The sequence below is a fragment of the Metopolophium dirhodum genome, chromosome 2 (genome assembly GCF_019925205.1).
Source record: "Metopolophium dirhodum isolate CAU chromosome 2, ASM1992520v1, whole genome shotgun sequence".
Taxonomy (NCBI): domain Eukaryota; kingdom Metazoa; phylum Arthropoda; class Insecta; order Hemiptera; family Aphididae; genus Metopolophium; species Metopolophium dirhodum.
The window spans coordinates 22,725,405-22,869,583 of record NC_083561.1 but is presented as its reverse complement, the minus strand read 5'-3'; the positions used below and the strand labels follow the sequence as shown (position 1 = coordinate 22,869,583).

Here is a 144,179-nt window from a genome sequence, read left to right as displayed (position 1 = left end):
TAATATTATGTATAATCGCTGTTGTGATTTTGTTTATGTATAATTGTATACACTTAATTCCGCCGCCCGGACGACATTAACGTGCCTGCAGTCCAGCTGTAGTCCAGCTATTCTCAGTGCCGGTTACTATATATGTATATACAATACCTACCTTAATATATAATATTATGTATAGTATACCTACGCAGAAGGAGCGCAGTTGTATTAGTGTCAAATGGTTTTATAAATGGTCCTCTAAAATTCACCTACATATTATTATCACCTATATATTATTAAAGAGATGTATATTTTATTTTTCCCAGACATTTTATATTCGTTTCCAATTGTATAGGTACGATACATATACAATTTAAGTTTTGTTAATTTTATACTGTATGTAAAACGGTGATTTTTATGTTTTTTTTCGTTTGGAAAATCCATTAACATTAACATTTTATATGTTATTATAAAGTATTAAACATACGTTTGCTTAAAAGTTGAATAATATACGTATTATCGTGTATTGATGTATAGGTAATGTTTTATGAATTTAATTGTTTTGGAATGTCTCAAAATAAATTAAATCAGTGATAATGGATGCAAAACCAAAATACATACAATATTTTTTAGTATGAATGTAGGTAGGTATTGTATTATATGAGCTTTGGGCTATAGTTTTGATTCAAAATACAATATACATAAAATACTATAATAATTAATAAATATCTATTCATATACTGTCTTTTGACCTAGTTGTTGTATAACGAATTTTCACAATTTGAATCTGATTCCATCGAAATTCTTCGAAATTCGAAATAACTCGAAAAAATATTTTATATTTTACTCTTTCTGCAAAAGTATTATACAATTATTAGCCTTTCATAGTATTATTTCATACACATTACACAATATCTATCATGATAATATTCCATCGTGTTTTTTTGTTTACTTAAGGCTTAAAACGAAAAAGATATGCACAGTTTCTATTTAGGTGGCTATTTATCTGTAAGTATTATGGTAGAGTCCGTATATAGAAATACGTATAGGGTACTAAAATGATGAATATAATTATAATTATAGTTTATTTCTTCTGCCGTCTGCGGTATTATTACGGTTGAAATTCACTTATACCTATAAACATTTTAGGTCATTGTTGTAAATAGAAAATAAATTACATGTCAATGACAGTTCGAAAAAAATATAATACGCTTTGAGGAAATTAAGTTCAAACCAACTATACAAACATTGAAACGCATTATTCTAAGTTAATTAGACCTTAATATCTTTGGACTTATTCTTGAATTATCTATATTTCAGTTATATACCGAGTATAGTTACTATATTATTTATTAATTATTATATACTATACAGAATATATCATATATTATATGCGTATATTTTGTAGGGTTATAAAATATTATAACAAAAAAATTATTTGGACTGTAATTAATTATCATCTAATCATCAATAATCATCTAATTAGATGACTGATGAGATGTTAGTGACTTTTGTATTTTCCGCCTTTTTATATTAACCCTATATGCAATTGTCAATGTTATCTTTGCTAAAAAAAATTGTCATGCATCTTAGTTTAGAATTTATATATAAATTGTATTCAAAATTTTTAGTAATAAATGAATTTAATGTTTTTCTTAACACAATTTTTTTTGAAATTTTTTTCCTATAGGTCACTATCCTTAAATTTTAAATTTCAAAGAAAATGGTAGTGTTTTAAGAATTTTTTTTTTTAGTATATTATAAGTGGAGGGTTTTTGTTGTGATTAAATTTATTGTGCGCAAGTGTTCGATAAGTGTCGTATTACACGTCATAGTTTTACTGAAGCTTACACGACTATATAAATTATTCACGGTTATTGTACTTTTTATTTCTAATATACTGTATCGTATAATCCCGATACATAAGATTATATTGACATTGACGGATAGGTCGATGATTATACCATTGACGTACATAGTTTTAACAATTTTGCAAAATGTTTAGGTCAATTTTAATAGTTTTTGTGTCATTAAAGTACCAATTAATTATTTTTTTTTTATCGTTATTTTTGGTAAATATTTTTAGTCTCACGTCCTATATCTAAGAATAACATATTATAACATATTATTGCGGTTCCTAATAAAAAAATAACAACGTAGGTATTTTTAAATTTAGTTTACTTGCTTCTGAAAGATATAAACTTGAAACCTTTCGTATTTTGTACAGGAAGTAAGTAAACGTATAAATATAGGTAAGTAGGTATAACGTGTATACACTATATATTATACTGTGTATACATTTAACACTGCATGCATGTTTACAATTTTTTTCAGGTGCACAGATTTACCGTTTTTTTTTTATTAATCAAATAACAGGTATGAACTTTACACATTATCATAAACAGGTTGCAGATATCATAGGATAACTGCAGTCTATAAATGCATAAAATAATCTCGGGCTTCAAAAGTTGAAACACTATACCTACATAATAATATATATAAATAAGTAATTATAATAATGCAATTATGAAATAATATATATAATTACCATGTTATCAGCAGGAACCTGCAGCCATATACGATTATGTCCATATGAATGTATTATAGTATGATGAAAATATAGTAATATCCAATATTATGTTATAATAATATGCACCATACTATATACATATTATATATTAATTATTTAACAACTATTAATATATATAACATTTTTTCAAACGAGATCATTTTTCAAACCGACGTAAATAATTATTTCTTATTTCTTCTTTCATCGACCACTATATTATGTATAGGTATATTATTTAGGTGTACGTTTGATAGTAATAAGTAAATATAATATTAAGTGTACAGTTGCGTATAGAATTTAGATATATACCTACCTATATTTACAGATTTACAATTATAAAAACATTGCGTTAATATTTCGGTTTTTAGTTGTGCATAATATACATTTTGTGTTACTATAATGATAGCTGGTATAGCTGTTAGTTATACACTATTTGGGTTAATAATTAAATTCGTCGACTCGACCTGCAGTGATAGGTAGGTACTAGGTAGTATTTTGTAAACGGTATATATAGCGTATTCTACTTTTTTATTTAATTAAAGAATAACGGTGCATCACGTCGATGGATAACCAATGGATAATGTATAATATTATTGAGTTTAATTTTTCGATATATACTTTTTCTTCAACAACAACATGTATAAAATATCATCAGCTGTAGGTTGATAAATGTTTTGCACAATATCATCGCATATATGTTTGATATAAAACAATTTAATTTACTAAATTAAATACAATTTTATAATTAAAATCCATCTGTTCCATAAACAATAATTTGCATTGATCTTTATTATTTTAACTATTTATCAAATATTTGTTTTATAGTTTTATTTAAGTATAGACAGTTTGTTTCGAGAGAGATTCAAACAAGAGTCAACAGAAAAAAAACCACCAAAAATGTCAACCAAATAAACGCCGCTAAACAATAATGTATAATCAATTAAACAAGAATTCAAAGGGGACAGTGAGGTATGATATAAATTATCGAAAGGCACATAGATGTAAGGAGCTCATCCATTCAACAAATTTTTTTTTAATCATACATTCAAAATAAATTTTAAAAAATAAGATAGGAAACTTTTGTATCACAACAAATTATTAAATGATAATTTTCGTAATAAATTGATAAAACTTGTAAGTTAGTAAAAATGTGAGTTATTAACAAAAGCTAATATAGCTTGCTTCATTATATATTCTACTTTGCATGTACTTTATTAAATTCGATGACTTTACATATTTACATTTAATTATAAATGTAATACTAGGATTAAGAAAAAATCAAATATTAAATCTGTTTTGTCTTCTACTAATATTGATAAATGTAACCCAATATAGGAAAAAAAATTGTAAATCATTAGAATTAAATATTTTAAATTTTAAATCCTTAGATTTGTATAAAATTATCCAGTATAACATATTATATTTAACTACTATTGTTATTATTTGTATTGATTATATCTATATTTTATATTATCTTAGTTAAGAAAAATTTACTGTTATATGAACTCTCTCATTCCGGGCAAAAGATTTGCCTTTGAAATGATAACCTACCATAATTTAGTTTAACTATACGTTTAATTTGTAATCTTGTTAAAATGTTGGTGTCAATAATAATTATTACTATATACTCGTTTTGAAAATTATTTTATTTTTAAGTGGTGATTCGTTGTGTTTTAACAATGGATATAGGAGAAGCCTATCATGTGTTTTTCTATAATATTATATGTTATTTATTATAGTTTAAAATTTTACATTACCCTATTTACTTATTGTGTTTGAAATATACAAACAGTTTTTCCAATGATTAAAAAAAAAAGTTGCAATTGAGAATATAATACAACCCCGTTAAAAGTAATGATTAATTTTCACGTGAGAAGAAATCAGTGTAACCATTATTTTTTAGATTCTGAGCGGAGCGATACAATGCAATTCAGTGCATCAGTGGTTTTTTTTTATTTATTTTATATATATATTTGTTGTGTCTGTCATCGCTGTTTGGGGCGATAAAACTGCTTAGATTTTCTTCAGGTCAAATATTAAAATTAATTTAAAAAATAGTTTTTAAAAGCACCAGGAAAAACAAAATAAAAATTAAGGAAAAACGGAATTTTTTACGGTATTTCGGTTTTTGGTGCAACTCTAAGACAATTGTCTGTATATACATGAAATATAATACTTAGTAATATGGCTGACTGACCCGTCTTCGCTCTTTTTCGTATACAATGATATTTTAGCCTATACTGTACAGCTTAGCAACACCCACTTATCTACCATTTTTCGGGGGGGGGGGGCACCCCCTGTTAAAATCTTCTGGATCCGAGCCTGCACTTTTCTGTGGGATAACTGTTTTATAATTGAATAGCTCAAGCCTATTATAGAGTACTAAAGTCCTTACTATTGGTCTTCAGTCGAACGAAAAAAGACTCGCTAGTTTAGATAGACCTTATTGATATTTGATAAAGCATATTTTTTAATTTTAAAAGTTTGCTTACGTATTTTATTTTTTAAATATTACTTTTTATTTAATAAATTCTATATGACATAAAGTGTACAGAAATCATAACATTTTAAGTATACAATTATTTGTACAATTACGGTGAACTACTACATTTTGAGCACCTTTGGTATTTCGAACGACCGCGAGGCTCAAAATAACGTAATATAATCAATAGGTATCTCGTATCTGTGCACTATTCCGAATCGAGGATAAAATTGTTCATTTAAAATAATCGGTCTGTTTAAAAGTGATCGGATGCTGTAGAAACTAGAAAGTATAGGTACCTATATACTTATTTAAAAACTGATTGTATACTATTTTATGCATTTATGCCAGTGTTCGTTCATTGAACAAATAAACATCGACAAAAAATTAAAAAACGACAGTACCTACGTTCGGCTATAATTTTAAATATGAGTAATGACTAATAGCTAATAATAGATATCTGGTTCTATTTTTTTTTTTTTATTAAATTTCGGTGAAACATAATGGTATATAATACTCTATATAATAACGAACATTTTATAGGTGACGGTGAGTCACGTAGCTATTATATACTTACAGGTATCGATGAATTTCGCCACGAAACTTCTACGCGCGCAGGCCAATGACAAAAACCGAAAATTAATCGTCCAAATTGGTGTGTAATTTAAAATATTCGTAAAACATTGACTAAACAATAACAATTATTGTCCTGTAGTGTAGTAATGCGAGAAATGAGAATCACCGCTGGAAATAGTGGAGTGAATAAAACAATATAAATATATAAAATTATAATAATATACGCGCTGCGTTGCAGTAGGTATATTAAAATATGTATAATTTTGTTATTTATTTATATACCTAGTTGTTCGAGTGCAGGTAACTGGTAAGTGGTACATTATACTATTATAGAAAATGTAAATGTATTTATTATTCGATGACGCAGAGGCGAATCCAAAAGGGTTACACAATGGAAAACCACGCCTCTTTCACGTAAAAAAACAGTGTAGCTTATAATTTTATTATCTATACATACATAATATATTATATCGATAAAAATTAATATATTATACACTATATGTATAAATATAGTAAGCCGTAAGGGCTTTAAATGTATACGCCCTATACATATAGTTTATGTGCCACTATCAGCACGCCGCGGCCGTAGGTAGGTATAATATTTTTAATTACATATACGGAAGCCTATTTTCACTGTTTTGCCGTTATGGTTATATTGGTTCTCACTCGATGGGATTTCGAGTAGTAAGGTATACCAGCTACACACTCGTCTTACTAATTCCAATGTATATATTTAAAAAAAAAATACTAAGATGAATTTTATTTTTTTAAACGACGTTCTACTTTTGTGACACAAAGAGTAAATGTGAAGATGATGCATCATAATATTATAATACTGTAATATTAAAATCGAAAATGTATCTGTATGACTCTATATAATATGTATACGTTGATATAAACGTTGGTACACACGCGTATATTAATATTTTTTATCTATCGAAAACTTCTTTATTTTTTAAATATAATATATTAATGTTATGTACATAATAACGATGAAAGAAGAGATCGATCCACACATAAAATATAATAATATAGTATATCTAATAATATAATGTAGGTGTACATTTTGTCACATTCGAAACACGCGTTACCGCTATTCTTTCAATTGGCATGACGAACACTACATAGTACAACCAACTACTATAATACCCTAGAATCCAACAATAAAAAAAAATATAGAATAATATTATATATTCTTTTGGTAGTAATGTTGGGTACATAATATAATATTAATAATACCTAACATTGCTCCCGTTTATACAAGAATAGTACATTAGTACCTAGTACCTATACTATATTATATACGACACCTGTGCGGCTGTGCCTTGAAGTCTCGTCATGACTAATTTCAATTTCCGATTTTAAACACAGAACCAACGAATAATACACGATTTCAAACTCAATAAAATTAAATTCCTCCGGTATTTGACACATTATAGGTATCGACGTTGTATTATATAATATATTGTATATTTAATATTATCCATTTACTATAAAATCCACAAGTCTTCACATAACCCAAATCTCAACAACTAGAATTTTTTCCTTGCCTCTTGAAGGGTTTCATGTTGTGTACTGAGGAATTATATAACTAAAAAATAATATAATTCGAATTTATTTTTATTCCCCTTGAAATTCGATTTTTCCAGACTCGACTGTCGGCTATATAATATAGACGTTTGATATTATATTTGTATCTGCAGGAACACCACACCAGGAGTGAGTGCCCAGGACAAGGATATGTATTATTATTTATTATCATTGAGTAGGTACATTTCTAATGTAACGACAACATTTTTTTTCAGGCAGGTTTAAATTATAATAATTACCAGACGGTTCATGTTGATTGTTGGCTAGTGAGTTTGTAGTGTTTTCACAAGACGTGTTTAGCGGACGATGGAAAACTGTTAGTAATCTTCAAGTTGCTACTATGATCGTTCATCAGACATGTACCTACATAGACAAGGGAACAACCACGGACGGTATTTTCCCAAGCATTACAATATTACAATTATTATATTACATTATTATATTACAATATTATATTATATACTCAATAATATTATTAATTATAGTATTGAAATGAGCCGCGAAAACAACTGTCATTTTAAGGGACTAAAATATACCCAGTATATTATGTAGCTTATATTTATTATTTATAAGTAAATATTAACTACCTATATAACACTGCATACCTACTAGAGAAAACATAGTTGTAGTTTCGTCTATAAAAATATGATTTATATGAATGTAGGTTACAATATTAACGAACAAATTGTTGTTATACTCGTAATCGTATTATACATAGGTACATATATATACTTTTCATTTTTTTTTCTTTTTAGGATTATTATTATTTATTCACGATACGCTCATTCGTTATTATGTGAATATTCGATACATAGTATTATATATTGATTATTGTTACTGTTATTTCAATGGGATAATACAGCAATATAATATTAAAATCACGCCACGTATATAGGTACAGTTGTGGCGATTTGATCACAGTTTATTGTCTAAACACAAACAAGCAAAGCGCAATGAAAATAATACGAAACACTACCTATATAGGTATTATTTTTGTTATTATATCGTCAAACGAATTTCTTCGCATATATAATATTATATATAAACACATCAGTACCAACATCACACAAAATAGACCCAATTATAATTAGTTGTTTGAAGTTGATCTTTCTAAACTGTATTGGTATTTAATATAATGCTGGCATACAAAAATCCAATAAAAATGAAAGGTGAATATAATAATTATATGCATATATATATAACTATAATGGAAAATTATTCTAATATGTATATAGAAAATCATTAATTCTGACGAATGAACATTTTTTTAAATGATATTATATGTATAGGTCAAATGGGTTGATACTAGAGGTATCTATAGGTACCTTTTTATTTCAGATCTAAAACCGATTTGAAAACAAAAATTATTGTCCGAGTTCAATGAAATGAAAATTCCTACAAATCGGTGCGTAAATATTGTATAAAAAAAATATATAAACGTGTATTATTAAATATAATTGTACTTGGTAGGCACATAATATATAACTAACATTTAATAGTTTTTATAAAAAATATTTATAAAAACTATTATTTTAAATAATGAAAAATATGGAGCACGTGCATATTTAAATCTCTAAACGTCTGAAAAAATATACTTACCTATTTCATATTATAATACAGGTATTTGAAGTATGTTTTATGAATATTGAATAATACTAAATATAATATAATATGATTTGGAATATTTCAGATTGTCACACAAAATTAATTTGAACTCATTTTTACAGTGAAATTAGCCAGAAGATATGGCATATATTGCAGTAAGTTATCTAGCAAAATAATTCGATTAGTCATACCTATACACCACAGCCGCATTAATCACTATATATCCAAATACTTAGTACCTTCCTAATAATATGTATTATGTGAAATAATATATTATGTATATGTATATGAATGTAGAAAATATAGGAATACAAATAAACATGCGGGTATTAAGGATAATTACAATTGCTAACCATAAATACTTATAACTTGTGGATATAAATATATAATAAATAATAATATATCTAATATAAATACATGCATACAATATACATAAGAAGCTATGTGTTTTGTACCTGTATGACTATTGTATAGGTATACCTACTATATAATGACAAATAATGAAATGCGCACTGGTAATCGAGAACACGCGCGTTTTTTATAAAGTAGGTACCAGCTACCTATAGGTTAGTGTAGGAATGGTGTAAATGTACTGTTATTTTCGAGGATAATACTTATTAAATATTATAGGTAGGTATACATAATATATTAATATATGATTTCGTATTACTCTTTTCACGTTTGAATAATATATTATTATATAGTATATACAATATACGGCATACTCAGCATACTCCACGTATCCACTCAACTACCGCACATATATAGACATAATACAATAAGTACCGATCTGAACTAGGTACTGAAGTGTTAAAATATTATTCACAATATTTTATAATGATTTATGGCAATACCTATATTCTGTAATCTGTAATTAGTAACTACCTATCTGGCTATCACTACAGAATATTATAATATAATATATTAATATGATTATTGATTATAACATATTTTCTGTTTTGATAATTAAATAATTGTGATTAAATGTTCATTTGAATGAAAAAAAAGAGGGGGAAAGTAGGTAACCACTCTGATGTACAATAGACGTCAAGTGAACCTAAATAGGTGAAGTAATGCTAACGCGGTTCCGCCTCCGACCCTCGATTTAACTACATACAAGAAATATAAGAAAACATGTAAAAGTCTCTAGTTGTAACAAATAATATTTTCGTTTCACCAAAATAACTAAAATTGTTCTTTGTATAAAAAAATTGTGTTTAAATATTTTTTGATATCAGTAAGAACACTACTACGAGGAACCTTTAAGTATTACATTTTTAAGCCTTAGCTATAAAAACTGAATATTTTATAAATTTTCAACTAAAAAATTTTTTGCAAATTTTCATGGTTTAAAGCTTTGTCAATATTTAAACTTCAAAACGCTTATATAAAAAAGTGCCTATTTATTTTTAATATTTATAAATAGCTAAAATAACAGCTTATGAGGAACCTTGTGTAACTTATATCAGTTGACAGTTACCAATATTAAAAACCCACAGTAATGTTTATCAAATCAATATCATCATTAATGTGTGGACTGTGTTTAATATACAACATAAGTCTTGATTTGCAGTATGATGTGGTGTAGTTTGTGTTTATTCATTATCATTTTATTTTCCATTATCTCTATAAATGAATAGGTATACCTATTTGTATTTATATTATTTTTATATTAATTACATTTCAAATTAAAATGTTTACTATATAGTTTATTTTAAATAAAAAAAAATCCATTTTTGATGTTTCGTTATAATTTAAATTTGAATTTGATTTGATTATAATATATCGATAATCAATATTAATCATAATTTATCTATATTACTTGCTATTAGTTATTACTATATTGTTAGTGAAAATTTGCACTATCTGCCTACTATTAAAATTAAAAAAGTTACTTTTAGTTTTTACGTTATTTTTTTTATATTAAATAATTATACAGTCTGAATAATAATATCTACTTACTCAATACATAACGTACCATTAAAATTATTAAATATAGAAAGCGTAATAAAGCCCTTTATGCTAAATGCATTTAGTTATCATAGGTATAGCCAATAATAGGGGGCACCTGAATTGCCTCGCATCTGACTCTTAAATTGCCTCCCGTAAACTTTTTTTTTTTTAAAGGTTAATCGAATTGCCTCCCGATTTCAAAAATATCATTCACATGAATTGTCTATTATTTTAAATAGTGAGGGTCACAGTAATCGCCTCCAATATCTATAATTATTTGATTTCTAGTTCAAATCACTGCAAAAATTAATTTTTTTAAATTAAAAACAATTATGAGCGCATACAGTAAATATAGAAGGATTAGGTTAGTATGAGTAAGCTTGCCCAACCTTATATTATATAAAATATATTTATAAATTCAATAAATTGAGAAAGTACCTATAATAAGTTCATCTCGATTAATTTAATGTCAAAAAAATATTATTAAATATACTGCATCCCAAATGTCAGAATAAAACTTGTATTAAACTATATATAAAATATGCTGATATAAATATTTAGCGAAAATGTCAAGGTACCTACTTATTTACAGTTATTCATTTTGAACAACAACAAAAAAAAACAAAACCCATTATATAGAACCAAAATTAATTTTACCAAAATTAATGCAAGTATGTTCTTATAAAACACACAACACATATAATTTATAACATAATTATACCATGTTATTTATATCAATAAATAGCACCTTATATTTTACTTTAAATATCTCATTAATGTTTCATTGTAAGTAGGTACCTATAGTATTAAATATTATATTTACATCATATAAAATATGACATGCATGTATATACTTTTATTATTACGATTCACAGAAATTATTCTAAAATGTATCTACTGTTTATGCAATTATAGTTAAACTGTACAGCTATTATATATTATTATAGGTACTATAGAGTGTATAAACACATATAGTGTACTATACAGCTCTTATATACCTAAAACATACACAACCAACAATATATTCGTCTATACCTACCTACCACCCGCTTACACATTATTTTAATAATTATATTATAACAAGAAACCTAAAATATATAGAGATATCAATTATCAAACACCTATCTGTTAAATTATTACGAGTTACGACAATGCTTATTGCAATTTGCAATTCAATTTTCACAATGAATTAGGAGGATTTGGGTGTCCATTGAATTATTAATTATAGTAATTCTTAAATTTAAAACATTATATAAGTAGTAGGTACCAAGTATTAGACATTAGTGAGTTAACTGTAAAATACCCAGTTTATAATAGGTAGGTTCTTAGGAGCGAAAGCGGGTGAAGGGATTATGGATATTTAATTATACTTAAATCAATGTTTAAACATTTAAAACACCATTGTATAATATTTTCAACAATGGCTAAACGAAATAACTCCTATTATATTTACTTATGTAGGTATACAATTGTATAATATCTAGTTTTTCAATATGAGAGATGCTGAGATGCTACATAAAAAGTTAATTCAACAGATATATTCTTAATATTATGTTCTATTATCATATTATTTATTTATTTGAATTAAACGGTTTAATAAATAAGTAATAACCCAATTAAATGTACAAGAAGTTGATTAGGACGATTAGGTATATCATATATAAGTATATTGTATAAAGTGTTACAAGCCCAAGTGTTGCTCGTATAGGATAACCACTCTGCTGAAGGAACTACATAAAAAAAATGTGTCGAGTGTAGGACGTAGATATCTCACCATTGAGTACCTAAGGTTAAAAACTGTTTTGCGTAGGTAAGAACCACTCAGGCTGTAGCCAAGCTAAGCAACCAAATTTTCACACTATAAAGAGGAGAACATTTACTGTGCAAAGTTGTTTTTGGTTTTTTGATATCACAAATACGAATAAATAAAATAACGCCTGGGCGCCTGTTAGTAAATGTTCTCATATTTATAATGTGAACATTTGGTTGCTTAGCTTGGACTACAGCCTGAGTGGTTCTACCCACGAAAAATAGTTTTTGCTGTTTGATATTTGTAAGACGGAGACAACACATGAGCAGTGGCGGATCTAGGGTTTTTATGGGGGGAGGGGGTGCTAAAGTTAAGGTCTCGTATTCAGGTACTCTGTATACTCCATATATATACTGATGGCAAGACTTTTTTTTAGTCCTCAAAATGAATGTGCCTAATATTTCAACTTTAAAAACAACACTATTTAATATAGCATAAATTCACTTTAGCAACGCCCTGCATTTTTTTTTTTTGAAACATACGTATTTCAACGAGTTAAGAATGATGGTGCAAAAATAAATTGTGGAAATCATTATTTTGGATGTATTATATTCTTCCAAATTTTAGGATTTTACGTATTTACACGCATACGCACAACGCCGTACTTAACTGTCGCGCCCAGCGCCTATAAAAAATTTTGAATATTTTTTACGTATTTTAACAAGTTAAAAATGATGGTGAAATCAGTAGTATATTTATGTTTTACCGGGCATCCTATTTTCAATTTGTTTGATTTAACATAATAATATGTAGTTAAGCATCCTGAAAACGATAGTGAAGTCAGAATTTTCCGGTCGAACTTAGTTCTGAAGTGTACATAATAAGTTGAGGAATATTTTCGATTTGAATTGTCCAAGTGACCACAAAGAGCAAGTAACCACGCCAGGTGTATATGAAAATACTATAAATTTAAATTAGATATAACTACGTCTGACCGCCAAATTCTGACTTCACCATCGTTTTTGAATGCTTAACTACATAGACACGTTAAAATAATCAAAATTTGTTTTAGGCGCTGTGCGCGGCAGTAGATACCTATAATGTGCAGTGTTGTGAGCATGCATACACAAAAACTTAAACTTAAAATCGCAAACTGTGGAAGGATTCAAGGATATAATACTTCCAAAATGATGATTCCCGCAAATTATTTTTTTCACCTTTGTTCTAAACTTGTTGAAATACGTATGTTTCAAAAAAATAAATAATTCAAAAATTATTTTACGTAGCTAAAGTGAATTTGTTCCTCAATATATTGTTTAGGGCAGCGTTTCGAGCCTTTCAGTGTTAGGGAAAAACTACCTATGCATTTTTTTTTTGGTACCAATTTTTTTTATAAATGTCCCCGCCTACTGAATAATACAATATACATGTTGTGTAGAGTATTTGTTTTCCAGGAAGCAACATGCCAAGGGGGGTGCTATAGCACTACACAAACACAATTTTATGTAAGATTGAATCACAAATTAAATGTAAATTAATATTTTTGTATCATTATTAATGTTATATATTAAATGTATACACTAAATTGTACTGTATAAATTTAATAAAAAGGTTTTATACAATTACAACTTATAAGATATACTAATAGTAGGTATCTACTTCTTTATTATTATATAATGCTTGAGGGTAGGTATTCTGTATTAATGTATTATTAATCGTGTAACTTTTGAACGACTTGACCGATTGAGGTAAAAGTTATAGGTACCTTATAGATTCCTTGAGTCTTAGAGTACCTATATTATACTTGGGTAATTTTTAACTCATAAATGATATAATTTATTATAATAAAGATTACCTATATAGCTATATAATATTAAAAAGTGTAGTATTAAACTTATGTAACATATCTTAGGGAGGGCTTAAGATGGCTCATAGCGGACTAAGCCCTCCTAACCCCCCTCTATGTGCATGTTTGTGGCTATGTATTTTCGAATTTTTAAAGTTGTCTACGAGTAAAACTTAGGTATGAGGAATCTTGTTTAACATTATTTACAAGTTTTTTGATCAGCAAAAATGTACTGATAATCATTTATAGAAAAAACAAGTACCTAAATTAGAAAATGTAAAATACTTAGGTACCTAGCTTAAAAATGTCTAAACATTTCATTGTATTAAGAAAAAAATCATTTAAGTAGTATGAGAATGTGTTAAGATGGCTACCCATGCATTTGTTGTCCCCGTCTTACACACGTACGACAAAGCAAATTTTCATTCACTAATTTCAATAGGTAGTGTACTGTTAGTTTTGATATTAGAGAGAATTGGCCTAATATTAAACTTTTAGGTAAGATCATTATCCGTGGTTAAACGTTGGCTTTTATTCGATATTCTAATATTCAAGCAATATAGGTAAATACATTTTTAATTTGTGATATTTTACATAGGTACCTATTTCTTGCTTGAAAATTAAAATATCGAAAACATCACCGATGCGCGATGCTTAAGTACAGATGATGTTTAGATGTTCTTACTCAAAAGTTTAATAATAATGTATTCACTCTAATATAAAAACTAACAAAATCACATATAGGGACATTACATTATAAAATAATAAATTAGTATCTATTTTAAACTTACAATAATTGATTTAATTTGTATTGTGTAATAATAGATACCTATTGAAATTAATAAGATGGTGACAATTTTTTATTTTGATAATGGAGAAAAATGAATACGGCCGACCATACGACGCATTAGGTACCTATATAGTATATGTCCTCACTCTTCCGTAATAGGCCAAATTTTATATTATATATTATTATGTTATCTTGATGTCAAACGCATATAAGCTTTATTTTTCCTGCCAACCGGATTCTCATACAGTCATACCCCACCCAATAATACCGTTATGGTGTTATCCGCTACAATAAAATATCGCTGCAGCAGATCCAGTTACACGGTAAATATATATTTATATAGATACACCATACGATACATCTATATATAATTGATAAATAAATAATAACTAAAAATTATTGGTTTTTAGAATTTCCAAATAAGCCATTAAAATATTATAAAGTAAAAATCATTTCGAAAAACTTATATAATTTGCCAAAACAAAAAGTATTGATTTGCATATTCTTAAAACAAATAATATACAAAATATAAGCAGAATTTTCAAATCAATCAGACAAAGACGTTGTAAGGTAGGGGCTGAGTGAAGTTGGCCCTAAGAAGTCGATTATATATAGAAATATAGCCAAATAGGTTAGGTATAACCTACAAAAACTCTTCAGTCCGTTTGGATTTAGAGAGACGGTAGGTACTATAGACAGAAGAAAATTACTATCTTAAATTTGCGCTAAATTCCCATCACATCACAAACAAAAACAAAAAAACGCCACAGAAAAGATTGAAAAATAATTCCATTAAACTTAAAATTAAACAAGTGCGTAATAGGCTCATATTAAAATTGTTTTTCATTTATTGAATTACCTTAATAAATAAATTATAATTGTAAACTCGTACTGTTTCACACAAACACATATCTACGTGATGTTTTTGATAAATGCTTGTTTAATATTATAATATAATAACAATTATAATTTATACCTAATGGCTAATTCAAAAACTATATGCGTACCAGCTATAGAAGCCCGTATTCTATATATTACTAGCTTAGCTATATTATAGACAACAACGTTTGCACGTCCTATTGACACACTTGTTAATTATAAAGACTTTGGTATTACTTTAGATTTTCAATATTGATTTTGCATCCCATGAAAAAATGTGAAATTACTTCTTGAATTACATTATTATTATACATAGGTAGGTACTTAATACTTATACATAGAATATACACAAAGCAATAACTATACACCATGTCATATTAAGGATTGTGTACACATTTATTCACTGCCTATAACAATAAGAGACTTTAAAATTTAAGATTTTTGTCACCATATTGGCCACCTCCCCGGAAAAATTATAAGGGTTAAAAGCTATTACCCGCTATTTTAATATTATTTTTATAATTAAGTATACAATAATTAATTGATTTAAAACGTTCTGCCCAAAGCAAAAATGACCCACTCCCATCACATTACAGCGCTACCTATATATTATTATATAGGTATAGACGGTATAGTATATATAAGTACCTACGTCCAATAGAATAATATTATTATTTTTAATATGATAAATAATACTTTTGTTGAACACGAATTTTGAACAGAAATGTCACGTAAACAGGATTAACGTTTGCCGATGTCATACGATTTGCATCACCGGGACGAATTATTCAGTTTAATCATTTTCGCGCAGTCGTTATGTTTTTCCGAGCAATGCTTCGCGTTCCCTTTGACTTGCTGCCAGTCGGACACATTCCACGCCACCCATTCTTGAGACCGACCGTGCCTACTCTCCTTTACCCGACGTTGCATGTAGTGTATGATTGGCGACAAGCGACAAAGCAGCAGCTGAACACATGGCATGCCCGACGCCAATTGTTCGATCAATACATCTGGTAACGTTTCGTCGGTCGCATCATCCATCATCGATTTTATCTAAAATCGAGAAAAAAATAATAATAGGTATGGATACCCGCAACACACAGAGGCACAACTGGAGACCGTTGAATGTGCTAAAATTATGAAATTTTCCAATAGCTGACCAGCTGCTGTGAGAGAAAACCCCAAACTCCGAAGTATTTGTCTATATTATAATAATTATTTCCAATTTAACTAAAAATTTTAAATCATTTGGGTGACTTGGGAATCGGTGAGGGGGGAGCACATCCATCCCTAGTTGCGCCATCCAGCTCTACTACAGTACAAGCGATCTAATATACTGGGTACAGTCACTAGTAAGTTTTATTGAAAAAATTGCGCAACATAATTAGGTGTACTGTTCATACATATGGATTATTTATGATCCAGTCGATCGGACTGCCATCGGGAAAGCTCTTAGTTTTTTGGCTAGTACCTCTGTAATTGGTTGTTCCGTAATCAGAAACCGTTAAAATCTAAATAAGGGTTATACAATATACGTAATATATTTATATTTGTACAAAACAACAAAACATTATTGTCATTCCATAAAGCATAATGATAACTTACAGTTTTCGTCAAAAGTACCAATCCGTTTACTATTAGAGTTTTTAGAGCATTGGTGCCATGTCCGATAACACCCGATGCCGCACGAATCAACAGCGTTACCATGTTAGATTTTGTTTCGACTTTATCATTGACGATTGACCTACCCACTAGATCGGCCACGAGTACTGACATTTTTTTCCAATCTTGACATTTATCTACGTTTCTATTCGAAGACATACATTGAAGCTCACTGACTGTACATTTTATGATAATTGATAAGACACATATTTTTAATAAAAATTGCATAATATATTCTTGTAATTTTTTTGGTAATTATTTCATAAAATATAAATTCAATTTTTCGAAAATTATATTACAAATATAAAAAACACAACTCATCAGCCAAGATGTCAATGCATAAATGAGGAATGCTGTAAATTTACAGCTAATTGTAACATCCAATTATTCAAATCACCAAACCATATGAACAGTTACAATTTACTACTTAACATTGCCAACTAATTATGATGTTCATAACACTATTTGTCAGTTAAAACAATATGTACAAATAATTTCTTACATCGTTTTTGAGTTTGACAACCAGAATAATTTTTATCACTTAATAATAAAATAAATATATAAAATACTTTCATTCCTAAAATTCATTGTAAAATATAAATTTAAAATAAATGTTAATATATTTTATTGTATACATTTAATATGGATTAAAATATAATGTAATATAAAAGTGATTTAAAGCAATACAGTCTTATAAAACTAATTAAAGTACAATAGCAGTATGGCACAACTTCAAAATGGACGGATTTGAACATATTAACCACTATTTTTTTAACTAAAAGTTACTGTTATTTTCTTATAAAATTGTCTATCCAGTTGTGGACTATAAATCATCACAGATACATTTAATTATACTTCATATTCGACCAAAAAAACACTTTTAACCAGATAATTGAAACAAAATAAACAATAAAGCAATACATAATTGCTTAGTCATATTATAATATCTAGTTTTATATAATATATAACATAAAATACCTTATATCTATTAACTTTAAAGAATGGCTTGATACAATAAATGTTTCAAGTAACCAACACTGAATACATACAAAAACATTATATTTATTGGTATACTCATATTCAAACTAAAAATATATTATATAATTATGTTTTTAATAAAGTGAAAAAGTATCACGTTTGATATAATTTAATATCTGGTTGCACAAAAATACAATTAATTAATATAAATTGTTATTACTTTGATACTTGCTTTCCTTAATTTTGATTCAACAATTAAATATCACATTAATATTTTTTTATACAACTTAGGTAATAAAATACTGTTTTTGACTCTCATTCTTTTTTTCATCAAAAGTATAACACCAATATGGAAAAATATATAAAGTATGCACTATCTCGTTTAAATAATAGTTTCTCTAAAAACATGTTTACATTTAAATTAACTATCATAGACTATGAAAATGAAAAACATACAGATACAACTTTTGTTTTGGTCCTTAAAGACATTTTAAATCCTTTAATCAAAGTTCATTGAAATTTATAATGTATTTTTAGATACAGAAAAATCTTAACATCTCAAATCTTGTCAACCTAAATTACAAGAAGTCTTCAAAAAATCTCTTACACTGTCATTAGTAAAGGATAAAGTAGTACAGTTCTAACCTTATGTTTGTTGATATATTTCATCCCATAACTTCGACCACCATAATGTATATATACATATATATATATATGTATCTAATCATGAATAATTTCAAATAAAAGGTAGTGAACTTTAGTGGACTAATCAGCCATCCCCCTAATCTCCTACTTATTTTATTAGCAACAGTCAGTGCTTATTCAAGTATTCGTGGCGATAATTTAAGATTTCTTTGAGAGTTATTCATTAAGATAAGGTTAACTACATTTTAAATAATTTTAGTTTTATACATAACATTTTTACAGACAAATTCAAAATCTTATTTTGATTCTTCCAAACAATAACATTTATAAGGGTTAATGTAAGTATTCTATTGTTATTATAAAACTATATTAATTTGTATAAATACTTTATCATTACCAATCCCATTATCCTACAAAATATCACAATTATTGGTTTTGAAAGATCATCGAAGGTATAAGAAGAACAGTAAACAGAAATAAAGGAGTTATGTTCAGCTTACATATTATTGGGTTAGAGTACTTATTTAATACTTAAAATAATACTTTTTTATAGTAATGAATAATGATACAACAATATCAGCTGTAATATATTCACAAACTGGTCATAGCAGGTGGATGAGCGTATGCTTTAGGTATGAAACCGTATTTTCTTGTTTTAGGAGCATAAGTCCATAACCACCCTTCGACCATTTGATTGTCAAGATCTGCATATATCCATTCACCACGCTTAACTGATAGATCATCTGGGGCTTGAGGCTATAAACAATTAACTAATAAGCATTGTGCAAAAAAAAAGTTAGAGCTTAAAAATAAAAGAATAAAACATACCTTATAATCATAGAGCATTACCATTTCAGTACCATGAATTGCTGGATCGTCATCAGCCACACAAGAGTTTTTACGTGGGCGTGCTCGTGTAACCGGAGGTAGTCCAGTATTAGTAGTACCAGCACACTGATTATTATTCATTTGATTTATATGCCCTATACAAATATCAATAGTTGCTATAATAATATTACAATACAATGTATTATAATTTATTAACATTATTAATTTAATATTATGTACCTTGTATTATATCAGCTGGATATACAAATCCACTAGGAACAAAACCTTCCTGTCCATCACTGCGAATAATCCAATACCAATCAGGGTCTTCTCTGTTTAATACAGTCACGAATTCTCCTCTCTCCACACTCACATCATTCTCATCTCTTGCTATGAAAGTGTATAATACAATGTAACGCCCTGCAGGGTCCTAAATATTTGTCAAATAGAGTATGTCAGATTAAATTGAATTATAAACATTAATTCTTGTATTTCACAGTAATACTATGTTACAAAATATTGTTTTTTTAGACCCTCCTCAATTTTAAATAATCAGACTATTTTCATACTTAAATATTGTAGATTTTATTAAAAAATTACTTTAAAAAATGGTCGAATCTCAGGATGTGAAGACGCACTTAATAATGAAGCTCTAGAGCTACTAATGTTCTGTTTGTTTTGATTTTTGTGATCTTGAGTTTTATTGCCAAAACTTTCACAGTCAGATAAATCACCACAATTACCTAATAATACAATTCAATAAATATGTTAATAATAGATTATGTTTTATATTCCATATTTTAAATTCTAACTTATTATACAAACCATGTTTTTGTTGCTCATTGATTTCAACTTCAACAACAGTTTCAGTTGGTGTAGCAGCTGGTGCACGTGGTAATTTCTTTTTGACATTATTTAAAGCTATTTCACCAAGCTGTGAATTATAAGGTGTACAATACGAATGAGGTATAAAACCTTCTTGACGACTGTCCTCCGCAATTACATATACCCAGTCATTCTCTCGGTATAGGATATTGACGACCTAAAAATTAATAAGATTTGTTTAAAGGAAGGATGAAAAAATATATAATGATGTTTATCTACATAATAATTTAAGTTAAATCTAAAAAAATCATAAACACTTATTTGTTATTTTTGTTTGAATTGTTTAGTTCATAATGGGTAAATAGTACATATTATATTTAACTAAATACCTTTATTTTTTGTTGCAAGCTAATAACCTTAGCTGTTGAAGCTATACCATGAATAATAATAAAAAAAAAGTACATAGTATAATTTAAAAAAACTAAAATATAATTAACATTAAAAACTAATTATGGTTATTAACATTATGAATACACACTTTTATAGGTCGGTAGTACTAAAAAAACTAAACCATTACACTAAAATTGGAGGTAAAAAAAACGTTTTAACTGTTGATAAAATAAATACATAACTGATAAAACTAATATGATATTTTCATAACATTATTAAACTTGAAAATATTTTTCAATGAATAATAGTTTAAAATCTAAAATGAGTATGTAGTTGACTAATGAAATCCAGGAAAATTTATAATCCTAAAAGTATTTCATTACTACAATTATTTGTGATACCGCTACCTACCTACTTCATAAATCAAAAAGGCATAATAATTTAACGTTTATTGAGCATTGATCAACTTGTCACATTTTTACTAATATGGACTAAAAATGTAGTCATCGTCCTTAAATATTATTTATATTTAACACACAATAAACATCATAATACTAATTATTTTGTATGGTTGATTCTAACCTGGCCTCGTTTCACAGTTAGCTCATCATCAACGCACGGTGTAAAATCGTGAAGTACAACCATTTTGCTATCAGGCGATAAGCCATTTTCCTTCTCTATCCCGACACGCACCAGCGTCTCAATGGAGGCACTGCCGGTAATACGCCCCATACCAGGAACCGGTCCATTAGCGTTGGTTCCTCGTAACACTTCTTTGTCCAAGTCGCTGGTAGAACCACCTGCAAACAGCAATTAAAACACTGTTGAATGAGTATACCAAGAAAAATAAACCAAAGGGCCTCAGTGGAAAGGATTTATTTTGTTACAAGTGGTGGCGATTGAAGGGTAGGATTGGTTAGGTATTGCTGTTGAGTGTTGATCATACTTTTTTTCTTCTTGCCTCGGCGTATTCTCACGGGACACAGGAAAGCCATTATTGTTTATAGGCCACCACGCATGCTAGTCGTGTAACTTGGTCTCCTAAGGTATATATCCGTTTTTCCGGCTCGGGAAAACCATGTAAACACGAAAGGGAACGCAGAACACACAGAGCAGAAGCTTAACCAGCCAACTTACTGGACACTGGTGTCAATTATTTATTGACAATCAATCATCATTATTATTATCCGACGGCGGCGGCGGTGGCGCCGGCGGTCGAACAGGTTTCCGGAATGGTGATAATTATTATTATAACCCAGTGTGGCCATATTTAGAAAACCAAAGTTCATGACTGATGAGAATAGCGCTACGGCGTCATCACCGGAATTCGAAGGCACAGAATATTTCCCGATTTTTATTTAATCACACTATACAAAACTGTATACAGTATAAATAAACGGCCTCAATTTCTTATCTATATCTGTGCGCAAAACTAACAGAAATAATATTTACTAGGCTAGGTTTAAAATGACTTCTCATTATTCAAACATCCCGGTGTGTTTTTTTTCACGCCTACAAAATTTCTATAATGAATTTGAGGACTCCAGCTAGTTCTTATCCATTTCTTTATTATCTATGGTTCAACTACCCAAGGTACCAGGTCATGTGTGCAACGTCCAGCTGGTGCCCTCCATAGAGTAATTACTCTATGGTGCCCTCATTCACACTCCAAGGACGCTACGAACGTTTCACGGCCAATTGCATATCAGTAATCCTTGGTTCCTTGGTGCTCCAACGCAACCGATGACGTTGCATCGATCTTATGTTTACGTACACCGTAATTGATAATAACAATCAAAACGTGTCACTACTCTCTAATAATTAGTTATACCCAGCAAGTGACTAGAACACTGGACAACCAACATTGCACATATTACGCTGCCAACTCGTCGTGAAACGACCCCATTTATTCGCATTTCATTTCTCGAACACCCTTCACTACTGTCACTCATCGTACTCTCAAGTAAACTGAACTCGGGTGTAATATACATCATCAAGTATACTAACTGAAATTTTATTTCATTCACAGAGAACAACAGAAAAAAATATGGATCAAGTAACAAAAGTGTTGGAACCCGGACGCCAGTTTTCCAAAGACTCGGTTAGGTTGGTGAAAAGATGCACTAAACCCGACAGGAAAGGTAAACGCGATTTGTATTCCATTTAATTGCACTTTTTCATTTACGTCATTTGATTTTGTTTTACAGAGTTTCAAAAAATTGCAATTGCTACAGCCATCGGTTTTTGCATTATGGGTTTCATTGGTTTCTTTGTCAAACTTATTCACATACCCATCAACAACATAATTGTGTAAGTACTACTTCTACAGTTTTACTTGAAATGATTGTTAACAGTTATTTTTATATAATTCTGGGTTTTTCTAATATAAAGTTAATAAAAGCTTGAATACCAACAACCCAATATCATGATTTGCCTTTTTAGTATTTTATTATTTTTTCTATTTAGATAATGAATACATTCTACAGTATTAACTATTAAATAGTAAACAATTTTAAAGCGAGTTATAAGTATAATACATAAAATATTAAAAAATGCTTATAACCCAATAATATTAAAATTATAACAAACTCCAAAGAACACAATTAATATTTGTACCTTTAAATTTGATAGGCCAATTTACTGTAATATTTTAACTAACAAGTAACAACATAAGTAATAAATCCAATTCCACTGAATTTAAATTTGTTAGGTATGTTGTACGTTTGAAAAATGAAGATAATGCTTACATCACTTCCTCTTAATATGCAATATAGGTACTTAATGTTATAAAAAACGATAGTCTCCTATTAAGATATTTTCATTATTTTGACAATTAAATACTTGCATATTGTTTGGATTAATCAATAAAGTAGAACTACAATTTTATTTGTACCAATGTATTAATTTTTTTTTTTAAATTAATTATTTCATCATTATAACTTATAAGCTTGTTTAAATTATAATTCACCTAACCTAATTTGGGCTGCAAAATGCAAGTTGAAAAAAGCTAAGAATAGTTTTATTCTGATGAATGTATGAAAAATAAAAAAAAGATTGTCAGTGACAAGTTGATATAAATACTTATTTATTTATTTTGAATAGATTTATCGATATTGCAATATAAAATATCATATTTATTGTTAAACATATATCATGTTGATATATCAATTATATTTGTTTTATTTTTTTTTACAGAGGATCATGAAGTGTTAGCGGTTCAACTCCTTTATTTCCTGAAAACAATGTATCTTGATGAAAAGATTTGTGTAATTCACAATATTTTGTTTTTATACTGTGTATTAAATATTTGTGAACATTATTTGTGTTTCCCTTGTTCATTTTAGTACATAGTTTATATATTTATTTAATGTTTCTAAGTATGAATTTTAGCAAAATTTATAATAATGTAATTGGCATGTAAAATATAAAATACTTTATTATGAACAATAAAATTTCAAAAAAAAAAAACAATTTCCATTTAAATTGTATAATATAATAAACAGCCAAATCATATAACACACATCGCCTTTCAACTTCCAGTTGTTTTACTAACTTATTTATTATGAAGATCCAAATATTGATGCTCCGATTATGTAAACTGGACGGTTTTTATATTTCTTTGATACATCAAATTCGATCTGAAATAAATATATACAGAATAATACATTAATTAATTATTATTATAGATTATAATGTGGTAATACAAAAATGTTTGAGAAATAATAAAATTCAATTTTTAAAAGTACTTCAGTTATAAGTTGCTTGTTTTTTTGTTGTATTAACTTCAATTTTGGAACTAGTTGATTATATTCTTCAGCTAACTCCTTTTTTTTATTAGTAACTGCTATTTGAGAATTAATCATTTTCTCAATATTGTTGACTTTTTGAAGAAACATCGACTCTAGTTTATTCAGATATCTGATGACAATAAAATGTTACACATTAAAATAAAATATGGAAAATAGTATTATACATCACTATAATAATAGTTTAGTTAATATGAACATTATTTAGAAATTTGGTTTATTTATATATTTAATTTTACTATCATATTTATGGATGGTGAAGGTTAGATCACTATTTATATGGCTGTCATTTGTGCTAGTATAACTACAAAATATAAAAACATGATTTAATTGTAGGTAGTAAGCAATGAAGTAACAAAGATTAAAATTTAAAACAATAAGAATGTATAAAAAAATTAACCACTTGTTGCTCCCAACCCACTAAATACATCCCTGATAGTATATTTAATTTACCTTGGTGAATGTTTAATATGCTGTAAATGTTGGACAACTGGATCATTAAGCTTTTGTTTGACTACTTTTATAATATCCAACATGGACGCTATCTCAGGTTTGGATTCATTGATTTCTCCATCAGAATGGACTGACAATGCAGAATTTGTTTCATTTGATAATTCAAGCAATCGCATACTTAAAAATGATTCTAACTAAAATAAGATGACAACAATATAACTCTATTACATGATAAAAATGTTATAGTTTGTTATCTCACTTCTAAAATATCATTCATAAATTCATTTCTTGTCTGAAAATTATCTAATAAAGTCAAAGCCTCATTGCCTCTGGCAATATTACCATCAGTTTGTAGATTTTCAACTTCTATTCCACTTTCTTCTAGAGAAATACCATAATCAATGTCCTACAAGTAAACAAAATATGAATATTTTGAATTTTAGCTAAAAAGTGAAAACAAAATTTTCTAGACAGATAGCATACTTCAGATGGGTTCTCCAAGTCACCCCAATCGATTTCTTCATCGGCAGTGCTGTCCTATAAATTTAATACTCATTAAATTATATTTTTTTATTTGTTATGAATGTACCCAAACACAAAATGACATACTTTAATATCTTCTTCGATTGTTAGTACAGACTCTTCTATTTTACTTGGTTTTTCCCCATAGAGATATTCATAATAGGTAGTATTGCCATTGTCTGAAAATATTTACTATTTTTAATATCAACAACTAATAATTGAATAAAAAAACAATAATTACTCAAAATATATTGAAGCATCGATAAATTAATGTCTGAACCTAGAATATTTGCTACAAATAAAGAAAAATATGTATTGGCTTTCTTTAAATTTTTTATATGTTCCATAACATCATCATAAACTTTTTGAAGTTCACATAACCGTCCTATAAGTGTACGTTTAAAACTGTTATTGTCACCAACTATGGAGAACTGTTTCCGCATTGTTTCCAAATCTTTTTTAGATGTTTGAATAGATTTTGTGTAATCTTCAATTTTTTTATCGCAATCCTACACAGAAACTATTATTAGTTTACTACTTATAAACATTAAAATATCATCACGTTTTAGATAATTTTAATAATTTACAGTTTGTCCAGACTGTAATTTAGCTATTTGCTTCTTGACCGAGGGTATATGATACTTGATGTTTTGTACAAGAAGATCACAAGCTTCAGCTAGGTAAACATTGTCTTTTAAATACAGTCTTTCGATTTCTAACCAATCCTTCATCCTCTGTGATCCATATGAGCCAAACAAATTTTTTGTATCTGCTTCGGTTTCTCTTAATATTTCAATTATACGTTTACAATAGAAATAATTAATATCTAAACAAAAATTTAACAGAATTTAAATAAATACTTACCCAAGATTTACAAACACTTTAATTTAAATACTTACATGCCCCAGACAACAATTGTACAATCTCATTGTTTTCAGGCATATCTTGTATAGCTACATTTATTTTCTGTCTTATGGGTTGTATGTGTGAATGCCAATCTTTTTTACAGTGTTTTCTGCTTGTTAGCCATTCGCTTAGTTTTTGAGCATGTATTTCAATTGGAATGGAACTTTCCTAATTGTACATAAAATAAGTACGTAATATATTTGATGTTTAGAAGGTAGGTTCTACAAACAAGTGTCTACCTAGTGGTATTATAATTTAAAAATGTGTACACTCACCATATTTTCAGAAACAACAATAGTACTGAATTATTTTAGGTGTAGGCAAAATTTCAAAATAAAATCAGTAATGACTATAATATTATATTACAATAATTTTTGATAGGGTTTCAAACTTTCAAAACAGAGACTGTGCAGTGTGCACCACTAACTATTCCATAATACATTCACATTTAACTATTCAAGTACTGTAGGCTGTAATCCCGTGGTGACGTCTTGTCAACATGAACTATTTTAATTCGTGGTTGTGAGTTGTCGGCACAAGATATCACTTATCAGTAGAAACTTGCAATCGAGTTTTGTTTTATTGGGGAAACAGATTAACAAAACGCGCTCTTGTGGAAACAATTTGTACCTTCCAATTCGGGTCTCGGGATGTATAGATAATAGATATAGTTTTATATTGGTTATTTTACTTTTTATAATAAATTAATTCTGGTATCGAAACTTTATACGCTTTTATAGCTAACTGTATACGTTGGTAAGTACAATTTCTACTAATATTATCAAATACATTCAAATACACTTCACTTAAAGTAAAATATATGCGAAATGTCAGTACGATCTAACCGTCAGTACGATAAGCGTCAACAACGCTCCCAGTGTTAATCTGTCTTCCTATCCGTCTTCTTATATTATAAAACGATTTAAATAAATCTAAAGAAGTAAAAACTCGGCCGTCGCGATTACCGCCGCTCGTCTCTATATGTATTATAAAATCGCGTAAATATGCAGTCTGAAACGTGGAATGTCTCGGACGAGATTGTTGACCACCAGTATACGGCCGTAGGCATTCTATCATATTATAAGTCCATTAAAGCCGTCCATCAATTAATTTGTATTGTTATCATTATTGATCGATCTATCAATAAATAATAATTTTGTATATAAGTATTTTAATAACGTTCTGTTTTTTTTCTTTCATATTTAAACATGTAATGATCGACATTTCTCTTTAACTATATTATAGGCTATTAAGTTTATCCGTTTCGAATAAAAAGAAAGTATGCATTAATGAATTTTTGAGATTTTTATAGGTTACTTATATTATGTGAGTATTGAGTTGTGACTTAGGGGAACCTTGTTTTAAATTTTCAAATATTTTTGCGCATACAGGTGAAACACAATACGTAAATTGTTCACACTTATTACATAAGTATAAATGTACAATATGTTGGGGTCATGAATATGATTCACATATTATTTATGATCTAAAAATATAGACTCTAAATAGGCTAATCATTTCTATTATTGAAGCCCAAGTATTACAGTGTCGTAAACAATAATTCTATTTATTTAGAACTCATAATATTATGTACCTACCTCTACCACGCATTCATATAGATTATATTTTAGAAATATTCTATTAATTGTATACAGGTTTAAGTGTAATTTAGCCAAGGTGAATCACTCCTAGCGAATACCCGTTAGGTATACAAAATATATCAATATTTATGTACCAACAAACATAAACAGCTTGGACTATAACTCCATATCTGCTGATAACCAAATATGTAGGCAACTTAATATTAATATTTATAATTTTAACAATATATATTTATTTGTCACTTTTAAAAAGCTAGATTTTTGAAAAATATACTTATATATAAGAAAAAAATTAACCATTATACCTAATTAGTTTAAATTAAATTTTCATTTGTTAAAATGTTTTATTTTTCTTTGTAAATATCACTTAGCTTAAAACTTTAGTATTGTACTCAGGGGCGGATTTACCCATAGGCCACCAAGGCACGTGCCTAGGGCGCAACTTTTTAGTTAATTTTTACTTTTTAGTTTTTATAATTTAATAATTATATTTACCTTAAATTATATTTTATATTAATTTTTTTTTGTCGCCGCCACCGCTAGAGGTTCTACATCGACAATCGACGAGGCAGTTGCCGGCGTTGCCTATGTTAATGCATGGGAGGTGGTATACGGGTGTGCGGCGTAAACACATACAATATTGTGAATGGCGCATGCGCTAAACGCCAGCCAAGGCAGTCAAATATACTGCCTCGGGCCGCCGGGTACATGGCTCGCACATTGCTTGACAAGTAAATTATTTGATATTAACTGGAATGACCCACCTCACCCCGCACCCGGAACCACAATAAGTGTGCGCGGGTGCGCGGTCACGAAACTAGTCTATTCTTAGAATACTGGAATTAATTCTGGAAATCAGATGTCTTGATAAAGTAATTAATAATAATAAACATTGCGACGACAGCACGGTCGCCCGTCTCCTGCATAGTGCATACTACTCAGAGATCTGCTAATCGACTAAGATTATAGAGACTAGAGTGCTCACCAGTCACCACTTTAATCAGTTACTTCCTGGCTACCTATAAGAAAACATCAATTACAATATTAAACATTAAACATTGGAGCACGCCAATGTACGGGGCGCTAGTGTTATAGTGCCTAGGGGCGGAAAAATGGTTAGTCCGCCCCTGATTGTACTTAACTCAAACTTAAATATCCCCCAACAGAAGCATTATGCTAAAGGAGAGTTTCAAACATATATATTATAGCCATTATTATTTATTATATATTTATATCATTGTATGTAATTATTTGTTTAGCTAAATCAATTTTATAATTATTATTAGCCAATGCGTAATTATTATAATAATTATTATTATTGTTATTAATTAACATCAGCTACAATGGCCATTAGTTACAATTTACAATTACAATTTTTTTTTTAAAAATTTTATTATACAGTTTAGTTTTGTGTAAGAATGTAAGAATTTGTGTGGTGGTGTCTGTGTCTAGTCCAATTGCTGCGTCTGTAATTATTATTGTCTGTTGACAATTAGTATATTGCAATAGTTGTTCGTCACAATACTTTAAAGACTACTTAGTTTTATTATATTGTTAGTCACCGGAACAAATTTAACCGGAAACCTAAAATCTAATAAATTCATCTGGTCATAGGTTTATAAAATATAATATTTAAATATGAAGAATATCTCATGAAATTATTGAACTATTCCAAGTTCTAACTGCAGATAATAGATAAACGATGACAGGTAGGTAAAAATAAATTTCAATATAGATCTCTCAATGGGCTCCGACTAAATACAATTTCGTATCAGAAATCACCCTTGTCCCTTAGAATTGAAGATTGAATCATTTTTTTACTATAAAACTTGTAAGCATACACAAAAAAAACACACACCATTGTAAAATCAATACATCCATTGTTTCGCTCAGAATCTAAAATACTTAACCTGAAAGTATAAAATGAGCACTGCAGTTCTGCAGTGTATAATACGAATCGAAACACAAATTCTTGTTCAAATATTATAGTTTAATATATTATAACTACGCGTATATATCATTAATAATGGTCTTGGAAAAATAAACGGGCCCGAAATCCTAACGATTGTTGATTAGAACAAACGACTTACTCGCGTCCCTGTGTACCCGTCGTCTGGAAAATGTTTGAATTTTTTGAGTAAACTGATTTTGTATCGAACTTCAAGTTCATTTGCAATTAAACGTCTGACCTGAAAACACCAAAAAGCAAAATGGCCACCGCTAGTGACTTCGCAGAAGAAATTGTCATGTTGTTGAATGCGTTGATACACGGGTCATACCAATAGAAGATGAAGAACTACTAACACTAGAAGTCAAAGATTTAGAACCAATTCTCGATGATGATGAGGACGAAGATGCTATATTACAGGACATTATTTGGTTATTTGGTGAACATGATACGGTTGCCGAATGCACGATCGAGGAAGGCAGCGGTGACGCTGCAGCGGCAGTACCGACGCGGCGACGCCTTCAGCGGTAGTACCGGCGCCTTAAGCGGCGCTTGGATCAGCCAACGTACTGCAGCAGGCCGGCGATAGCGTGCAGGTGCAGCATGAAAAGGCAGACACGATTCCGTCTGTGGAAGAAGAGAGGGACACAACTACACTGAAATGGAAGACAGAACCGGGGACAACCATACTGCAGCAGTTCCGAGCAAGACACGTGGTAGGACAAGGCGGTTTTTCGCCACCACGTGGAAGGGTACGAAGCGATGCTGCTGTGTGATTGTTGCCGGAGGACTTGAAGCCGGCAGTGTAGTACTCCCCTCCCCCCAGATGAAGACACCTAGACAAGACGGCGGCGACGGGGAAGTGGTACGTGAAAGAGCACTTTACGGTGTCCGGCGGTAAGTCACCCTATACGTTTTTCGGCCACCCGCAGAAAGACGAGATCGCAGTTGCCAGCGTCGCGCGCTCGCGGTTGCCGACACGCGAGACCATCAAGACGACTCGGCTGCTTCGGTCACACCAAGAGCGGTGGACGACGACGACGGCGGTGGCTAGCTGTACCGGCGCAGGCAACGATATCGCCCCGACGGTACCACGACGATGGCAGAGTGCATGAAGACGACTCGCAAAGGCGGCGGCGGAGACTGCAAAACACAACGGGTGAGCGATACAGCTGGGCTAGGAACAAGGACGTCAGTTATCCGTTTCCACGAGTCCGGCGATGCGCGACTCCAGGACGGCCACCGTATGGTGACTCAGTCGAGTCAGTGCGAAAATCACGCGGAGAGGATCAGGACCTTTGCAGCGTGGTTCGACGATCCTCTCCCATTTTTGCCCAGTAGCAATCGGTCGAGTCACGTCTCCGGTCGCCGACGATTCCGTAGCACCAACAGCTGCCTTTGCCTTCCGTCGTTATGCATCAGTCGTCTTCAGAACCTGCACATCGTCGATGCGCCCTGGTGATTGTACTCGTCCGCCTGTGGGATGTGCCGCGAGAACGTATAGAGATTAGAGGTGACCTGCAGTAGTCTTATTATTGCTTTATGTAAGCACCTCGCCATCACGTACCACTCCCCCTGCTTATTGTGTCTTGTCTGGTGTTTTTTTTCCCATTAGGCCACTTTGAGCCGTTTATTATATTTCAAAAATAATATAAAAAAAGCAGATAAAAACAAATGATAAAAATAATAAAATAAAAATGTACGAAAAAAGGTGGGTAAGTGGATGTCGCTCTGCTGTACAGTAGGTTACAAGTGGATCACTGTAATGGATGGTGTTCAATTTGAATTCAATGATATAATATCATTGTATGAGAAAAACGATTCTGAGCGAAAACCGTCGGTCAGCCTATGATATTAGCAAGTATATTTGATGATATTATTGTGAATAAAGTAATTTATATAATATAACCTATTTACGTGGAGCCTAAGAGCATTGTGTTCAATTTACAATCTTTAGCTATAAAAGTTGAACATTTTGTAAATTTTTAACTACAAAATAATTATTAAATTATAAATTTGATAAATGTTGTGAAAATTCGATCTTTAAATGCTTATAAAAAAAATTGTGCCTATGTATTTTAAATATTTTTCAACTGATATTGTATTAATATATCAGGAGCCTTGTATTAAATTTTTACACTTTTTGGCCCAACAGATAAAACTTTATTAATATTTAATGAAAAAAAAACTAAAAAAATTGAAAACTGACAATGTCCGTAAACAGCTCAAAAAGAGTCAAAATATTTTCAAAATTGTATGGTGTATAGAAAATGCTAATATAAACATTCAGTGAAATTTTCAAGTATCTAAATTCGTTCGTTTTTGAATTACAACAAAATAAGGAAATCGCTACATGAGAAATCGAGTATTTAAATATCCAATATTGTAAAAATTTGAATTTCAAACGCTCAAAAATTTTAATTTGACTTTCTTATAGACATTTTTTTTTTTGATAAAAGTAGACAAACTTATGAGGAATCTTGTATTACATTTTAAAACCTTAGATTTAAAAAGAAAAATTTTTACGAATTTTTAACTCAAAATAATTTTCTAATTTTCATGATTTTTCCATATTTTGTCAATTTATGAACTTTGAATGCTTAGAAAAAAAAACTGTGACTAAGGATTTTGAAACAATATATTAGGAGCCTTCTATTAAATTTTCACGCTTTTTGCCAACAAATTAAATTGTATTGATATCTTTAGAAAAAAAAACTAAAAAAAAATGGAAAATGAAAATGTCCCTAAATAGTTCAAAATAAATCAAAATATTTTGAAAATATTATAGTGTATAGAAAATGCAAGTATAAACAACCAGTGAAAATTTCAAGTATCTACGGTCATTTGTTTTAAAGTTACACCAAAAACCAAATTCAATTTTGTGTAAAAATTCCCGTTTTTCCTTAATTTTTCTTTTGTTTATCTTGTCGCTTGTAAAAACTATTGGGAAATTTTTACTTTTGCACTCCCCAAAGTACCAACTAAATTCACTTTCCTATCAGAAAAGGTACTGTTGAAGAAAATCGAAGCATTTTTACTGCTCTAAGAGGTGTCCTCAGACACAAAAATAAAAAAAAACCACACATCATTGTAAAATCAATACATTCATCGCTCCGCTCAGAATCTAAAAGACCACTTTGAGCCATTTATATATTAAAAATTGTTCAAAATTAGGCCACTTTGAGCCGTCAATCTATTAACACTTTTGATTGTACTTAATATAATAAATATATTCCAAAATTACATTTGTTGTTTGTTAATATACAATAAAATTGTCTTTACTAAAACAAAATATTGTTTCATTTTTACGTATTAGAGTGTATTTGTATATTTATTTATTTACCAAATTATTAACTACCTACTAGCAATGTTTTTGTCACGCATCAAATATATCAATAAAATATTATAATAATGATAGGTATTTTTGGTCAGGTGAATGTATAATAATTAATATAAGACTGACTTTCAGCCTATAATATTATTAAGTAGGTATATTTTATGATATTATTGTGATTAATTTTAGTATTATACGTTAGTATATATCTACTAAAGTAGGTTAAATTAATTTTTGCCAAAAAATCAAATTTGAAAATGTTATTGTGTAGACTTATAAAATATAATAATATACTCTAAAAGTTTCATATACCCACAAATAATATTTTTGAATCACAACAAAATAACTAAAAACGTTATTCTTGGTTTTAATACCTATGAAATTCACTAAAAGGATGAATGTACGATGTCGATGACGACAATCGTTACAACTGTTTATGAGAATATTTATTTTAACCTTTCAATCCTTAGCTATAAAAATTGAACATTTTATAATTGTATAGTTACAATAATTGATAATTTTCGACATTTTGATAAATTTATTCAAAATATGAACTCTCGCACGACACGTCTTCTATCGCCCGAGTACACTGTATACACGTGCTGTGACATGTCACGTGTATCAAGTTATATAATATACCTATATTGCAATTTATTAATTTTGGTTTTTACAGTATTTATGAACGGATTTTCTCAGCAAACGTCTACTGCAGCGTGTGTATACGCATATTAACGCCATACACGGCTACCGGGCAACCGTTCTACCAGCGACACCCACACGAGACATGATTTGTTAATATTTCCTTTAGCAACATTTGTGCGGTCGTCGTTTTAAATTTCATCGTACCTGTATAGCCTGCAAAATTTTATTATAAAATTATATCATATTATACGGAAAAGACAAAATATTTATCGCGTTTACTCTAAACTATAATAATATGTAATATAGATTCGTAATAAACTGCACTCGGTAGTCGGTTCAAATGTATCTAGCTGATCCCGCTGGCACTTCGTTGCCCGTTAAATGTACCAATTCTATATGACTCAAACTTTGTTCAATTCGTTATTTAATAATCGGTGTATGGTGTATGGTGTTCAAAATTTATCTTAACCTTTCTGTTGCCCGGAATAAAAATTCTGATTCGCAGCAGTATATTATCAGGTAGATCGCGGTAGATCACGGACCCCGTGCTGTTTGTACGTAAGTGTATGATTTAACTCTAAAATATCAAAATTGTACCAAGTTTGTTATTTTTACTTAATTCCACCTACGGAGGTATAATATAATCAATTAATACAAAAGCCTCACGCAACCGTACTAAAATCCGATGAATAAAAAAAAACAAATTTAACACTTTTTAAATTAGCCTATCTTCTTCCAAGAGGTCTAATCTACACACAAACATTCATTTTTATCTATACAAATATATAAAATGATAGCGTTTGTTTGTATGTTCGGGATAAACTCCGAAACTACTGAACCGATTTCGAAAATGCTTTCACCAATACCAAGCCACATTCTTTGTGAGTGTCATAGGCTAATTTAAAAAGGGAAGTGATCACCCCCGGTATGTGCTCAAACAGGAATTTTGAGATTTACGATAGAAATTTTTGTTTTTAATGGTTGCTATGGGTTATATTTATAGATAAAAATAATTGTATAGACGTTGTTGTTGTTTTTGGACATGTCACCAGGTGTGCACTTATGAGGCTATAACTCTGGATCCACTTATTCCACAGCGTACAAACTTCACAGAAACCATCAACATATCAATCTTAATATGTCCTGAAATTTTTATCGAAATCGGTTCGGTGGACCTTGAGCTATAAAATTTATTCAAAATGTACACTTCTTTTTATATATATAGATTATAATGCATAACAGTTATATTTATACGACCGGAGCATACTAAAACGCCATAAATTTATTTAGCGATAAATAATTATATTTTAATATATATTATTATAATTTTTACGTTTCATATAAAATGAATTTAAATAATTATGCGTTTATACCTATATATTATAAATACGTTCTGGACAAAATATTCCTCTGCTGAGATGATGTACGATAATAATAATATTAATAATAATAAAACTATAGTGAAGATGGTTTCTAAATACAATGTCGTATAACCTAAACAGTATATATAAAAAAAGAAGTACCTATATAGATATATCATATATAGAGGTATAATATATTAATATGGGCTATTAATATTGTGTGACGCTTAAAGCTGATTCTTCCGCAGTAGTTCGAACGATTATCTGCTGTGATTTCCGTAATCTGTATAGAGTATTTAACAGTGTTGGCTAAGTTACTTTTAAAAAGTAATGAAGTTACTTTACTCGTTACTAAGAGATAAATGTAATTAAGTCACTTTACTCGGCAAATTGAACAAGCAAATTCTTTATAAAACCTGTATAGGTAATAGGATCTTATAAAACTTAGTCTTCCACACAAGCTATTCATATAGGAAACCTATTTAAAGGAATCAAATTAAATAATAAATTTATTATTTAATTAACTGTTCTCGTGATTTAGGTGCAATTAGACATTTCAAATGTCAAAACCATTGAAAACTGAATTATGGCGAGTTACTGGGACATCAAATTCGTATATGTTTCCCATCAATAGCCGATATACAATTTGGAAAATTCCATTTGTAAAAAATTTAGCGGCTTTTGACATAAAGTTAATAGTTTTTGTATCAGCCATAAAAATTGGAATTAATTTCGTTTTTAAAACAGCTTATGTTATTTTGATTATCACACTTATATATAGGTAACTATAGTTGGTCGGCAGAGTCCTACCCCCACCTCCACGCGGTGCCGACTGGAAACGGAATTCCGGTTCCGGCCAACGGGGGAGGCACAGAAGGCAAACTGTATAAAACCGAACACCGGCGGGTCAACACCAGCGACCAGAGGGCCAACATCGCCCTCCAACCACCGACAACAGACCGAAGGCTCGAGGCGAAGACTACCGGGAAGGTTAGACGGGGACCCAGGGGCTAGTAAACCAGCGGCCCAGTATCATCGTCCGAAACTGCCCCACAGCGGCAGGCGTGCCCCGGGGCATTAGTAGGACGCCCACAGCACGGCTTGGTCACCGTCCGGGTGATCGCGATTGATGAGAAAGGCCGCTAGTCCGAACGCCTCAAGAAACCGCCGACCGGTCAGTCGACGTACCGAGCAGTACAAACGAACGAACGAACGGAGGAAACAGAAGGAAAACTGTATAAAACCGAACACCGGCGAGTCAACACCAGCGACCAGAGAGGGCCAACATCGCCCTCCAACCATCGACAACGGACCGAAGGCTCGATGCGAAGGAAACCGGGAAGCGGGGATCAAACGGTTAGATCGCCCAGCGCCTCAGTACCATCATCCGAAACTGCCCCACAGCGGCAGGGGCATTAGTAGGACACCCACAGCACGGTTTGGTCACCGTCCGGGTGATCGCGATTGATGGGGAAGGGCGCTCGGGCCGAACGCCTCAAGTCTCCGCCGACCGGGGACCCAACGCATCGAGCAGCAGCAGCAAGACGCACGGAGGAAACAGAAGGAAACTAGGAAACCAACAACGGCGACACGCGAACTCCAGTACAAAGGAAGGAGAACGGCAACGCACGAGACCCGAGGCCGACTGGCTAACAAGCCGGGCCGGGAAGACAACGAACGAGACTTCAAGACTGGCGGGCAGCAAAGCCGGGTCGAGAAGTCTACCAAAGCAATCAGCGGGCCTTAAGCCAACAACGTTACTTACAAATAAAATGTAAAATTATTTTCAATGTGCGCCCATTAAGGGACAAAACAAAACAAAAGGTGTGAATATGAAATTTATAAAATGTTACATTTACTTAATTTCAATAAACGATGGCGGCGTCGCGGAAGTAATGCGAAAGCAATTCCCGCGGCGCCGTCGGTTATAAACTGGAAAAAAAAAAAAAAAAAAAAAAAAGGTAACTATAGTTGACGCGAAATCCAAACGATAGTGAACGCATTGACTCACCAGTAGCTAGATATCTATTAAAAATTAAAATGTAAACAGAACCAGTTAAATCAGCATAAAATAAAGTCACACACATCCTACGTAATACCGTTATGAGTGCGTGCCGATATCTTAATAAATTGTCGTTGTTAATGGTTTTATTTGATGCGACCGATTTCTACAAACGACAGTCTAGCCGTTGTTTATTATTCTATAAAATGTTAGTTTATTATAATGGTGTGTGAGCATATCATTACAAAATGTACGTTTAATTTATTAAAATTTAAAATTTACCTTAGTGTGATCGCTAACTTTTCTGCTGGTGAAATTGGTTTTTTATTTTTTTTACTTTGTGGTAAAGTTATTTCGTTTTCAAGCATAGAAAGTAAAAAATCAAACTGTTGAATATTGACACGAAAAAATTCACGAAATTTTATGTTATTATTTTTTAATGTTTATTTTAACACTTCGTAAAAACCTTCTGTATCGCAATACTTGAACATATCATCTGTTCCCTTTTTTTTTGGTTTCAGATAGGAAAATATAAAATTTTCTTCATCTTCTTCCAATAATAAAGTCAAAATGTCATTATTATTAATATACATCTCCATAATAATTAAAACAAAACTGTATTAATTATTAATTATAATTAAAATCACACACGCGTCTGTATGTGGACAGGTTTGCGATTGAACTGAACATTATGTACTTTGGAGCTACTATGGCTACCAAAATCGCCGCGACATGTCGCGCTTAGTAAAAGGTAAAACACTAAAACACAACAGAAAAAATGCGTCGCGACAAGTCACGATGGTCGGTCGCGACAACATGTCGCGCCTTACAAAACGTACCTTTAAAAAACTATTAAAATAACAGTTTAGGTAATTATAGTATAACCATCTCATTTTAATGTAGATGTTTATAAAATAATATAGGTAATTATAATAATTATAAAATGTGAGAAAATACTAAAAACCAATTTTTACAATGGGGACCCCGATAAATCGGGGCCCCCAAAGTTTTACTTTGCTAACTATTACCGGCTAGTTGCGCCACTGTGCCCAGCCATGCTTAAATGTTTCACTGTTTATTTATTACTTATTTAAAATCTTAAAAGTATTTGAAATGTATTATTTTAAATATTTTCAGAATGGATGTTATATTTGGACATTATATTATGTAGGTATTTATAAACTATTAAGTAAAAACATTTTAAATTTTAGTAATTCATTCAATAAAATTAAAAATAAAATAAAATGAAGGATGGTATTAGATATAATTATTTAATAGGTACTTTAAGTTATTTTCTGAAGGATACATCTACCTATTTTTATTTATTATTAATAATAAACCAAAAAAAAGGAACACAGTACCTATTCACTTGGATTTTACACTGTTTTAAACATATTTAAAACATTGACTTTTAAACATAACAACCCTGATAATTTTCAAAATATGTCGACTCTTTTTGATCTACCTATTTGACATTTTCGTTAAAAACTTTTCGCTTGGTCAAAAAGCTTGAAAATTGAACACAATAGGTTCCTCATATTTTTTTTACATTACATATTAAAATAAGAGTTATACGTAACATTTATTACCTATTTAACTGGAAATAACATTTGCGTCGTCTTAATCCTATTTGAATATATATATATAACTATATAAGATATATGAAGTAGGTAAATGATAAATCCATCTATTATGTAGATACAATATTATAGGTACTGGGTAATGTACTATCTGCAAGAGGCACTAAATCCTTCGAAATCAGTATATAATATATTATGTTACAACCTACCGTTCACACAAGGGCGTAATTAGGGGGATATCCCCCCAAAACTTTTTTTATACTGTTAACATTTTCATCAAATTATTGATAATGATTAATGAGTAATGACCATTCATGTTTGCTAAAAACGTATATCCCCCCTCCCCCCCCATACGTGGCCGTTCCCACTCTATGAAGTACCTATTACGAAGTATATATACCTATAACAAGTAACTAGTAACTATTAAACTATAACGCGAGTACATGACTAGGTACACGTAAGTTTTGAGTTCGGTCGATGTATTGTTGCTTGTTTCTTACTTTCATCAACAATGAACGCGGTTTTACACAGTGGCGTCATTTGGGGGGGGGGGCAAGGTGGGCATTTGCCCCTGTCTGATTTTAAAAGCAGACCGATGGGCCTGTGACGGGTTGTTGCCGTTTAATCATTATTATATCTTATTACCTCAAAAACGTACCTATTTTTATAATATTTTCAGAAAATATTTTATCGTGTACTAAGAAATTATTGTCACAAAGATACATTTTTAATTAATAATTGATAGTTGGAATACCTTATACCTATATTGTATATTTATATTTAGACACATGCGGGCACGTGCATGTTTGTGTGTTAGTGTGTGTGTGTGTGTGTGTTTTGTGAAGGAAAAAAACATAATATTGTATGCACAACAATAATAGTGAATAATAATAGTTAACCTTTATTGACCATTATAGACATTTTAAAATTAATTATGAAAATCTTCAAAGTGATTTTCCATCTGCAAAAAATTTAATAAATCATGCAAACAAAGACCGAGATGATGGAATTCATGACCTTTATTCTATTTCCAAAATTTTAAATCAACTTCCAAATGCTTTTCAAGAAACTCTTAAAATTGTAAATATTCTTATGACTCTGCCTGTTACTACTGCTTCCAATGAACGATTTTTTTCTTCTCTAAAATTAGTTAAAACCCATTTACGGCTAACAATGGGAAATGAACGACTGAGTGATTTACTGGTCATTGCAGTGGAAAGTGATGTATCAAGTAAAATTAATTTAGACGATGCAGTCGATACATTTTCAAAAATGAAAAAAAGAAGATATCCTTTAATAAACTAATAATATTTATATTAATTAATAAAAATTTTCAAAATAGTTTACTGAGTTTTAATTGGTATAGGTATACAATAATATTTCTGTAAAATATCTGGTTCCTTGTATTTTCAAATTATGTTGTTACCTAGAAGAAAAGGTTGTATTAATTAGAGAAAAAAAAAATTTTAATTATAATATAAGTGAAGTGAGAATGGTAATTTGATAAAATGTAAGTAGATATTTTCTTACGAGCGAAGCGAGCAATTTTTTTTTACTCATTTGGGCCGGTCTAAACCTTTGCCCCCCTCTATTAAAAACTGAAATGACGCCACTGGTTTTACAATTTTGAAAAATTACTGACGATTTCTAATTATTTCACCTACGTGCATGTTGTATAGACATTTTGCGACCATTTTTCTTAGCCTTCCCACCATTTAAGAATGCTTATATAAGTACGAAAATCGGGTTATGTACCTACACAATACCTTACCAAGGACTTTTGTAAATTGTCTGTGCTGCAGCAACCTTTAATGAACTACAAGCTATATCGGCAACGTTTTTTGTATTGATTTAATACGCTGTGGCTCCATCCATAGTATATGATCTATAAGGTTGAGATAGAGAGTAACCTATACAATTGATAAAATATGTGTGATTAGTACAATATTGAAAAGATTAAAACATTAAGTAATTAAAAAAAAAGAGGAATTTGATTATGCTAGTTGGGAAAACAACCAGTGGTAAATATTTTTTTTATAGGATTAGTTTTGGTACAGTAGACGTTTTAGATTCTGAGCGAAGCGATGAATGTATTGATTTTACAATGATGTGTGTTTTTTTTTTATTATTTTTGTGTCTGTCATCACCTTTTAGGACAGTAAAAGTGCTTGGATTTTCTTCAATAGTAACTTTTCTGAAAGGAAAGTGAATCTAGTTGGTACTTTGGGGGGTCAAAAGGGTCAAAATTTCCCAGTAGTTTTCACAAGCGACGTGAAAAACAAAAGAAAAATTAAGAAAAAACGGGAATTTTTACGCAAAATCTGTTTTTGAGAAAATCGATTTTGGTTTTTGGTGTAACTCTAAAACAAATGACCATAGGGACATGAAATTTTGACTGAATGTTTATATTAGCATTTTCTATACACCATAAAATTTACAAAATATTTTGACTCTTTTTGAGCTGTTTACGGCCATTGTCAGTTTTCAATTTTTTCAGTTTTTTTTCTATAAATATCAATAAAATTTTATCTGTTGAGTAAAAAAGCTTGACAATTTAATAGAAGGCTCCTAGGTTATTGTTTCAAAGGCAGATGAAAAAAATTAAAAATCCTTAGTCACAGTTTTTATTTATAAGCATTTAAAGTTCAAATTTTGACAAAATACGGAAAAATCACGAAAAATAGCAAATTATTTTGAGTTGAGAATTCATAAAAATTTTTCTTTTTAAATCTAAGATTTGAAAATGTAATATAAGATAACTCATAAGTTTGTCTACCTTTATCAAAAAAAAAAATGTCTAGAAGAAATTTAAATTAAATTTTTATGAGCGTCTGAAATTTATATTTTTACAACATTTGATATTTACTCGATTTCTCATGTAACAATTTTCTTATTTTATTGTAATTAAAAAACCGAATGACTGTAGATACTTGAAAATTTCACTGAATGTTTATATTAACATTTTCTATACACCATAAAATGTTGAAAATATTTTGACTCTTTTTGAGCTGTTTACGGACATTGTCAATTTTCAATTTTTTTAATTTTTTTTTCATTAAATATTAATACATTTTTATTTGTTGGGTAAAAAAGCGTGAAAATTTAATATAAGGCTCCTGATTTATCGTTCTAATAGCAGTTGAAAAATATGAAAAATACATAAGCACAATTTTTTTTTATAAGTATTTAAAGTTCAAATTTTGACAACATTTATCAAATTTATAATTTATTAATTATTTTGTGGTTAAAAATTTATAAATTTTTAACTTTTATGGCTAAGGATTGAAAATTTAAAACAAGGCTCCACGTAAATAGGTTATATATAAATTACTTTATTCACAATAATATCATCAAATATACTTGCTAATATCATAGGCTGACCGACGGTTTTCGCTCAGAATCGTTTTTCTCATACAATGATATTATATCATTGAATTCAAATTTAACACCATCCATTACAGTGACCCACTTGTAACCTACTGTACAGCAGAGTGACATCCACTTATCCACCTTTTTTTTATATGAATATGACACAAAGTTGAAATAAACCGGGCCTAAATCATTTACAAAGGATTGCCTGAAAGATTACGAGTCAATTGGCGAGTCAATTGCTTTCACCCCCTGGCTATGCCTTTGTATCTATATTTTATTATGAACAATTTTATTTTATTGTAGAAGTACTTACATTTTATTATTACCTATAGGTAATAAACAATACCAAAAAATTAAACATATCACATACTTCAAATTAAAAATTAAGTAACTACCTATTCAATACTAAAAAAAAATTATTTAAAATATGTGACATTAAAAGTATTTGAATACTGTTACTTAAAAAAATGAAACTAATTGTTGTATTATATTTTATTCAACACCTGATGTCCTGGTTTATTAACATGTCCTGCACAGAATTATTGTCACTCAGTATAAAATATGTATCAATTATGTATAATTATAGCAGCTCAGTAGATAAAGGTACCCCAAAGTTGTATTTATTTCAATTTAAAATTCCTGTATATATTATATTAAATATCTAATACTAATCATAATTATTAAAATGTTGGTCAATAAAATAAATAAGTCAAAACTATAATTATTACTTAAATAGTTAAATATGAAACAAACTTTTAATAGGTATTCACTCATTTTCTGAATTTTAAATTCAACATCCATTTATTATAACCTCTGACTTTATTAGGTTAGTATAAACTAGACAATAAGCTTGTTTTAAATGTATTAAAATAAAACTGTAAATCAAAAATGTCTATTGTATATTAATAATTAAACTAAAATAATAATAATAAATATATAAATTACATTGGCATGTTGTCCTAAAAAAAAAAAAAAATAATAATAATAATAATAATAATAATAATAAAGAAGAAAAATACCAAAACAAAAGGTGAGTTTCAGATTTAAGGTAGATATTTATCTGAAAATTTTCATTCAAATGTATTTCAAAAATTACCGACCTGTGGAAAATATATTTAACAATAAGACTCAAGAAGATTGTGAAATTTACATTAAAGCAATTGATAGGTACTTAATGAGCTAAAAGTGCATGGTAAAATGCAATTGGACGAACATTTGATTAATACAGAAACCAATTCACTAATCTTACTGAATGCTAAACCAAATTGTCATTGATAGCACAAGAGATAATATACTATATTAAAACTACTTAAAAAGTAAACTAGAAACTGATGATGTATATCAGCAATTCTCAGCTGGCGGGAGGACTCTTATTGGTGGTTACAATACCCTGATTATTTAGGTTCGCCACAGAGTTTCAAATTTAGGAGTCGTCACTGATATACACAGTATTTTTTTAATGTTAAATATCGATAAGATTAATTCATTCAAAAAAATTTGTATGCAAATTATAAAATTGGTTGATCTTGAACTAAATTTCACATCTATGTAAGAACATTATCGCGGTAAATATACGTGGTAGGAATACACATACAAAGACCTTCAGAGTTCAGACCAAATAGGTTTGTAACAACACACACTACACATTTGTATATGTTGAGTAACCAACAACTTGTAGTGTTAAAATAAATTTTAATCCAAAATGGACATCAGGTATAATGTAGTGTATCAATCGATTGAGATCGCCGGATTGGGTATAGATCATGAAGAGGAAAAAATACATTGTCTCAATATACAAGTGTATAAAAAAAAAACAAATTTGAGTACTTACATAAAGGTAAATTTACATAATTAATTTTGGAATATTAATTCTAATTTTCACTTAATCACTATAGGTAAATTCTAAATCTAAAAGTAATAAAATATACAATTTATATTTTAGACATTTTAATATACAGAAATTGATGATTTTATAATACACAAGGTGTGTTTCAGTTCTGAATGGCGAGCATACCCATTCCTTGTACAACAGTTTTGTTTTAAGGGAAAGCTCAAAATTTATTTTTAACAAATAAAAGGCACTAAATAGCATAAAATATAATTTTGTCTCTTTTAAAAATAGCGCATATTTAGCATAGTAACAAATTACTAGTAAATAAACGACCAAAAATTGCACATTAACGAAAAGGACATAAACAGAAATAAAATTGGTTAAAACAAAATAAATAATAATTTGAACACATTTTCATAACCGAATTTTTAATTTCAAATATACAACGATACTCGAAAATACTTATTTTTGTACCTTGATATCAAAATAATTGTATGTCCAAAAAATAAAAAATAGATTGGAAACTAAAATAAAAACATAATACATAGTAAAATTAATGGTTTTTAAATAATAGTTATTCAAGAAAATTTAACTTGGGATAAATTAAAATTTTGTTTAAAAAAATATGAAATAAAAAATTGTTTAATTAAATAGATATACCAAATGGTAAGTAAATAAAAGAATTGTTATACAAGGGGGAAAACGAAGGGATTTACAATTAGCAAAAAAAAATAAACACACATTTATATATATACTAAGAATAATTGTATTAACCTATTTATAACCTGAAGCCAAACAAGTCACCAAGACCCTCATCTGAGTCCAGACAGTAGTTGTAGTCATCTTCGTTTGGAGGTTCAAGCATCAAGAAAGGTTCACAAGATATCTCAAATGTATCTTTGGCTAAAAAAACACAATAAAAGGTGACTACAAATTATGAAAAAAGCACTTATTCAATAAAGCAACTAACTCATGCAATTATGAAAGAAAAAAAAAAGCTTAAAAACAGTAAGACAATGCTAGGCTAATAACAAACACTTTTTTCATTGTAAATCCAAACATAAATACATTATTATGATTTAACTATAGCAATGAGAAACAATTTACTATTGTAATTTTGACAAATATCAAGACGAAATGGTTGATAAAAAAAACAATAGCTAATATACATTACATATTTATGAGTACATACTATTTATAATTTATGAAACATGTATTTGTATAAATAATAAATAAACTCATGAACACAATATTAATATGTTAATGTTTAACAGTTTAATATAAAGCTATTATTAACATTCTCATTAGCTGCTTCACTGGACCATAATCTGAATTAAGTGGATGCACATCATTATCCATCATTAATATTATTTAAGTACAATATTTCATGTTATACACAACATCAAAATGTGTTTATGTGGTATATGAAGAAGCGCCGATTGTACATAAGGCAGAAGCAGATAACACACCAGGCGACAGCTGAATTCCATGGTGCTACAAGACATACATTACATGCGGCACTCGTAAAATTCAGCGGACGACCGACATGACTGTGTTTTCCCAACAGCAGTATACCCGAAGCAATGAATGGCAAATTTTTTAAACTTTCGGATAATGTGGATGGATGAGCAAAAATATAACTACAGTAAACGGTATAATTTTGCTTTTCATATTCCCCAACAAGTAACAACAGGGTTATAGTATTATTATAAGATTAAAAAAGCAAAAAGTATATAATACAAGACAGGGTTAGGTAATATAACAAATAAGCAAAAAAAAAATAAAAAAAAAAATTTAGTATTATTAATAATATAATAAAATAAAAACTTTGTACAACAAAATGATAATTTATTACTTTTTAAGTATCATTGAGATTCATTTAATTTGGTTTATCTATAAGAACATTATTATATCTAAATTACATTCAAATAAACAAAATTTTTATTTTGTCAAGATTAACGACTGAAATGAACCCATAAGTTATATACAAGAAAAATAAATATAAACTAGTAACTACCAAAAAAAAAATATATAAATATTTATTATATATAATGAGATTTATCTCGCAAAATTAGTTAAGTGGTAAAAAGTAATAGAAAAAAGGTGGCAATAATACTGCATTGTAACTAAAAAGTAATGACTTTATCTTGTACAAATTCAAAACATGATGTGAATAATACACATACCAAACATGTAATATTATGAATACTAATGAACTAAATATAAAATAGTATTATGACATATTTATATATATTATTCCACTTAAGGTTATTACAAATATTGCCACCTTTCAGTATTAAAATATTTGATTGAATAGCATTCAATCATTTAGATTAAATGCCACTAACCAATGAGAGTATACAACAAATGTTATGATAAGTAAATTCTATTTAATGTTTCACATTAAAAAGGTATAAGGTAGGTATCACATGTTTCAATAAACATTACAAATTATAAGATATAGTATTTTATGTAATAATATTGTTGTAAATAGAGTGGTAAATGACTGTCAATAAAAAACAAAAACAAAACAAAACGAAACAAAACAAAATAAACTACAGGTAAACCAATGAACATGATCAGCGATCGCTCATTTAGAATAATATTTCTATCATGCATCATACTGTTATTCACTTAAATAGTTAGGAAAAAGTGGAAACCAAATATAAAAGCTAGTATAGTATTAAGAAGGTTAAATATTAGTTCGAACTAAAAAAAAGTAGAAGAAAATATAAGCGAGCAACAGTAACAGTTTGGAACTTCATGGCCATATCATGCATAAACCAGGATGTGCGTGTAAAACGTAACGTGGTATATGTGTAATAATTTGCATACCGGAACCACTTGTACTAGGTATATACTGCTGATCATCCAATGGCTCTTCCTTGAATTTTCTTATTGTTGTATTCTCTACATTTTCTACAGTTTCAGATTCCTTGATGTTTTCCATCTTATATTTGTGTGACAAATATGTTGGTGACTGTTGAATAACTGAAGATTTTTGAGGCGATTTTATAACCGTATTGCCAATTGTTGAATTATTGGCCCCCTATAAAAATTTTAATTTAAAATTAATTCAAATGTTGAAACATTAATTACAATTATACTAACCTGAGATGTATACGGCCTTAACTGGCTTTGTGGTTGGTGTAAAATTGTATTGGTATTATACTCTGGGCATAAGAACACCTCTATTTCACCAGTGTTACTTTTCATATACATCTTTTGCTATGAAAAAATAAACATTTTAATATAAAAAAGGGTTAAAGTAGGTAATCACCAGGGCTTGGATTTCAATGAGAAAATGCATTTGAATATTTCTTTTTGGAATGTCTTACACAATAATTTCCAAGTACTCCATAATGTCACCGCAATATTTTTTTGCGTGTTTTTAAAGCATCTTTTAATTTTTTAAGATATTTTCTATCTATTTTTTCTATTATGATTAAAAAATTGACTTCTTTGAAATATAAACATAGTACTATATAATTTTTAACTATATAAGAAGAGGTAATTTGGTTTTAAAATAAGGCTAAAATGTATCTTCACACCAACTAATTAACCAATTAAATCACATACAACTTTTATCAGAGTATTATAGTGTAGTACAGTACCTAAAATAATGTAATACAAATGATATATATATTTTAATTATTGTATTTAAGCATTGCAACTATGGCCATTATCTGTTTTGTTGTTTTGTAAGGGGGGGGACGGTTGGTAGAAACACGTTTTTTAGGTTTGGCAGAATTTCAAGTTGGGCACCTGTAGGTTTCTGCCATGCCCACAAATTAAATGTTTACTCGTTTTTTTTTTTTTACATTTATAAATATCCGCATATAATTATACATATTAAATTCATTTTTAGATATTTTTAGTGCATTTAAATCCGAGCTCTAGCAATCCATCTGCTGTAGAGTTAATATTGAGGGTACTTCATCATTGAGGAGTAAGTTACAATCATGTAAATGTCAAATTTTTTTTTTGACATTTATAGAAAAAAAAACAAACAATTCTTCATTTTAAATGTCTGTAAATAGCTCAGAAAGAATCAAAATATTTTGAATATTTTATCATATAGAAGATAAAAAAATGCTAATAGAATGAGTTCTACTTAATGTGATCACTGGTTTGTAGAATTAACCGTTTATTAGAATAAAAAAAGAAAATCCCAAACCAAATCTTATGTTACTAATGTTAAATTGACCCAGTGTCGCTGGTCCACATTTAAATTTACATCATAACTTTATTGTGATCATGAGTATACTAAAAATATGATTATAAATAAATATATATTAGGGTTAGTACATCTATATTAAATAATTAAGATATTGAGGTCGCAAAGTTTTGAAATTGCCCGACCACATTTTAAAAACTTAGGCGCCATTGAATTGATCTTTAATTAGAATCAATTTAATGTACATTCTTATCATTTTTAACTAATTAATTTATAGGATAAATTTAATTTTTAGAACCTTTCATTGTAAAATCCCTCAGTTCAGAATCTAAAATAAAATTAATATTATACTTACATCTCCATCAGTGTGATCTTGAGGTACTTGTAATTCAGTTTCTGGAGGGGCTTTAACAACCAAAACAGTCTTTTGTCTAAATGATTCAATTGACCTAATATCTTGATAAGTAACATATCCAAATCTTTTATCTTCTGTCAGTTGTTTTATATCTCGTTCTATAAAAAAATATTAATAAAATATTTTATCATACATATATACCAATGAAAAAATAATATTTTATTAATTAAAAAATTGAATTAATAAGCATATGGCTTATATCCACAGTATTTCATATTATTCTTAGAAATTGCATCATAAACTCAATGTTGATCTAATTAACAAAATTAATGATGTTTGGAAGAATTTAAAAACTTTATTTTAATTATTTTAACCATACCAGTATTTAAAATCAAATTATCTAATTCTTCTTCTTTGGCTTTCATTTTTTCTAAGTCCTGTTGAACATTATTTTTGTCAGACCCAAATGCATTTCCACCCCTGAAAAAAATTGTTTTGTGAATACCACACTACTTACAAGTCTACAAGTATAATATATTTTGTGCAACTTACTTCCATTGAATATTATTTTTGGATTTTTTTTCCAAAATTCCAATACCTTCTAGAACATTGGTTATGTCATATATTCTTCGTTTTTGTACATCCAACTTTTCTGATGCTATATTTAAATCAACAACACCATCTGTAGAATTTTCAAGCAGACCAATAAATTTTTTGGTCAATAAGCCCAAAGAGGTATCATAACGTGTTGGACGTTCAGAACACTTCTTTCCTGCTACTAAAATAATAAAAATTGTACATTTATTACTTAAATTTAAGCATACATTTAAATAAATTAAAATTTATTATTTAACATATTATTTTTCTAACCATTTTGAGCAGGACTGGGTTCACTACCAGCACTTGAACTGGACCATTTTCTCATAAGCTTAGCTGTTGAAGGTGTAACATCGTCATATCCAAAATTGAGTGACTCTAAATTTAATCTTCGTTTTACACCCTTAAACAAGATATCAATAAACGATAATACAAGTTAGAATTTGAAAATATAGAGAAATACCAGTCTTTAAATAAATAAACATAGGATTATTTATTTTCTAGAATATTAGAACCACTCATGTATTTTACTCATTGTGTACAACATTTCTTAAGTAAAAATAAACATTATTTCTATATAAATTTTTTTGGGGGGACAGGGGCAGTCATCAGTTGAGGCTGTAAAAATTCTTTAATTTTCAACTTAAGGATAGGTTCTGGTAGCAACTTGGATCTAGTTGAAACCTTGAGAGGTAAAGAGAAAAAAAAAATTAATAGTAGTCTTTTCTACTACTTATCAAAAAAGTCGAAAAAAAAAATTAAGGAAAAACTGTAATTTTTAAGTAAGCCCAGTTCTTGATAGTCAATTTAATATTTTTTGGTCGAACTTAAAAATGAATAAGCAGATACATGAGATTTTCAACAAATATTTGTATTATATTATGATTTTCTGTACATGATAAAATTTTCAAAATATTTTAACTTTTTTTGAGCTATTTACATTTGAAATTATCCAATTTTTAGATTCTGAGTGGAACGATGAATGAATTGATTTTACAATGATGTATTTTTTTATTTTTGTGTACACAATTAGTAGTTGATTTAATGTTTCGATTTTCAACTTCAGTATATTGTTCAATGGGAACGTGAATCTAGTTGGTACTTTTGGGAGGTCAATATTTAACATATTATAGTTAAATTATACTTTTAAATTATTACTTATAGTTTTCAAAAGTGCCCGGAAAAACAAAATAAAAAGTAAGGGAAAACGGGAATTTTTACGCAAAATCGGTTTTTGAGAAAACTGATTTTGGTTTTTGGTGTAACTCTAAAACAAATGAACGTATATACATAAAATTTTCACTGGTTGTTTATATTTGCATTTTCTACACACAATAAAATTTTAAAAATATTTGATTTGTTTTGAACTGTTTAGGAACATTTTCAGTTTCCAATTTTATTAGTTTTATTTTCTATAAATATCAATAAAATTTTATTTGTTGGGTAAAAAACCTTGAAAATTTAATGCAAGGCTCCTGATATAACAAATATTAAAAATACATAGGCACAATTTTTTTTATAAGCATTTTAAGTTCAAATTTTGACAACATTTATCAAATTTATAATTTATTAATTATTTTGTAGTTAAAAATTTATAAAATGTTTAACTTTTATGGCTAAGGATTGAAAATTTAAAACAAGGTTTCACGTAAATAGGTTATATATAAATTACTTTATTCACAATAATATCATCAAATATAATTGGTAATATCATAGACCGTTTTCGCTCAGATTCGTTTTTTCTTATACAATGATATTATATCATAGAATTCAAATCCATTACAGTGACCCACTTGTAACCTACTGTACAGCAGAGCGACATCCACTTGCCCACTTTTTTTTTTTTTATAAATGTCGATCCATTTTTTTTTTTTGTTAGACAACTTTTGAAAGTCCATCATTGTTTTCAATAATTAAAAACTACTGAAAATACATAGCCACGATAGGTATCTTTTTATAAGCATTTATCAAAATAGAAAAAATTTAAATTTGTAATTAGAAATTCATAAAAAATTTCCTTTTGAAACTATAGTCATAAGTTTTTGTACTTATTACCAAATAAGGAAGTTTACTGGAAAGTCTTCAACTTTAACTTATTATTAATAAAATTTGTATGAATTTCGATATTCACATGTAAACTTTTTATAATTGGTAAAATATTAAAATATTTGAATTCTTTTTGAAAAAAATTTTAAATTTTCAATGTTTATTCTATACATCTTGATAAATACTATTTAATGAGTCAAAAAGTTTGAAAATGTAATGCAAAGTTCCTAATAAGTTAATATTTCAGAAATTTAAAAACATTAAATACCTATAAGTAAGCAAATTTAAAAAAAATATAATATATTTTATGTTCAAATTGAACAAAATTCATTAAAACCACGAAAATTTGCAAATAACTTTGTAATTAAAAGAATGCCTAAAATTTTTAGTAATTTTGTTGTGATTTAAAAATACTATTTGTGAGGTACTTAAAACTTTTAAAATGTATAAGTATATTTTTATATTCTATATACACAACGGCATCATTTTCATATATGTTTTTGTCAAAAATGAATTCAACCTCCTGTGTTTAGTAATAGTAAAATAAATTACTTCAATAGCAACAGTATCGTAATATGACACTAAATAATATAGGCTGACAGTCTCTACTCAGAAATGTATTTTTTATATACAAATATAAAATTAAATCAAATTTAACACATCCATTACAGTGACTAACCCACTTGACACCTGGTGTACAGCAAAGTGGTACCCACTTTCCCACTTTTTCATTAATAGAGCTATTAGTACTAAATAATTGATAGGCTATTTAATACATAAATAAATGAGTGTTGTAAAATTTCAAAATTAAGATTATCTAGTTTTTTTATTTTAATTCATTTATGTTATCCAGATTAGGTACATTTTGTTTTATTTATTAAATACTTAACCATACAAGTTAAAAATTAATTACTTACTTGTGACTTTGTTAATGGTGATGTAAGAGGATTTGGAATGATTTGATTTTGTGGTGTCATGCCATATTCATGATCTAGTAAATGATATGGTGATGGTGTTAAGAAAGTTGTCATATTTTGATCTGTAAAATAAATATATTATATATGTTTAAATAATATACAACATGAACAAAAAAAAAAACAATTAAATTAAGGCTTGAAAATAATAATCTGTAATATTTATATTATTAAGTCAAAAGCTTATCTATTTAAAATCATCTAGTAATGAAGTGGTTGTAACAAAAAAAATTGTTGTTATGGTGCACTCTTAATTATTATAAATAGTTATTTACAAATATGTCAAATATATAAATTATGCAACTTAAATATAATAAGTAGCTAATATAAATTAAAGTACCTATTTAGCTAAAAATAATTACATCGTTATAACTGATTTAACTTTTTGTAACCGGTTGTCTATGGGTCTCTTAGTGCATAGGTAATGGCCACCACGGTACTCACGGTCCTTAAACAATACACCGTCAAATGTCTATTGGGTAAAACCTATGAACATTAACCATCAACTTCTACAACTCAAATAGCATTTAAAGTTAATGTTAGAGTGGGATATTGTAGACAGGAAATCCTGTTTTATAACATATATGCAAAATTATTAAGTTCAAATACATGATAACCATCATTTTAATTTTAGAATATAATTAATAAATAATACCTAAACAATTTATATACAATGAATTGAGTTTTTGTTTAAATTTCTTCAAGTTTAAGAAACGTTTGCGGACTTTTTATTTTTGTTGCTACGCAAAACAACTAAGATAGCATTAAGTATAAATACACAGGTAGTACTTGCTAATACTACAATATAGCACATATATTGACAGATCAGTTTAGTAAAATACTAGATCCTTTGTTATAAAATAAAAAGGTTATAATGAATTCTTCTGTCTCCTAAGATTAGCATAAAATTTAATTTAAAGGGTTCACAACAAACATTTAAGATTTAAAATAAAATCTCCCCTCTGGTCATATGGTATCCAAATCTGGGGCCAAGCCAAACCATCCAATATAAGACCCATACAAGCTTTCCAGTCTATATGTCTTAGACAAATAACTGGAGCCCCATGGTATATGACCAACGACGCATTACATAATCCCAACAGTCAACGAAATAGAAACTTGTCATTACAAAAAGTTTCACTCCAAACTGCACTCGAACCAAAACCCTCTAATCTCCCGCACGTCTTCTATAACCATCCCCAACAATCCTCCGAGGAGGTTAAAAAGAAAATGGCCAAGAGACGCTCTTGCCTAACGGTCTCCATATTATATGAACCCATCAAATTAAATAGGAGGTACTGTTGATGGACGGTTTTCCCTCCTCAAGACATTCAAGTCATTTTAATTACCTATGTTATCAAATTTACTTACTGTACAAATTGTATAGATTGTAAATATGCTTAAATAAATTAAATATAAATATAAATATAAAAAAAAAAAAAAAAAAAAAAAAAAAATAAGATTAGAAATATTGATAGGGTATATGAATTAATTGGAACCAAAAGAATTATGTCAATGCTTTAAAAATAAAATGAACAATTTTTAAATAAACAAAAGCTACTGTTTATTAAAATAATATATGAATATATGGACATATAGCTCATAATATATTATATAGAAAACGATAGGTAGGTTATGTATGTATGAAATATTAAAATAAGTACCTACTAAAAGTGTCCAGATAATAAACTTAGTGTACAGGCTACAACAGGAAGACCTGACAAAATAAATATCTTTTGTTCTAACCAATATTTTTTAATTTTTAATTTTAATTTATATCATTTACAGACGCTTATGTTAAACGTATAGTAGGTATGCCTACATTTTTTTAATACTAAAATATAAAATTTAAATCTGAAAAATATTTTTTTTTTTTTTAAATTCAAAATAGCCAATTTGTAAATCTGTTTTTAGGAAAAGTTTGGTTGTTAAAACATTTATTTGAGATAATTCATATAAGTAGGTAGTTTAATTTTATTAAATCTCATTATATTTGTTAAGTTAAATTGATCCAGTCGTAAAAAAAACATTTAAATTCAAATAGTATACAATTTTTTTTAATATTATATGAGAATTTTTAAATAGCTACTAAACTTGTTAGGTAATATCTAAAATAATGAATTACTTAACTTCAAAAAATTGACATTTAAAAAATAAATCATTTGACTTAGTAAATGTTTTTAAAATCAAGTTTTTTAGAACCAAATTTACAAATTGGCTATTTTTTAAACTAAAATTATTATTTTCACTATTAAAAAAAAATAAAAAATGTTAGGTATACTATATGTGTAGTGTCTAAACCAATAAATTATATAAAAAATAAAATTAAATAACAAAAGTTATTACATCTGTCAGGTCTTCCTGTTACACCCTGTAATGATGACTTAGAACTATAATTAACTAAACTTAAGAGGATTCGATACCATGATTTTCTGCTTTTATCTAACACACGAGCGACATAGTAATTTAGACATGTGTTTTGCCAAATATTCCAATGGATCTATTGAAATGATAAGAATTCTGAAAACAGATTTGAATTTGTCGTCAAATCTACTTGAAATCGACTTTCCCACATGTTTGATATTATCCCCCCAAATTCCTAAAAATGTCATTTAAAAAAAAGAGTATTTAAAAATGTTCATATTTTAATTTTTGGAGTAGTTAAAATCAAAAATGTGGGAAAGTCAATTTCAAGTAGACTTGACGACAAATTCAAATTTGTTTTTAGAATTCTTATAGCTTCATTAGAGCAATTGGTATGTTTGGCAAATAACCAGTCTAAAATCCTATGTTTCGTGTATGTTAGACAAAAACAGAAAATCACGGTATCGAATCCCCTTAATAAGATAAACCTAAGAGATTAGGTATCTATATAAAATATGTATAGGTAGATTTTATATAAAATTCTATATAATATGTATAGGTAGATTTTATATAGTTGATAGTTATAATTATAACTAATAAATTAATAGTAAGTACTTAGTTAAATATAAGTAAGAAAAAAATAAACTTAAAAAATCACACACCTAATTTAATTATTGCTGTATTTGGAGTAGAAGATCCATCCTCGTCCAGATTCAACATCCTGCATGCCTTAGACATTTTGTACAATATACTTCAAAAAGTGTTAAACCTAAAATAAATATAAAATTTTGCTGTTAAAAATAAATTATTTTTTAAGTTTTTATAAAATAAGACAGGTAGGTACTAAATATAAAACCTTACACCACTAATTTAAAAGTCCTCAAATATTCAAGGAAGCCAGGAAAAAACTCCAAGGATGGTAAATCATAAGCTGGAAAGAAGAAAATGAGTTCTGTACTGGGTTCTTTTAACAATATCCCTCCCACATCATAAACAAAAAAAAAAGTACCAAATATATTATTTATCATGTTGTAAGTAGATGCCTACATTATTTTTCATAAATTAGTAATTAGTAATCATTAGATAGGTATCAGCTAAATACACCTGAGATAAGAAAATAAAATATACTAGGACATACCTACCTGCCTATGATGTGCATTAAGATTTGGTATTTTAGTATTTTATGAGGGCAACAATGTTGAACATTTTATTTGTTGATTTCTGTGGGTTTAATATTTTAAATTTAATTTTGTTATGGGGTTGCACAAGGAATAATGATTATCATACAGTGTCATTGGAAAAGGAGGAAAAACATTTTTATTACTCATTAAACAACTTGAAAATGTAATAGGTACAAAAGGTATTTCTCATATTATGGCAAATTTACAACTATTTAAGATACAGGAATAATCAATCAACTCCTCCTACAACTATTACTAACATACTATTATATTATAGATAGGTAATTGATATTTAACACTAGTTGATTTAATGGGATTGATCAAATAAAGCTACGATCATATGTATTGATTATTATTAAAAAAGGGTTTAGACCTAATAAGTATGTTAACAATATATTTTAAATATGTAGATATATGTTATTGGAACAAAATGTATATTGAAATTAATTAATTAATTATTAAACCTACCCAAATATTATTTGCAGAAATAGCTTATTGAAAAATATGCGTAATATAAGATTAATGTATTTAAAAGAATGTCAACTACCTATTAAATAATTATAATTTAATTATTAGAGAATAGTACCTACCTATATGTATAAACTAACTAATGAAACATAATCAATGAGGTAGGTAGATAGGTAAAGTTATACATTTTAAACTTTTAAAGTATTTAATGCAATTCATTTATTTTATAATTTAGATTTAAGATAGTTGATTATTTTATAGGTACACGTAGGTAGTAGGTACCTAGGACAGATATAATATATTTAGTAATTTTTTTGTCATGATCATCAAAAACAAGGACGGATTTCTTGGCGTGTCTGGATTATCACTTTATCGGCTTACTGAGATGACTCTAGCATTAGTACAAGTTTAGAAAATTCAAAAATAAATATTTAAAAAGGTTCAGATTGATAAAAGAATAAAAGCTGTGTTTGCAGCAGTGTTAGAGAAATTACCTAGGTACATCATTATTTGTTTCCACCCCAAGTTCAACGGGAACGTTGACAAAGAAATACAAATGAGTGAAATTCAAACACGCCATACATCGAACAGTAGCTAATACAAAAAGCATCAAAATAAGATTTCTAGACAAAATCGAACAACAGTGCATAACTAACAAACAAATTCATCGGCGGTCCAGTTGACGTGTTGAAAACGAAAGGGTTGTATATGATGAGCAAGACAAAGGGATATGATAGGTAGCGACCAGTTGGAAAAGTGTTGGCTTTGTCGAGTTATCGGTGTGCACGGACAGTAACGAAAACATTACCGAATCGACGGACGAGGTGTTTAGGTGGACACAAACAACACTGTCGCTGGCTCGCTGCCCCTAGGGTTGTTTTACAGAGCGACGGACTACTGCGGCCGGTTCGCGTGGCAACGGTGACTTGCGGCCGCGACGTACGACGAGCACATCTCATTTGACGAACGGAGTGCAGCGGCACGGCGCGACGAGACGGTGCGATTTCAAAAGTCCCGGAAACAAAGGGGATGAAGAGCCAGAGACGCTGTAACGGCGGCGCGGAGATACGCGGATATAGAGGTTATGTTTTGGCTGGTGCGCGCGCGACCGTACCAACGCACGAAACGCCGCGAACCGCCTGGCGCGCTCGACGGCCCGATAGGTAGGGGGGTGATGGTCGGATGGCCGGGAGGGGCGGTGGAACTTTGGTCGGAAAACGCGAAAACGGGACGGCGCAGAGTACGCGATATTCGCGCGAGGCTTTTTGAAACGGCGGCGCGACGTCCGGTCATCCGTGGGAGGGGGGTGGCGACGGATGCGGTCCAGATGCCGGAGGCGCGGTGTCCGTTGCGCGGGAGTCTGCGGGACACCGTGCTTGGTAGTTGCGTTACACTTACCCCGAGAAATCGTCGGCGGTGACGACGAAACGCCGGTCAATGGTCGGCCGCAGTGGCGTTGACGGTGCGGCGATCGCGTCCCATGTCGTCGGCGCCGGTGGATATGGCTCGGTGGGCACACGGCTCTCTGAACGGGTTACGGCCGGAACGCGAGACAAGACGTTAGTATCCAGTCGGCGATAAACAACACTGAACACAACCGAATTGTACGGAACACACGCACACGTACACAGGCACACACTCACACACATGCACACACGCGCGCGCGATGATTATGTGGCGGCGGCGGCGGCGGCGACGCGTACGCGGATAATACGTTACACTGCGGCATGGGAAAAGTCGTAGCTGCTCCTGTCCCGCAAACACACCGGGACGACAACGGTTCTACGCGTTTGTAAAGCTATTTCGTTCCCTCGGGATTAGACGGTGGACAGTGGACACGGGTTACTTTTCGTAACGCGGCGGCGGTGGAGCCTTTGTTTACGCGGACCGACTGTGCTGACGGTGGTGGTGGGGAGGGTGTCGCGCGGCGGGGAATCCAAGCGGTCCGTGTGCGTGTGCCGGCGGTGGCGGGGTGCGACCAATCGGGTGGCTGCTGCCGTGTGCCGTTGCCGTTGCCCGGCCAATGGCGGGCAGGCCGCGCGGCGGCAATCGGCGTTCAAACCGTTTCCCGCTCATCGAGAACAGCTGTTGGGCTCGACCCCGGAACCCCGCCGCGTAGACCGGCTTTCCCCACCACCGGGTCGGAGACCGCCGCCGCGGCAGGAAGCGCGCCAAAAATCGGATTCCTCCGCGTGCTGCAACACAACACACGGACTGGAGCGCGCGCATGCGCTTTCGACGCATTATATACATATTGTAATAATTCAAAATACGTATGGTGTGCCCGGCGTGTGTACCTACTGTGCGTTTTAATGTTCACTGTTCGATGTTATCTGTAGTTATGAGTTGACGATAGTTTGTGTGTAGTGGTTTGTAATGCGTACTTGTGTGGCGTGTGCGAACTGCGAAGTGCACCTTAATAGTGGGCTGTGAAGTTGAACGCTCAGCCGGCGCACGATGCACATTACACATCGGAGTTCGGCAGCACAGGCCCTTTAAATTTTTTATTGTTCGAAAACATTCGTGAATCCGTTTTTATTTTTTAGCGTGTCGTTTGAAACTCATTGTACCTACTCCTGTCTCCTGTGACACGCACACGCGGCTCGATCGATTTTGATTATAATATTTGACAATTGACGTTTATACATTCAAGTTTGAACAGGCACGTTAAATTTTGGATTTTTTTTTGCTATTTTATGTACTTTTTAAAACGTTGGTGCAAACGAAAATTGGTGCAGAATGCAGATTATGATAGGTAGTTTTGAAGCCATATGACGATTGACGATTACAGATCGGTGGCAGTAGATACTATACTTGTCAAACCATAGGTTAGGTTACTTGTTATGATAGCTCCCGATGTACAGTAGAAAAGTTCCAAGGAAAAAATTACTCTTAATATTTACTTTGGAAATTAAATATGATAAACTACGTTGACGCTATATATATATATATATATTCATGATCGGAATAATAAATAATTTTACATAGGTATTGTATAGTCCTTGTGACTCAAAATCCAAAATATTATATTTTATGATCAATTCCTGTTCCTTTTGAAATTTTAAAATTTTAACTCGATTTCAAATTTATAACATTGGTGGTCTTTAAAATTCATATACATATCAATTTTAAAAAACGTCATATATGATTGGGTATCAGATTTACGACTACTTCTTGCTAACCGATATATTTGTATCTTAATCTCTGTATAATTGTTATACTTTTAAATGCCTATTTCTGATATGTCTCTGTATATATAATATATAATACAACTCAGCGTATAATTAATATATAAATAAAACTCGTAAACAAAGGTTCAAATAGCGTTTCAAATTTGGAGGGGCTTGAGTTTAATGCTATATAAATATAAAATATCATACCTAAAACTTAACAACAGATATTTAAAAAAAAATTTCTTTGCTACGGTTGAAATAAATTTAACACAAACAAGGACACGCTGTAAAAATAGTATATAATATTATATTATATAGAAAATAACTATATTATATTATGTAAACCAAAACACACATAGTTCAATAGTTGTATTATTTGTATTGTACTTTTAGTTTATTTTTGTTTAATTTATTCTTCTAAGCTTCTAAATAATATTTTTGGAGGGCTTTTAAAAATGTTTGTGAGGCTCAAGCCGAGCTTTCGGCACATATGCTCAATGCGAGTGGTACTGGTTTGCGCACAAATACCAAAGAGACAACTTGTTTGGGCACAAAACTATCACTCATTTGGGAACAGTTGAGTTATGCCCATAACTATATACATGGTTTGCGCACGGTTACCTTTTAGAGTTTTAGACTTTAATAGTTTAATACCTTGCATATTAATATTTGTTTATTAATAAGTAAATTATTAAAGTGCATACATTTTCCTTCCTCCTTAACAGACTTAGGACTGTCTATGAATGTATTCATAGGTGTGGTTAAAAATGCATGTTAATACTTGCTTATTAATAATTGTTAATAAAGAATATTTAATACTTGTTCAAGTCAAAAATGCATGTTAATAATTGTTAATTGTAATACTATATATAGGTTATAGTCACAAATTCTATGTATGCACACTGTAAGTTCTCAAGACGTACTGTTTGTAAGGAATTTAATAACATTTCCGTACTATCGATGATTATCAGTGCACAACACAGATAAAATATTATTATTTTCGTGTGCGCAAACCAGTTGTACATTTAATATAACAGTGTGCTCAAACGAGTTCCGATTTTTCAGGTAAAAATTATAGATTGTGCGCAAATGAGTTGCAGCCGCTCAATGCTCATTGCTCATATTATATGACATTGACATAAGAAACTTCTATAGAACCATGATATAGGTAAAGACTTCAAGGCGCAAAGACAACAACACTGCAAGAGACAGGCATAATACCTATTATATGTGATACAAAATATGTAAAGTTAGGTAATATCTATTAAACAACTTAAGTAAATAAATACAGCGTATAACGGATAACACTCTTCTGAATAATTAAAATTAAGATAGGTGTATGGTGGATCGTGCAATCTTTTACCTAGTCTAAGGTATTTTCAATGTTAAAAGATATGCTATACTTCAAAATTCAATGAAAAATAAAAAGTTAACTATACATTCTGTAGTATCAGGTCCGTAGATAAGGACCTAATTATTATACATAATTTATATTTTACGTATCCCGTGTCTAATGTAGTTTAAATAAAATTAGTAATTATATTACTATAGTATATTAATACTTAATATATAATCTAAACGGAACAATGAATTAAAGGATTGACAATAGAATTAATAAACTAATTTTTTAGTGGCATGCCGTCTGTTGCGCGGGAACCCGGGCAGGGTATCCACCACTAGCAATTCAATATTTCTTAATATTTAATTTTTATTATTTCAATATACTTTCCATGAACTATTAAGTATTAACATAATGAATTGTAATATTAAATTTTCATCGAATAAACGCAATCTTTGGATGAGCTTAATAATTAAACACGTAAATGGTATAAAGTAACATAATAAAAATTTATTCGACATTTAGATCTAAAAACTAGATATGTTGGTAAGCAGTAGGTACCTATATAATTTAAATCGCATAGGTATAAATACGCGTAAATTATAATATAGATAAAAAAACATGGGCGTTTATAAGCAGGAACAACTATAGGCAGCTAGTACCTGCAGGTACGTATAAAGTTATAACTTGGTATACCAGCTACTTGGTACTTACCATATTATTATCGACTACAAGACCTAGCAGCTGCTGATGCAGTACCCATAGGCTGTAATGACCGTCTAGTGGCGCGCTTTTCAAAATGTAGAATAGTTATTAGCATTGATTATAAATAACCTACTTATATATTAATTATAATCAATAATATTCAATATTTCAATGGTATGATATATGTATAATAGGTATAAATCGTTATAATAACAAAATAATAGTGGCGTAGATGTGATTTTTTTTCAATGGGGATCTTTATTTTATATTTTACTTATAACTTATAAATAATAAAAAAGTGGGCAAGTGGGTGTCGCTCTGCTGTACAGTCGGTTACAAGTGGATCACTGTAATGGATGGTGATAAATTTGAATTCAATGATATAATAACATTATTGTATAAGAAAAACGATTCTAAGCGAAAACGGTCAGTCAACCTATGATATATAACTAAGTATATTTGATTATATTATTGTAAATAAATTAATTTATATATAACCTATTTACGTGGAACCGTGTTTGAAATTTTCAATCCTTATTAGATATAAAAGTACATTTTATAAATTTTTAACTACAAAATAATTATTAAATTTTGTCAAAATTCGAACATTAAATGTTTATAACAAAAAATTAAGTCTATATATTTTTAATATTTTTCAACTGCTATTTTAACAATATATCAGAAGCCTGACATTAATTTTCACGATTTTTTACCCAACAAATAAAATTTTATTGTCAATTATAGAAAAAAAAACTAAAAACATTTAAAACTGACAATATCCGTAAACAGCTCAAAAAGAGTCAAATATTTTCAAAACTGTATGGTATATATAAATTGAAAATATGAACATTCAGTAAAATTTTCATGTATTTACAATTGTTCATTTTTGAATAACAATAAAATAACAAAACCACTATATGAGAAATCGAGTGAATATCCAATATTGTAAAAATATGAACTTCAAACGCTCATAAAAATTAAATTTGATTTGCTTGTAGACATTTTTTTTTTGATAATGGTAGAAAAACTTATCAGGAATCTTGTATTACATTTTCAAATCTTAGATTTAAAAAGAAAAATTTTTATGAATCCTCAACTCAAAATAATTTGCTAATTTTCGTGAGTTTTCTGTATTTTGTCAAGATTTGAACTTTAAATGCTTATAAATAAAAACGGTGACTAAGGATTTTTAATATTTTTCAAATGTCATTATAATAATATATTAGGAGCCTCGTATTAAATTTTCAAACTTTTTTACCCAACAAATAAAGTTTTGTTGTTATTCATTGAAAAAAGACTAATACAATTGGAAAATGAAAATGTTCGTGAATAGAAAATGCAAATATCAACGACCAGTCAAAATTTCATGTATATACGTTCATTTGTCTTAGAGTTACACCAAAAACCAAAATCGATTTTGTGGAAAACCGATTTTGCGGAAAAATTACTGTTTTTCCTTAATTTTTATGTCGTTTTTCCCGGCGCTTGCCTGACTTTCCCAGTGCACCAACAAGATTAACTTTCCCATCAAACAAGATACTGAAGTTGAAAATCGAAGCATTATTTTGACTACTTATCGTGTACACATACACAAAAAAACACACATCATTGTAAAATCAATACATTCATCACTCCGCTCAGAATTTAAAATAAATGGAGGGCCCCCGGTTGTGTTTCCGGCCCATGGGCAGGCCGACACTATGTATATTATACATTAGTGTTATTAAATTCTTAGTAAATACTGACTTACTGTATGTTTGTATATAACGGTGATACGGTGTGATATATGTGATATATGTATGTGAAGACGTTCTATACGTAGGCAAAATAAAAAATTAATGCAAATATTTTAAAAACATCATTGTAACATTGCTTATATACAATCTATACTAATATTATAAAGAGGAAAGATTTGATTGTTTGTATTGAATAGGCTCCGAAACTACAGAACCGATTTAAATGAAATTTGGTACATAGATAGTTTAGACACTGAGAAAAAACATAGGCTACTTTTTATTACTAAAAAAGGGCTGTAAGGGGCTTGAAGGGGCTGTAAGGGGCTTAAAAGGGCTGTAAGGGGCTATACTGGTTCGAATTGAAAAATTATTTTTTTGTTGGATAGTCCATTCATTGAGGAAAGTCATAGGCTATATAACATCACGCTACATTCAATTAATAGAAGTGCTCAAACAGGGATTTTGAGATTTATGATGGAAATATTTGTTTATAAATGATTGCTATTGGTTATAGGAGAAATAATTAATAGAAATAGTATTAATTTATTATTGGTTGCTATCGGTTAATCGGGCAGATCAGGTACAAGCATGCATCAAATCGAATTTTCACACATTGCCTACCAGGGTGGCTGAGTTGCACTAACTGCAGTGAGTTACACCAAAAAGGAGTTGAACAATCACAATTTGTTTAAGAGTTGTAATTTTTTACGGGCCACAAAGTGTGCAGGATCAGCTATAGCCTATATTAAAATGTATACGTTTGTGTGCAGATCTCTGTGAAGAAGATAGGCAAATTTAAAAAGAGTTAAATTTGGTTTTTATTCGTCGGAATTTAGTACGTTTAGGTTGGGTTAGGACTATGTATTAATTGATTACATTAATCCGCCGTATTATATCAAAATAAACTTGGTATAACTTTGATACTTTAGAGTTAAATCATACACTTACGTACAAACCGCACTGGGTCCACACCGTCCAACACCGTACACCGAATATTAAATAACTAATTGAACAAAGTTTGAGTCATATAGAGTTGGTACATTTAACGGGCAACGAAGTGCACAGGATCAGCTAGTATAATAATATACCTACGTAACTACGTAAATATTTTTGAATTACAATAAAATAATTAAAATCGTTATTCTTCATTTAAATATCTAATTTCGTCTAAATTTGAACATAAAATGTCTATAAAAAATATTGTGTTCATATATTTTTATTTTTTTTTGTTCCAGCAACTTAAGAGGAACTTTGCATTCAATTTTCAATATTTTTGATTGAGTAAACCATTGTTAGCAACTCCCAAATATCCAATTATCCCACTGAAAACAGACATATTTTTAGAGTTAAGTTCCCGAAGAGGAGGGCTCACATTGATGTTAAAAATGTTAGTCCTTGCCCCTGATATTGTATTGGGTTTTCGCCTATGGGTAGAGGAGTAAATAAGACAATTGTGATTATTAGACCACCAAGACCAAACACCAAGGAGATTAAAATCTCAATAGAAAATAAACGTATAAACATAAACGGAAAGATGTTTACAGTCAGGGCCGAATGTGGGACCACTAGCCACTGTGCTAGGTACTATTCTACAGCACGGTGGGCCGCGGGCTACAGTTTTGTAAAAAAAATGTATAAATATTAAAATCAATCTAATTTTGCAAGGGGCCAAGGGCTTACATGCTTACTAGTTAAACTTAGTAGGTAGCACCATATAGAACATAATATTATGTATTATTACATTGTAGACTATTTGTAAAATACAAGTGTGAGTATTGTATGTATGTAGTGTATGTATCAAGTGTAACTGTGTAAGTATTTACCATCTAGTTACATAATCATCAAGGGCCCCACCAAAAATATTGTCCAGGGCCCCAAAATGCGTAGTACCATCACTGATTCGAGGTGTATTAATATAAATTACTTTTTATGTAGTATTCGGTGGGGGTTACTGAATTTTAGCCCTAATTTATTTAGTGCTAATGAATTTATTATTTACAATAATATTATAATCACCACGTGGGAGCTACCATCCGAATTATACTTGCCATCGGAATGGAGTAATGGGTGACACGTCAAAATATCCCTGCAAAAATATTCCATGACTAAATTTCCTGAAACCAAAATATCCCCGCAAACATATTCCATAACTAAATATTAATTCAAAATGTTAAACTTTTTTTATAAAAGTTGCATAAATATTAATACAATTTTTTATAATTACAACTGTAAAATTATTATTTACATTTATAGAACATAAAAAAAACAATTAAAAAATTAATTTAAAATATTAAAATATCTTTTGTCAAAAATTACAAAAAAAAATTAATATGTATATTGTAATACCAAGTTAAAATAAAAATGTTAAAATATATTTTTCATCAAAAATTAGAAAAAAAATTAATATAATATGTATAATTATAATACCAAGTTATTGTGATCTATTGATTTTAAATATTTATTTTTATTTGTTTCAATTTTTCATCGTACCCTTTTACAACAGAATTTAATCGCTTAAATTCTTTAAATGATTTTTTAAATGCCTGTTCGAAATCCATCACAATAGATTTTAGTTGTAAATTTGGGCCGGTTAGGTTAGGTTAGGTTAGGTTTCATTATTGTGAATAGATATAGGACTTATTAATTTAAAATTATAATATTTTAAATATAGGTATAGGTTAAGAAAGTTAAATAATATTTTTTTTATTTACTTTTTATAATTCATCAATATTATCACTTATTGATATTTGTACAGATTTGCTAAATAAAATAAGAATATACAGATGCCACAGATATAATAAATAATTATTATAACCTGTACCAATAAGTGTTATGTATACATGTGTATCGTTATTTTCACATTGAAACTACTTACTTTTTTTATAACTCTGAATTGCTTAAAAATTGCTTGAGCCCCGATATCTTCATATAAACTTAGTGCAATTTTTTTTTTTTAACTCAAACCCTTTTTTTCTAAAATTATTAAAAAATCTTAAATTCCACTTAGCAACTGAACGGAATTACTCAATTCCATGCTTTCGCTCTGATTTCTGAAGACTCTTACTGACTCTATTGATAGGAAATACTAAATAGTATACTATCTATTACTATAGTGTTTACAAAATAACAACACTATTATAATAAAATCATAAGAAAATGCATAATTTGCTAAAGATGAACTTTAACATTATATTTTAGGATCCTTTGTTAATTCACTGACTTCTACTATTTATAAAGAATCATGTACATACTTGGCATAATTGAAAACAGAATGGTTTAATTGATTTGACCCGGGATTAATTTAATTTGTTCTTTTATTTCCTCATTTAAATTTAAACCTGATTTATTAGTTAAAATTACTATTAGTTAGTATTAATTAAATATTATTATATCAATGTTTTTCTTTAAAATATTATGTTTAAAAACTGAAATTCTGAAATATTGTTTTGACAATTAACTTCTTAAGAGTAACTTTTACTAATAACTATTTGTCAAAAAAGTCGGTCGGCGGCCTCTACAGTCTATACACATCATCACCGCTCATCGCTCATGTGTTCCGAATTTGCGATTACAATAATATTATTATTGGATATTTTAATTTTTAATATATGTAAAACAGACTACGGAAAGGTCACAAAAACACGTCCCATGGACATCTTATGCGCAGATAAGCACCTGTAATGTGTCAAACCTGCGGAGAACCTCTCGCAGCCAAGCACCTCCTTGTTTACTGTCGAAACCATTATATAAATATCAGAAAAAGCCTAGAAATTCCTGACAACCTCTTCGAAGCCCTTAGCCCAATTCAAAATAACAAAATCTGAAAATTTCATCATCACATTTCTAAAACTTATTGATATGTACAACTTAAGTTAAGGAATCTAGTGTTACTTATATGTAACAACTAACTATTCTTTTGTTGCAAGCTATTAACCTAGTAGTTGATGCTGTACCATAAATACAAAAAAAATATGTACGTTGTACCTATTTTGTTATTTCTCTAAAACATACACTTTTAAATGCTATGGATATAATTAATATATAATATCATTTTTGAAACCAATTTTCTAATTTTGTTTTAGAATGGATGTCTCCAAACCCAAGCAAAAAGCGTGAGGCCTATATCCTTATAATATATGTCCGTTAGCAAGACACCGTAAATTTCAGAGTCGGCCAAAAAGAGATTGAAAAATAACACTTATAGTGCCGTAAGATTATGGACGACGCAACCAAATATACATACTCAAAGTTATCGACAGTCGACGACAGGACTGTCTAAAAAAATATTGGTTGTCTTACAACTACGACTAGAATTTAGTTAGTTAAATTTACTAGTGGCAATACTGGCCAGTGGCAACCCATATCTTGGATATTAATTATTATATACTGCATATCCGCATGACTACTTATCGAAAAAGCTTGACAAGACGTGACAACTTAACAATTTATTTTAACAAGTTAAAGTTATTTTAAAATATAAACAAATATCAGTAGTTAAGTAAAGTTACATTACCTATGTTAAGTAAAAATTACTGGAGCGATTAATATATTATTAGTTTTACAATCATGTTTTTATTTGTGTGTTTGATGTCAATACATCATATAGGTAAATAGTAAAAATGCAGAATGCTACATTCTTCAACTTCGAGAGTAGTTTTTATTGTTTTATCACGAAAAAATTACGAGTTCTAATCAAAATAATCGTGGTGAAAAAATGAGTGCGGCAAAGCCGGAGTATATGTTATTTAAGCAAAATCAGTATTTCACAAAATTGATTTTGTTTATTGGTTATAACTTATAATTCAAGAAAGAACAACTATAGATACCTCAAATTTTCAATAAATATTTGTATTAGCATTTTCTAGAATTAATAAAATTTTCAAAATATTTTAGCCCTTTTTGTGCTATGTATAGATTTTTGAATAACGTTCACTTTCGTTGTTTTTAAATTTATGTTTAATAATATTTTTCTATAGAAAATGCTAATATAAATATTTGTTGAAAAATTCAAGTACCTACCTACTGCTATTAGATTTTGAGTTGCACAAAAAAAAAACAAAATAAAAATTCCCGTTTTTCCTTTGTTTCCCCTGTTAGGTATTTTGAAAAGTCCAAGAAATTTGTTACTTTTTTAAAAAAAAACTCATTATACACATATCATTGTAAAAATTCATCGCATCCGTTCAGAATCTAAAATCCAATTTAGAATATAACAATAAATGTCCATGTTTATTTTTTCAGAATCGACATTGCAGGGCATTTCACATTTGAGCATTAACTATTATTGTTATTTGACATTAGTCGTCAAAACATAATTTGGACGTCAACTACGACTATATATGATATGGGTGCGTGTATTTTCATTTTTCAGCATTATAAAAATACTTATATCAACAAATATTTTTTAAAAAGAGTAAAGGAATTAAACCCTTTCCAGTTCTCGCCAACGTGAATACACCACAGCCTTTGCATAATATTATTATGTATCATTATTCATAATGTATTTATGTAAAATTTGTATACCTTCTTAGTATATACACTATAGCAAGCACGAATCCAGACTCCAGAGAAAAAAATCTGTGGGGGCAAACATTTTTTTACAACACAAATACAATTATTAAAATATAGGTACATTGTATTCTAAATTAAAAATTGTTTCCCAATATTAGTGTAATCTTAATGTAATATATCAATCAATGATTATTATAGGTACAAATTATAATATATTATATTAAATAACAAAACCCAAACGTATTTTCATATTGTAGATTTTTCCAAAACGGTCAATGTAAATGTCAATTTTTATGTAAATTTGCCTATGAAAATTGGTGAAATAATATGTTAGGGGGGGGGGGGGTGTTGACCAATTGCCCCCCCCCCCCCACAGCTGTTATCGGGATTTTAAAAATATACCAGTTGCCCTCCACCAAATGTACCGGTTGCCCCCAACCGAATGTACCAGTTTCCCTCACATGTTAATATTATATACACGATTACAATATATAGCCCGTAAAATAGGGGAGGTAAATATACAAATAATAAATAAAATTATTTATAAAAATATAGTAAAATAGTATAAAACGAAAGAAAAAAATGTGGATGTCGCTCTGCTGTACAGTAGGTTACAAGTGGGTCACTGTAATGGATGGTGTTAAATTTGAATTCAATGATATAATATCATTGTATAAGAGCGAAAATGGTCAGTCAGCCTATGATATTACCAAGTATATTTGATGATATTATTGTGAATAAAGTAGTTTATATATAACCTATTTACGTGAAACCTTGTTTCAAATTTTCAATCCTTAGCCATAAAAGTTAAACATTTTATACATTTTTAACTCCAAAATAATTAATAAATTATAAATTTGATAAATTTTGCCAAAATTTGAACTTTAAATGCTTATAAAAAAAAAATTGTGCCTATGTATTTTTAATATTTTTCAACTGCTATTAGAACAATGTATCAGGAGCCTTATATTAAATTATGTATGGTGTATAAAAATGCTAATATAAACATTCAGTGAAATTTTCAAGTATCTACAGTCATACGTTTTTTAATTACAACAAAATAAGAAAATCGTTACACGAGAAGTCGAGTGAATATCAAATGTTGTAAAAATATGAATTTCAAACGCTCATAAAAATTTAATTTGACTTTCTTGTAAACATTTTTTTTTTTTTGATAAAGGTAGACAAACTCATGGATAATCTTGTATTACATTTTCAAATCTTAGATTTAATAAGAACAATTTTTATGAATTCTTAATGAATAAAATAATTTGCTAATTTTCGTGATTTTTCAGTATTTTGTCAAGATTTGAAGTTTAAATGCTTATAAATAAAAACTGTGAACAAGGATTTTTAATTTTTTTCATCCGCCTTTAAAACAATAACCTAGGACTTTTCTATTAATTTTTCAAGCATTTTTACCTAACAGATAAAATTTTATTGATATTTATAGAAAAAAAAACTAAAAAAAATAAAAACTGAAAATGTCCGTAGACAGCTCAAAATAAGTCAAAATATTTGGAAAATGTATATGGTGTATAGAAAATGCTAATATAAACATTCAGTCAAAATTTCATGTACCTACGGTCATTTGTTTTAGAGTATCACCAAAAACCAAAATCGATTATCTCAAAAACAAATTTTGCGTAAAAATTCCCGTTTTCCCTTAATTTTTCTTTAGTTTTTCACGTTGCGTTTGAAAACTACTCAGAAGTTTTTACTTCTGACCCCCCAAAAGTATCAACTAGATTCATTTTCCTATCAGAAAAGTTACTGTTGAAGAAAATCCAAGCACTGTCCTAAAAGGTGATGACAAACACAAAAAAAAATTAAAAATAAAACACACATCATTGTAAAATCAATACATTCATCGCTTCGCTCAGAATCTAAAATGAATATGCTTCGAATTATATATACCTACTTAATATTGTATATTAATATTACAATATTGTATTTTGTAATAATAACTAATAAAATAATATGAAAAAGTCAATGAAATAATAAATATTATAATTAGGTATTCAATGTTATAATTTGACAAAAAAAAAATTGTGTTTGGGTTCGATAACCGATTTGAAAAGCACCGTTTTATCTTTACTCACAAACAGCTTTGACGTAGGTACACGACTTTAATGTACATCGTCATTTCACACCCGCGTGTGTAATGCGATCTTTATAAAAAGTATAATTATTTAAAACTAACAAAACCTTGCCCTTTTCACTATACACTCGCGTAATATTTTCTATCGTCTTAGTATGTCCACAACGTCTAACGTCAGTGCTTTTCGTCTACTATAAAATGTACCTATGAAAGACGTAGGTATACATCGTATCATATAATAATTTCTAACAACCATACAAATACTAATAAAGATGGGTGTAATAAATGATAATAACTAGCGTATTCTGATAATTGATAAAGCCTAATAATTAATATAATAAATTGTCGTTACTCATTACCCACGCGATAAATCGGCTATCCACTTAGACGCGCCTAAATGTACGCGTTTTGGTAAAGTCCTCGCTTTGCACCAAGTAGAAGGCAGCTATTATTATTAATACATTTTTCATTTTATCCATATTATTTGTATAATACATTATATTTATTATTTATTACAAAATACAATATCATATATAATTGCAAATATAAAAATCATTTTATACTATTTTACAATATTTTTATAAATAATTTTATATATTATTTGTATATTTACCTCCCCTATTTTACGGGCTATATTATATTGTAATCGTGTATATATTAACATATGAGGGCAACTGGTACAGTCATGCCCGTTTGGATAGGGCCTGGGTCCCTAGCCACCCCTTGGACCCGTCCCTGCGCTATAATTGTCTAGGTATGTACTATATTACAACTATGTACCGTCAAGGCGTCAACATACTCCTCTTCTTATTTTTAAACATGGAAATGAATACTGTATACCACATGTTCATGGCTTTTAGTTTTTACCTACGGTTTAAGATAGAATTATCATTAAGTGTGCTTATCTAATTTTCCTTCTATCACGTCATGCACAGATATTATTATATAGTAGTATAAATATTGTTCAATGGTAGTATTACATCAGCTGTTTTCATAATATGATGACATGAGCGCATTCTAGTGACCGAGTGTCTACACTACCTGTTTGGTTTTTTTCTGTGATAAGTGATAACTGTTTAATGTTTACTTTTTGCACAGATGAAATATGAATGCTGGTTGTAGATTGTAGATTGTAGATAATAAATGTAAAATGTATTATTAATATTACCTATTATAATTAAGTTCATTATCTGTGACTTTTTGTGTACCAAACTTAAAACTAGCATCTTCTTGAATCGTGTCATCGTGGTACTGACTATCGAGAGCAGGCAACACTACAACAGTGGCCAGTCAGAGACTAGTGAGTAGTGGGACTCCTTATCATTTAATAAGTTTATCTCTGAAGTTCATGTTTCGGACTTCGGAATGCTTAATTACTATTCTCTGTACTATTTAGATGTATTATTCTATTTTGTATATTCATGTAGAATGTAGATGTCCATCGTCTACTACTTATTATACTATATTTACATATTATTTATATGATATTAATACATTATAGATTCTTATTTTTTTCTTGACTTATGTATTAGGTAATTTTTAACTTCAACAATGTTGGTTATTTAATTTTTCTATTTCTGTTTAAATTTGTAATCTATTTAGGTAGTTAGGTATATTAATTATTTATATCAAATAATTTTGTAATTGTCATTTGAGTGTTTGAATTAAGTTGTAAACTGTCGGCTGTGTTTGTGTAACTACTGTCGATATTCTTGATAACACTGTTCAACGTAGCCATTTAATAGTAGACGCCTACCTAGAAGCAAGTTTTTATTTATTATATAATATCATATTTGTATGATATTATGCAATTATGTTAATTTGACATAGGTACCTTATTTGAGAACTGTGAAATATATAATATTTTTTTTTCATATTGATTTTGATCAATTCAATTTTCTAGAAATCATTTCCTTTTTAGTATTATTTTAATTTAAATGATATGTATGATTAAGTAACTATATAAATTCTGTATTTTTTCATAGATACCTAGTTAAAATGGATCTCAAGTCTGTTTCCAGTAGTAAAAGTTTTGGTGGTTACCAGAAAGTATATGAACATTTTAGGTAAATTATTTAAACACAAACTTAATATTGCAAATTCAATTTTTCATTAATTTTTTTATATTTTTCAGTCCTACATTGCAATGTAACATGAAATTTGGCATTTACTTACCTCCTGGAGTGAGTGAAACTGAAAAATGTCCGGTATTATTTTACTTATCAGGTCTTACATGCACCGAACAAAATTTTATCACTAAAGCAGGATTTCAAAAATTTGCTGCTCAATACAAATTAATTGTGGTTGCTCCTGATACTAGTCCTAGTAAGTTTATTTCCGATATGGTAGAGCAAATAAATTTGAAAAAATATTTAATTTCTTCTTTACATGACTAAAACAAATTAGAAAATTAGAATCCTTAAAATTATGATATTTATACATTTTATTTTATATCTTCTATATTAAAATATATAAACTTTGGATATATGAGATTAATAATTATAAGTGATTATTATAAATAGGTACTAAAGTTCTATTAAAACTTAATAGTAAATCAAATATTTAGGTCCACATTTGGGTAAATTGTAGGTAGGTAGTACAATATAACTGAAAATACATATTTAATAAATATTTAAGTTCTATTAAAAGTTTTATTAAATATTAAATACCACATTAATTGGTTAAATGTATTATACGTTTCATACTATTTTGGTTATCATTCAATGGAATAAAATTATTGTAATTACTACCTATTTCAAATTATTATTTAACTAATTTTATTTTTTGAATTTTTAAAGGAAACTGCAACATTCCTAATGAAGATGAACTATGGAATGTTGGTTCTGGTGCTTCTATGTATGTCAATGCTACCGAAGAACCGTGGAATAAACACTATCAGATGTTTACCTATATAACTGAGGAACTCCATCAACTGGTATTAAACAGTTTCCCAGTTATACAAGATAAAATATCTATTGCTGGACATAGGTATATATATGTACATAAATAATATAAAATAATATATTATGATAGCTTATGTTAGAGAGCCCTAATATATAAGAGAGTGGACAACTTTTGTAATAGCAGCAATTCATCAACCTATGTAAATTATAAATAATAACACATAATTATTATTATATTATTATATTATATATTATTAAATTTAATTAACAAAAAAAGTATCAATGTATGTACATTAGTAAATATAAAAATGTGGACAATTAATGGCTCTCTAGTTTATGTTATTAAAATAATAACAATAATAATAATTTTTTTTTATATATATAGTATGGGTGGTCATGGAGCATTGTTATGTGCTTTAAAATGTCCAGGCAGATATAAATCAGTGTCATTATTTGCACCTGCTTGCAATATTTCTAATTCACCCACATTAATTGGTGGATTGACAACATTAGTCGGAGAGGAAAAAGACATTTTGCAAAAATGGGATACAACTTTTTTAGTAAAGTATTATGATGGCCCTGAAATGGAAATATTAATACATGTGGTAAGTATTTATATAACTAAATTTATATTTATAGCTTACAATCATACTCATTTCTGAATTTAATGTTTTCAGGGTAGTGATGATGAATTTTTAACAAAGGATTTACTAATCGATAATTTTGTAAAAGCAGCCAATGAGCGTAAAGATAATAAAATCAAGACCAAAGTATTTCTTGAAGATGGCTATGATCATGGATATTATTTTGTATCAACATTCATTGAAGAACATTTTAAATTTCATTCATCTAGAATGTCTTTGTAAAATGATTTTACATTTATGTTTTTTTTAAATTAAATAATCACAATGAATAGGCATTATTAATTTTTTTAATAATTTAATTTAATACTGATTTTATGCCTTAGGCCAAAATATTTAAAGGCGAAATATTAAGACACACCCACATGCATACTGTCTGTCTTACAAGCGCATAACATAGAAAATTGTAAGCTCAGTAGATCACTTTTAACTTTGTTAGCTTAAAAATTAGAATGAACTGAACTCTTATAAAATTTAAAGGCAAGATAATTATCTAATGAACTTCATAGGTTTTTTTTGGATTTTAAATTTAAAGCAAGTTATGAGTATTTTAAAATTTTAAATTGTTTGTACATTTAAAAATACTCATAACTTGCTTTAAAATTAAAATATAAATAAAACCCTATGAGGTTCACTAGATAATATTCTTCTAAATTTGACGAGTTGCACTTACTGCAGCAAGTAACACGCAAAATGAGTTGAACAAACACAATTTTTTTAAGAGTTGTCTTTTTACGGGCAACAAAGTATGTGGGATCAGCTAGTTTAATATAAAATACAGGTCTAAAATGATATTCAATCATAAAATCTATTTATTCTTACCAATAGATTATAATTTATTAATTATAATAAACAAAATAATATATTATTAAACCTACGTACAAACACAGATAATGTTCTTACCATTAAGTTTCATAATAGGTCAATTCATTCTAATGTTTAAACTAACGAAGCTACAAGTGTTCTGCTGAGCTTAAATTTGCTATGTTACGCACTGGTAAGATGGAGACAACAAATACCAGTGTTACGTCCTTTTAATGGTCATCACACATTCAAACAGGACAATAATAACACGTATAGGTAGCCAAATATCCGACGTAAACACACGAAAAAGATTAACTTGTTTAATAACGTGTACAATTATTATAATGCATGAACTATTAACTAGGTTCTTTAAATATTTTGAACTTGAAAAGTGGAAGCCGGGCTGGATTTAGTGTTGAGGTGGCCCCAGGTCCCATATAAGTTTGACAAACTTACTGCAAAAGGTACTTATTATATGGGGGCTCTTATTAATTGAATCTTGTCGAGGCACAGGCCTGCCCCCCCCCCCCCCTAAATCCGGCCTTGAGTGGAAGTATTGCAACTGTATTATGGATTTATTTTTATTTTTAACCTCGAAACGCATTGGCGAGGCAAACTAAAAATTTTCCAGAGGCAAGTTACAAATATCTCAAGTATTAACGCATATAATAATATATTAATGTAATATAACTAATTATATTTCAAATCGTTATTGACTACCTATTGAGACATTGAGTATATCATATTACATTTACTAGGGGACCCACCGGATACCACCCACCCCTATATTTAAGAAAAAATCTCAGAGGCAATTGCCTATTAAATACCGTTCGCCACGCCACTGCCAGAACGTATCATGCTTTTGATGTCTATTTTTTGAAAATATCATCTAAATAATTGAGATTATAAAAATATTATGACACATTCCAGAATTATTTCAAAACCGCTTCCAAGATAGGAATTTTCAGCTTTAAAAATTATCATAAAACATATTAATGCTTATGGTCGGTGCTAGCACTCAATTTTAATAATTTATTGTTTTTATTACGGCCCATCCGCATGTGGTGTCTCTGTCTCACACACGTACGGCATACCAAATTTTCGTTCACCAGTTTCCAGTTTCATGTGGCGTTAATTTTGATAATATTTTAGTGAATTGACCCATTATAAAATTGAAATGTAAGATAATTATCTAGGGCACAACGTAGGCTTTTTATTGATAATATTATTGCTAAGTTAATGATCTTTGTTTATAACCGTTTTGAAACTACATTTTTAAATGATCATAAATTCATAACTTAAGAGGACGCCACTTCCGCATGTGTTGTCTCAGTCTACATGAGAAATCGAGTGAATATCAAATGTTGTAAAAATATGAATATCAAACGCTCATAAAAATTTAATTTGACTTTCTTGTACATTTTTTTTTTTTTTGATAAAGGTAGACAAACTTATGGATAATCTTATATTACATTTTTAAATCTTAGATTTAAAAAGAAAAATTTTTATAAATTCTCAACTCAAAATAATTTGTTAATTTTCGTGATTTTTCTGTATTTTGTCAAGATTTGAACTTTAAATGCTTATAAATAAAAACTGTGTTTTTTTCAAATGTCATTGTAACAATATAGTAGGAGCCTTGTATTCAATTTTCAAGCTTTTTTATCCAGCAAATACAGTTTTATTTACATTCATAGAAAAAAAACTAATAAAATTGGAAACTGAAAATGTTCCTAAACAGTTCAAAAAAAATCTAAATTTTATCGTGTATAGAAAATGCAAATATAAACCTGAAAAATATATCTTGGGCGCCACTGTGCTTGACAACTACTGTAAAATAGAGTGGTACCCTTTTTTAAATTTGATAAATTTTGTCAAAATGCTTATAAAATAAATATTGTTACTATATATTTTTAATATTTTTCAATTGTCATTGTAATTATTTGTTAGAAGCCTTGTATACAATTTTCAAGCTTTTTAACCTAACGAATACAATTTTATTGACATTAATAGAAAAAAAGATTGGAAACTAAAAATGTCCGTCAAAAGCTCAAATTAAGTCAAAATATTTTTAAGCCGTTATAGAGTAGGTATAGAAAATGCTAATTTAAATATTTAGTCAAAATGTCATGTATTGACAGTCATTTGTTTTAGAGTTAAACCAAAAACCAAAATTCTTCCTTAATTTTTGTCTTGTTTTTCCCTGCGATTTTGAAAACTATTTTGACCTTCCGAATACACCAACTAGATTCAATTTCCTATTTGAAGAAAATACCGTTGAAGAAAATCCAAGCATATGATATACTGTCCCAAACTGTGATGACAGGCACAAAAAATACAAAAACACATCATTGTAAAATTAATACATTCATTGCTCCGTTCAGAATCTAAAATTTAAAAATATTTATTCCGTTTAAGAGTTTTTTAAAATTGAAAAAGCAAAGTATTTGTTATTTTTTCAATAGTAATTAGTACCTATGTATAGTGTATACCTATTAATATTTATACATTTATCTATTAGTATTATATTCATTACCAGCTACTTCCAAAACTCTTAAAATTTAATAATATATATAGATTCATAAAGCACCGTAATTTATGATGACTTTGTTTTAAACTAATATAAAAATATACCAAAATAATCACACTTTTTAGATTCTGAGCGAAGCGATAAATGTATTGATTTTACAATGATGGGTGTTTTTTTTTTGTGTCTGTTATTACCTTTTAGGACAGTAAAAGTGCTTGGATTTCCCAGTAGTTTTCAAAAGCGAGGTGAAAAACAAAAGAAAAATTAAGGAAAAACGGGAATTTTTACGCAAAATCTTTTTTCGAGAAAATAGATTTTGGTTTTTGGTGTAACTCTAAAACAAATTACCGTAGGGACATGCAATTTTGACTGAATGTTTATATTAGCATTTTCTATACACCATAAAATTAACAAAATATTTTGACTCTTTTTGAGCTGTTTACGGACATTGTCAGTTTTAAATTTTTTTAGTTTTTTTTTCTATAAATATCAATAGAATTTTATCTGTTGAGTAAAAAAGCTTGAAAATTTAATAGAAGGCTCCTAGGTTATTGTTCCAGGCGTGTTCCAATGTGGTAGATTCTGTGTAACTCTTAGCTTGAGTTGTAGAGCCCATATCTATTGCCGATTTCAATTTCTAAACTTTAATACTTTTTTTGGATACAATTACAAACATTTTATAAAGTGTGTTACATTATTATATGGTAATATAATTATTAATATTATAATTAATATTGTCGTTTTAAATGGGAAGCAGTGGCGTGGCAAACTTCATTAACTTATAAGGCACAATTATTTATATTAGTAATTATAAATACTTATATAAATAATTACGTATTTACTTAAATGGTAACTGAGAATGATTGGCATAATCTTAGTGTGTACTTAATAAATTATTTACTATATGTGAACTGCCCCTGTATCCAGGACACCCACCACCTTTTAAGCTGAGGTACGTGCCTCAAATAAAGTCCTTCGTCACGCCACTGATGGGAAGCACACTTTGTGATGAATTCCTATAAATTCACCTATGCCTAGCGCTATACGAGTCCGTGTACAAGAAGGCCAACCAGTGACGATAAAATTAATTTCTCCTGGGGGAGGATGTAGCTGATTTTTTAACACGCACTATTTTATCATTAAAAATATAATTTATGGTTATAAGATCATAAATATTGTAAAAAATTTCATAGATGATTTATCTTCCTCAATCATTTGACCGCCCCTGGCGCTAGCAGAATTAAATTTCAGTCATGAAGTAAGTTTAAAATTCAATAGCCAAATAAATATACCTATACCTAGTATAGATAGGTATCTATACTATTATATAAAGAGGAGTTGTTAGTTACCGTTGTTGAGGGTAATCTCTGGAACTACTGAACCGATTTCAAAAATTCTTCCATCAATAGAAAGCCACATTCTTTGTGAGTGGCATAGGCTAATTTAAAAAGGGAATTGATCACCCCCGGTAGGTGCTCAAACAGGAATTTTGAAATTTACGATAGAAATTTTTGTTTATTAATGGTTGCTATGGGTTTTTTATCCTGTATACAAAATTTCTACCTGAAGGAGTGGTACTTTGACATATAGTATCTTATCTTTTAGCAAATTGCATCAAGATGGTACTTTAGACAGGTCATTTTTCAATTTTCTCAAGAATTATTTAATGCCACGGGAAAAACCACCGACAAATTATAAAAAGCCGCTAAAAATGGAATTTTAATTTCTAACGCTTTGTTTATCACCAGGGTTGCGATTTTATAGCACTTAAAATTGCACAAATATGCGCTATAATATTACCTTAAATATCGCTAAATATTTGCTAAAAATATGCAATAAAAACAACAAAATATGCAAATAAAGGAAATTTATTAATTAATAATTTTTTAATCACTTACAAATTATTATAAGTAGTTACTTAAGATTTGAAATAATTTAGTCACTCTGATCAGAATCCAAATGAATTGACTTTACAACGCATTCAACGCTCGTTCGTTTATAATCGGCGATTAATAGTCGCAGTAGAAATCGTCAAAAAAAACCCAGCAAGTCAGCAGATAACAAAAATTAGAACCAAATACCTAATACGAAATTATCGTAATAATTCGATTGAAAAAAATCTAAAAACACTTACTAAAATATAATTTCATAAAATATGACCAATTTTGATTCAAAAATAGGTAAAAATGCAAAAGTCCAAAAGAAGCAAAATAAAATTTTTAATTTTAGTTCTCTGTATCACGAAACACATTTTTAGCTTAATCTGCTATTGTTTAAGCATCTCATAAGAAATATGCAAATGCTATAAAATCCCAACCCAGCTTATCACTATAGAAACGAATAAAAAATTATAATATTATAATATCAATTCAACTTACAGGCTATAATAAATAAAAACAGTATAAAATATCCAGACTGACAAACCGTCTCCGCTCAGAATCATTTTTCTTATACGATGATATATCATAAAACTATTCATATAACTATTATATCATTGAACTCAAGTTGAATACAATCCATTATAAATTGACTCACTTAAGTTCCAATTGTAACCTACTGTACAGCAGAGCGACATCCACTTACCCGCTTTTTAAACTTGTTAAATCAAAAAACTAAATTTATATTATACTTACTTGGTTGTTTTGCTTTGCATAATAATATTATGTTAATGTTTAGCTTACTACCTATTCCGCGTATTGACGATTAACGCAATAACGCGTTATAATAAGGGCGCTTGGTTCTCATAACAATGTTATATATTATAGTCGTAGGACTGCCTAATTTATATTGTTATTTGTTATAAAGGTAACTTTATACCATAAAAATTATACATTAGCCCTAAGTTTTGAAAAATTCAACTTGTGTCCTGGAAAATTATAATTAAAAAATGTATGCTGGCCAATGTTGGGCAGAAAAATTCTACTATATTAACCGATGATTACAGTATAAGTGGATTTTACCTATAACTGAATATTCATACATTTTATTAAATATATACACTTGTTGAATTTTACATTACGACGATGTACTATTTATGTTAAAAATAATAACATTTTAATACATATAACTAAACCCTGTGATTAACAATGTAATCATTATCCACGATTAAATTCACTTATTAATTTTTCATACCTAGTGAAATTGTATTATTATTTATATCATCTTAATCCTTAGGTAATAACAAATTCAACAAGTGTATATTTAATGAAATGCATGAATATTTAGTTATAAGTAAAATCCACATAAGCTGTAATCATCGGTTACCTAATCGTACAATTTTTTTGCCCAACACTGATGCTGGCATATTATTATTAATTTATTTTTTTTGGTGGGGGATCATAATTGGTGCTTGAGCCCCGTGTCACCCATATACATATACGCGTAGTACCTATATTACTATATAGTATATATTATATAAGTATACTTATGTCGGGTTGCATGGAAAATTGATTAATTTTTGATTGGTTTAATACAATTTAATGAACCAATCATGAATAATGTTTAAGGGACCAATTATAGCTCACTATTGATTCAATAAATGTTTAGTGATTAAACAACTCGGCCTAAGATTAATATTAATCTTATAATAAATCTTGTGTTTTGAGAGAAATAAAAAATCTTACCTACCTATTTTTAATAACGATATAAAAACATTATAATTTAACGCTAAGATTTTGAGAGAATATTATTCTGACCTATATTACCTATATAGTAGCTACTAAATACCTACTATACTATACTATAACTACTAATAATTTGGTACAAATATATGTTATTTTGTTCTTAATTGTTTTTAAGAGTGCCGACTTTCGACGCTCTATTAGCCGCAACGATTGCATTCATAATAAAACAAAAAAATGATTATATTAATGATATTATGTAGGTAACCTATGATCTATACTCTATGGACACAGGAAATCCGTTTGCACTGGCCGTCATTCGTCCCTCGTTCTATTTCGCAATAGCCTTGCAAATGGAGTTGGACGACCCGACGACGAGGTGCAGCACAGCGACGGTGCACGCGTGCACTGGAAAAAACATACCTATACTTAAGAGTCTAGAATCTAGGCCCTAGGGGGAGTGGGTTGAAGACGCGTAACAATGATTTACGAACGATATATTCGATTATAAACGAACTCAAAAATATATTTATGTTAAAAAAAAATCCCACTGGCACGCTTATCTATTGTTGTTTTAGTCATTATCGCACACATATAATATTACAAACAACAGTGCGGTCGTAATATACCTAAAATACTTCTTATTAAGAAACAGCTAGTTTATGTAGTACTCGTATCTATGACCTATGTGTTGTCTTGCACGCCGCAAATATATAGTAAATCCACATTAGGTAAATATAGGTAGTTATTTTTCATTATTTATTTTAAAACGAGCTATGTATGGATTTTAATTAATAACCACAATATTGTTTTATGGTTTTTTTTTATTATTTATTACACAATGGAATTTATACTTTGCAAATTACGGGAAAGATATTGATATTATATCAAAACTATTATGTTTTCTTACGCTGAATATTATCAAATAAACAAATTATTGTACTTCCTTTTTCAGTTATATAGGTACTTACAACTTAGGTACGCAACTTAAACAACATATTTTGGTAAGTTAAAAATAGCCGTTGACTCTGAAAGAGAAATATATTATTATATTCATTCCCTTTTAGTGTTTTTTCAGAGCTTTATATTATATTTTCAAGCTATTTACTGACAAATAAACATTTTTCACATAGATTAATCGATAAAAAAACACAAACTATGTCCATAAATAGTAGAAAAAGAATAGACTACCTATATTGAAAATTATCATGTCTAACGAAAATGCTATTACAAATATTTGATGGACAATTCAATTTACTAAGAAACTATTTTCAATGTGTTATAAGATCAAAATATATTTTCACTGTCATAAAATAAGTAAGGACAGATACACACAGACACACAACAATTGTAATACCACTCACCAATAACGCTCCGCTCAGAGTCTAATAGGGTGACACTTTCAGAGTTAGTACTTTAAATAGCAATAATAATTTGATAAAAAAATTTTAAAATTAACTTAACTTCATTTGTTCCAAAATAAAAATTTATGTAATAGTTCATATGGAAATTTTATCTGAGAATAGTAAAAATCTTAGTTTTAACATATTATGAATATCCATTATTTTAATTTATTTGTTAATAACATATATGACTTTAACGAAATCAGTACTTATCCATGTATCTATCTATATCTATATAATATATAATATAGTATATAATATAGTCTATATAATATATATATTAAATAATTATATAAATCACGCATACAATTATGAGTAATGAGCTTACATGCAATGCACTCCAAAACTACTCAACAGATTTTGATAAGATAATTATATGCTCAATGTGTGTGATTTGGTCCAACTTAAAATATAGGATAGTTTTTAATTGTTTTCTCAATAAGTTGCCCTTAATTTTTTTTTATTGAACATTTATTTTAAGAAAGGATTTTGAGATTTACGATTAAAATTTTCGTTTATAAGTGGTTGCTATTGGTTACAGCTTACAATATTACAAGTTTACAGCGTATTATTATAATTGATTGCTTTAAAATATTTAATTCAATAATTATTATTTATTGGTACATGAAAGATTTTTTTAATTAATTTATAAAAGTATATATAGATTAGGTACCTGTATATAAGATAAGGAATTTTTAACGGGCAACGAAGTGCACAGAGTCACCTAGTATTATATAAATATAAAACATTGTGTTTATTTAAATAAATAAATTATTATAAAATTTGCAATAAAATAAAATATATTTGTCATGAAATCATGTAACATAGTGTAGAGGGCGAAGTGGGCAAACGTGGACATAGGTATATAATATAATCAATATCAATAGTACCTATTGCATAAGTACTTCTATAATATCATAATATTATAACAATACTGATAATTAATAAAATATGCTACAATAATGTGATAATCTTGGCCGGCAGAGCGGCGATATTGTACCTATACTTAGATTTTATGGACATACCTAATAGTTTTTAATTTATGCAGCTACTTGTATTCAGACAGAGAGATCATAAATTTCTGAATTGATTACGATAGCACTATAGCAGCTATACTGTGAACCTGAATTTTGACACGATATTATTATTGAGTAGGTACAATATTTATGAGTTCAATACTCCAATGACTGAATCTGATAATTGGATGGGATAAGGTCTCGTCAAAAATATTATATTGATATAATCTGATTGTCCCAATTTCTATTTGAATATATATAGTAGACTGTAGACTAGTAGAGATTAGAGAAAGACTACCTATATTATAATTATTTATAGCGGATCCATCAAGTCGCGTGTTCGACGAAATAAAAACCTTCGTATAGCTTCTGAATATTTGTTTTATGTCTGTATCGACTGCATCCTGACTGTATAAAAATAAATCTATGTATACAAAAATATATGCTTGCTTATATAGGTATCATATTATTATTTGATATATAAATATTAATAAAGTATAAGTCTATACCTATAGTAGGTACCTTAGAAAATTAAATAACCAGCAACGATTTTTTTAAAATAATGTACCTAACTTTTATATATTATTATAATAGTGACCAGTATTGACATTTACGAGCCATTAACTCGAGTCACGGAATATTGGCGTCATAGTGTCATACTGCCGTTGTGCCGTCTGCCACACCCTAATATAAACTTAAAACTCAATAACTCTATATTTCTATAATTATTTTATACATAGGTACCAATAATCTATAATACATGCCACATGGACTATAGAGAATAGGTTGGTAGTTAGTAGTTGCCTATATTTATTTGAGCGGCACGAATACTAATGTCTGTGTTATATATTGACAACAGTCAACAATTATTCAAAAACCTGTCGGTACAATCTTTAAATTTGTTTTCCCTCATATTCAATAACCAATAACGATCGACTATAAATTATATATTTATATATTATATTTCCGTCTTGTATGTAATTTATTACGCATATAGGTACGCCCCTAAAAATTACTGAAATTAATCTTGAATAAATAATGATTTTCGATTTTCGAACTGCAGCAAAGTCTATATTCTTGCGTTATGACCTATATAAAATACAAAAGTCCCTATTATAAAATATTAACGTATATGTATACTACACTTTACTATCAGTATATTACAGTAGACTACAGAATACTATCGGTACACCTCAGGAGTGGATTTATGTGGGAGGGGGGGGGGGGGGTGGAACCCCCCTGGGTTTTTTTTAACGATATAATTACGGTCATGTCTTCATTGTACTTAAAAATCACTCATGAATATTCCTATTCGCTTTCTCTCTCCACTCCCCCCACCACCATTTAAACAAGCTTCAGATCCGCCCCCGGTATACCTAAAAATTAATAAGAATAATCATGATTGGCGTTGAGTGTAGAGTACGTAACTATAATAGACATATCGTATATATACTTATTAGTTATTACTTATATAATCAACTAAAATAAGGGTAGATAAATTTATTTTGAATAGGTAGCTACTAGCTAGGGAAGTCGTTCTGCCATATATTAGTTCACATTAGTTGCCGAGTGTTCCTCGTAATTGAGTAGCTGTAATGAATCAATGTATGTGTTAAATCGTATGCCTATCACCCTGTCATCAGCGAATAAATTATTTAATTGTATAATGTATATTTCTAACATGAATTGTATATGTTACGACTTTACGGGAAATGTGGAACACCGAGCAATGTGAACCACGATTTTTTTTACTACCCAACTACCTAATATTATTTTTTATTTTCATTATAAATTATAATTTTACTATTAATTGGCTAGTTATAATAATTTATAGTATTGTTTTTTTTTATTTTTACCTATTTATAATATTTAAAAAAAAAACAATGATTATTAATTATATTATCATATTACAAATATTTTAAAACAATAATAATAATAATAATAATTGTTAATAAAAATTTTAATCTGATGTAAACTTTTTTGGAAAAATTCAAAATAGCCAATTTGTAAATCTGGTTTTTAGAAAATGTTGATTGTAAAACATTTATTTAAATCATGTAGTTTATTTTTGTTAAAGTTTGTAACAGTTGATCCAGTTGTAAAAAAACATTTTAAATTGAAAACAGTACACATCATTTTTTTTAAATATCTTATGAGAATTCTTAAAGTAGATACTTCTTTTAAAAAATAATATTACTTTTCAAATTATAATGACATTTTAATAAATCATAAAAAATAAATCTCTTGACTCAGATAAATCAATCAAAAGTTTTCTAACAATAAGATTTACAAATTGGCTATATTGAATTTTTCAAGAAACATTTTAAGAGATTTTTATTTTCAGTATTAAAAAATAAAAATAAAAATGTTATATTATATACATTGCGCAAAGGTCAATACATTTTATATAATGTATACAATTTTTTATTTTAATATTGATCAGAACAAAAGTTATTTGATTTGTCAGATCTTCCTGTATATGCATATTATATATGTTATATTATATAATATATATATATGTTATATTATATAATATATATATATATATATTATACCTATTATGTAAATATAATATAACAAAGGTGTATATTTAGAGAACGGATATTATCATCATAGGTTATAATCATTGGCACAAATAAGGGGGGGGCTTAGTCCCCCCAAATGTCGGTCAAGTCCCCCCAGTTCAAAATCTAGTAATTAGTACTAATTTTTATATTCTGTGGTACTAAACAATATGGCCCATGGGGAGGGGGGCTTGAGTCCCCCCAAAAAATTTAGTCAATTTGCGCATATGGTTATAAAGTTAAATAAACTCAGAATTCAAAAACTAATAGATAGGTAGGTAGGTGCCCGTGCCTACTTAGTACTTTGTTTGAATTACATATAGTAATACTAAAGAAATTACTTATTGTTAGTTGGTTAATTGCATCTTTATAAATCTAATTTAGTTTTAACTTTAAAAGATTTATAATTTTATGTATCTCTAAATTTCTGATTAAAAAAATCATAAATATAATTGCTCCAACTAATTTGTAGGTAGATGCTCTTCTTTTTCATTTAAGTTCATAGATATTACACTTTATCTTCGACACAACCATATAGCTTATATAAAATAGATATTTCAAATGTATATGTTATGTATACGTGTATAACTTGTATATTTGTTTTTCCTAGAATAATAATAAAAAAATAATTATGATTTATATTATATATCAGTTTTAAACAAATTTTTCTTTAAAAATGTATAGTAAAAAGTGGCCGGTCACATTAAAAAAAGTGTTTAAGTTTGTATTTGAAAATATGATCCTTATTTTTTCATTATGCTATACATTTTATAAAATATCTGAAGTCACTCTGTATACAATATATATACGACATAGATAATCACGTAAAAATATATTCGATCAATAATAAGATAATTTAAATTTTATTTCTTTAAATGATTAAGCTTATGAAAAAATAGAACCTGGGATTCAACGATTTCAGCCACTGCAAAAAAATTTAGGTTCGTGGTAAAAATATGTCTTTAGACACAAAAAACACTCACAGTCATCATTGTAAAATCAATGGCCTACATTTGTTGGCTTATCACTCTGCTTAGAATCTAAAATTAAATTTAAAGTGAACAGTAGGTATAACCTACATAATTTTTTCGGAAAAGTCGTAACGAAATGCTTAGTAAATGGTAGGTACCTATCTATACTTATATATTATTATTAAATAGTCAATATATTGATGTATTCATTGGGAGGTTTTCGTGGAACACATGAATATTTAAAGCGGGGACTTCGATTATAAGTATTTTCGTGTAGGTATAAAAAATATATATAGATAATATTTATTTATCAAATAAATTTATATCGAATTATATGTGTATTATACATTTTATACCTGTGCCCATTGATATTCCTATGAGTAAAATATCAGTAATATCATAATATCATAATATTATTCACAATGTAACTATGTAAATATTAAGAAAATCGTGAATATTATATAATCCTATACCTATAGTTGATATAATATTACACTCTCTCGTGCGCGAAAACTCTAGCCACGCGACTCGATCAGCCGCAGTATAATAAGAATGTAGTCAGACATATATAATATCATAATCATAAATCATTATGTATCAGTATTGTGATATTTAGTTTAAAGTTTAGACCTTACGAAACTGTATTGGATTCTGCTGCAGTCGTTCAAATTATAATAAACAATATATAATATAGGTACATGTTATTATATTTATATAATATAGGTATGTGTGATTACCGGTATTGGAAATTGGAATCAATTTTTATATACCTACGTCAGAAAGATAAAACAAACAACAAAACATTATGAACTTCAGCCTTGATATCTATATTCGACACACACTTATATACATATACCTATATGCATATATAATATATATATTATACATAAGTATTATTATAATAGCTGTTAATATACACACACTCGAGTATTCGATAAATAAATAGGTAATCATAATGTAATATAATTGTAATCTCATACACTGTACCGGGAAATATTATAATCATTCACATACATATACCATATGTTCATGAACAGTGTGTAACAAGTAAACGTTTTGTCGAAATGGACAAAGTTACTACAGTAGGTGCATAAATTGTACGTAGGTATTTATTATTTTTAGGTAATACACAATTTATTAATGACTATAGATTAGGTACTTTATGCAACAAGTGATTCGGAAATCAACTGTATAGAGTTGTTCGGTTTGCTGTATAATAATTAATATAACATTATAACCTATTATAGTATTTTTTTAGATTCTGAGCGAAGCGATGAATGTATTGATTCTACAATGATGTGTGTTTTTTTTTTTTATTTTTTTTTTTATTTTTTTTTTTTATTTTTGTGTCTGTCATCACCTTTTAGGACAGTAAAAGTGCTTGGATTTTCTTCAATAGTAACTTTTCTGATAGGAAAGTGAATCTAGTTGGTACTTTGGGGGGTCAAAAGTAAAAATTTCCCAGTAGTTTTCACAAGCGACGTGAAAAACAAAAGAAAAATTAAGAAAAAACGGGAATTTTTACGCAAAATCTGTTTTCGAGAAAATCAATTTTGGTTTTTGGTGTAACTCTAAAACAAATGACCGTAGGGACATGAAATTTTGACTGAATGTTTAAATTAGCATTTTCTATACACCATAAAATGTTGAAAATATTTTGACTCTTTTTGAGCTGTTTACGGACATTGTCAGTTTTAAATTTTTTTAGTTTTTTTTTCTATAAATATCAATAAATTTTTATTTGTTGGGTAAAAAAGCGTGAAAATTTAATATAAGGCTCCTGATATATCGTTCTAATAGCAGTTGAAAAATATTAAAAATACATGGCACAATTTTTTTTTATAAGCATTTAAAGTTCAAATTTTGACAACATTTATCAAATTTATAATTTATTAATTATTTTATGGTTAAAAATTTATAAAATGTTTAACTTTTATGGCTAAAGATTGAAAATTTAAAACAAGGCTCCGAGTAAATAGGTTATATATAAATTACTTTATTCACAATAATATCATCAAATATACTTGGTAAAATCATAGGCTGACTGACCGTTTTCGCTCAGAATCGTTTTTCTTATACAATGATATTATATCATTGAATTCAAATTTAACACCATCCATTACAGTGACCCACTTGTAACCTACTGTACAGCAGAGCGACATTCACTTATCCACCTTTTTTTTTTTTTATTGATCTTAAGCTTCGGCAACTATGGCCATTAGCTGTAGTGGTTTGTTTGTGGGTTGTTAGTGTTGGTAGGGGAAGGAACACGTGTGTGTATTATAGTATTATAGTATATGTTATATGTACATTGTACATAATATTATAATATTAGGTACCAATAGCCTTTAGGTGTAAGCGGGAGGGTCGTCTTCGAATCATATACCTATTTACTCTATACATTCATGAATGACAATTTAATAAAGTCTACACACATTTGACATTATCATAATATTATAGTAATGCACCTACAATTACCCAAAAATATATTTGATACAGTGTTACTATTGCACCCACTGCAACCTATGTACATTTTAGTTGTGGCACTATTGTAACTTTAGGTAAATAAAATCGGAGAAGTTACACTGATGTAGGTATAGTAGGTAACGCTGTGACAGGTATTGTGGTATAAAGTGTATCTCATCATTGCTGCAGAGTAATAGTCACTGTAAATTGTAATGCATATGTTAAATTCAGCAAATTTGGCTACGATAGGTAGTGTATTGCATTAGGTGCATAAATTGTACTTATTTACTATAATTAGGTAAAAAAACAACATATATAGTATTAACCTTTATTACTAGCAGGGACTGGAATCTTCAGGATTTTTCCGGTTCCGGTTCGGTGCTTATAAAAAAAATATAATAGGCCCCGGTTCTTAAAATTATAAATATTGGTTCCGGTTCTTACCGGTTCTTAAAAATGAATTTTTTCAAAAATTTCCTAATGCTTAGTAGGTAGATTTTTTACTCATAAAGTCATAACTTGGCCCAGTCTTATAAAAGATACTTTTAAAATTTTATTTAAATACAAATACAAATACATCAATTCAAAAAGTATTTAAAATACATTCCAAATACTTTTTTAATTTTACTCAATTTATTTCAGTTTGCAAAATTAATTTTATAATTGCTAATTTAAAATAGTGTAATGTTAGTTTGTTACATTCATCCAGATATTATTAGAACTTTTTGAACCTCCTTCTTAAATTTATACGGGAAAATGAAAACTAATAAAACTGGCTCTATAATAGTTTTGAAATCATTTATTATTAGGTGGGTAATTAAAGAATTAAACAGTTATTAATAAAATCAGAAATTAATTGTAAATAAATATAACTAAAATTAATAAATTATAATTTTAATAAATCGATTAATTTTTTCAATCTTATAAAAAATTGTCAATAATAAATTATTAAAATATAATATGTAGTTCTAAATATAATATTTATAAAGCGTGGCACACAGGTATCTAGGATTTTTGCGCTTTCGTACTATACAACTTTTTTTTCTTATCTTATTTTGGTACCTGACAATATAGGTACTGCTGCGAATCTCAGAGGATGGCTACACATTTACACTTAAAAAGATATTGCTTCCACAGTATATTACACCCAAAAGGAATTGAACAATCATAATTTTTTTCCGGGTAATGGAAAAGTTAAGAAAAGTTTTTAACAGTTTTACACTACTCTGCATTAAGTTCAATTGCTCTCCATATAAAAAAAAAACGTTGCAAGATAGATAGAAATGATTTGTAGAGCCACGAAATTATTAAGAGTCAAAAAAAGAAATAATATTCTACATTAGTCTCCGGATATACGCATAAAAAAAAAAATAGAAAATATAAAATCAAATTCTTATTAAACGTGTTGTGTTTTCTCAAATATGAAAAGGTGGGCAAGTGGATGTCACTCTGCTGTACAGTAGATTACAAGTTGATCGCTATAATGGATGGTGTTAAATTTATATATATAAAAAAAAAAAACTAAAAAATTTGAAAACTGACAATGTCCGTAAACAGCTCAAAAAGAGTCAAAATATTTTTAAAATGTTATAAAGTAAAGGAATTGATTAAATGAACATTCAGTAAAATGTTCATGTATCTACAGTAATTCGTTTTTGAATAACAATAAAATAACAAAACCGCTACATGAGAAATCTAGTGAATATCCAGTATTGTAAATATATGAATTTCAAACGCTCATAAAAATTTAATTTGATTTGCTTGTAGAAATTTTTTTTTTTTGATAATGGTAGAAAAACTTATGAGGAATCTTGTATTACATTTTCAAATCTTAGATTTAAAAAGAAAAATTTTTATGAATTCTCAACTCTAAATAGTTTGCTAATTTTCATGATTTTTCCGTATTTTGTCAAAGTTTGAATTTAAATGCTTATAAAAAAAAATTGTGACTGGATTTTTAATTTTTTTCATCTGCATTTGAAACAATATACTAGGAGCCTTCTATAACATTTTCAAGCTTTTTTAACCAACAAATAAAATTTTATTGATATTTATAGTAAAAAAAACTAAAAAAAATTTTAACTGAAAATGTCCGTAAATTGGAAAACGTTATAGTGTATAGAAAATGCTAATATAAACATTCAGTCAAAATTTTATGTACCTACGGTCATTTGTTTAAAAGTTGCATCAAAAACCAAAATCGATTTAAAAAAAAATTCCAGTTTTTCTTTTGTTTTTCAAGGTGCTTTTGAAAACTACTAGAACATTTTTACTTTTGACCACTCCAAAGTACCAACTAGATTCACTTTCCTATCAGAAAAGATACTGTTGAAGAAAATCCAAGCTTTCTTACTAACTTTAACTGTCCTAAAAGGTGATGACAGACACAAAAAAGTGCGCAATTGTGTTGTTTTTTTTTTTCATCTAAAAAGGTAAAAGTTTGCAATTGTGTTACGCCCTATAGATATAGACAATCGATGCACCGTTCAACCATTAATACAAAACAACGAACTACAGAACAGCAACTACTAGCATTTACGGGAAAAACGATATAAAATGTTATAGAATACGTTGTGTAATGCCAAAAAATTTATAACTATATGTATTTTTTTTTGTGCTACATTGGGTGCTTTTTACAATAGAGTTGGTCAAATGTCTATACGAGGTGTAATCGTACATTTTAACATGACATCAATGCATTTAAATAAGTAATTTGGTAAATACGTTATTATGTTGTTTGTAATGACCTAAGTATCAAAGACAGAAAAAATGTCTTCATTTGACTTGGAATTATGTTGTATATACGTTATAGATATTTTCCAGTGAATAAATAAATACATGTGAATATAGTGGAATAATTATTTAATATAAAATAACATTAATAATAAATGATAGAGGTACCTACATAATATGTAACTGTATTGAATAATGTATATATAATTATATAAATAAAAATAATAATAATAAAAAATATAAACAATAATTTATACAGACGAAATATTGTGATAATATAATCAATTTATGTAAACGATTTTTTGTAATCATTTAATATATATTTATATATATCGATGAACATTTGATCGGATTGCGTTTCGGCTTTGCGCAAAAGTACTTCAGTGATATCTTCATCGTTGAGTTGATCTGTCGAAGTGTACTGATTTTGTGCCAGTTCCAAAAGAGTCTGCATATATCCAGCGTCGAGTTCTATCATACCTGCGAGTCTACCAAAATCACGTAACAAACATATGGTATCGAATTTTTCGATGTTAGTCGATTCTTCAATGCCAATAGTATTGCTCCGCGTTTGTAATTCCACACCCGTTTTATACGCTTTATCAAACAAATATGATTTGCAATCAATAAAGTCTTGTTTGGCATTGTTGGACACGAACCACAACATCACACGTTCTCCCATTGCCACTTGCATCCGTTTGTTAATTGCATAAAATGCACCATTCAACTTGCGTCGAAAACCGTAAAACTGTTGTCCCAGACCAGCGATACTTGTCACCACCAGCATTTCCAAACGATCCATGCCGAATTTCGCTTGGTACACCTCCCGAATACAATTTTGCTTCTCCGCTACCGGGTTACGTTTCAATGTGGTCATGCGTAATCGTTCATTGGACAAGCGCATTTGTTCCAGCTGTTGTGTGAGCTCGTCGACTTGTCGCCTTTGCTCGGTGCTGCGTAAAAAATAAGTGATCTTTTCACTCTCTGCGGCTTTTAACCTACTGGCTAATTCCACGTCTTTCCGTCGCTTTTGCTCGACTTCACGTTCCTGACGCGAACGCATTTGTTCCAAACGTTGTTCATTTTCACGATTACTTTTTTCAATTTCGGCTTCTTTTTGTACGAGTTGTGTTCGCAATTTTCTTGCTTTTGCCTTGTTACGTTCCAATTGCTGACGTAACTCACATTCGCGGTGTCTAGATTCCGTCTCTATAGTTGCCAAGTGTTTACGTAACTCATCATCATCAATTTCCTTGTTTTTTAATTGTTCGCGTAGTGTTCGTTCTTCGTATTCTTTTTGTGACAGTCGTTGACTTAACTCGTATTGAGCCTCTTTGAGTTTCAACTGGTGTTGTCGTTCCATATGATCTAGACGCAATTGCCACTCTTTACGTACCAATTCCATTTCGGCTTCGGTGTAATTGGTTTCCATGAACATTTCTTCATCTCTATCGGCAAATGTTGATGATGACGATTCATCGATCCACGTGACTGAAGATGGTAGTTTTGACTCGGGTGTCATAGGTGTAGTATTTGGTTCATATGTTGGTGTATTAATTGTTGTAGTATCAGATTCATGGACTATCTGTGATGATATTGTGGAAAAGTTCACCGATTTTGATGGTGTTGGTTTAATAATGATCTCAGGTTCACACACGGTCGGTGATTTGGCAAAATATGTAGATGTTGAGGGTGTCGGTTCTACAACAATATTCGTAGGAAATACTGCTGTAGTATCTCCAGGCCGTTCACCCAGCGCCAACATCTTCATAGACTCGTCACGGTCATATGACGAAAAATAAGCAAATACTATGTGCGCAGCCTTGACGTAGAATTCCAAACTTATCCACGAAGCGAGTGCAAGAAACAGTAATGGATGATAAAACGTACCGTATTCGATCGACTCTCGATCAACGGCATCGGAACAGTCACGCACCGGATCCAGTTGCAGGTTTTGACGTATGTGTTCGACAAGTCGAAGAAAAAAATTTGTTTTGGAAAAATATTGTAACCGTTTTTGTTGATCCGTATATTTATAACAGAACTTTGAAGCATTAAACCATTTGTGATCATCCACCAGAAGTTCAAAACCACCATACATTACTTGTGTCTCAGATGATGACTCATAGGTGGTCGGAATTTGGGATTGTGATAACTCAGAGTCTATCGGGACAATCAACGTCTGGAGTGGGGTTATTGAGTATGCGCAATGTTCATTACCCACTGTTGTCTTGAGTGCGAATGTTCGATCAAATAGTGCACGGCGTTCTACACTTCGGTTGAAGAATCCATTTACCAATATGGCGGCTTTGACGTAAAATTCTTCGCTGCACCACAATGCAAGGGCCAGAAACAGTATCGGATGGTAGTACGTACCACCAACAGCGGATTGATCGGTATATCCCAAATCACAATTGGTATATCGCACAGGGTCTCCAAATTCGAGCCGAGTCAATAACAATTGTTCTAAATCTTTGAAACGTTTACCCTCTTGAAAGTGAATGAGTTTTTTTGAATGCATTGCACACATCTCAGTTGCATTAAAGAACCCATCAATGTCATGCACTAGTAAATCAAATTTGTCGGCAAAATGCACACGACGGAAACCGATTATTATAGCGGGCGTATCACTTACATTTTTTTCGTACACGCACTGTTCTTCCAACACAACCATTGTGCCGATGTTAATGACGTCAATGATATTGATATTAAAGTCGAAAGTGTAACTATTGTCGTGCGAGTGTAACTGTAAACTGAATGTATTTTTTGATTGCGCTCAGTATTTATCTAAAATTTTATGTTCTGTTTGGATCATATTTAACAGCATTGTGCACTTTTTCCGATAACGTTTTTCAATCTTATACGACGTGTAATCGTACATTGTCACACACACAACGGTATGGTACGATGTATTTTAATTCACCAACTAGTAAGTACGTGATATTTTACAAATATATTAAAAAACCAACGTCGTAATCGTGCGTGAATGCATGATGTCCAATTTCTTTAACAACATTTAGTATTTTTAACGATAGAGTTTGTCAAATCTGTCTACTAGGTGTAACCGTAGATATTTTTCTCGTCATTGCAGAGTAAGTCACTGTAATGCATGACATATTGAATAACTTGAATTGGAATTCAGCGTTAAATCATTATTCATTGAAAATGAATGATTCTGAACAGTGACCTATTATACTTCTATAAGGAGAATATATTATATATTATATGTTTATATTGTTATTATCACGGTCACATGGACTAAGATATATAAAATTATATATATTTTAGTCCGTAGTTATGAGTAAATTAATAATTTAATTAAAAAACGGATTTTTGAAGAAAAAAAACAGCGAAAAACGTCGATAGTCAGCGAAAACGGCAGACATGACGTTAACCGTGGCGCTTCGGGTAACGTTGTGTCAATTGTTTTCGCTAAACAACTTTCGGCCTTTTTCGCTGTTTTCTTCAAAAATCTGTTGCTCAATAATATTTAAATATTAGTGTTTGTGCAACAATGTGTACACTGTACACATGGTCCTCGCCCATCAGTATAATATGTTGGATACTTGGGTATTATTATTTATTATTATAGAAATTAATGAAGAATAAACTAAAATTATTTGAAATAATTCATATTATGTACATCTAACATTATTACCACATACCTTCGAAAACAAGGTACACAGAAAAAGTGAGTTGTTGCGCATGCGCAAAATACAAGTGTTAAAAAATCGGAAGTCTTAGGAATTTATGATCCAATATAGTCTCATGCACTGCAAAGATAATTCAAAAATATGTATTGAGTAGTATAAGTAACGAAGTTATAGAATGTACCAGGTTATTGTGGACACATGGTATATATAACGTTCACATACACAATCTGTATAGACTGTAATATTTAGTATAGGTACAACATATTATTATAATATTATAAATTATGACTTGCCGGATGTGCACGTATAAATATATAATATATTATACCTACATTTAATTTATAATTATATGAATTATAAATGTATAATTATCTACAGTTATCGGCCGATAATAGCTCACCGTTAGAAAAATTTCGTGTGATTGTATTGATTGCCTGTACTGTATTACAGTAAATAAAAGGGTAAAAATATTTTATTATTATTTCTGTACATTAATAAATTTTGAATTGCGTCAATGACACGACCCGTAGCTGACCTCCGTACACCACTATATTATATTTACACCGACAGTATTCATATAATATAGGTACAACGGTACATTCTAAAGTCCGCGACCGTTCGATTTTGTTGTACACAAAATAGCATTATATGTATATTATATTGAATTAATTCCATGTAACACATTTTGTCTGTATACTGTATATAATATACTAATTACTAATATTTAATATTTTCAACAATATTATGATGTTTATTGTAATTACATATAGGATATAGGTACCTACATTATACTTACATAATATTATAAATTATTATGTATCAATGTGTATACATAATATCATAATGATAATACAATAAGTCCAATAGTTATAAAGACAAATTAATTAATAGTTGAATCCAATTGCTTTGCTCACGTACTTGGATCACATACGAATATCGGAATATATATCGGTAGTAAATCTTATCCGCTGTATAAAATAAATCTGTATAGGTATTTAAAAAAGTACCTACGGTATGCCTGTATATATTCATATAAAAATACGGACGTTTGTGTTGTAAAAAATAAAAATACAATATTTATTAAACGTATATGACACAAAAAAATGTTATTTTTTAAATTTTAATCTATAAAATATAATAAAGACACTGTTATAATTGAAAAATTATAAAAAAAATTACTACATGATGTTATTTTATTTTTGTTCATCTTTTACTAAAAGAAATCAAGAAATCAATGATTATAAACTCCGATTTGTATTTAATTTTATAAAATATAATCCTTATCTCCTTATTATATTTATGTGTTTTATGTACCTATCTGTAATAAATTGTAAAGAAGATATTCAATGATAAAAAAAAAAAATTATAATAGGCTCCTAGGTTATTGTTTCAAAGGCAGATAAAAAAAATAAAAATCCTTAGTCAAAGTTTTTATTTATAAGCATTTAAAGTTCAAATCTTGATAAAATACGGAAAAATCACGAAAATTAGCAAATTATTTTATTCATTAAGAATTCATAAAATTATTTTTTTTTCTATTAATATCAATAAATCAATCTATTCGTTAGGTTAAAAAGCTTATAAATTGTATACAAGGCTTCTAACAAATAGTTACAATGACAATTGAAAAATATTAAAAATATATAGTCACAATATTTATTTTATAAGCATTTTGACAAAATTTATCAAATTTAAAAAAGGGTACCACTCTACTGTACGGTAGTTGTCAAGCACAGTGGCGCCCAAGATATATTTTTCAGGTTTATATTTGCATTTTCTATACACGATAACATTTTGATTTTTTTTAACTGTTTAGGAACATTTTTAGTTTCCAATTTTATTAGTTTTTATTTCTAAGAATGTAAATAAAACTGTATTTGTTGGATAAAAAAGCTTGAAAATGTAATACAAGGCTCCTACTATATTGTTACAATGACATTTGAAAAAAATTAAAAATCTTTAGTCACAGTTTTTATTTATAAAAGCATTTAAAGTTCAAATCTTGACAAAATACGAAAAAAACACGAAAATTAACAAATTATTTTGAGTTGAGAAGATTATCCATAAGTTTGTCTACCTTTATCAAAAAAAAAAATGTACAAGAAAGTCAAATTAAATTTTTGTGAGCGTTTGAAATTTATATTTTTACAACATTTGATATTTACTCGATTTCTCATGTAACAATTTTCTTATTTTATTGTAATTAAAAAACGAATGACTGTAGATACTTGAAAATTTCCCTGAATGTTTATATTAGCATTTTCTATACACCATAAAATGTTGAAAATATTTTGACTCTTTTTGAGCTGTTTACGGACATTGTCAGTTTTCAATTTTTTTAGTTTTTTTTTCTATAAATATCAATAAAATTTTATTTGTTGGGTAAAAAAACTTGAAAATTTAATGCAAGGCTCCTGATATATTGTTACAATAGCAGTTGAAAAATATTAAAAATACATAGGCACAATTTTTTTTTATAAGCATTTTAAGTTCAAATTTTGACAAAATTTGTCAAATTTATAATTTTATAATTATTTTGTAGTTAAAAATGTATAAAATGTTCAACTTTTATAGCTAAGGATTGAAAATTGAAAACAAGGCTCTACGTAAATAGGTTATATATAAATTACTTTATTTACAATAATATCATCAAATATACTTGGTAATATCATAGGCTGACTGACAGTTTTCGCTCAGAATCATTTTTCTTATACAATGATATTATATCATTGAACTCAAATTTAACACCATCCATTACAGTGACCCACTTGTAATCTACTGTACAGCAGAGTGACATCCACTTACCGACTTTTTTTTTATTTGAATGTCATTATTTTTTACTTATTGAGTAAAAAAGCTTGACAATTTAATACAAGGCTCTTAATATAATATTGTTAGAATGACAATTTTTTTTATAAGCATTTAAATTCAAACTTTGACATAATACGGAAAAATCACGAAAATTATCAAATTATTTAGAGTTGAAAATTCATAAAAATTTTTCTTTTTAAATCTAAGATTTGAAAATACAAGATTCCTCATAAGTTTTTCTACCATTATAATAAAAAAATGTCTACAAGCAAATCAAATCAAATTCTTATGAGCGTTTGAAATTCATATTTTTACAATATTCTCTCGATTTCTCATGTAGCGGTTTTGTTATTTTATCGTTATTCAAAAACGAATTACTGTAGATACATGAACATTTTACTGAATGTTCATTTAATCAATTCCTTTACTTGATAACATTTTAAAAATATTTTGACTATTTTTGAGCTGTTTACGGACATTGTCAGTTTTCAAATTTTTTAGTTTTTTTTTTCTATAAATATCAATAAAATGTTATTTGTTGAGTAAAAAAGCGTGACAATTTAATGCAAGGCTCCTGATATATTTTTACAATAACAGTAAAAAACTATTAAAAATACATAGGCACAATTTTTTTTAGTAAGCTTTTTAAGTTTGAATTTTGACAAAATATATCAAATTTTAAATTTAATAATTATTTTATAAATTTATAAAATGTTCAACTTTTATAGCTAAGGATTGAAAATTTAAAACATGGTTCCACGTAAAGAGGTTATATATAAATTACTTTATTCACAATAATATCATCAAATATACTTAGTAATATCAATAATCATAAGCTGACTGGCTGTCTTCGCTCAGAATCGTTTTTAGGGTTCCGTACAGTAAAACGGGACCCCATTACTAAGGCGCCGCTGCTGTCTGTCCGTCCGTCCGTTACCACGAACCATGAGTTAGTAAGTTGAAATTTTTACAGATTATGTATTTCTGTTGCCACTATAACAACAAATACTAAAAATCCTAGAATATAATATAAGCATTATTGTTGCCAACATGTATAGCTGATGATGGTACGGAACCCTTCGTGCGCGAGTCAGACTAGCACTTAGCCGGTTTTTTTATACAATGATATTATATCATTGTAACCTACAAACCTACTGTACAGCAGAGCGACAGCCACTTGGCCACCTATTTTTTATTTGCAAATAAACATTTAATCATACTTAATCGAAGAAAAGCTAAAAAAAGTCACATATTTTGTGCCCATGTTTATATTTAGCACAGAAAGGGCAAAAATATTTTTAAATTATTTCATGTTTACAAAAAATGCTACAATTTTTCATTTTATCAAAATTGGGGTTTGTGGAAATTTTATTTCTAATTTTTCTACTTTTGATTAGGTATTGGTATGTATATAAAGTATAAACTATAGAGTCATACAGATCTGAGATCTACAAACGTTTTACGGTAGGTATATAATGACGTTATGAAATTAAAAATATAGATGTGAAGAGGTAAATTTTTTTAAACCATCAATTATTTCACGATAGTTTGAAAAAATAATCAGTTTCGTAAAGTTGGCACTTTGTAATGTGGTCAAACTAGCCACATTTAAAAACAAATAATATGTATGTTAAATAACTTCAAAGAACTATATTTTTGTTTTTATTTTAGAAATCTGACATTTTATATACCTACTGGTTTAGTGGTTTCTTTATTAAACATTCGAAGTTTAAAGTAGTTATATGGGCATAAGACTACATTTGGTTCAAAATGTTTTTTATTCAATGCCATCAGCTAGATTTTACTAGAATTAGTTATGGATTACGTAAGCGGAAATCGGGTAAAACTACTGTAGTGGGGATTTATACACCTACGATAAAATTTTTTTTTTCACATCACTCGAAATATTATTGTTATATTATAATACTTTGTAGTAGATTGTAGATAGATAATAAAAAGGTATTTATAGTACCTATACCTATATTGTGCAGGTATCTGCATGGTGGATAGATAATTTATAATGGATATATGATAATTTTTATTGATAATATATTACACTGCAGTGTCAGTGTGTTAATTAATTGAAATTTGTCCCTTATCCCTATATCTCTATAATCTATATCTGTACTCAGTAGGTATAGGTGGTATATCGTGTATAGACCCACGTTGTTCAGACTCCATATTTAGTGGCCCATTATCTTCTTGAATAAGTAAAAATAAATCTGTACTAAAATATGCACTCTAACACTAACTACATCTTGAATATTCTTATGAATTTCCAATTATTTAATATTGTACACAAATGTTAAACTAAATTGGGCAAATATAAAAACAATTTTTCCATAGAAAATTAATCGATTATTGATCCTTGTAATTTAATTATACTCTCACATTTATAACAAAATTAATTTAAACCCAAGAGGTTATTATTGTTACATTTTCTATAAAACAAATATTGTATTTGTTTACATTTGCCCCATTCTCATAGCTTAAAAATGTACAAGGACTTTAAATAATAATTTTTTTTTTTTTATTAGGGTTAAGGTTTTGACTATTAGGTCATTAGCCTGTGGTACTGTAGATTAGTTTACACGGGTGTGTTTGTTTTTGGCAGAACTTTTGATTTGGGCACCCGTAGGTATCTATATCATCAACTAATAGTTATATACTTAAATAGTTATATCATGGTATGCCCATGGTCCATCGTCCATGACATAATTTGTCATGAGCAGGGCCAGATTGGACAAACCCGGCCCACTAAGTTTTCAGTACTTTACCAGCCCACTTACAAACTGGCGGCCTATGGGTACGTTATTATTCCGTGAATAGTTTTATTTTATAGTCTCAAATTCTTCAACTTTTAACTCTTATCATATTTTCAGTCAGCGTGGCCCCTCATGACTTGAACGGCCCAAAATTGTCGCGGGCCACCGAGTTTTACTCGGTAACTCGCCGGGCCAATCGGTCCTGGTCATGAGTAGAACAGTAGTAAAGTAGTTGTGTGTCGCTGATGCACAGACATAGGCGCTAGGGGCTTATCATAAATTTGTATACAACTGTTATCACATGATATCACGATAAAGATAAAAATCGTTTGATTAGATTATTATAGATTATAGATTCTTACGTTTAAAAATTCAAGACTCAAGTTGAAACTTTCAATTTTAAAATGAATACTATTGATAGTTGATTATTTTTATACCTATGATGTCAAAAAATCTGAAACTACTAAAGGGCTCGTAATAAAATCATTACACTCGCGCCGCCCAAAAGTAGGTACCTATCTTAAATTTGCGGATTACCTACCTTGTCCACTTGATCTATTTACGCATAACAAAACACAACAAGATCATAATATCGTAATATTAACAACATGGACAAGAACGATGCTGATGCGGGACACGAGACAACCGTGCACTGGTTCCGGAAAGGTATGCGTCTGCACGACAACCCCGCGTTCAAATTATCGTGTGAAGCGAAGAACAGTAGCGGTGAGCGTTACAAGCTCAGACCCATTTACATACTGGACCCTTATTTTCGCAAATACATACGGGCAGGTGCGAATCGCTGGAGGTTCTTGCAGCAGAGTCTCGTGGACTTGGACACGACACTCCGACAACTGGGCACGCGACTGTACGTTATCAGAGGGTTGCCACACGAAGTCTTTCCAGATTTATTTGCCAAATGGAATGTTAAACTGTTGACTTTCGAGTTGGACACTGAACCGTATGCTCGAGAGAGGGACAATCAAGTGGAACAACTGGCCAGAAAACATGGTGTTAAAGTAGAACAAAAGGTCTCTCACACTATTTATAACACTGAACTTGTACTCAGGGCAAATGGAGGCAGCGTTCCAATGACTTATCAGAAGTTTGTATCTGTTATTGGCTCGATGCCAACTCCTCGTCGACCAATACCTGCACCAGATATGTTGCCTTCTGAGTGTCTACTTGATGATGACTTAAACAACCCAGAGTTTGATGTGCCAACGCTGGACGAATTGTTAACATTAAAGGGTTTCAACCCTGCAGAACTTAAACCGTGTTTGTACCCTGGTGGAGAAAAAGAAGCTCTCAGGCGTTTGGAAGAATATATGAAAAACAAGACATGGGTATGTAAATTTGAAAAACCAAATACATCACCGAATAGCCTAAAGCCCAGCACTACTGTACTAAGTCCATATATGAAATTTGGGTGTTTATCGGCTAGTCATTTTTATTACAGATTAAAAGAAGTTATAGGTAATAGCCCTCATTCTAAACCTCCTGTATCTCTGATTGGTCAGTTGTATTGGAGAGAGTTTTATTATACTGTTGGTGCTTCAACTCCCAATTTTGATAAAATGGTTGGCAATTCAATTTGCTGTCAGGTACCGTGGGACAACAATCCTGATGCGCTAGAAGCCTGGACAAATGGTAAGACAGGATATCCATTCATTGATGCCATCATGAGACAGCTGAGAGATGAAGGCTGGATACACCATTTAGCCAGACATGCTGTTGCATGTTTTTTAACCCGAGGAGACTTGTGGATATCTTGGGAAAAGGGTTTAGCTGTATTTGAAGAATTATTGCTTGATGCCGATTGGTCAATGAACGCTGGGAATTGGATGTGGTTGTCGGCGTCAGCATTTTTCCATCAATTTTTTAGAGTTTACAGTCCAGTTGCATTTGGTAAGAAGACTGATAAGAGTGGTGATTACATCAGAAAATATATCCCAGAATTGGCCAAATATCCAGATCAGTATATATATGAACCATGGTCGGCACCCAAGTCCATTCAAGAAAGAGCTGGTTGTGTGGTTGGAGTGCATTATCCAAAACGAGTGGTAGTGCACGAAGATGTATACAAAAACAATATTACAAAAATGTCATTGGCTTATAAGACTACCAAAGCTGGCAAGAGTTCCAATAGTAAAAAATCTAGAAATGTGTCAACATCCCCCGATAAGAAAAATATAAAAAAACCTAAATTAAAATGATTGTTATGTTGTTTAGTTACCCAATTTGTTTTGAATAAATAATTGCTAATGTGATCTTCAGTCTTTTAACCGATTTTAATTATATTTTTGTTATAGGTACTGTACGTTAACTTTGAAATGTATATTATTATTGTCAATATTTGTCATGTTTTTACTATTTTTTTAATTCAACGATTAATATTTTTGTATATTTAATTAGTACTTAGTAAGTATTTACGTAGGTATCTAATTAAAATAATTATTGTAAGTATTGTTTCAAATTTTCACATTAATATAGTACCTATGTTGTAACCTATTGTACTAAAAAACATTATTTATTTTCGCAATATATTATTTTTAATATTATAACTTAAGTTATTTCTGAATAAAAATCGAACCTTGTTTGAACAAATTGTATTTAAGTAAGGTATTGACTATAATTACATTTATTGAAATTTTGTTGTTGTTACTTGTTTTTTGTTACGCAATATTGTATACATGACGGTCAAGTCGTATATCGTGTGACGTGTGTTGGTCGTACTAATTAGTTCCCGAAGACCCGAAGCGAAAACGAGTACGTTGTACTATTGTACACGAGTACACGACAACCGAATATTATGATGACCATGATAATGAAAGTGGTGAATGGTGATGAATGATGATGATGATGATGACGATAACAACAACAACGACAACCTTGAAACGAAAAATAATCACGGTCTTCGTCAAAAAATCCAGTCAGCAGCATATTACTATTATTATGACGTTTAAAACTGGTCATGGCGGAGAAACGGGTCGTGGCGGTTTGTTTCCACTGTTCAATATAATACCTATCTAATTAATAAAATATATACTGTTGTCGGCACTTATACTTCGTTTTTGAACGAATTATTTTCTAAAAAATCCAAAGAACTGAGGCGAAAAAAAATTAGAAAAGAAAAGGATGCCTCGTTCCGTAGTTGCGCTCAGAAGTCGGAATTCGCATTTCGGTACGCATAATTTACTATTTTAGCGTCGTGGCCCGGCGGTGTGCCCGTTTCTCATTGGCCGCTGCCGGAGTGGCGCGATCGTGAAAGCCCGCCCAGCCATACGTCATCGGTCCGGCGCCGCCGGGTCGACCGTCGACCACGTCGTCACGTGCGCGTACAGCGGTTTCGTTCAAGCGCCGGGTGTTCGAGGCGTAGGTGTGGCCGCTGCCGCGGTTGTTCCATGACGACGCGGCGACGGCGGCAGCCACGCGTACTCGGCCATACGGACCACGGGCCGCATAGGTGACGTCACGCCACCACGATCCGACCGGGAGCGATCACCTTTTGCGCCAACGCCGATTTCCAATCCCGTAACCGTTTCCGCGACCGATACCACGAGTACCGGAGTACGCCAGTGTAGTGTGTACGTGCGTGTCACAGTTGCTGTCGTTGTCGCCGTGAAAAAAATAATACATATTATTATTTACTCACCAGCGCGAGTGCTGCGAATAACTGAAAAAATCGCAACTCGCACTATACTGTACCTATAACAACGACAACAATTATCATTTGCGGTGCTCAATAAATTACAGTCGTAATTATTATTATTACACACAAACACCGTGTCGATCATCAGCCGCCGTCGCGGTAATAATAGTAATAATAATAATACAATATTGTATGGGTGTATACATAATGTGTATGTGCAATTATATTTATAAATAATTTCCAACACTCATCCGCCGTCGTCGTCGTCCTCCGACGTGGCCCCCCTCGGAACGTCTCTCGCTCGCGTTATCGGCTTTTTCGTTTATTATTATTATAAATCGTTTCGTCGTTTAAATCACGACTGCGTCGGGCTATATTTTGACAGTCGTAAAATTTGCTTATCGTCTTCAACGCCGATAAGTGTACAGGAAACTACTACAGTATACAGCCGGCGCTAGTACCTACTTACCTATCTATATTATAAAGTCGTCGTTGTAGGAGGAGGAGGAAGTCACACACGAGAGTCGTTTGGATTTCGTAGCCGGTCGCACACGATCCACCGCCGTCCGTCGGCCGCCACTCGCTACTCGCACTTTTCGCGTTCGAGTGCCGCCGCTACCGTCCCGTGCGATCCACACGAGAGACGTCTCGTAACGTCAGTATTGTCGTCGCAGACTTGGTCGTAACACTCTGTCGGTCGGCTCCCGAAGAAGACGCGTAGTGGCCGACAAGATCGTCCTTTTCCGTAATATCATATTCGACGTCCGACGAAGAGGTAAATTATTTGGCATTTTACTTTGCACGAAGGAGGACGGTCCGACAGGCTAACTCACGACCGGGCCCACACCTTTGTAGAATATTAATAATACACTGTCTATCCTCCTTCAATCGTAGTTCGTAATAGGTGTTCGTGCGATTAATTTCTGTAAAATACACGAACCATTAGGCGGTGTTTCACGTCTGACATCAATAATAATTTTTTTTTTTTTTTTTTTTTATTATATTATATCCGCGGCGACTATGGCCATTGGACGACATTAATGCTATACAATACTATACAGGGTTAGAAATTTTTGTATATAGATACATTAAATATGAAGGAGAAGAAAAAAAAAGAAAAAAAAAAAAAAATACAAGAAAGAAAAGACAGTATAACATAATATAACTTAAATTTTGTTGAGAAGTCCTGTGTTGTGTAAAAAAACCAATGTCGTTGTTAGGTTGTCAATAATAATATTATTCCTGCCCAAGATTGTGTACCTATTCCGTGTTTGTGAATGCGTGTGATGTATGATAATACGAGTCCGACACAGAGGTCAGGACGTCTCGCGCGACCAACTGATAAATTTGAATTGAATAAGATCGTTTTTTTTTCGCACTCCATATTGTCGTTTGTCTGTAGACGACAGTGCGAACTTCGACAAGATATTTGCATATTTGCGTTGTATTTAATTAGCATAATTATTTCCATAATATTGAGTAGGTATAACACAAAATATGCTATTCTTCTCTATCTCATTGAGTCTTTAATAAGAAAATGTTTGCTCGTTTTGGGAACATTAAAAACTTACTTTACTACCTATCAAATCGTATCAAACGGTTTTTTTTTTTTTTTGTATTTTTTTGTCTTGAATTTGTTTCCAGAATTTGATTATTCGAGTGTGCCTCTGCTCTAGGCGGTGCTCTCAAGTCCAAAAACATTAGGCTCTAGGGTTTTTTCCTGGTAATTATAGACCATTTCTTTTCGTTATATTTTTACATACCCTGGAGTGTGCTCTTCGTTAACGCAAGAAGCCCTATATATTTTAAATAGTCATTATTGACACAAGATAAGCACAACATATTAGGTATGTGTACCTATCTCAATACCGATATTATATTTTATCTGCTTATTGAATATTAGGTACACCATTACACTATTAAAAGTGTCATATTTTATTAATTTAGTTGGGTTTACTTATCATTGTATGCATACTGAATAATACCTATTACCAAATTTGAATATTGTAATAAGCCAGTATAAAACAGGTTAAACAATCAAATGGTTATTTTACATAATTTTAGATAGGTCAGAAGATGGACACGTATAAAAATATACATGTATACCCAATTAAGTAAGAATGGGGTACCTTAGGCCGGTATTACACTGTTTCGACTTAAAGTTGGTAAACATCGAAGGAAAGTACATTTTGTCGATTGACCGATGACTAGTGTAATATCGGCTTGAGGTAGTTACCCGGTTCCTACATGTATATTTTTATACGTGTCTATCTTCTCGTCTATCTACAATTATGTAAAATATCTGATTGATTTTTTTTTGACAGATTACCTACTTTATGTCATGTTATAGTAAATATATATTTTGATATTAAGATAAACCCATTAACAAAATATGTATACACTTGCACTTCCTGCCTATAACTTTAAATAAATGTCCTTGAATGTTGGTTTTACTAACCTATTATTTAGGTGCATTATTAAACAAGTATTTTATTGAGTTTAGTATTTATCGGGGTATTTATTTAAAAAACGCTAATCGGCATGTAAAAATTACGGCTTTTATTATTAATTGTTGCTGGGTAATTTGAAGAAAATTTGTGACATTTTTTGCTCATTCATATAGGTACCTATGTTCCTAGGTGCACTTATACTTAAAGACAAATAGATTTAGGTAGACCTATCTAACCTACCTATATTATATGATATTTATAATAAACAAATTTCTTTTAATTTCACAAATGTAATACATTGGTAGTTAATTGAAAAATAAATAAAAGAAATAGTCTACACGTTTGAACATTGCAATATTTATTCATAATTGATTTAGGTCTGTGGTTGTAATTAGTTTCAAAGGGGTCCGAATGTTTTGAAAAAATGTGTTTAGTTTCAGTAAATCTTTTTTGTTTAGTAAGTTATTAGGGGTCTACATAGAAAAATAATGAAAAAAAAATAAGCATTAAAGTAAAATATTTTTTGTTGGTCCATTTATTTCTCCTTTACGGTTTGGATAAGGACCTCGTGACCTCGATCCGCCTCTGATATAGGTACTTGCATGCTAGGCTTATAAATTTAAATGCAAGGTATTATGAACTGTGACGTTTAAATTTTAAAGCTGATAAGAACTTAATTATTCAAATTAAATTTTGTACAATGTTTAATTTTTTCTTATAAAAATTAAATAGAGTTGAAAAAATACGTACCTTAAGATATTTAATATGTACCTACTATATTCTACAAATTGTTCCAATATAACTTTTGAAATTAGTTTGTAGAGTGTACTTACTTTCTTATTTAATGACTAAAATAATATAAAATATATAATATTAACTATATAATAACTATATATAACTATATTACTATATATTAACTATATAATATTAACTCACCTAGAACCCACAATTTTGTATTTATTTATTTTAACATAATTCAATAATAATATTTTAACTCGGAGTAAATTAAATTAGGTATAGGTAGTATAAGTATGCAAAACAGAATATGTTTTTCAATATTAATTTTATTGGCAAAATGTTTCACTTAATTTTATATAATATATTTCAGAACTTATTGCCAGATTCAGTTCAGTTCCAGTTCATTAGGTTCATTAGGTCTACTTACTTATAAAATTATTTATAAGACATCTCTTTATAATTTTAAGACACCTCTGTGTTTTAAAATTATATTTCTAATAAGATATAGTCCAGTACTTACCTACATATTTTACATTAATTATCTACCTAGTATGTTGTTAAATATGTAATTAGGTACTGATTAGTAATTAGTAATTACAAAATCAAATTACCTAGGTACCTACCTATAATAGGTACAGTTAAAATTTTAATATTCTTAGGTGTTCATTTTTAATTACTTGGGTATCTTCGAGGGTATCTTAGTAATATTTTTGGAGCAATTATTTAAAACAATTTTTTTTGAAAATAGTGACTATTTTTTGTTAGTTTAATCCCTCTTTATGTTGAAATTCTTGTTTAATCATACAAGCTATTAAAACTATGAATGGATTACTGTATTTGTGTAGACAATTAGTTAATACCTCAAGACCTTGTGTATTTTATGAGTCATAACTCATAATACTATGCAAATTAATTATCCTCTAATCAAATTATTTACTCATTTGCTTTTTATTTTGTAGATATTCATTTGTAGCTAGAAAAATCCTTGATCACTGATTAGTGAGTGTATTTATTTTAAAATATTGTCAAATATCAAATTGTCTTGCTTGGTTTATGATTATTATTAAGTAAATCCCCCTGTAAATCATTATAATATTATCTATTACAATATTTCCTAATTAGGTAGTTATTATCTATACTTATAAATAGCACTTTCTTCTTTTCCTAAAAAAAATAGTTTTATTATCTTGGCACTAGGCCCCACTATAAAAAACAAATCACCCATAAGTATTAGGTGGGCTTGAGCACCTAAGAAATTTTAGAGGAAGAAAATACGTGAGGTTCTTTGCTCATAACACTCCTCCTTATATCTATCATATTTGATATCTCTATTAATAAAATAAAATAAATTAAAGATTTAAATCAATATTGTGACTGTATAATATATATATAGCTGTACATTTATTGGAAAATTCATTCTTTTTATCATTTTGTTAAACATAACTTTTTTAACTCAAAGTTTAAATTAGGTACATACAAATTCAATTTAGAATATTTTTTTCATTTAATGATTTGTTTTATCTTTTATTGGTCAATTTTTCAGTCTTTATTACTTTTTTTTTTGATATTTTTACAAATCTCATTTAATATTTATTAAAAACTTTTTATTCACATTTTATGAATTGTTATTTAATTTTTGTCTTAAGCATTTTCCTCAATGATTAAAAATATAGTTTTTTTTCTTAATACAGCTTGATCGATTTTTATAGATTTTATATTTTGAATTTTGAATTTATTTTTCAGGATATATGTATAGTGCATTTTAAAGTGAATTTTTGATATTTTAAATGCATGTTTTAAGCTTTTTTACTGCATAAACTCGCAGCTCTATAATTATTAAAATGTATCCAAATAAAATTATTATTTTTTTTTTAAGTAGCCATGTAGGTACAATGATATACTTCCATATTACAAAGTCTCATGGCCTCATGAGCAACAAAAAAAATTGTATTACAGAGAATTTCGTAAAATAGAATTAAATACCTACATTTGGTTCTAATTTGGTTTGGTACACAAAAATATTTAATTAAACAGAACATTTTGTTAGTTGGAAGTTTCACTGTAATTATACTAGAAGTATGTACCAAATTACAGTGGACACTTATTTTTCAACATTTAAAATTTAAAATTCCTAATAATTTTCAAAAGTGCCAGGAAAAACAACATAAAAATTAAAGAAAAACGGGAATTTTTACGCAAAATAGGTTTTCCACAAAATCGATTTTGGTTTTCGGTGTTACTCTAAAACAAATATATATGTATAGATCTTACTGTACTTTACTTGTGTCAAATAAATGTAATAATTTATAGGTTTTTATTACATAAATGTAATAATTTATAGGTTTTTAAATAGGTACCTGTTTACAAATAACAAATATGACATAGGTAGGTAATAATAATATAATATATATAGGTAATTAAATGATTATGTTTAAAATAGCTTGATACACTATATAGAATACCCTTCGAGGAAACAGTTATCAGAATGTTGTGATATATGTAGTAAGTTGGCACTATATTGTTAGTAAGGTTAGTTGATTTTAGATAGGTATATATTTTTGAGGTCATCTTGAATAACAGATGAACTATAAACTTGATTTTAAACTAAACCTGTTTCAATAAATATTTAAGTAGTCCACATCCTTGTTTTCTAGTTTCTTCTTAGACCTGATACTACCTATACAAATATTATGTTGTTTTTTTCTTAGAAAATATATGGAAAAAAAAATATTTGGTTATAATTCTTATACATTTTTTATTGAATACATATAAACATAATTAAACAAATCAGATGAGAATGCTATAATTTTATTGATGCATTTTAAATGATAAAGAAATCAAGTCTATATGACATTTAAAACAACTTACCTATGTTTATTTTTTCAATTTTCCCTTCAATGTACCTGTCAGAATATTTTAATTGTTTTGTAATGTAGGTAGTTAATGAATAAATAAAAATTAACATTTATTATAACTGGGTATACCTAATTATATAAAGTGCCTAGTTCTCGTAATACTTTGTTTTACAAATTAAAATAAGTAAAATAGTTATTAATTATATAATTTAATGTAGGTACTGAACAATTTGTTCAAGGTTTTAATTCTTATTACCTAATAATAATTGTTGTTGTATGAATAATATTCATAATCTCGAATATAATTGAAGCCAGCGTGTAAGCTCATGTTGTAATTTTTAAATTTAAGAAAAAGGTAGTTAGTATAATATAATTAAGTGATTTATTACAATTACCTAGAATTTTTCTGAAAAAATGCTTTTATAATAATTCTTGTCTTACAATAAACATTAATTTTTCATTAAAAATTATTGAAGAGGTCAATTATAAATTCTTACTAATCTAATAATTCACTATTACTCAAAATTACAACAAACCCATTGGCTACTATACATTTTTGTTGTTGGTGAAAAATCAATTTATCTTTATACTGTCTAATTAGGTAATATTTTTCAGAAAGTTCATATTATGTACGTACTTCTTTCTGCATTGATTAAAATATTAAATCAATTAATTACTGTTGATCTCTCAACTAGAAATTCATTTTATGTTATCTTAATTTATTAAGTAGGTAAATACTAAATATACTATTCAATTATTTGGCTTATTATAGGTAAAAAAAACATAGTAAACTTTTAAAATAATAAATCTTTGACCAGTCTGTGATGTTAGAATAATTATTAATATTGTAGGTAGGTACCTACTTTTATTAATTATTTTTTAATATAGAGTTTTCTGTAACAGTACTTATTTATGATAAATTAAAAATTCTTATTATATTATAATCAAAATCACATTTTTTAAATTTCTTCTGATAGGTGAATATAATAAAAAAATTCTATAATATTGATGTAATATTCCAAGAGGAATATATATAATATATAATATATTTATAATTTACACTGTAATTTTGAACATAATTTTATATTTTTAATCATCGCGTTTGTTCAATCTTAAATCTAACATTGTAATTTATAAGCAATGCCAAATATTAGTATATGTATATAAACTGAAGGTCATTTTTGAATACCTACCTTCCTATTTTAAAGAAGACATGAAAATAGTAAAGGTACTTAAAACTTGGAAGGTCAGATCACTTACAATTTTTTCAAGTCTTGCTTATTTTTTGTACAGAAGAAAATCTATCGTTCGATTTTATAGATATTATAATTAAATAATCATTAACAAAATTTGAGATATTTAGGTATCATATACTTCTTAGATATATATAAAACGTTTAACAAAATTTACTAAAGTAAATAAATTTTAACTCTTATGATAAAAAAATAACACTTTAAAATAGGTACATTGTACCTACACGGCTGCATAGGTTCAATGACTTTATAAATAAGACTATCAACAGAATAAACTATAAATATTTGAAGATTATAATTACCTATGATATAAACACACATGTCTTGGTTATTGTTTTTGTTAGTTATTGTTGAAATTTAAAATATAGCAATAATTGATAAAAAAATTTTAATTCTGAAAAAATTCTTGGTTTTACAATGATGTGAAATTTTTTTCTAAAATAATACTTTTGGGTTATTAGAATTATCAAAATTCTAATATACTCTATAAAGCAATTTTCAAACTGTGATATGTCGAATGTGTATCATTGATGGTATATGGAAGGCTACTTGGTGACAGTGTTATGCGTTAGGCCTGGTTGTGGCGGTATGGAAAATGAATAAATAAATAATTTTGCTGATGATTGTCACTGATCTAATATTTACTTTATATTTTGTGTGAATACTAAATATTGTAAAATTAAAATTATGATTGTTATAAATTTATTAAGAATTTGTATAGTTGAATAGTTCTATATATAGTCATTAGTAGTGTAAGATTGTTCCATACAACACTGATATACAGGAACAAAAGTTTGAGAATGTCTGCTATACACCTCTAATGAGTGGAAGTTAATCATAGATGTTTTGATAAATTAAAAAAAAAAAAAAATTACTGAGAAAGAAGTTTTGAAGGGAGAAAATCAAATTTTTTTATAATCCTTTGTATGAAATAATTTGTGAAATAGGTACCCATTGACAATTCTGTAATCAAAATAAATGTAATAAATAGTTGTAGTGTAGCGTATATTTCATTTTAAAGCAGATTAAAAGGTTTGTTATAGGTATATTGCCAAATAGGTATGTTTAGAGAATAAAAATGAACTTTGGTTTATGACCAATCCTACCATAAATCATGGAAATATAATTATTTTAATACCCAATAATATAATATTATAATTAATGTAGTTCATCAGATATACCTATGTTATCACATTTTAAATTCCCTAATTGGATTAAACAGATAATATACCTAATGATTTGTAATCTGTTTTAATAATAATTGATCTCTATTTTTATTTTTTCAGTACTTATTTGATTCACTATGAGTGATGACGGTGATATTATTCCAAGCGTTATGCAAAATGGTGGAAATCAATACAAAATAAAAGAGGTTAGTTACTGTAAAATATAATATAATTGTAGTGCTTACAGATAATCGATAGATCAAAACACAAAATATAGTTAAATGTACCTATTAAGAAATATTTTTCTTGTTTCTGGTCATTATATTAATATTTTGATTTTTGTTTCATAGAATTCATTTTTACCTAGTGCTGTTGAAAATAACACAACAATGAGGTTAGTATTTTATAAATGATTTCTAAAAATTAATCATTTAGACATTGCTAATTTATAAATTATTATTAATATTATATATTTTTTCATTTGTTTTTCTATGTTCGATATTAAAGTTTTGAAAGCTCCAAACCAGCAGAAAACTGTAAGTTTTTGTTTCTTTCTTTATATTAAATATAAAATTATTTTAGAGTTTAATTTATTAATTAAATATTATATTAAATTATTTATAATAATAAATATTGAAACTAAATTAGATGCTCTCTTAACTGTTCACCCAAATAAATAGGTATATAATGCAATTTGTCATATTTAGATGGACCAGATCAAGTTTTACCTGCTTCACAAAAATATACAAGTGAAGCAAATGGCCGAGTTACTTTAAGAATTGAGGCTGGTGCAGATAATACACCTGTATCTGTACCTGGACTTTTGACTAAAAGTGCTGAAAAATATGGAGATCTACCGGCGTTAAATTATAAATCGGCCAATAAATGGGTCAAAGTTACTTATAAGTATGTATATATAAAATTTTATTCTTATTAAAATTATAATTACTTCAAAAATATATCCAATTAATTTAATAAACGTATAAAATGTACTTACAGAGAATATGAACAAAATGTACGAACTGTTGCTAAAGCTTTTATTAAGTTGGGCCTTGAGAGATTTCATGGTGTCTGTATAATCGGGTTTAACTCACCAGAATGGTTTTACTCAGACTTAGGTGCCATTTATGCTGGGTAAGATAAAGTTTTTTGACTTGTAAATTACTGTACACTTTTCACGACAGATAAATATTTCTATTGTGTATGTTTAATGTGTACTTTGATTATTGAAGTCTTATTTTATTTTGTTTATATTTATTAACATCTTAAAATGTATTAAATGATTATTTATTGTTAATAAAGTGGTTTTGCTGCTGGAATGTATACAACAAATCTTGTTGATGCTTGTCTCCACTGTTTAGAGACAAGTAAAGCAAACATTGCTGTAGTTGAAGATAGTAAACAATTGGAAAAAATACTATCAATCAAAAGTCGTCTACCCCATTTGAAAGCCATCATTCAATATGAAGGCAAACCTACTGAAGAGGGTGTTTTATCTGTAAGTTATTAGTTTAGTTATGTTATATATAAGTAAATAGTGGATTTTTATGTAATTGCATATTTTTTCATTTTCACATTTTTGGATGTTCATCAGTTATTTTTACAAATCATAATAGTTTGAAACTTAAAGCAACCTTTTTTTTTTCTGTGAGATGTTTGAGCAAAGTTCAAAATTTATTACATTTTAAAGTGAATATTTTTTTTAAAATAAGATTGTAAAATAATTTTTGTCAAGTAAGAAAATTCATAAATACATTTTATAAGCACTAAAAAGTAATTAAAATTGAAATAAGTTCATTAAGTACATACCTTATTACAAGTTATTCAATTTGTTTTAAATTATTTTGATACATCATCAATTTATAAACTAATAATTATAATTATCAAATAAAAATTATGCACTTTTTCATCATATTACTCTATTAAACATTTTTTTCTTGCATATTTATTTCATATTTTCACGCTTTTGACTACATATTATATATTATATTTTGATACTTTTAGTGCATAAAACTCCTTACTCTATGTATAAGTAATAGTATTTAGAGTTGCATAATTTTACGAAATAGTTTGATGGATGTTTCATGATAATAGTTAATATTTTCAATTTTGCATATTTAAACATTTTTAATACAATCGTAAATACTGTGTATTATTTAAAAATAATTACCTTTTCGTAGTATGTGTATTTTTTGTTATTTATATTTGTTTATTGTACATACCTATTATGATTGACCAAGTTTTTAAAAAATATAAACAAACTATAGTTATAAATTATAATTGATAGTCATTTCTGACAGTGTGTTCGTCTTATATATTTTTCAATTCAGATAGGCTAATAAAGTGTAAACCAAAATGTCTTTTAAAAATAAATACCTTTTTTTTTTATAAATCCTTATTTGAAAACATTATTTTTACATATTATCTAATATAATATATACATAATATGTAAGTCATTTTAATGTGATGATGTCACTAATTAGTGACTTCAGCATCCATACTATTTGTTCACTTGAGTATATTTATCTATTAAATATAGGCTGTTATCATTCTTAAAATTGTATTATAATATATTTCCTTTTTATGTGTTTTGCTAGTGGGAAGATGTTATGAGGATTGGATCAGCTGAATCTGATGACAAATTAAATGCCATATTGAAATCCATGGGAGTCAACGAGTGTTGTACATTAGTATTTACGGTAAATTTTGTTTAAACATTTTTATCAAAACATTCCTGTTGATTTCTATTATTTTATTATTTTATAAAATATATATTATAAATAGTCTGGAACTGAAGGCGCATCAAAAGCAGTCATGGTTAGTCATGATAATCTAACATACAATGCATATATGATAACAAAATTCTTGTCCTTGATGGATGGCAAAGAAGTTCTTGTGTCATATTTACCTTTGAGTCATGTTGCAGCTCAAGTATGTAAATCTACAACAGTTTATGATTAATTTTTAACAAAATTTAAAATTATAGATCACTGATATATATAGTGCTATCACAATAGGGGCTCAAGTATTTTTTGGTGAAAAAGACGCTCTAAAGGTTTGTTTGTGAGATTTAAAATGTCTTAATACTTATTTCATAGGCACATTTTTTTTTGTGATTTTAGGGTTCTTTAGTGAACACACTTCAAGCTGCCAGACCTACAGTTTTCTTAGGTGTCCCTCGTGTTTGGGAAAAAATTAATGAAAAATTAGTGAGCATTGGCCGAAAATCGGGTTCATTGAAGAAGTACATTGCTGATTGGGCTAAAGAAGTTGGCTTAAATCATTATGAAGATGCAATGAAAGGGTTAGTACATTTAGTGCTAGACATTATTATATAAAGCATAGTTTTAATATAGGTAAATATGTTTTTGGGCTGAATACACGTTTTTTGTTTCTGACTAATTTTTTGTAAAGTTTTTGCTGTCATGGTTACTTAACAAAATCATTTATGATTCATAAATTTTCCTAGAGGAAAAATATCCAGTAGGCCAGTAGAGTGCTATGGTTTTATCTTAGTATATTTATAGAAACAATATTAATTAATTTGGATTGGTGTTCAATAAAAATGTAAAAAAAATATAATTTTTAAATCTATTTCAGTATCAATTATTTATTTATTTGTAAACGCAAATATTTTTAAATCCTGAATTATTTTTTTATGCAATTTAATAATAATTTTGATATTTATATTATAGAGTTGAAAGAGAAACATACTCGTATAAATTCTTCAGATGGTTAATATATGGTCGTATCAAAAGTGCTATTGGTTTCGATAGATGCAAATATTTTATTTCCGCTGCTGCTCCTATATCAGTGGAACTAAAAAAATATTTTATGAGTTTGGACATACCTTTGTGCGAAGTAATATGATAATTATACTCTTAACAATTGTTTGGACTTTTAATTAATTTTATATGAGTTTAACAGGCATTTGGAATGTCTGAGTGTGGAGGTGCACATACATTGAGTAATCCAACTGATGAAAATGTTGCTGGTGTTGGAAAAACATTAGAAGGAGTCACTTCAAAAATTGACAAACCTGACGAGGACGGTAATGGCGAGGTAAATATCAACATTTTTATTTTGTACTACAATATACATATTAAATGTATGTCATTCAAAGCTTTTTCAATGCAATATTAATTTAACATAATATATTTAGTTGTGTATTTATGGACGTCATGTGTTTATGGGTTATTTGAATCTGATGGAAAAAACAGAGAGTACCCTAGACACCGATGGATGGCTTCATTCTGGTGATATTGCCCAAATAGATGATAAAGGATATGTTACTATTACTGGAAGAATAAAGGTAAGGAGAATTAAATTAAGTATAAATTCCTACTTACATAATTAATTTATGTTGTTTTGTGTTTAAGGAATTGTTAATAACAGCAGGTGGAGAGAACATACCTCCTGTATTAATCGAAAACAATGTTAAAGCCGTATTACCAGTTGTTAGCAATGCTTTCTTAATAGGTGACAAGAGAAAATTCTTGTCCATACTGTTATCTCTAAAGGTATATTATATAATATTTATGTATATTATATAGGTATATGTTTTATTTTCCTTAAAATTGTTTATTAATTTTGTTGATTTACATTTTTGTCTGTTTTCAGTGTGAAGTAGATGCTGAAACTGCTGAGCCACTCGACACTTTAACACCTGAAGTAATTTCATGGCTATCGTCACTTAATTGTAAGTTTACCAAAGTATCGGAGGTTGTAGCAAACAAACCTAAAGAAGTTTTTGATGCGATACAAAAAGGCATTGATGCAGCCAACAAGAAAGCTATATCTAATGCACAGAAAATCCAAAAGTTTTCTTTTATGCCAGTTGATTTCTCCTTGCCTACTGGTGAATTAGGTAAGCCAATTAAAAAACCGAATTTAACTTTTATCTATTGTTTATTTATTACATTATGTCAGCATTAATACTATTTTATAGATATTTTTCTACATTTCTTATCATATTTTATTATAAAACTTAACAGTCATTAAATTAACTAAAATGGCCTTCTAAATTGTTTGAATGTGTTTCAAAGATGTTTAATTGATTACATTTTATTATTTTAATTATTATGTTCTCAACAGTAATATCAATCATTTATTATCTTTTTCTCTTCAATTATAATGCTTCGCACATTAATATTACTTTATTTTTCTAAATAACTATTAAATGTATTGTTTAATAAGCAACTAATAATGTAAATGATTAACTGTTTCAGGTCCTACATTAAAAATTAAACGTCCCGTTGTGAACGAAAAATACAAAGATTTAATCGAAGAGTTCTACAAGGACTGATGAAACCACATTGGTAAAAGACAATTTTTGTTCATGTTACACAATGAATGTTACATTACATCAGAAAAGAAAATTAAAAACACAAATTGTTCACGCAGGGTGTTTGAATTTACAGTTTTCTATCATTTTGTACCAGTTTCAAATCTATAATCTGTAAAATTTTATTTTATTTTTCAAATTGTATATCTCCTTCTTTATCCCTTGAAACTATTGTTGTTGTACTTAAATATGAATAAGTTATTTTTATTATATTTCCCGTTACCTTGTGATCTGAATTTTTGTACTGGTGCTGTGTACAAAATTTTGTTTTCTGTAGGTAACTATTATCTTTTTAATTTAATTATTTTAAATAGACAAGTTATTATTGTTTTAGTAGAATTATTTTTTATTGTGATATTATTTTTTTTTTCAAACAAAACAGTTAGAATTTTTATGAAATATTTTAATTGAATATTATTTAAAATTAAGTTAATTAATTGGTGATAAAAATAAAAAACATAACATTAATTGTTATTCTAATATGTGTGCACATATATACTTATTAAAATATTACAAACTTGTTGTACGGTTTCATGTATAATCCGTGATAATATTGTCAATTCTTCTTAATGTAATGTTGTGTTACTTGTAACAATTATTATAACATTATGATGTTTTTATATAATACTATTATACATAGTTTGTTGCGTATAGTATCCATTGTGTGATTTTTTTGTCGAATTATGTATATTTTAAAACAAAAATCGTGCAACAAAGCTTTGTCTTATTTTTTTTGTATTTGAACCACGGAAGAACTGTTTAGTCTTTAATTTACATTTTTAGTCTGGTTTTACTTGTTAAATTATTTTGAATCTGTTATTGGTATGAATTTTTTTTATGCGTGAGTGATTGCTCACCATGTTTGCTCACGAGCTGCTTAACCGAACCTATTTAGTGTTCTTACCACATTATATTAACTTTTATCAAACGGTTAAGTCAGATTAAGTTATTAGAACAGGATTGGCTTAAGTCTGTATTCAATGTTTATAATGATTATCTTTTTTTAAGTTACATTATTACCTAATTCTTATAAAAACACTCAAGTACTTTGACGGAAATAATACTTAATTGATTTCTAAGATTAGTGTTTTTTTCTGTTATTTTAACTTTTGTCCAAACATAAATTTCTTTCATCTATCTTTGTTCGGCTGCTCTGAGTTTTTATAGTACTTATCAATATAGAATTTCTAAAAAAGACAATAATTAGTTGGGTAAAAATGATGATTTTTGCCCAACAGCAGTTAATGGTACTTTGAGTATAATACAAAGTATATATTTATATTTTTTGAAATTTATATCGCATTTGTTTAATATTTTTAAACTTAGTACAATGTTATATTTATTACAAACAGTTTGATAATGAGCTTTTTTTATGTAAACAATGTTTAAAACATTAGACACTATTTATTACGAGCTTATAGAACATAATATTTTTTTAATTGTGATTGATTTTATGTGCATTATGGTCAAATGTTATTAAAGAAAAGTATGATGACAAATTGTATTGCATTGTTTAATGTTTTGTAGTTTGTAATTATTAATTTATAATTTAATCCCACCATAGCTATTGTTATGAATAGAGACCGGATTTCTATGTTTTTACATATATTTACTGAGATGTATGCAGCTCCAATAGGATAAGCTTTCTCGACGATTTATTTACCTATGAAGTAAAATACAAAAGCGCATAAAAATTGGGCAAAATTTCTTGGTGCATAAAAAATAATATTTTGTGTAAAAAACATGTTTTAGGAATATTTTGCCATATTGGGTTCAAATTTGAATATTTTATTTTTATTATTTAAAACTTATTATTTTTTGAGTTCATAAGGTTGAATTATTTAAGTTTGTGTTATTTTAATACATAATATTATTCTGTTGTTGAACTATATGCAATTATTTTTTATTTTTTATTTTAGATTCTGAGCGGAGCGATGAATGTATTGATTTTACAATGATATGTGTTTTATTATTTTTGTGTCTGTCATCACGGTTTGGGGTGTAAAACTGCTACGATTTTCTTCAATAGTATCTTGTATGATGAGAAAGTGAATCTAGTTGGTGCATTCGGGAGGTCAAATTTTAAAATGCTCAATAGTTTTCAAAAGCGCCGCGAAAAACAACTCTAAAAACGGTTTTGGTTTTTGGTGTAACTTCAAAACGAATGAACGTATACATGAAATTTTCACTGATTGTTTATATTTGCATTTTCTATACACGATAAAATTTTCAAATTATTTTGATTTGTTTTGAACTGTTTAGGAACATTTTCTGTTTCCAATTTTACTAGTCTTTTTCTATAAATGTCAATAAAACTTTATTTGTTGGGTAAAAAATCTTGTAAATTTAATACAAGGCTCCTACTATATTGTTACAATGACATTTGAAAAATATTAAAACTCCTTAGTCACAGTTTTTATTTATAAGCATTTAAAGTTCAAATATTGTCAGATACTGAAAAATCACGAAAATTAGCAAATTATTTTGAATTGAGAATTCATAAGAAATTTTCTTTTTAAATCTAAGATTTGAAAATGTAATACACAATTCCTCATAAATTTGTCTACCTATATAAAAAAAAAAAAAAAATGTCTACAGTCAAATCAAATTAAATTTTTACGAGCGTTTGAAGTTCATATTTTTACAAGATTGGGTATTCACTCGATTTCTCATGTAGGTAGCGGTTTTGTTATTTTATTGTTATTCAAAAACAAATAACTGTAGATATATGAACATTTTGCTGAATGTCTATATTTTCATTTTCTATACACCATAAAATGCTGACTCTTTTTGGGATGTTTACGGACATTGTCAGTTTTAAATATTTTTAGTTTTTTTCTCCATAAATATCAATAAAATTTTATTTGTTGGGTAAAAAAGCGTGAAAATTTAATGCAAGGCTCCTGATATATTATTACAATAGCAGTTGAAAAGTATTGAAAATACATAGGCACAACTTTTTTTATAAGTATTTTAACAAAATTTATCAAATTTAAAATTTAATAATTATTTTGTAGTTAAAAATGTATAAAATGTTCAACTTTTATAGCTAAGGATTGAACATTTCAAACAAGGTTCCACGTAAATAGGTTATATATAAATTAATTTATTCACAATAATATTATAATCAAATATACTTAGTAATAGCATAGGCTGACTGACAGTTTTCGCTCAGAATCGTTTTTCTTATACAATGATATTATATCATTGAATTCAAATTTAACACCATCCATTACAGTGACCCACTTATAACCTCTGTACGTCTGTACAGCAGAGCGAAATCCACTTACCCACTTTTTTCTTTTACATTTTAAAAATTCAAACCAAGTTTAAAAGTGTCGTCAGTGGGTGGCTTATTTCCCCAAATTATGTAAATCATGTTATTTGTTTCCCTCTTATCGCACATATAAACTCATTATGTCTTCGATATAAATTGTACCTATATTTTCTTCTAAAAATAATCAAATTTTTTTTCAAAAATCATTTGTGTTTTAAAATTTAAGTGCCCCTTATTAATGCCCCCCTTAAATCGGGCACTGTGTCTGTACCTGATCTGTAAAAACTAAAAATTAATACCACACACTAATGAGTAGGTAATGAGTGTGGACATCGTCTGGCAAAATCACTCTATGAGCTCAGAGCTATCATAGATATTGTACCTACTCTGTCTTTTCCACATTTATTTCTAATTCAATTCTTTTTACTGCCTTTAGTAGTCTAGTAATCCTTGAGTTTGTTATTTATGAGCATTTCTTTACTTTCCACTTTTAGCACTAAATTATTTACGTTACTACGCCTACTGCCTAGAGTCCATATGATTAAAAACTACCTACTGCTTTGCACCACTTTTCCAGTGGTTAAATTAATATAAAAAGTACCCATGTGTATAGGGAAATTTGGCGCAAAAGGGCTGTAAACATACCTTTTATTTTTATTTTGGCGTTGATGGACCACATAGGTACCCAAAACAGATATCTAAACAGCATTTTGGTTATAAAATGGGAAATGCCGTTGTGAAATAATAAATAATATTGTAACACAGAAACAATATTGTGTTGAACGATTATATAATAGTAGGTATGTACCTACCTAAACTGTATAAGGTCAATTTTTATAATACGTTTTAAAACTGTTACAATAGGTTATACGTTATAAACAATGTTATTATACTTAATATAATATCCATGTGATAAAACCCTCTAGACGCAATATATGATATATGACCTATATTATATTCTATACCTAATTATTGAAAATGATGAAACAGAGATAAAATTACATACAAATACAATGTCCGTACAGTTACACATATTATTATTATTATTTATTATATTATATTTTCAGGATGTTACAATCGTAATAGATAATTAACAAACATCGAAATGTATACCTAGGTACATAATAATACGCGTTTCGTAACAATAAAGGCTGCGTGGAAAAATCTAAACGACGAATCGTCTGAGTAATGTACTACCACGCATTTCTAAGTTTGTGAAATATTGTATCAAACAATCTGTTGTACATTTTAATCAAACTAGCTATAGTATTGCAGATCGTTATTTATAATAACAGTTAGGTAGGTAATTTAAAATTATAATATTATTATCTGAAACATAATAATTACGTAAACATAAAATTAAACATCGTAAACAGTGTAATAATATTATTACATTATATTATATGCGTGTTAATCGAATTATTGAAATCGGTTTGAACATTTGAAATTTATAGACGCTAGTTTAAAAATGTAACATAATATACATATTAAGTATCCATAGGTACTAAAATAAAAATACCTCTTTAATAAAAAAAAACCCCCCGGTGATAATTGTAAGTATGATACCTTTACACACGATGAGATGGGTGATTGTATTAAAATTTATTTTATCGAAGTGAACGTAGATGTTGCCGGAATTGGTTTAAATTACGTATGGGTTTAGCAAAATAATTGTATGTCTTGTACGTTTCAAGGTAAATAATATGTGTCCGAGAATTTTACGTGGCAGCTGCGCACGGGAATTAGGCTGACGGAGAAGACAGGTTCTATACGATAGACGACTGCGAGAAATGACGGGCAAATGAGGCAGTCGAATAAAGTCTCGTCAAGGGTTAGGATATGTATTATAATATGTGTTGTGAAAAGAGAGGATACCGAAACCCAGGAAACCACTACGGTTTGAAAGGAAACCGAGCGGAAGCCTTCACATCGGACAGCGAGTAAGCCTGCGGCGAGAAGAACGTTTAAAGAGATTTGGGTGCGGAAAACTACAGAGACATTATCGGCATATGACCTACCTACTTTTGCGTTGGTGGTTGTAAATATTATATTTTCGTTTATCGTTAATATATTTGCAGCGTCGCACAACTTTCAGAAAAAACTTGCATGTCGCAGAAGGGTGGGTGGAAAATGAGCGGTGACGAGGGATGGTGCGGCGGGTGGGCAATAATCAATCGCCGACCATCCGGTCGAGTTCGGGCAGCCTGTCCTCGACCATTTTCTCGACTTGGACGTCGTCCAGTATGGTCTGCGCTTTCGCCTTGATGGGCTCCTCGAGCGCGTCGACGATGATGTGCCGCAACAGCGACGGCAGCGAGTTGACTGCGATCTCGATGACGTAGTCCAGCGGCTCCTTCCTGTCCATTTGCACCTCGATCTTGCCCACCTCGATGTCGAGCTTCTCCAGCACCGGCTTGTTGCGGATGTCCAGCGTCTGGTTGACCAGCGCCCGGACCTGGATGTGGTCTACGGTGAAGTTGGACACGCCCGTCCGGCTGAACGTCTTGGACAGGCCCAGCCGGTAGCTCCACCGCAGCGACCCGTTGATCGCGCCGGTGATGACGTGCACGGCCATCTGGAGCACAGGGCCGCGGATCTGCAGCCCGATGTCACCCACCCGGTGGAAGCTGGACAGCCCGGACACAGTGAGCTCGGTGATCGTGAAGTTGAGCGGGCCCTCGTCGATGTGTCGGTCCGCGACGTGGTACGGGTCAAAGCCCATCCGCTGGACGTACTTTCGGCCCTCGGCCACCGCCAGGTCCGGGACGGGTACCGTCATCTTGGGCAGCTTGCTAGTGATGGCCTTCACCTGGGCGTTGACGTCCGCCCGCAGGTTGGTGTTCACCTCGCTGATGATGAACGGCTTGATGCCCTCGAACAGCACCGATCCCATCGAGCTGATGATGCCCTGCATCATGGAAGCGGCGAACCCCAGGTTCTTGAAGTCCAGCTCGCAGTCCTTGAACTGCATGTCCATCTCCGTCTCGGTGGCCTGCAGGTTGCCATCCGCGTCCGGTTCGAGCGCAGCCTCAGCGGCGGCTTCCACTTCGATGAGCGTCACGTTGAACGGGCCCGACGCCGGTCGGCTAAGCCACGACCTCAGTGTGTAGTTGCCCAGCACGTACATTCGTCTGATTTTCAACAGCACGTACACCTGTGAACACAATTTGTACTGTTAGAGCAGCTCGTCAGGTCCGCTTAAACACTGGTCGGAACGTATATAGTGCTGGAGATCGCAGGTTACCTAAAACATAATATATTTGTACAGTCCCTTACGATCTCCTCCCGTCTTCGCCACCCCTCCTAGACAGCAAATGTTTGACTAAAAATATTATTATTACAATGTCATTATAATAATGTTATAATCACAAATATTATTATTGTAATGTTTTTATAATATTATCATTTCAAAATGCTGTTTGGGCTATAACTATGCTACTTCTTTCATCAGTACTCCATGGTAGGTATACTTTTATCCTCTCCCCACTAATCGGTTTTCTCATAGAAAACAATTCATTATGTATGTATCGCACCCTGTACCCTGTACAGAAACGTTTGAAAAGCTAAATGAAAAATGTATTCATCATTTGTCAAGCTATATCGATAGAAGGTTATTGACTATAATACTATTGATCATGTACTGTCCTAAAGAATTAGATTTCTGGTTATAAAATTATGTTTGGTTTTCTTTGTACACGTGATCGCTATTCACGGTAGAACATTTTACAGTACGCTACCCTTCTACAGACGTGACTTACGAATTCGATTTCGATTAATCTTTTGTCGTTAAATAATAATAATCCTACGGGGGCACAAAACAATATTAGTGATGTCATCTGCTAAAACAGATTTTAAAACCGCGAATATTATCAATTGTTTTTTATTTACACGAGTTGGCTTTGAAAAAAACTATTGAATATAAAAACCACTATGTAAGTGAGGGGCAGCAGCAATCTATGTCCCACCAACGCTCATGATTATAATATTGGCTGCAATTATTATAGCGCAATCTCAATCTGACACAGCTCATAGTATTTTTGCTCACTTGGGGTTTGTCCACCAACCGTAATACAAAAAATTCAGTTTTTTAAAAATTATTTTCATTTATAACTGTTACCAAAATATGAGCGGCACAAAACGAGCGTTACAACAATATAATAGCATTATAGCTATTATGTAAAGTAATACACCGACCTGAACACTGCACAAAATAATAATATAATAGTGTATACGATTATTATACAATATAAAATATTTGTGAATTGATCAAACTATAATATATCGACATAATATTATTATTATAATATTATAATCAACATAATATTTTATATTATATCAACCCATTATAAACTATTTCTGTTGACAATAACTCTATATTTCGAAGCCAATAAACATACTGACGGTATACGGTTTCAAAGAAATGATCAAATAGCTGAGGGTATATTTCAAACGAACTCACGCGTCAAAACGTATCATTATTCATGTATAAAAGGTTTGGGTAGGTACCTAACTCGGATAAAATATTTACTTTGTCGGAGCGCCGCATCGGAATGCCAATAATGACTCGATTGAGTGCGGCGTTGCAATGGTAATCGCGGACTGTACCTCTATCATATATTATTAAACACCGATGACGTATTAAGAGAAATATGTATATAGAGTCATACACAGTTGATGTTATAATAATAAATATCATAACTCTTGTGAAAATATGGCCGAAGAACGTGAGGCGTGTAGCCCGAGTTCAAAAAGGCATAATATGGCATAAACTATACACCAGATATTGGAGTATTGTAGCTGTTATTATATTAGGCATAGTCCGCGGTGTAGAGTCTATACTATAGATTATAATATTATTATAGGCTATTCATGTTGGTACAACCGTAATAATGTAGGTAGGCAATAGGATGGATTTTGGAAATGGAACGGCATTTTGCGACTGCAGTCAAACAAAGTGGCATATACACTGTCATGGATTTCAGTAAAAAAATACTGAAATTATATGTGAAACGTAAGTATAGCCCCCAAAACTTCAAAACTTAATTGGTATAGGTATGCGTAGACAGCGACGTCCTTAGTACACATGCACACAATATTAATTATTAATAACTCGAAATTATACCCATTCGAATTTCGATTTATCAATTTAGGTTACTATAATCGGCATTTTCTGCAATAAAAATCTCAACAGTAAAAAAAGTGGCTATAATTACTGAAAAATTTCATATATTGTTACTGTTCTAATGAATGCATTATTAAAGAGCATAATATTATTATGTCCCGGGGCTCAGCCTATGTGATGAATCCAAATGTCGCGTATGTAGGCACTCTAAATTATTACATTTATGGTATGTATCCACTATAATATACACGTTATATTGTCTTACAGTGGCGTGCTCAACTTTTTTGAAAGTGAGGGGGGGATGATATTCATTTTTTCTATTCTCAGACTACGATCTATACAGCGGTGAATATATACGCTATGTATATATAATATCTATACTAATATTATAAAGAGGAAAGATTTGATTGTTTGTACTGAATAGGCTCCGAAACTATACTGAACCGATTTAAATGAAATTTGGTACATAGATAGTTGAGATACTGAGAAAAAACAAAGACTACTTTTTAATACCAAAAAAGGGCTGTAAGGGGCTGTAAGGGGCTATACTGGTTCGAATTGAAAAATTATTTTTTTGTTGGATAGTCCATATAAATGCATACATCGAGGAAGGCTACATAACATCACGCTACGATCAATTAATAGAAGTGCTCAAATAGGGATTTTGATATTTACGATGGAAAAATTTGTTTATAAATGGTTGCTATTGGTTATAGGAGAAATAATTAATAGAAATAGTATTTATTTGTTATTGGTTGCTATTAGTTAATCGGACAGATCAGGTACAAGCAATGCATCAAATCGAATTTTCACACATTGCCTACCAGGGTGGCTGAGTTGCACTTACTGCAGTGAGTTACACCAAAAAGGAGTTGAACAATCACAATTTGTTTAAGAGTTGTCATTTTTTACGTTAGGTTAGGTTAAGTTAGGATTGTGTATTAATTGATAACATTAATCCGCCGTATTATATCAAAATAAACTTGGTATAACTTTGATACTTTAGAGTTAAATCATACACTTACGTACAAACCACACTGGGTCCGAGATCTACCGCAGGTAGATTGCCTGCCTGATAATATACTGCTGTGAATCAGAATTTTTATTCCAGGCAACAGAAAAGTTAAGATAAATTTTGAACACCGTATATACACCGAATATTAAATAACGAATTGAACAAAGTTTGAGTCATATAGGTTGGTACATTTAACGGGCAACGAAGTGCACAGGATCAGCTGGTATATTATATATATGTTCATTGCTCTATCATAAGATAAATTTGAATCCGCTTAATTGGGACAGCACATATAGGGGACAAACGCTTAATGGGGACGTAGATGACTGCAGTCCCGAACGAATTATGCGTATTGTATGTAAAACTATTGGATTAATCGGGACAGTCGGACAATGGGGACAAATAGATCACCGTCCGAAGTGTCCCAATTAAGTGGATTCGACTCCATTTTATATGACACAAAAATAAGCCAAAGGGGGGAGGTATAACCCCACATACCCTGGTGAAAACGCCCTTGTTGTCCGAAACATAGATATTATGTATGTTTCCGATCTAACTGTACGCATGATACAATTTACGATTTAGTTTCACCTATACTTACATAATATTATACAATATTAATTTGGTTATTGCGTGGTCTCGATATTATTATAGTTAACATAATTTTTATTCGAGACTCGCAGTAGAAACACTATTGATGTAATATTTTAAGGTTGTAAAACGAACCTCGGCGTGTTTTTATTCAGAAAAAGTGAAAATATATAAAGTTTGTCTCGATATGGTCTTACGTAATAATTTGAAACAGCCTGGTAAGTTTTATAAATTCAATAACTCAAGAGTTATTATTGCAGCTTTAGTTCATTGGTTATATAGTTAGGATTGGTATTTGAAAGCCCTAAAAAATCATAAAAATGCCCTTAAAAATTCAAAAACTACTCGAAAACCTCAAAAAAGTTAGTATACAAATATATTGCAAGCGTATTTTTGGTTTTTGAAACAGTATTTGAAATTAGTAAAAATTAAATTTGTAAAGATAGCTAGATCTCATCGACTTTTACCGTAGACGTTGCCTATATATAGCTACTCGTTACCTATGTTTTGACGTTTCAACTATATATTATCCGATAATATAATAGTATAATATACTATAAGTAATACGAATTACAAGTACCTACTTTATAATTTGTTATATAAAAATCATGATGGCGAAGTAAAAGTTTTAAAATAAAATTTCAAAATTCAAATTCATATTTCGTATCTAAAATGCCCTAAAAAATTAAGAAAATGACGTATAAACTAAAAAAAATGCAAAATAAACTTTCCTACTTTCATTTAAAAGTACATAGAACAAATTTGTCAAAATACGAACATTGCACAGTAAGCTTTGGAAAACAATTCAAAGTGTATCGAAATCCCAGCCCTAGTTATAGTGTTTAACCTTCCTGATGACATAATATTGTTATGATCAATATTAATTATGGACAAAACTCTTTTTGCTTTGCTTTTCTTTTTTTTTATCAAAAAACACTTACTCGCATGTTTTTCAAGTCCGCGTTGACATTTTCCACTTTGAACTTGGATAGTCCGTGTACAGTCATGTTTTTGAACGTCATGAACGCCACGCCAAAATCTTTGTTCATTGGGGGTATGCTTAGTGGATCGGGAATTGGGGCGCCTGGAAAGCCAACGGGGTCAGGGTGCTGGTAGTGTTTCAGAATTTTTCTGATCTGTTCGCTCAACTTGTCCTTGACAACTTCTGCCGGCAATGTGTTATTTACAGCCGTTGTTGCTTCACTGGTGGCGAGTTCTAACGGTTCGGTGGTGGTCTGGACTACATCCTCGGTCGTGGTCTCTGCTGGTTCGGTAGTGGTCTCTGCTGGTTCGGTAGTGGTCTCGTTCACAATGTCGGTCGTGGTGTCTGAAGGTACAGCGGCGGTGGTCTGGTCCGCATTCTCGGTCGTGGACTCTACTGCTTCGACGGCGGTCTGGGACACACTCTCGGTCGTAGTATCTACAGGTAGAACAGTGGTGGTCTGTAGTTCAGTGTTAGTCGCCACACTTTCATTTTGTCCATCTCCGGCTACCGGTAAGGCGACTAAAACAAAAATGTAATTATTAGTCACCGAAAGCCCGATATATTATTATGTAGTAATATTGGAAAACGACCGCTTGGAAGGATTTAATACGAAATGTTCATATAAGCACACGTGTCATTATAATTTCATGTTAACCTATCTTATTGTTCGTTTTTTTATAATATTATATAAGAAAAAAATAATTTTGTATTATGGTCGTGGGTTAACTTCGTTCTCTGGACATTTTTTTCTACAAATATATACCAATATGATTTCATCGAAAACTCCTTTCATATGTTTTTAGATAATATAATACGAAAATATATACTCCCCCCAATAGATTGCAATCGAACATTTTATGGTATATTATTTATGTTAACAGATATGGACGTTTAGTCCAAGAGAACCTTTTCTGCGTTCGAAACTTTATCGGCAAGTTTATACAAAAACGCCGAAAGACATATTTATTTGGACCATTTTCGTATATGTTGAGCAATAAACGAGTTATCAGATGCAATCACAACACAACGACACGACCGACGTTATGGCAATATGGCCACTGATCGTATTATATGTTTTGGTCTTATTCAATGTCAATATAATAAACTATAAATTTACGACGAAATAATAATGATAAAACGGAGAAGTACATTATTTATAAAATCGTGAATATTGTACTCACGTTATAAAAATATTATATTCATAATATCAAGAAATGAAGAAATCTATTATTTTTTTTTTTTTTTGTATAATTCTTTCCTTTAATATTAATTGGTAATTAAATTTGGCTTCTTGGCTTTAATTTGTGTATCAATTTAAAATATGTTCTTTGAAAATTCGATTAAACAAAAAAAAAAAGAAAGAAAGAAATATCGTTTTAGTTTCAAAATTAATGCAAGATCGGATTTATCAAATCTGACACATTTCAAAATCGAATTATTCGTTATTGGTTGGAAAAAAGGCTTAAAGCCGGATTTATTGACAGTACGACTAAAATTTAAATTAAATTAAACCCATACCGAAATAGGTACATACCTACCACTATGCTAAAAATCATAAATTAATTAATTTTCAAAATGTTGAACTAACAATAAAACGGATAACAATCATGTAGATAATACCTATTTGATATTTGAGCGAATCTTCACGTTTGTATAAGATAATATATTTTGCTTTAATTTAGAAAACGATGATATTATAGTGACTTGTAATTAAAATCGATTACTATGTATGTTATTTTGTAAATATATGAAATTGTTTTTGAATCATGTTGACAATTTTCGTGCCGTATATTATTATTATAAATTGAAGTTCACACACATTTTCACAATAATTGACGTTCAAAAATATATTACAAGTTAACCATGATAATAATATGTACTACTATATTTTATTATATTTTTAAATTATTAAAACAACTAACAACACTAGGATTATAGTATAAATTACTATATGATATAATAACTGTTGGTAGGCATATTAACATTCTCAAAACGCTTGCATAACAATAGTTTTATGAACTTTTAAATTAGAATTTTGGCATATTTTTTGCACTTTTGGAATTTTATACAAGTTTTTACGTTTTATTACGAGGTTAGTCACATCGTGTTAGGAACTAAATATTTAATATAGTTATACTAAAACTAAATTATATATTTGATAAATTTTGAAATCATCACTCAACTATTGGCATTGTGTTCATGACCAACGCATAAAATGTCTAGAAATGTATAAAATAATTGAAAACTTTTGTATTAGAATAATTTTTTGAATGCTTAGATTTATCATCGTCTTCCAATTTTCAATTGATAACTCTGCAAAATTGTACAGCTGCAAATTTTTGATCACAATATGTGTATTATAGACAGACAATACTTTCGGTATTTTAAATGAATTGAGACATTGTATTTCGTAGATATACATATTATACTATAATGTAGTATTATAATCGGAACTGCGGCCTTGTGGGTATCATCGCATTACCTAGTTATAATAGTTACCTATTTGATAGCGTGCATATAAGATATATTATAACATCGGAAAAATCTTATTAAATATTCAAATACAGCTGCAGACATAATATCGTGTTAGGGGCGTTAGGGCTTATAATGACTTAAAAAAAAGTTTATAAACATTTTCTCTAGCTTTTAGTCGACGAATGCAATGTATATAATATAGTCTCCCGCGTAAACAAACTATTTCAAATTTCTCTTTTTGTTATTCGAATACATTTTAGCGGCTCAACACATTTTATAATATTATGCGAGTTGAAAAAAATAATTTTAATTATCATCGCCGTTTATACGGTTAGAATAATAATGTAAAAATCTATTGTCTAATCACGATTATGACGTAATTACTTAAAATGTATGTATGTAAGTAATGATGAGTCGTGGGGTTTTGGAAAAATATAATGCGAATTTTCCACGGACAACATGGTTTCATTGAAACCACATTCGTTTGACGCGTTATCGAAAACTCGATGTTATAATATTATAAGTTCTGTATAAACAAAAATATTGCATGCGCTTATATTATACGCGTGGCTTAACTTAATTGATCGGAAAGCTAACAGCAGCATAATATTTTATAATAATATATACAAGGTGATCCCCGAAGCATCAGCCTTTTATTTTTTAATAATGCGTTTATCTACATTCCAATTTTTGACATTTTTAAGTATACTCAAGGACTATATTCATCTCTAACAGGCTCTTAGAATTTTTTACCGTTTAAGGCAAGGAGTGTCCTGCGGAGATAAATAAGTATTTATTTTTTTGTTTTTTGCACATTTTTACTGTAAATTATTTATCGAATGATTTTTTCGAATACGTTGACGATGACATATCTATACCGAGTTATCGACACATTATTATAATATAAACGGAGGATGATAGTCTTTAATAACGGTTTCGCATAAAACTTAAAATAGATGTAATATGATATCATACTATTTAGGTACTGTTAAATGGACTAGTATACTTATTATACTATTCAGAAAATTTAACAAATTATAAAACCTAAATAAATTAATATGAATTTTCTTAATTTTCAAATAATTATAGCCATACTTTCCAAACCTGTTATCGTCGACTACCTACGATATTGTTATTAGTAGTAGGTACACAAAGTTTAATAACTTGAAAAATAATGTGTTTTGAATTTTGATTTAAATACCTACATCAGCATTTTCCAAAAAATCATCTGCTTAACAATTTACAATCAAAACGGGTGAATATTTCAAAAACAAAATATATAATATGACAAAATAATAGAATCTCCGATGGCGGTATTACCTACATTTGTTTATTAACTTTATATAATATAAAATACAGTCTAAACCTGCAAAATTGTGCAGACGGCGTGTATTACGGCAGCAGAACATAATATTATCAAAGGAATTACCAATTTACTCGTCTAACACGTACAACTATATATCTACGTCGCTGGTCGCTATATACATTATACAATTATATTAAATTTCGAGGGAAGCAATAATAGAATTATAATATTATTATTATAGTATTAGTTGTATACCTACATTTTTTTTAACCTATAGAGCCCCGAAGTCACCATTCCGGATGGTTGCGCGCTGCACAATATAAGGATCAATCAAATTCAATCAGACAAATTTACTGCAATAAAAATATTTCCATTGTATATTAAACAAACACAAAACTATTTTGGTAGCTAATAATGGTGTTCAAATGTATACCATTTAAAACATTTAATAGCACTAAATAAACAAAAATAAAATATTTTACGTCTGCGGTACGGCTATGATTTTTTTTAGAAAAACTCTTCATGCCTATTTTAAGTGATACAGTCCACTGTTCTCGGTGTTGGTTGCTCGTGACCTTTATTAAAGTATCATAATACGCGATGATGACGTTATTCATGTGTAATATAAATGTTAGTATTATGAAGTAATTATACTGCTGTTGGGTATATGCTTACATTTTTTAACTTAAGTAAATTAAGACTTGACGTTTTAATCCGATGTTACGTTTTTATCAGTTATCAATTATCATCAATGTTCAAGTAACTCATAAGAAATGACCACTTGGCACTCGTACAGAAGAAGTGTAGGTACTTATTTTTATGGGTCCCTTTCTGTTGTAGACTGTACAGTGAATGATTTTTCAAATGCGATTATTCATCAACATTCGTCTTAAGAGTTTATACTATGACAATTGTTTGCACGGAGAACAGTACCCCACATACAGTCCCTATAGTTTATTTTGTTATAATTTTAATACTAAACTAATAACCTATATAACTCTGTAAGTACCTAATTTAAGTAAGCTATTATATTTTTTGATTAATCACTATCTCAAAATAACAGTTTTAAGTAATTTAATTCATTTAATCGCGTTTAGCTAACAGTATGTTGAAAATAATAATATATCTAATCATCATTTTATTGAAATACCGTGTAGTGTGTACCTATTTCATTTTGATAACAATACATAGGTAAAGGTGATTGGATAAAAAAATAGGACATGATAATATTATAATATAGCTATTAATTAGGTTTTTTATTTAACATATTCAATTATGTTTAGTAACGGAATCTGGTGATGTTGTACTACTGTTTAATATTATATATATAATATTTATGTCTACACACTGACTATATTATATAGTCATTATTTCACAATATTTCTTATTGTATTGTAAATGGTACTCGTGGAAACAATATTGCTCTTTAATATTTATGTTTAATTAATTATACAAACAAAACGGGCAGACCTCGTTATCCTCAAACAATTATAGGAACCTACGCAAATTTAGTCTTTGGAAATAAACATATTTATAAAACTGGACGAATTGTGTGAAAACTGTTCCTTAATAGAGAACATAATATCAAGAGTTCAAGGGTTAAGATTACGGTTAATAATAATAATAATACTGTTGAGAACAACCCGATGATGATGTTGAGACGAGACGTTATCACTAGGCGCGGATCAAACGTTTTTTACAGAGCATGCTCAAAAAAAAAAAAATTGGTTATACCAATTTCTATTTAGTAGACTGAGTAATTTATAATACATATTTATTTTAGTTGTGGCTTAGATGATAGGGGATGCCCGAGAACCCATGGCCCCACCCTCATGAATCCTCGCCTGGTCTACACCATTATTATTATGGTGACCATATTATTATATGTGTATTATACTTTCGTCCAGAGCATAACGAAAGCATCGACGAGCGCGTCTAAAATCAAAATAGTAAATACACCTTTTATACGCCATTACATTGTTTAATTTTTGATATTGTTTCGAGACGTTCGACGAAGACGCCGACCAAAAGCCGAGTAAAGTACATAATATGATACTATATAATATATATTATAAGGGGGACGGAGTGGCCGACCCGAGTTCGATACCTCGGCCGCGGGCGGCATTTTTCTTCTGGCAAGTCACGGTGTCCGGAGAACAAGTGCCACCATCCCCCACCCGGGGCACGGCAGAAACCTACGGGTGCCCCATTAGAAATTCTGCCAAAACACAACACACACGTGTACCAACCTCCCCAATTTAAAAATCTACAGTGCCCTCCCCCACACCCAATGGCCTATGTTGCCGCGGGTTACCCAATAAAAAAAAAATATATATATGTATTATAATGGCAACCATTAATATTATTCCAATCCGTAGATGATATTCGTATGGGTATTAGGTAACGTGTACTGCGTAGATATGCATACAAGTCGTCTTGGTGCTTTGGTGCTATACACACGTATAATAATATGTAGGTATACATACCAGGATAATAATATATAGTGTGTATAATATAATAATAAATATTGTGTGTAGGTATTTAATGATTATATGGACTTCAGTGGCATTATGGTGGATGGATTTTTATACGTGGCGTGAAGAATATTACTAATACTTATATAGTTATATATAGAATCATTAAGAACAACATTGATTTTTAATACAATATATAATCGTATAGGTTTGCGCACAGGCTGTGTCAGGTGTGCCGTGGCTAGTTGGTACGACTTTTATTCATTCTGAGACCTTGTTTAACGTTACAGCTAGAAAATAATTAGTAAAAATTATGATCCACGGGGATTAGGCATGAACAATACTTATATCCATAAAAATAGATTATTCAGTTTTAAAAGAGTTATTCAACAGGTCATGTTCGTTAAGTCCCAATTATTAAGGGAGAGTGCCCCATTTTCTTCGGGGCACATCCCGTACCGAATTCCGGCGTTCCCATATAAATATAATAATGTGTTTATAGCCAATGATTATAATAATAATATTATTTGGTGTGGATGACCTGCAGAGACTAAGGCAACGTCAAAAAGTTATCATACGCGTGGGCGGATGGAAAATAAAATTTGAAAATGGAAATCTCCGCTGCACCACTCGCGCGCATTAGTTTACAATCAATTGGTGGTGTTTTTAAGTCGACCGGACAAATTGGGAGGGGGGGGGGGCTACATGAAGTCTACTACTCGATTTGCAATTATTTGCAATTAATTTACAATTATTTGGTGGTGTTTTGAATTCAGTCGGACAAAGTGGGGACAACTCCATGAACATCTCGCGCACACGTCTTTCGGCCGCAATGATTAAATAATATACTATAAAACATGCGGCCCGTTACTTATTAGCGTAAAACGATCTTATACTTCGGGGGCGGGTGCGGTTAAATATTTGGTAGGCGCCTATGTGAAAAATAAACAAAAATAAAACACGTGGATGTTGGGGGTGGGTGACGTCGCGTGTAAATCAATAGCTATAACAATAATAATGCAATTATTATAAGACGTGTGTGTCATCATTACGTATATAGATATAATACCTGCCGGACGCGCGACGAACGGAAAAGCTCCGCACACGGACAGAGCGATGGCTACTGCGACGGCCGTCTTCATGTCGCCGACGAAGATTGAACAGGAGACGGATTTCCGCGATGGCCGAACGATTTCGTGGATGGATCGATCGATGATGACGATGATGATGAGGGAAGACAAGACGAATTGTCGGCACTCGTCCGATCTTTATATTGTATACTCCGGGTGGGCCGTGTTGCACGTGTGCGCAGTTATTGAGCCCGCGAGTAACTGCGGACATTCCGATATGACGCGCGATTGGTGATGTAAAATAATTACGTTAATTATCTTTTAATATAGGTAATTTCCTTTTTCACCTATAATTATTCATTTATTGAACCTAACCACAGTCCACAAGTCCATATCAAAAACATTGCTTAAGTATAATTACGTATTTGATAATATAGTGTGAAGCAGTGGATGCGGGGGCGTACGCAAGATTTTTCATTTGCGGAGGGGGGGGGGAGGTTTGAAAAAAAATTAGAATTTTATTTTTATTTTGTCCACTCTAATAATTCCCAATACTTTTGAGAGGTCGAAATTGATAATTCTAAGTAGGTATACCTAAGTATACTTATTAAAATAATTGGGAAAAACAAATAAATTAAAATTTGTTAAAACTGTAAAATTATTATTAAAAAAAATTGTTTTGTAACTTTGGATTGTCTTTAATTAGCTTTAGTTTTTTATCTAAAAATGTTGATAAAATATTAGTCATACGGTCAAAAAGCTTAAAAATGTAGTACAAGGTTCCTCCTAAGTTTATAGCTAGTTAAAAATGCTAACGATATAATATATGCACGATTATTTTTTATAAGCATCACATTTAATGTTAAAATTTTGACAAAACCACTAATTTGTAGTTAAAAATGTATGAAATGTTCGAATTATATAGATAAGCCTTGAAAAAGTATAGTTCATACTTTAACCAGAATATTACTGCTAATTTTAGGAAAATTTGTATGCAAATACCTATAATGTTTTTCCAAAACCTGTATTATAGGTATATTATTAGTTTTCTTTAAAAGAAATGTTAATATAATATAAAATATCCTGGGTTGACACATCGTGGCCCCCGACCACATTCGATTTTTGTATGGTATTGTGTGTGTGTGGTGTGTGTGGTGTGTATCGATAGGTAATAAATAGATGGATTGGAACTTATCATGCGGTAATTTATTACTTTAAATTTTGACTTTAGTCAATAAACAGTATAGTCTATTGACCTTTTCCTCATAGACCGTCCCATCCTATTCCAAATACATCGATAGTCGTTTGCCTTCATGGCACAGTATGCAGCCCGTTTAGTATAAATATATATATATATATTTCGTAGTCCAGTGCCGGAGCCAAGCGTCGGGGCGAGCGGGGCACATGCCCCAGGCCCCGCGATTTTGGTGCCCCATTATTTAGTGCTCCCACCTGAATGAAACCAAAAAAAAAATGTGTGTTCATTTTTGATCACGAGTCTTAGTATAACTCAACACAAACTACCAGCGTACTACCCAAAATACCCAAGTACAGTAAATTTAAGTTGATTTCTACCAGATTATTTTCGTTGGATACGTTGAAAATATTATGTTTGTTAAAACTAAAATGCTCGACGTTTTTATCGTCATTATCGGCTTTTCGCATTTGGTGTAGCCAATAACATGTATAATAATATGTGTATATTATTAGTACTTACAAGTTATAATAGTTGCCTACTTTCTACGAAAGATATACCTAAATAAATTTAAAAAACGTAAAATATTCGATAAACAGGTTTTATGACGTATATTATTACCTATATTAAAACATTGATTATAACATTTTATAAAATAATAAAATATACAACATTCCTATATAATACATAAATTACCAATTATATACATAAATATATATATAACTAATACCTATCAATCCTGTGGTTTGTGATTTTGAAAATTTAAATCACCACTTAACGTCGAAAACGGAATAATTGAAGATAAAAGTATATTGTAAAGACATTCCTTCAGTTTAAAAAAATATCGGTGGGTACGCGTCTATGTATGCCAAACGTTATAACATATAACCTAAACATTTTAAATTTTTAAATCTAACATCAATGTACGATGAATACAGTAGATTATTACCACGTCCGTCTTTTATATTATATTTTTCGATACAATGACTATAGGTAAAATGTCATTATTTCACAATCTTTCTGTAGATTGCATTGTAAATATTACTCACGAAAACAATATTGCTCTTTGACGTTAATATATTTTATTTGTAAAAACAAAATGGGCAGACCACGTTATCCTCAAACTATTATAGGCACCTACGCAAATTTAGTCTTTGGAAATAAATATGTTTATAAAACTGGATTAATTGTATTAAAACTGTTCTTTAATAGGGAACATTTCAAGAGTTCAAATTACAATAAATAATAATTATTATACCGTTGAGTACAACGCAATGATGTTGAGAAAAACAATTGACCTTATAACTGATATTATTGGTCTCAGAGATAACTGATAAGGGTGAGTTCCTTATTAGCAGTTATTCGCGACGTGGGAGATGTGCGCGGGGGTACATCATATAATACGTATTTTGGAGGGGATAGATTTTGGGAGTAACTTTGTATATAAATCCCAATCTGCAGATTCAAGAGGGTCGATAACATAATATACTAAAACCATCGATAAATTTGCGAAAATACTATTATGGTCTTAATGTACAAGACGACATTATCACGACCAGGCGCGGATCCGGAAAACTTAAACAAAGCGTGCTCAAAAAAAAAATCAGTTATTCCTTTTTATTTCATAGATTAAGTGATTCATAATACGAATTAATTTTATCGGGTGCTCATACGCCAAGGGAACACACCTAGCCCCCCACCACCCCCTACCGATTACGCGCCTGGTTATTACCATCATTATGGTGATCATATTATTGTACAATGTACGCGTATCATACTCCCGTCCAGAGCATATCCATCGACGCGCGCGTCTAAATACTCCTATTATACGTCATCACATGTACAATTTTTGGTATTGTTTCAAGACGTTCGACGACGATGACAAAAAGCAGAGTAAAGTACACAGTATAGTATACACCTATTACAACGGCAACCATTAATTACTCCGATCCGTAGATATACGTATTAGGTAATGTGTGCTGCGTAGATGTGTATACAAGTCGCCGCTGGTGCAGTATATAACATTATGTAGGTATACACCATGATATATAGCGTGTAAATATTGTGTGTATTTATGGACTTCAGTGGCGTAATGGCGGTCGGATTTATACGCGGCGTATATATTATAATAATAATATGTGTTGCGGACCTGAGATTAAGGCGACGTTAGTTATCATACACCAAGCGCGCGCGGACGGAAAACACAATTTGCAAATGGAAATCTCCGCTGCACCACTCGCGCGCACACGTCGTCCGGTTGCAATGATAAACTATATAGGTATAATGTACGATATTATGAGGCCCGTTACTTATTGCGGGATATTGCTCGGTCGTAAAACGGTCGTACGACGTGTGGTTAAACTTTATTGGTGTAGAAGTACGTATATATGGTGTGTAAATGGTAAAAAAAATTAACAATAAAAAATCGAAAATTTCGGGTGCGGAGGACGTCGCATGAAATTGTAAGCGTGGTCACTAAAATATTATAATACGTACCTGTGACGAACGGGAAGAGTCCGCACAGGGACAGCGCGATGGCTACAACTGCGACGGTCGTCTTCATGTCGCCGACGACGACTGCAGAGGAAACGGGTTTTCCGCTACGAACGAACGATTTCGTGGACTGATCGATCGATGATGATGATGATGATGACGACGATGACGGGTGACGCGACGAGTCAATTGTCGGCGCTCTATGAATTATTGTTGTCGCGTACGACTCCGATCTATATTATATTAATATTAGGTATAGGTAGATACACTGCGGGTGGGCCGCGTTGCGTGTGTGCGCAGTTATTGAGCCCCGCGAGTAACTGCGGGCGTGTTCCGACACGGTGAGTGATGGACTCTGCCGCCGCGATTAGGAGTGCCCCGCTGACCCGACAACGGTCTTATCAATGTACAATGTTTGTTATGATATCATATTTATACTTGCATACATCAATCCTGACAATAATAATATAAATACGTGTTGTACATAACAATATAATATAATAATATGATGGTACAACTGTGTGCGTGCGTGTGTGTACGGAAGCGTGTGTGTATTGCGTTTGTCGACCAGACGCCTATTTGTTGTTGCCAAAGGTGGGCATTAACTTGTTAAAAAGTTTTTTTTTTGATAACTTTTAACTTAACTGAAGGATATTTAACTGAGTTAAGTTAATTTGCCACAGTTAATTATTTTCATTGTCGGTTAAAATGTATGTAAGTACATAAAATGTTTCCGCCACTAGTACGCCTAGGTACCTATTTATAACAGAGTGGGGATCCCAATTAATGTTTTTGATGGGTCGCCTTAGGAATTTGACAATGTGCAATGCATATAGGTACCTATAATAGGTAACGTATAGGTAACCTACCAATTCATCATTCATGTGTATCCAACGAGAGTGAAGACAACAATTATTGACGATTAAAATTAAAATGAATGAAACCAAATGTAATGCAGGGATCTATGCAACAACTAGAACGGTGGTTCTTAACCTTTTTTAGTTCAGATCCCCCTTTATCGTAATAACTAACTGCCCCCCCCCCCTCATGCAAAATCAAATGTTCTTCTTATAAATATATATATATATATTTATTTATTCATCAGTATATTATAACATTATTAATTAAAGTAAAAACTCTTATTTTTAGATAGTAATGGTTATATTTACACCACTTAACAAAACAATTTTACTTTACTATACAAAAAAGATTAATTAACTATGAAAAAAAAAAAAATTATAAAATATAAAAATTATAGGTACCTATCAATGACTGCCCTGAGCCTGACGAGTAGCTGCTAATGTCTGGCGATGTCTGGTTCAAAGCTAAACGTAGATAACCTCTGTTGAAAATGTCCAACCGATGCCTTTGTTTCGTCAAAAGCTGAACAACAACGCTGAATCCTTTTTCAACTAGATACGTTGACGGGAAAGAGAGAAGCAACAATTTAACTTGTTGTCATAGTTGTGGATAAGTGTCTTTAAACTTGATCCAGGCAAGCTCGTAACCGACCTGCTTAAAAACAAGTTGTGCCTCACAGTCGTATTTAAGATCGATAAACTCTATTTGTAAATGAGGTTCGAGATCTTCCACAGATTCAAACGAATTGTAAATAATAAATTGTATTATTTTTAATCTCCTAGTTTGAAAAAGCTCACCGCCCCCTTAACGCCCCCTTCAAAACTACCACCCCCTGGAGAGACCCGAATGCCCCCAAGGGGGCGGTGGAGCCACCGTTAAGAACCACTGAACTAGACTATAATTCGACGACAACAATATTTCATGAAAGAAACGATTTGGTTTTATTTATTTTAAGCGTCACGCATGGAGGTTATAATATGATTTTGAGATGTAACCAAAAGTTTATAATTTGTAAGGAACCGACGACCGTGGTATAGATTTCAGTGACTGTTTGTGCAGGGTATACGCGCGTAGCACTTTTTGGAATTTCCACTTTACCACCCGGCTCCCGGCACTATTAGGGATTCCCACTTTACCGCTCACTGGACGGAAAAATGACGCTTTCCAACGCTTCAACCGCTATCAAAAACCAAACTTTCGGTGCAGGCGTGACAAAAAATTATTTACGGTGAAAAAATAATGGGACACCAAAATATTAAAATGAAGTACCTATACTGGCTAATATCTACTTATAACGATTCCACGTGGTTCTCGCGACACGTCGACAGTCGTTATTCCATAATACCAACAATTCCTGTGTCGGCTAATACGAATTGAAACAGTTTGAAATCCCGTTGCACCGTCTCAGAGATCGGCCTGCAAGAAAAAATATGGTTTGTTGTTAAGAGGACGCCACACCCGCATGTGTTGTCTCCGTCTTACAAAATCTTAACATACCAAATTTACGCTCATTCTACAGAAATTCAAGTTTTATGCCGTTGGCTTAAA

At 29.8% G+C, this 144,179-nt stretch overlaps 10 protein-coding genes across 16 annotated transcripts; 4 read left to right on the top strand and 6 right to left on the bottom strand.

Annotated features, from left to right (window-relative positions):
- Positions 1–16,148: 16,148 nt before the first annotated feature.
- LOC132938663 (uncharacterized) lies at positions 16,149–18,131 on the bottom strand. Of its 2 annotated transcripts, XM_061005633.1 has the most exons (3): positions 17,622–18,131; positions 17,420–17,527; positions 16,149–17,069 (listed from the first exon to the last, which is right to left on the bottom strand). In XM_061005633.1, the coding sequence occupies exons 1-3, from the start codon at positions 17,904–17,906 to the stop codon at positions 16,788–16,790; spliced, it is 675 nt and encodes a 224-aa protein (XP_060861616.1). In that variant the 5' UTR covers positions 17,907–18,131; the 3' UTR covers positions 16,149–16,787. The 2 variants fall into 2 exon arrangements, with proteins under 2 accessions (XP_060861616.1, XP_060861617.1); XM_061005634.1 differs by lacking the exon at positions 17,420–17,527.
- A 148-nt stretch (positions 18,132–18,279) lies between these two features.
- LOC132938662 (SH3 domain-containing protein Dlish-like) lies at positions 18,280–23,036 on the bottom strand. Its single transcript, XM_061005632.1, has 7 exons — positions 22,291–23,036; positions 21,927–22,144; positions 20,955–21,171; positions 20,730–20,872; positions 20,370–20,559; positions 20,130–20,284; positions 18,280–20,057 (listed from the first exon to the last, which is right to left on the bottom strand). The coding sequence occupies exons 1-7, from the start codon at positions 22,337–22,339 to the stop codon at positions 19,893–19,895; spliced, it is 1,137 nt and encodes a 378-aa protein (XP_060861615.1). The 5' UTR covers positions 22,340–23,036; the 3' UTR covers positions 18,280–19,892.
- Positions 23,037–23,106: 70 nt separating this feature from the next.
- Positions 23,107–24,663, top strand: LOC132938664 (protein transport protein Sec61 subunit gamma). Its single transcript, XM_061005635.1, has 4 exons — positions 23,107–23,307; positions 23,374–23,485; positions 23,552–23,654; positions 24,540–24,663. The coding sequence occupies exons 2-4, from the start codon at positions 23,392–23,394 to the stop codon at positions 24,547–24,549; spliced, it is 207 nt and encodes a 68-aa protein (XP_060861618.1). The 5' UTR covers positions 23,107–23,307; positions 23,374–23,391; the 3' UTR covers positions 24,550–24,663.
- Positions 24,664–24,848: 185 nt separating this feature from the next.
- LOC132938661 (CDK5 regulatory subunit-associated protein 3-like) lies at positions 24,849–27,550 on the bottom strand. The gene is made up of 10 exons (XM_061005631.1): positions 27,307–27,550; positions 27,025–27,199; positions 26,713–26,951; positions 26,367–26,634; positions 26,213–26,304; positions 26,087–26,140; positions 25,863–26,009; positions 25,604–25,797; positions 25,091–25,262; positions 24,849–24,982 (listed from the first exon to the last, which is right to left on the bottom strand). Exons 1-10 carry the CDS (start codon positions 27,307–27,309, stop codon positions 24,905–24,907), a joined length of 1,422 nt encoding a protein of 473 aa, XP_060861614.1. The 5' UTR covers positions 27,310–27,550; the 3' UTR covers positions 24,849–24,904.
- Positions 27,551–43,753: 16,203 nt separating this feature from the next.
- LOC132938753 (transcription factor E2F6-like) lies at positions 43,754–58,764 on the bottom strand. 2 transcript variants are annotated; one of them, XM_061005772.1, is made up of 10 exons: positions 58,263–58,764; positions 55,878–55,984; positions 52,795–52,916; positions 50,105–50,234; positions 49,787–50,012; positions 49,614–49,714; positions 49,235–49,392; positions 47,814–47,930; positions 47,538–47,751; positions 43,754–45,605 (listed from the first exon to the last, which is right to left on the bottom strand). In XM_061005772.1, the coding sequence occupies exons 2-10, from the start codon at positions 55,951–55,953 to the stop codon at positions 45,481–45,483; spliced, it is 1,269 nt and encodes a 422-aa protein (XP_060861755.1). In that variant the 5' UTR covers positions 55,954–55,984; positions 58,263–58,764; the 3' UTR covers positions 43,754–45,480. The 2 variants fall into 2 exon arrangements, with proteins under 2 accessions (XP_060861755.1, XP_060861756.1); XM_061005773.1 differs by lacking the exon at positions 58,263–58,764 and adding an exon at positions 57,673–58,114.
- Positions 58,765–72,501: 13,737 nt separating this feature from the next.
- On the top strand, positions 72,502–75,251 carry LOC132939451 (S-formylglutathione hydrolase-like). Of its 4 annotated transcripts, none has more exons than XM_061006618.1 (6): positions 72,502–72,729; positions 73,415–73,495; positions 73,564–73,754; positions 74,228–74,417; positions 74,718–74,937; positions 75,010–75,251. In XM_061006618.1, exons 2-6 carry the CDS (start codon positions 73,428–73,430, stop codon positions 75,196–75,198), a joined length of 858 nt encoding a protein of 285 aa, XP_060862601.1. In that variant the 5' UTR covers positions 72,502–72,729; positions 73,415–73,427; the 3' UTR covers positions 75,199–75,251. The 4 variants fall into 4 exon arrangements, with proteins under 4 accessions (XP_060862601.1, XP_060862603.1, XP_060862602.1 ...); XM_061006620.1 differs by lacking the exon at positions 72,502–72,729 and adding an exon at positions 72,796–72,961; XM_061006619.1 differs by lacking the exon at positions 72,502–72,729 and adding an exon at positions 72,968–73,191.
- Positions 75,252–93,202: 17,951 nt separating this feature from the next.
- On the bottom strand, positions 93,203–95,845 carry LOC132938524 (uncharacterized). Its single transcript, XM_061005406.1, is given in 2 exon segments — positions 93,203–93,459; positions 93,462–95,845. Coding segments are annotated over 2 exon segments (2,349 nt in total). The 5' UTR covers positions 95,755–95,845; the 3' UTR covers positions 93,203–93,403.
- Positions 95,846–102,641: 6,796 nt separating this feature from the next.
- Positions 102,642–105,764, top strand: LOC132938241 (cryptochrome-2-like). Its single transcript, XM_061004959.1, has one exon. It carries the CDS (start codon positions 102,918–102,920, stop codon positions 104,523–104,525), a length of 1,608 nt encoding a protein of 535 aa, XP_060860942.1. The 5' UTR covers positions 102,642–102,917; the 3' UTR covers positions 104,526–105,764.
- Positions 105,765–106,109: 345 nt separating this feature from the next.
- Positions 106,110–121,271, top strand: LOC132938240 (very long-chain-fatty-acid--CoA ligase bubblegum-like). The gene is made up of 18 exons (XM_061004958.1): positions 106,110–106,401; positions 106,460–106,736; positions 114,544–114,629; positions 114,774–114,817; positions 114,931–114,959; positions 115,131–115,329; positions 115,423–115,557; positions 115,726–115,921; positions 117,021–117,122; positions 117,208–117,354; positions 117,410–117,478; positions 117,546–117,727; positions 118,119–118,284; positions 118,351–118,485; positions 118,586–118,735; positions 118,803–118,943; positions 119,044–119,290; positions 119,652–121,271. Exons 3-18 carry the CDS (start codon positions 114,561–114,563, stop codon positions 119,726–119,728), a joined length of 2,088 nt encoding a protein of 695 aa, XP_060860941.1. The 5' UTR covers positions 106,110–106,401; positions 106,460–106,736; positions 114,544–114,560; the 3' UTR covers positions 119,729–121,271.
- A 2,793-nt stretch (positions 121,272–124,064) lies between these two features.
- Positions 124,065–142,099, bottom strand: LOC132938973 (uncharacterized). Of its 2 annotated transcripts, none has more exons than XM_061005955.1 (3): positions 141,774–142,099; positions 130,714–131,276; positions 124,065–126,198 (listed from the first exon to the last, which is right to left on the bottom strand). In XM_061005955.1, the coding sequence occupies exons 1-3, from the start codon at positions 141,838–141,840 to the stop codon at positions 125,215–125,217; spliced, it is 1,614 nt and encodes a 537-aa protein (XP_060861938.1). In that variant the 5' UTR covers positions 141,841–142,099; the 3' UTR covers positions 124,065–125,214. The 2 variants fall into 2 exon arrangements, with proteins under 2 accessions (XP_060861938.1, XP_060861937.1); XM_061005954.1 differs by lacking the exon at positions 141,774–142,099 and adding an exon at positions 138,082–138,267.
- Between the last annotated feature and the right edge of the window lie 2,080 nt (positions 142,100–144,179).

Bases quoted from the DNA above. Each gene is read 5' to 3' on its own strand.
- LOC132938241 (XM_061004959.1), top strand. From the start codon at position 102,918: ATGGACAAGAACGATGCTGATGCGGGACACGAGACAACCGTGCACTGG.
- LOC132939451 (XM_061006618.1), top strand. From the start codon at position 73,428: ATGGATCTCAAGTCTGTTTCCAGTAGTAAAAGTTTTGGTGGTTACCAG. The intron at 73,755-74,227 runs GTAAGTTTATTT...GAATTTTTAAAG, and splicing joins TGCTCCTGATACTAGTCCTA to GAAACTGCAACATTCCTAAT. The intron at 74,938-75,009 runs GTAAGTATTTAT...TAATGTTTTCAG, and splicing joins TGGAAATATTAATACATGTG to GGTAGTGATGATGAATTTTT.
- LOC132938240 (XM_061004958.1), top strand. From the start codon at position 114,561: ATGAGTGATGACGGTGATATTATTCCAAGCGTTATGCAAAATGGTGGA. The intron at 114,818-114,930 runs GTTAGTATTTTA...TCGATATTAAAG, and splicing joins GAAAATAACACAACAATGAG to TTTTGAAAGCTCCAAACCAG. The intron at 117,123-117,207 runs GTAAATTTTGTT...TATTATAAATAG, and splicing joins GTTGTACATTAGTATTTACG to TCTGGAACTGAAGGCGCATC.
- LOC132938661 (XM_061005631.1), bottom strand. The intron at 26,141-26,212 runs GTATGTCATTTT...TTAAATTTATAG, and splicing joins CAATCGAAGAAGATATTAAA to GACAGCACTGCCGATGAAGA. The intron at 25,798-25,862 runs GTGAGATAACAA...ATCTTATTTTAG, and splicing joins TTATGAATGATATTTTAGAA to TTAGAATCATTTTTAAGTAT.
- LOC132938973 (XM_061005954.1), bottom strand. From the start codon at position 138,154: ATGAAGACGGCCGTCGCAGTAGCCATCGCTCTGTCCGTGTGCGGAGCT. The intron at 131,277-138,081 runs GTATTATATCTA...TTTTTGTTTTAG, and splicing joins GTTCGTCGCGCGTCCGGCAG to TCGCCTTACCGGTAGCCGGA. The intron at 126,199-130,713 runs GTAAGTGTTTTT...TTGTGTTCACAG, and splicing joins CGGACTTGAAAAACATGCGA to GTGTACGTGCTGTTGAAAAT.
- LOC132938753 (XM_061005772.1), bottom strand. From the start codon at position 55,953: ATGTCTAAGGCATGCAGGATGTTGAATCTGGACGAGGATGGATCTTCT. The intron at 47,931-49,234 runs GTAAGTATAATA...ATTTTTTCATAG, and splicing joins AAGATCACACTGATGGAGAT to CAAAAGATGTATATGAAAAG. The intron at 45,606-47,537 runs GTATGCAAATTA...GTGTTTTTTTAG, and splicing joins ACCTAGTACAAGTGGTTCCG to CCAAAGATACATTTGAGATA.
- LOC132938662 (XM_061005632.1), bottom strand. From the start codon at position 22,339: ATGGCTTTCCTGTGTCCCGTGAGAATACGCCGAGGCAAGAAGAAAAAA. The intron at 22,145-22,290 runs GTATGATCAACA...TGCTGTTTGCAG, and splicing joins CCGAGGCAAGAAGAAAAAAA to GTGGTTCTACCAGCGACTTG. The intron at 20,058-20,129 runs GTATGTTTTATT...AATTGTTTATAG, and splicing joins TAATGCTCTATGATTATAAG to CCTCAAGCCCCAGATGATCT.
- LOC132938664 (XM_061005635.1), top strand. From the start codon at position 23,392: ATGGATCAAGTAACAAAAGTGTTGGAACCCGGACGCCAGTTTTCCAAA. The intron at 23,486-23,551 runs GTAAACGCGATT...TTTGTTTTACAG, and splicing joins CACTAAACCCGACAGGAAAG to AGTTTCAAAAAATTGCAATT.
- LOC132938663 (XM_061005633.1), bottom strand. From the start codon at position 17,906: ATGCAATTTTTATTAAAAATATGTGTCTTATCAATTATCATAAAATGT. The intron at 17,528-17,621 runs GTAAGTTATCAT...ACCCTTATTTAG, and splicing joins TGGTACTTTTGACGAAAACT to ATTTTAACGGTTTCTGATTA. The intron at 17,070-17,419 runs GTATGAACAGTA...TCTCGATTTTAG, and splicing joins GGATCATAAATAATCCATAT to ATAAAATCGATGATGGATGA.